This window comes from Vanessa cardui, chromosome 21 (genome assembly GCF_905220365.1).
Source record: "Vanessa cardui chromosome 21, ilVanCard2.1, whole genome shotgun sequence".
Classification (NCBI taxonomy): domain Eukaryota; kingdom Metazoa; phylum Arthropoda; class Insecta; order Lepidoptera; family Nymphalidae; genus Vanessa; species Vanessa cardui.
The window spans coordinates 5,824,284-5,941,914 of NC_061143.1; the positions used below are offsets into that span (position 1 = coordinate 5,824,284).

Genomic DNA, 117,631 nt, shown 5'->3' on the forward strand with positions numbered 1-117,631 from the left:
GTTAAGATAGGCGCACACCGAGGCGGGCCGCAACGCATAACAAAAAATCTCCTGAATCAGTTTCATGCATTTAGTATGGGCTATCGCACACCTCAGGCTGACCGCAACGGGCCGCATCGCAACGCATTGGCGCATCACTAGCCAGGCGTTTTGCGGCGATGTTATGCGTTGCAATGCGGCCCGGCTCAGTGAGCGTTAGCATACACAACAAGTAGACGGCTGATTGAGTGCTGTTCGTCAGAACTATCCATCTTCTTAGATTGCCAAAAACTGACTGATTATAAGATATTGGGTTGCGGTGCGGCCCGATGCGCCTGCTATATGCTTAGGCGCAATTTTGCTATGCGATGCGTTGAGGCCCGCCGCGGCTATAGTTTGCGAGAGCCTTTAGTGTAAAAAATAGTAAAGTCTGATTGTGTTATATTACAAATAAAGGTATATTCATCAAGAACCGTAATTCGTGCACAATTTAATCACTGTTATTAGAAAATTGAATGAAATACGTAAATCTAAGATTTGTTTATCCTTTTTCTTACTTCCATTGGAATAGGCTATAGATAGTATTTAAAATACTATAACCTGTTTTTTTTTATGTTACAAACGAGCAGGAGGCTCTTCTGATGGAAAGCGATCAACTCCGCCCATGGACATCCGCAACACCGGGAGGCTTGCAGGTGCGTTGCCGGCCTTGAAATTTATAGTAAATTGCAATAACAATATTCTGATTTTCTTATTTATTACTTTATTCCATATTGTTGGATTATGAAATATATGTAGTAGTATTTTAAATTTAATTTATATAGGTACTCATAATATTTTTTATTAGTTTCGATTTAGTTGTTAGAAACGATACTTATAAGGAATTTAAAACACTGGTATTAAAAATAGCCTTTATTTTTTCTATTACATGACTAATTTGTGTTGATATAGTATAAAAGCTTATTACTACAATATAAAATTACAATTTTGGTGTATAATGGCAGTAATACAATTACCATTTTTAAATTCTATTGTAAATAACACTAGATCGGAATGTTAAAATTTCTTTTGTCACTTATAAAAACAAAAAATAAAACTAATATAATTTAAAGTATTTGGATCGTCCACAGATATCAAATAAGGGTCTAATGATAACCTGCATTCACAATTTACGAACTGAAGTATTTTGACAGGATTGCTATATTTTTAATCATGAACATATGAAAAAAAAAAAATTCCATCAATTACTTTAGCAATTGCTCACAAGATTCAGCTTTACTGTCTAAAAAAATATACCTTGAATGGAATTAAATAGCGTTATTTCAAGCTTTATGATAAAATCAAATAACCGCCGCGTTTTCTATTTAATTTTTACAAATAAAGGGAATATACCTATTATATATAACGTTTATAATAATTTTTACTCTGAGTATAATTAATTTAAAAAAAAAACAATTTTGAAAAGTAATAAATTACCATCGTATTCACGAATATCTTAACAAATAAAAATAATATCCCGCTGAGTTTCTTTCGCCATTTCTACTCAGGTCTGAGGTGTTTTAAATTAAAAAGTAATACTTCTATATTGAATAAAGATATTTAAATTGTATGCGTCATATACGATGACCTACAGATATAAATTTCCAATGAATGAATATTACAATAACAAAGGAATTACTTTGTGCGAACTTAACAAATGAATTTCTAAGCTAAGTTTTGATAGAATCACAAATATTTATACGTTGGAAAGAGTTTTAAGTACCATTATTCAAAAATGTATAAAAAATCAATTAAATAAAAATTATGCAGCCAATATTTCCCGCCGAAAACAATACGTTAAAATGTTTAAATTCAAAACTTAAATTTTATTTTAATTTAATAGAATAATAATGCATTATAATTATGCAAAAAATATATATAAATAATTACAATTCATTAACATTATGGTTATTTTCCGCAATTGCAGCCCTTTTACCAACTATTGTCCTAAGCCCTAACGGACAGAAGCCCTTTATTCTTTTTTTTATTTAAAGTACAATTATTAAACATAAAATCATATATTCGATATAATATTACTATTGCACTGGTGTTAAATATTTTATATGGATTTACAAAATAGCTGAATAATAAATACAATTATATCTAAATATTTAGATATTTTTAGCCTAAATAGTAAAAGTTTCTGTCGTTGACATAAAAAAAAAATTGAAAAACACCTTATGATTACATTATTATCTGTGGCTCGGGAACAGATAACGCAATTGATTTGTGGGGAAGGACCTGACCACCGTTGATGTATAACTCGTCCTTGACTATAACGTCCTCGCCGAGCACTGTGGTGTTCTCCATCCTGACCCATCGGCCCACGACCGATTTCCAGCCAACGATGCACCCGTCGAGCCAGGCGTGTTGGCGTACGCATGCGCCGCGGAGAATAGTACTACGCTTTATACATGCACCTGAATAAACATATTAAATACCTCATTTGCTATTAAGTCCTCCTGTTTGTAGAAAAATAAACATATATACGAGTGAACAAGACATTCGTAGACTATCTACACTAATATTATAAAGAGGAAAACTTTGTTTGTTTGGTTGTAATGAATAGGCTCAAAAACTACTGGACCGATTTTAAAAATTCTTTCACCATTCGAAAGCTAAATTAATCCCGCATAACATAGGCTAAATTTTATTTAAAAAAAAAATAGGGTTCCGTAAGATATTTTGGGTTTTTCGGACAAAAAAGGAAAAAAACAACCAAAAAAGTTGACGTTTTGCGTATGATGCCTAAACTATAAAAGATAGAACTATAAAATGTTCTAACTCCGGTCCTTAGAGGGCATAATCGCCTCCGACCCTAAGAACCTCATCAGATTCGTGGCTGATGTTGGTCTGGCTGAGGTGTTGTGATCACGAATTTGAGTCACAATAGATCCAAGCGCCGGTTGCAGTAATTCTTCAAATGTGACCGTGCCTCAGCAGTAGGGATATTAGAAGACTGATTATGAACCGTTATCTACGCGGGCGAAGCCGCGGGCGACCGCTAGTGTCAAATATAATAATAGATAGTAAATCGATGCATCAAATAAAAATAGGAAACATGGTAAATATCCCGTTTTAAATATCTTTTACCTAAAACCCAATTGATTTTATTTTCCTACAATAATATTATAAACACTAAGCAAAGGTAAAACTAAGGTAAAAGGTAAAAATACACACACCGCATTCTCATCTCTAACTTAATCTGCGTTTGCCTCATAAGTCATAGACAATGACATTGGGCATCTTAAATCTTGGTTAGGTTTAAGATGCCGAGTTTTAGCAGCCAAGGCTGTATGATATATTCAAAACACATTGAACTCCAAACTTAATAGAAAAAATAGTTACATTGGGAAACCGACACCCTATTCTGGCTTTTATAGAACAAAAGAAATCAAGACTATAAATTCCGAACATGTTCTGAGTTGCTATTACGGTTACATAGCATAGCAACTGTCGCTATCAAATATTCGTGGCAGTTGTTGTTTGCATGTTTCCTTGGCGATAAAAAATGACCATCAAAAAATCTAACCACGTCAATGAATCAAAGAAACAAAAAAAAAATTAAGTTAATTTTATAACAAAACAAACTAATGTATGTAACTATATCATATACTGTACCGACAAAATCAATATGTATCGCCCTAAAAACAATACATATGTAAAAATGACTACGATTTTATCAACGATGTTCACGATTTTATCGCACTATTTCATAGAAATGACAAGATATTATTTATCGCTACAACTAAAACAAAATTTAACATATGGCAAAAACAACACGATAACTAAATCGTCCAAGATATTGGTTAGCTAGAACGGATTTAAATGAGACCTATCCTTCAATTGGTTTATCCTATAATAAATAGAACGATTAAAGATTAATGTTTCCGTGAAGTATGTCTTGCATATTTTCGTAATCCATGTTTCTCGTTTTTACTAATCCGTTGTTATCGAAATTCCACAATCGTTTATAAAATCACCGAAAGTTTGGTATAGTACGACACAACTTAGATACAGCATCGGCGATTAATTAAATACTACCGTTTCGGAAAGTAGCTTCTAGCGAGATGAAACGGAAAGAAACTCGCATAGTTGCCCTTTTCAAATAAACAGATTTACAATGCTGTTATTTACAGGAATTAGTGTCCTACGATGGACTATCTATCATTGGCTCACTGATCGTACTTTTCCTCACTGGTTTTCATACTTATGCATTTTTTCTCGATCTTTCAGATACTTTTTATAAAAATTGAAAAGAAACGGATCGATACTCCGAATAAAACTGTGTTCACGTATATTTCCTGCCAAGTAGATGAACAAATGTTCATCTACTTCATCAAAGTTTTTAAATAAATGGTTTTTGACTGAACCTTTTTACACTGGTTGACTGAGATAAAAGTGGTTTCAAGCTGAAAAGAGGAGTCTGGAGTCTGCCTTGACAAACCTAACTTCCATTTTAATTCGAACAACGTAATTAATTTTCGTTTACGTTACTTTAATCCGCAATTATTGTTAAAAAACAAATTATATCTAATATAAACCTTGCAGTCTTTTATATTTTTTTAACATTTTAATAGCAACACTTTCAAAAATATTATATTTGCATGTGCGCTATTCGTAAAATAGATCACATCCGAATTAATTACGCTATCTCATATTATTAAAATTTATTTCTTATGTTAATATGATCTTTACATAAACGTCATAATTTGTAATATCACATGCACTTGCTTTCTTGACGCGAGAATCTATAGCGACGAATGGCGCAATAGGGAGCTTTTTCTATTGGTTGTATAAATCGGCAGTAATCGGTTTTATTGAATTTGCCGATGCTACAGTTGTGTCGTACTATACAAAAATTTTCTTCAATGGTTTTTTCTAAAGTTTATAAAACGAGAGCTCAATTTATCTACTAGATATTGGGCATTATTATTACGGGGCAAAAAACTGATTTTATAATTTCTTGATTTATGGAGTAACAAAATAATAATATTAACAAGTGTTGATATTAGCAACTAAAATAAGGATAATAAGGATCTTTTTTGTATAAGGGATTTTGAACAAAAAATAAGAATATTATACTTATACACAACATAGTGTTGTCTTAAATTTTCGCGATTATTACACATTTAAATAAAACTAGTTATAACGGATTTGAATCGCGTATATTAATTATTTTTGGCATCCCGACGTTTCGAGCACTTTACAGCGTTCGTGGTCACGGGTAGACTCGGGATGCCAAAAATAATTAATATACGCAATTCAAATCCGGTATACCTAGTTTTATTTATACACAACATACCAAGAAATTATTACTTGTAGTAAATTACAAAATTGTATCATTAAAAAAGTATATGACAAAATATTCTAATAAATAATGTTTTTTATTATCTGTGAACCCTTACCATCCTCAATGACGACATTCGGCCCAATTGTAACGTTCGGTCCTATCCGACATCCTTTCCCAATAGTTGCCGTTGGGTCAATAATTACGTTACCCACAACTCCGTCGCCTTCGTGTAACATGTTTGAATTCTTTTGGCGTAAGCTGGTTAAGTAAAGGCACATACCTAATAGAAAACATTGCGCATTAGTAATTAGCTACAATTTTAGATGGCTTAGAGGATAAACAATATGGATCTTATCTAAAGATTGTGGCTACTTTAAAGTTTTGATTTATAGGTATTATCTATTTTATGATTTCTGTGTTGTTGACTCATTTATGATGTAAGGAATTGTTAATATTTATTACAGAGGCGATGTGTATAGGCGGTAGTAGCCCATAAATGATTATTATTGACAGCAATTTCTCTATAACTGACTTTATTTAAAGTTCTTGGAAAGTAATTTCTCTTCATGTTTCAACAAACAAAAATGAATAAATTACTGAATTGCCCTACAAAAAATTACCCATATAGTATATGAGTGATACTAACAGAACTTTACTTAGTACTATTAAATGCATAAATTTATATTACTTATATCTTTTAAGAACTTCTCACAATCAATAATCTTATAAAAAAATTATCTATCTTACCGGTTAGAAAGTCTTTTGGCTGTCCGACATCCATCCAAAATCCTTCTAATTCCATAGCATAAAGCTGACCATCCTTTGCCATAAAAGGAAATACCTCTTTCTCAATTGATGTTGGACGTAACTCAATTCTGTTCAGTATTGATGGATTAAGAATATACATCCCTGAAATTAATATGTGTATGAATATATATACATATTTAGAAGTGATAAAAAAATATATCCATATTATAAATTAATTATTTTGTATCATTCTAATGTAATGCTTATAATTTCAATAATGATTATCAATATTACTTAATATTGTATTTGATGAGATTTTTTTTTAGTAGATATATTGGTTTAGGAGGATTATATGTATAAAATATGCGTAATATAGTCATTGTAAACGCTGACAGAACCATCTGAGATATTATAGATTTAAAATGCAGAGACATAGTGGTTTGCATTGTCTAATAACATATAATAAGCAGTTTGTAGTTTATCTAGTATAGTATTATCCCATTATATTAGCAATGCACCCATGCAAAGCCGGGGTCACTAATATTCTATATATGAAATATTTACTTTAAAGTTTTTATTACTAAGTTTCTTACTAGAAATTATTGATAATTTTGTTTGGTTTACCTGCATTGATTTTATTAGAAATGAATTCCTGTGGTTTCTCAACAAAGTTTTCAATTTCTCCATCGTCCTTGTATACAACTACACCATACTTCGAAGGTTCTTTTACTTTTGTTACTACTATTGTACCTTCCTACAAATGAAATCATATTTTATATTATCTATGTATTGGTTTGGACAATGGGAGTATAAACTATACTACCTTCCAAATTAGTAACTGAATTGTAATTTAAACCAGAACCTAACCATTGACTGGATATGAAGCATATTCTAAAACTGCTGTGTGAAATTCAAATTCGATTCATAAGGTACTGGTTTATAAAATAATTATGCTCATACCAGAAAAATCTGTTTGTATCAGTGACGGTTATAGTATATAAAATTTTGTATTATAAAAGCTACATTTTTAATAAATATGAATAATTATTTAAACTAATATTCAATTAAATTTATTCTAGATCAAGTTTCATAAACACCTTTCCATGGCTCCTGTGAAATTTGGCCAGCTCTTTAAATGGAAAATCACAGATCACATCAGAGTTTAATACAAAGAATGGCTCAGGACTGGCACTGAGCAGTTCACGAGCCAGTGCAAGAGGCCCTGCTGTGCCAAGTGGTTCTGTTTCATGAGAAAAAGTAAGTGATACACCTAATTTCGATACTTGCTCCGTAAGCTCTTTTTCCATATCCTCAGCTCTGTATGAAACAGCGAGAATGACCTGAAAATATGTTTTAAATAAAAATTAATCACAACATTCCCTTGTAATAGAAGTGTTTATTAAGACAATATAGTCAAGGTCATAAAACAATGTAAGAATACGATAGTATAACGAATGAATGTAATACAAATAGTGTAAATAAGAAATATATTTACTTGCGTCACTCCAGCATCCACCAATGCTTCAATTTGATGCATTAATATTGGTTTATTGGCAAATTCCACTAGCGGCTTAGGTCTACTTAAAGTCAATGGTCTAAGACGGGTCCCATAGCCTCCAACGAGTATAAGTGCACGTATCTCCCCCAATTTCTTATCAGAACTACTCATTTTATTGTATTTTATTCTAAATGCTTCACCCAACTTGTTTAAATATGAAAGCGCTGGTACAAATTCAATTAACTACGTTATTATTGTCTATATCATAACTTCATACGTGGCGCGTCTTTATTAATTATTTTTAATACGGTAATAAATAAAATACAAAATACAAAGCTTTACTTCACAGTTCGAGTTCACAGAAATCACAGATAATAAAACGTCAAATCCTAACTTTATTATTTGATAGGTACACGATTGTCGATTGACGTAAAAAACGAAAAGTAAACGTATTAATATTGCACAGATTATTGAAACTTGTCAAAGTATAAAATTCAAGGTTTTTTTACAGATTAAAAGTATAAGTGTAACGTAAAATGTAATTGTGTATGTGTGTGAGTCTTATACATATCTATTAATTTATAAATTAAAATGTATTCAAATAAGACAACATTCTGATAGGAACTAATTTATTTAAACCTTTGTCACTTTAGGAAAAAAAAATTTTTAAATCTTCGAAATATATTTCGATTCTTATAATCGATGTTCATGAATTTTTATGAAATCGAAGTTTATGAATGCTTCGGTATGTTTAAAGTAGTAAAGTAATGCCTATAAATTTCCCACTGCTGGGCTAAGGCCTCCTCTTCCATTAAGGAGAGTGTTTGGAACATATTCCACGACATTGTTCCAATGCAGATTGGTGGAGTGCATATGTGGCAGAATTTCGATGAAATTAGACACGCAGGTTTCCTCACGATGTATTCCTTCAACGCTGAACACTAGATGAATTAAAAATACAAATTAAGCACATATATATAGTAGTGCTTTCCTGGATTTAAACCCGCAATCATCGGTTAGGATGCGCGAGTTCTCACCACTGGGCAGATGGCCCAGCTCATATTCTTCAGTGTTTCGGTATTTCTACATATATTTATTTATAACACCAGTTCAAGACAGTTAATTATTTGATGTGGTTACTATAAAGAAGTTTTTTTTCAAATGGGGGGAAGTACGACTTTAGCAGGGCGATGAGGGTAGAAAAAACATATTAATAAGTATTTTGTCTTAATGATCGGTGTCATCGTTCAAAATACTTCTGTTGCCAAATTTATTTAGGTATACAAGTAGCGAGTTTTTGATTGATAGCACACCTTGGGAATAAAACGATCCTGGCTAGTTCTATTCATATTCTATGTATTTAATTAATTTGACAGAAAAAAATAGAATAGTTGTTTTGTTCGGCGGTTCTTCTCAGATTAGCGTACCTCCTTTTCCGAACCTTTACATTTTTAATTTGACTATCAATAAATAAATGTAATGTTTCCATAGTGGATAAAAGTTAATTTGAGTTTAAAGAAAAGTAAAAGCTGTTTACTAACTATGTTACCGTAAGATTTTATGTATATATAAAAAAAATCGAAGGCATCGATTGATAATCGACTGTAATTGACTTGATGCTTTTCAAGACGATTCGATTATATTGAGCATAACATTGATTCTTAAATGTGATAGAAATAGAATCGACTTGTCCCTAGTCTCTGTCACTTGACAGTGGTTAGTGTGTGCAATTACGTAATGGCTGCTGGTTTGTCAGTGTCACGAAAATCTCTTTAAATTCTCCCTAACTTGTTATACAATGGCCGTACCGGTTCGGATTTTATCTCGCGTCAAAGGTAAACGTATCCTATTTTTTTATATAACACCATAAAAATATTGAATGACAAAACGTGACTTGTTTTTAATTTACTTATTCTTGCCAACGTTTCATTACTTTACCTAACTGATAATAACCTTGTTTAATGATTAATTCATATTTACATTAATAATTGTTATGTTAAATTAAAACTGTTTTGATTAAATGTATGTTAAAACATACTAACAACAAAATTTCATGAACTACCAATGTCATTCTAATTATGTTTAACCTTCGTCTATAAATATATTATTTTTTGACATAACAATAAGATAATCAATTCCATTGGAATTCGATTGATAATTATGTAGAATTAAGTCTTACAATTTCTTTATTAAGATTTTTCTGATTGCATGGCTACTGGATCAATATATTATTGACCTTTGAACAATGACAGATGACAAACTTATCTTTAATGTTTTCATATGTATTGTATGTAGTAGCATTGTATTAGTAAAAAAAATCTTCACATCCATATGTCACACCTTACAGGATTTATAATATAAAAAGGGTGTGGCATATACCCTGAAATTGAATTGTCTTCCTAATACATAAATAATTGAATTTGTTTAAATGTTTAATTTTACACTAAGGTGAAGTAATATAGTTCACATATGCTTAAAACTTTATCTGGTCTGTTTTATTTGAATGAAATACTACATGTATTTTTTATATCTTCAGATGGCTTAAAGCTTGGCAATATAAGATATTCAAGCAGCACACCATATGCCCAGACACGAAAAAACTTGATCCTAACAAGTGATACCAAAGTCATTGTCCAGGGATTCACTGGCAAACAGGGAACTTTCCATAGCCAGCAGGCTCTTGACTATGGAACGAAAATCGTTGGTGGAGTATCACCGAAAAAAGCTGGCACAGAGCACCTCGGCAAGCCAGTTTTTGGTACAGTGAGGGAAGCCAAGGAGAAGACAGGAGCGGAGGCTTCTGTAATTTATGTTCCACCTCCAGGAGCAGCAGCGGCCATTTTAGAGGCCATTGAAGCTGAAATACCACTCATTGTGTGCATCACCGAAGGAGTTCCTCAACATGTAATTTTTTTTAACCTTATATAAATACATTTAATCAACCCAAATTTAACATTTTTATCTGTAATTTTTGTTTGTATCTTCTGACTTTCAATGCCAATATTATTGTTTATATCACCTGCTATTCATTTATAGAAAAAAAAGAAATAGTAATTCAATGACAATGTATTAATAAATATATCTATGAGCTTCATACTGTACATGAACAATGGGCAATTGAACCAATTGCTATTCTTAATTAACTTCTAATCATCATTTATTACAATCTTGCATATATGTCAATATCATTTCTTAATTGACAAATATTATGATGCAAAAAGCTGAAAAGAATTGTAAAGAACATTACTTTACTTTTTAAAATTAGTTTAATATTGTTTTATTGATTGTGTGCTTAGTCTATATAAAGATTTATTATGATCTTCTATGATAAAATATCAGCACTACTTAATATTTAAAATATATTTTTAGGACATGGTCCGTGTCAAGCATGCACTGCTCCGTCAGAACAAGTCACGTCTTGTTGGACCAAACTGCCCAGGTATTATTGCTCCGGAAAAGTGTAAAATTGGTATCATGCCAGCTGCAGTACATAAAAAAGGATGCATTGGAGTTGTTTCTCGATCTGGTACCTTGACCTATGAAGCTTGTCATCAGACTACTGAGGTAAGATTAATAGTTAATGTTGTTTTTATAAATGTAGAGTTTTGATGATAATGTGTTAACAAGACAAGAGGTAGAAGTCAAAATAGTTCTTGCATAAAAACTTCTGTAGTAAGAATACTATCATTAAATCTATATAAAGTCATATACTTCATTAATAAGAGAAGTAGATATGTTTTTAGATATTAAAGTAATTACTGACGTAATTGTTTTGTCTGTTTTAATTTACTTTATCGGAGGCTAATATTTTCTCTATTAGACATTCGGGCAATTAGTTATGTAAGATTCGGTATCCCTTCTCGCGTGAAAGCCGTAAAGACGAGACAGTAAACAAGTATTCAGTCGATACGGTAGTAGCCAAACGTGCCTTTGCATGTAAAGGTTATATAACAAACATTTTTTGCTAACCAAACTCCAATAGTATGAAGCTGACCTTGATCTTATTATTACATAAATTTACGTCGACTATAGTCGAAAAAACGTGAAGTAGCTCAGTAAAAAACATCTTAAATAGCTTGTACAGATTACTGTGATTATGATAAGATATAAATTTAAAATAAATAATGAACGATCGGCACTCAAATATTACTAACATTTAAAAGCAATCAATCTTTTTAAAATCTTAATCAATCAAAATCACAATATACATACTTTATTCAAGCACTTTTGAAACGTTATTTCGGGATTCACGAGTGCCGATTCTACCGAGAAAAACCGGCTAGAAACTCAGTAGTTACTCTTGTACAACATTTGGCATATTTAACTGTTATTTCTTTGCTTTAATTAAAATTAAAAATTCATCAGATAGGTATAATCTTATCTTTTTTTTCTTGTGATACGGTAACATTAATTCACATTGACTCATGATGTATACTAATACCGTGCCGCATAATTAATTAATTTTATATCATAATTCATACTAATGATATTTCTATTTTTTAAATAATTACTTCTGTTATAATTGCAAAAGTTCTTTTACGAAAAAAAAAACACTGAATCCAATCCTTGTTCAAAATAAATTTTGATTCTGCGTTCATTTTTGTCTCCGGACAAAACAATAATTAAATAATAATATATTTAAGTTTTATTTATAAATGTTTGTTTGTATTTTGTTGTTTAACTATTGTATTTAATTGAATAGGCTGGCTTGGGTCAAACTCTCTGCGTTGGTATTGGAGGTGATCCGTTCAACGGCACTGACTTTATCGACTGCTTGGAAGTGTTCCTGAAGGATCCAGACACGAAAGGAATTATCCTCATCGGTGAAATCGGAGGCAATGCTGAGGAACTGGCATCCGATTATTTGACCCAGAACAACACTGTAAGTTGCGTTTGCATAGTTATATATATACTTTTTTTTTATTTTTTTAACTGATTGGGTTCAAATCTGGCAAGCATTGCTAAATTTGCATGTGATGAATTTATCTTAATAATTCATTTTCGGCTCGACGCTAAAGGAAAACCTGCCAAAATCTGTATGAGTTAGATAAAATTCTGACACATGTGGATACAAGCGAACCGAAGCGAACATAAAAGTTGCGTGATGGAAAATCTAACTTGGCTTAATCACTTTTCTTTGGGTTTAAATGTGCCTATTATGTCTTATCAAGTATATTGGCATAACTGCATATTGCAATGAACACAGAAATTTAATTATATTTTTTATACAAACAGCTATATGACTACATTTAATAATTTTTCTTTTTTCTCGAACAGGCAAAGGTAAATAACAATCACAAAACATTGCCAAAGAGGTTTAATATAATATTTTTGTATTCTTAGGTTAGAGTTAACTGTTCGTTCAATAGATACATACATACACTAGTAAACAAATAATAGATATCTACATAACATGTATGAAAGTAACCATATTGAATCGTAATTCATTTTGTGAATCTGATTTTTGCACATATCATTATGTAGATAAATTTGAAGTACTTCGATAATCTAGTGATTCTAGTATGAAGTTATCATTTCATATCACTCCGTTGTAATTTTCATATCCATGCAGGTATCACAGTTAACGCCCAAATTAAAAAGTGGGATGGGCTTGACTCTTATCTTAAGAATCGAGAGGTCCGATTTTCATGCACTTTGTTTTGTGTGAAAGTGTGTATTAGTCATGTTTCGTAGAATATTAGTCCAATTAAGATCTTTAACTAAATAACAAATGCACAGTCTTTAGGCGTATAAAATTCCTATAAAATATTAAAGACAGAATTTCGAAGACTTATGAAAGGTAAAGTTAAAAATGAGTATAATTTTTCGAATTGAAATATTTTTGATCATGACTGACGTTTTAACTACAACCAACATCTTAATATTGCTCTGACCGATCTTTGTATTTGTTTATTCCAGGGACAAAAAGCGAAACCCGTTGTATCATTCATCGCGGGTCTTACGGCACCACCCGGAAGACGTATGGGTCACGCCGGAGCCATTATCTCTGGTGGAAAAGGTGGTGCTATGGACAAAATCAAGGCTTTGGAAAAAGCAAACGTCATTGTCACTCGCTCTCCCGCCAAAATGGGTGTTGAACTTCTCAAAGAGATGAAACGATTAGAAATTGTATAAGTTTAAAAGCGCTATAAATCAACTGGTCCATTTACTTTGTATAGACTTTTAGTAATTATACTGAAATTATTTATTTGTTACCGTTGTTTCAGTTGACGAATTTGCCCTTTGATGTGGTTCAGTCGAGATTTGTGACTCTGATACATTTCTAACTCTCGTAATTACATAATTTAACATTAATCTCAATGTGAAATGCACATAGTAAAAGATGCACTCGGCCATAGATATAAGCATGTCCATGTATGTTAACTCAAGTGATATTGATAATCTGATCAAACATCAACTTCCTAATCTAAGATGTTTTAATATGGATTGTTTTATGTGGCGCTTGGTGTTGTATTTATAAATATATAATGTATACTCTATTATTGCGTAATACCTTTAAAGACCTGTTTCAATTTTATTATTGTGAAATAATAAACAAAAGTATAGATTGGAGGGTTTTATTGAAGAAACTAAAACTATGCAAAACTAATACTATAAGTTTAATATCTTTAAGTCTTCTCGCTTTTATCTTATAGTAGCTAAGTAGCTATTTTTATACGATAATATATTGAATAATATAGAGTAATAATTTCTAAAAACTCTTAAAAAGATATAGTTGCTGCTGTTCAAAAATACAAAAGACAAAATTACCCATGAAAATAATTTCGTTATTTTGAATAACTTGAGAAATCTACAAGTTATGAGATTCTATCTGATACATTAAAATGTTATCAAATATTAGAATACTGCAAAACTTTGCAAATGATATTCTTCTTTTCTGATTGATGTATATGTAGACAATACTATTTGTTAGATAAACCTATGGTTTCAATATTTTGAACAGATTTATAAATAATATCATATATCATCAGATCACAGATATTAAATGCAATCACAGACAAATTATAAGTAGTGAACATTTGGATCACATGTTTATATTTGGAATGTTACAAATTTATAAAATGGTTCAAAATGTTGGTGCATGCATAATTAAATCACACACAGTATTTTGTATTACAAAAAGGAACTATTATTGAAATATGAAGCACTACTTTTGATATCATCAATCATGACATTCTAGTAAAAACCATCTCTCCTTCCCCTGCCACCTCTTCCCCGCCTGTCTCCTCCATTTTTGTCCCTCCGAATTTTCATTGCTTCAAATCTCTCAGCCATTGAAAATAGTTCATCAGGTACTTCTTGATTAGCTTCCTCCAATATCTTAATTAACTCACGAGCATGAGCCCAGTCATTCCTAGTGACAAAGGACAAAGCAATTCCAGTTTTTCCAGCTCTGCCTGTTCTTCCCACTCTGTGGACATATTCCTCAATATGACGTGGGAAGTCCAAGTTTATTACATGAGTCAAATCTTTAATATCAATTCCCCTTGATGCAACATCAGTAGCTACTAAAATATTGACTGTACCATCAACCATTTCCTCTAAAGCAGCTTCACGGTCACTTTGGTCCCTGTCTCCATGTAATGATTGGCATTCTATTCCTTTCATACATAATTCTGTTGTTATATGTGTGGCTGTAGCCTTTTTACCACAAAATATAATAATTTTATCATTTTTATCCATGTTTTGAATAAACTCAAACAGTGCAGCCTCCTTGTCATCTTCATCTACAAACATAATTTGTTGTGTAACTGTATGTACTGCAGCAAGATCTAATGAACCAACATTCACTTGAATGGGATCCTTCATGTAGGACTCAGCAAGCCGGCGCACTCCTGATGGCCAAGTTGCAGATGTCATCACTGTTTGGCGATCAGGTCTCACATCAAACAGTGACTTTCTAATCTGAGGTTCAAATCCCATATCTAACATTCTGTCAGCTTCATCCAAGACAATATATGAGAAATTGATGACATTTAAATGCCTAGCCAGCACAAGATCATTTAACCTCCCAGGAGTTGCAATCACTATGTCTACTCCTTTGGTAACAGTTTTTATTTGTTCTTTTCTATCTCCACCTCCATAAAGGCAGACAGATTTGATTCCTTTGTATTGATATTTAGAAGCTTCTTTCTCAATTTGCAAGGCAAGTTCCCTTGTTGGAGCCAAAATAAGAACAGTTGGGCCTTCTCTTTTTTCCCTTGGGGTGGGTTGACCTTCAATGTGAATTAGAGCTGGTAATAGGAATGCCAAGGTCTTTCCAGTACCCGTTTGAGCAATCCCGATCATATCATCACCTCTAAGCAATATTGGCCAAGCTTGACTTTGAATAGGTGATGGTTGTGAAAAACCTTGTTTATAAATCTCTTCCAAGATCTCAGGGTAGTCATGAAAAGCTTGTTCAAATGTTAATACTGGATTTGGCACAGGTAGTAAGCCTGGCTTCTCATCAAAAGTTCTCTTCACCTGAATGTCATGATTAGCCAGGCGCCAACGGGTTACCTCATCCGGGGTCATATTACTCACCACTGGATCTTCTTTGTAAAAATTTTTAACAATCGGCGCTAAATTATCCCATCTCTCCTTTTGGTGATTATCGTAAAAAGCGTTAAGTTTATTCCAATCGATGACTTCCACACCCTCAGTACTTTGTTTAAAAAAATCATTAGAAGCGGAACTAGCATTGCTGTTGTTAAAATTTTCCCTTGGAGGCGGCTTACGCTCTTCTGTTAATTCGTTTATCATGCTTTCCACTTTTGATATTGCTTCGTCTGTACCAAAAAGTGTGATGTTAGTGTCATTTCCGCTGGAGTCACCGATTTTGATCTTCGCTTCAGACTCAAATTCGAGATCACGTATTTTGCAGCCACCTTTACCAATAACACGTCCGACTTTATTAGAAGGAATCATAATAACTTTTTTGTTACTATTATCCTGACGATAATTACGCCGGTTGTCTCGGTTGTCAGTAGTATCTCCACCACGTGCTCTCCAATTAGAATCATTGCTTTGGCCTCTATAAGCACCTCTAGATCTCGCTCGACCTGAGCTTGAGCTAAATACTCTGGCATTGTAAGTAATTGGTGCCGGTGCTACGGCTACAGGCTCTGATTCTTGCCAATCGTCTTCCCAGTCCGCCATTTTATTGCAAATAATCAATGCAATCAAACTACGCCTTTAAGGTAGATCTACAAATAAGGAATTCCTATTTAGAAGCGAATATTTTCAATTATTTGTCAAAATAATTGGAAACTGTGTATTTATATACCGGCGGATAGTGCACAAATACAAATACTGTCAATCGACCAAAATAATAGTAATTCGAATTTAAACCTTTTCTTGTCAACTTTTTCACAGATAATATTTAATGTAGAAATTTATGCAGGTAAATTCACACTATCAGCACCCCTTTAATTATTCTTAATAATTACTGCAATTTTAATAAAAAAAAAAAACAAATAGTCGTAAGAAGCTAACATTATTAGAATAACATTAATATGGTATTTTTTATTACAACATTGTTTATATTAAAAATAAAACTACGTTTCCTTTAATAAACAATTGGCGTTTTTTTTAAGTATTTTATTTTTAAAATACCCGAAACTCTTTGTAGCGGTTGTGCTTAATTTTATTATTCGTCTTCGACTTTACAAATTCTTATAATCACTGTCACTAAAATTATACTTTACATTATCAATTGTTTTAAAATGTAAGAGAATTTTTAATACTGTATAATATACTTTTCTAAGATTAAAAATATTGTATTTTTACTAGCTGTTTATAAGTTGATTGTTTAAATGGAAAAATTTATTATAGACGTAATATAATTTCCGTAATAGAATAATGGAATAATTGAATACAAAACTTTTAATGTATTCTTGAGTAAATCGAAGAAACCAGTCTGAAGTCTCCAATTAACCACAGACTATAACTAATAAAATACAAACAAGTAAGAAGACAGCCACAGAGTCGGATACAAACGCATAGTTCATTACAATTAGGAATAGGGTAGTGGCAGAATATTCGACAATCGACATTGTTCATTTGCTTGTGTATCGAGCGAGTCAATCTTCGTGAATTACAGAAAGTGTATTCCATCTCGTAAAAATGGAGGTGGAGTTAAAACAAAAATAAAAATCAGATTTACTTTAAGTAACGATTAAAAGTTAAACGATTTCGGCTCATGGATTAAAGGATAATTAGTGGAGTTAAAGTGTTTGCAAAATGCTAGCCTCAAATTAACCCGTTAAACAGTTTCATGGTTTGGGTTGGTTGAATAGTTATTTGAAAAGTACAAAATGAGCAACTGGGCGAGGCGAATGCACCGGCGAGCTGCTACATTAAGCAATGTGGTTACGTCTTGTGGACATCCAAATTCTCTACCATATCCGAGGAGACTTGAAAAAGTGAAGTTCGGTGTTCCCCTGCACGAAGTTTGCAAGGATGACATACCGGGCCCTTTGCTTGTTAGTATCTCGTTTATCTATCCATTATTTTTCAATTAAGTTAGTTTTTACCATTCCGATGTCTAGATCTTCAATGCCTGATTTAATATACCTGTTAAGTTTTTTTCTAATTGCTTAAATTAAAAAAAAAATGTATATAAAAATCTAACTTATATTTTCTAACTTAGTGTAATATATATAGAATATGTAAAAAATGTATAATTTTAATAGGTACTGATATTAAAGCTGAATAAAGAGGCACCGCTGCGGCGCGATGTGTTTCGCGCTCCTGGACATCAAGGAGCCATGAAAAAGCTTATACATTTCTTACAGACTGGACGTCTAGTCAATGTGGATAATTACTCTGTGTATACTATTGCCAGTGTACTCAAGAAGTTTCTTAGGTAAGTTTATTTGTACATTGATTGTTGATAAAATAGGTGATCTAATTTTATTATTAAAAAATCTTAATTGTATTGTAAAAAAACAATAATACAATATTAATTAATTTATTTATTAGTCAGAAAATATTGAATGTCTCATAGGCATAGTGGCTAAATTATAATAGAGTGAGATCCTGAACTCAAACCTCAGGTCAGGTTAATAAATATTGTGTTTTTCTTTCAACACATATGCAATGATGTATATTTTTAGACTCTCATGCCTTGAAAAACACCTAAAATCTTGCACCAGGACTCATTTTGATTATTTCAATTACCATGCCATTAGTTCTAGGAATAAGGAAATATATTGTGTGTGCATCTAAAATCTGAAATATAACACTTTCAACAAATATTTAATATTTTAAGAAATCATTAAATAATATAATGTCTGCTGTTAAAAAAATAAAATACTGTATAAAAACCACTTGCAAGTATCATGGACTCTAAAATATTGTATTTTACTTAATATAAATCTCAACCATTTTTATCCGTGAATAATAGTTGGAGCACTAAAATAAAAAGAGATTTAACATTAACTTTGACCCGTGGCTTAAGTTGCCCATTGGGGGTTGAAGGTTTTCGGTACAGTACATAACCTTCCCAGGGGTTCAAGCGTGCTACCAAAATTCACCCACTTTTTGTTTAATATTATTTAACATTTGTAGGCACATTGTTGGGTAGGTCAGGATTATCATCATAAAAAGTTTATAAACTCATCTTATATTCTTATTATAGTTGTACATGAGCAATTATGTAATGTAAGCGGAATGAAGATGAAAGTAATTCAACAAAATTATGCAACTATATATTATAATTATATACTTTGTGTTACTAATTGATAGCAATTATAATAATGCTAGTTGAGCCAGTGGCTTTATATGTGCATTTATAAAACTACCTATGTCACACAAAACATCATACAACCATTTAACCTCTTCAAGAGGTAAATGAAAAAAGGACCCTATGTCCTTACATGGGGTAACTATTTCTGTACCATATTTCATCTAAATTGGTTCAGTTATCAAGTGATAGATTTTGCATGTACAATATTAGTATAGCTACAAAAATGTTTGGCAAATAAATCTCTGTAAGGGTTGGTTTTACAGTATTATTGCTGTTCTAGGAAAATACCCGGCGGAGTGTTTGGTCGTGAAGGTGAAATGCATCTGTTTACGGCCGTGGAGCTACCTGCAGATCAACAAGTTGATGCTATAAGACGGTGAGTGAATTTATTCTATAGATGATAGATCTGATGTTGAACTAGTACTAATATATAGTAAATTTTTTTATCATTATTACCTAGTATAAATCATAGTCGCTTACTGATGTCTGTCCCTGTGTATGCTTAGATGTTTAAAATGACGTAACGGATTTTGATGTGGTTTTATTAATAAATAGAGTGATTTGTAAGGAAGGTTTTTGTAAATAAACTAATTCTGTAGTATATTTAATATCAGTATTGCACTTGTGCGAAGCCAGTGAAGGGTTGCTAGTTTTCATATATTTTATAATAACATCCGTTTAATGGGGCTACCAAATTCTTTTACTTTACATGTTACAAGATTAGTATGTAAATAAATATGATTTTTTTAGATTTAGTCATAATACAAGTTATTTTTTTAATATAGAAAAAATATCTAGTTGTCAAAACAAATTAACTAAAAATTATAGTAACCATATTTTATTTTTAAAAAAGTTGTCTATTTATTTCAGTAGAGAGACTACAGTAAAGTCTCTATATAGAAGTAAAGCCAAATATATATGGTATATAAGGCCTATGACAGTTTATTACACAATGTAGCCAGTAGTTTTAAACTTGTTTCCTTGATATCTTTATTCTGTGCTCAAAATGTTATCGTTTTTTGTTGAAATTATTACACCTTAAATTTCTAAATTTCTAAATGTTTCTAATTATATATCTACTTTGGTCATAACGCGAAAACTTCAACTTCGTACTAATACAGAAAAGTAATGTATTATTTCCATTTAATAATGATATTTTTCTCTGTATTCCTAAGTCATATTAAGTTACTGGTATAAAAGTGTAAGAAAGAAACATGTGGACATATATATCTTGTACTTATTTAAAGGACATTGTCAATGGAGCCAACTTCATTGTTCACCACAATGGGAGATGGTATTGAACGTCACATCCATTAGACGTTATGGCAAAACAATGCGTGTTTACTTATAAGAATTTCGATGCGGCTCATTATTTCTCGTTGATTGTAATACATGCTTAGACTTATCATATGACATATTCATTTATATTAACGTCTCGTACGTATATACGTACATATATATATATGTGTGATATATATATTTGACGACCTCCATGGTCGAGTGGTATGTACACCGGTTTTAATGGGTACGCCACTCCGAGGTCCCGGGTTCGATTCCCGGCCGAGTCGATGTAGATTACCATTAGTTTTCTATGTTGTCTTGGGTCTGGGTGTTTGTGGTACCGTCGTTACTTCTGATATCCATAACACAAGTGCTTCAGCTACTTACATTGGGATCAGAGTAATGTATGTGATGTTGTCTCATATTTATTTATATATATATGAAAACTTCATAAACCTGTTAACTTTAACGAAAATTGTCTTTGAAATGTTCGTATGATTAAATTGTCCAAGCCTCGTTGGAGGGTTAAGTTCAAGGTATTTTTAAAAGTAGAGATCCTTTCCCTAATAAAAGCAACCTCAGAACAACAGAGGCTTTACAAGTTTTCCGATGTTAAAGTATCTAACTGTAGCTGCAAATTATTGAATTTTATGAATATTTACAAATATAAAAATCCGTCTATGTCCTGAAACGAGATTTGAATCTATGTACGTTCCCAATATCTTGTAGATTTATAAGTTAGTCATCAGGCACTGAGATAACTAAAGCAAATTAGAGAGAAAAAAAACCATTTGCGGCTTGTTCGCCACCGATTAAACAAACGTCATACTCAAGCCTAAACAGATGGCATTGTACGTGAGTGCGCTTGGTTCTCTTAAATAAGATAATCTGATTATCAAATGATGCAAGTTGAAAAATATTTGTGCCGCGTAAACTTCGACAATTGCAATAAGGAAATTACTTTTGAAAACTTTCTATTAAAACTCTTTAATTTGGTAGTTATCTGTTTTCGTGAATCATATATATATCGTATTTCATGTTAATGAAATTAAAACGTTTCAGTTCACCATATTTTGATTAAGCATTGAATTTTTGATGGAAATTTAGCTTGGGTTGATATATAGTAGTATAAAATATAAAATGTTTTAAATACAAAACAAATTACACCGCACTAAGCATCATAAAAAAAAGCACATTGATCCGACATACATTATTCTAACTTTAAAAAAAGGACAATGTCCCATTGCTCAAAATCAACGTTAAAAATGTCTTTCATTTTATATTACTATATATTGTAAATAACGCTGTCCACTTATATATTTTGATTAAAAGTACTAAATAAAAAGAGATTTTGCAAAATCTCTCCGTTTTTAATTACAATAATCAATACAGTTCATAAGCTAAATATAACTTATCACTGAAACTAACCCTAATACTAATATAAACGATCTTAAGTTTTATTTTAAAAACTTGGATCGGAAATTCTTGAGCATTTGGATATTTTTTTTTTACCTGTGTATTATTAACATTATTTAAATAGTGTTAGTGACAGTTTAATGTGCGTTAAATTAAAAGGGAAAACAAATGTACGCGGAAGCAAATAATTAACAATCACGCAACGATTGTAACTCATTCCTATGAATATATTACGTTAATTTTAACTCCATTTCAATAAAAGTAAAAGTGCATAAATTCTACATTCGAATAAAGCAGTCGTCATCTATTTAAAAAAAAAAAAACTTGACAAATTCACTTGTCAAATGTTCTTTAACGAACAAGGTCTTAAAACCATATCGATTTTCTTTTGGTAACATTTATTCCATTTTTAAAATATGTATCGATATCAAAGTTTTAGTAGACAACGTACAGAATTTTAAACGAAATAGTTTTGGTTTAAAATTATTTTAGCAGCTAATTATATTTTTAAATTAGGAACAGTTCTGTAACGGACATGTTACGTTATATTCGTTTCATAATTCATCGTTATTATCCAATTATTATCCCTGTTTCTTGTCGTGTAGCGAAATATTGTGTGGGATTACTCTGATAGAGAACGTCGGTCGTTGACCTCTTGTTTATGTTTTAATTTTCCTTTTAAAATGGGGTCACTACGATCATACTCATAATCGTCAGACGTCGAATTATGATGATATTATTAGTCTGGGTTTTAATGTATTTCATTAAAAAAAACCGAATGCAAATATTTAAATTTTTATGAGTAAATTAAAAGATTTATTAAAAGCATTTCAGCAATTTATTACATTCTTGCACATCTTAGTATTAAAGCTTTATTTATATGAAACTAGCTGTCTCTCCCGATTTCGTACGGATGAAGTAATAATCAAAATTTTGTTATTAGTTTTTGGTTACAAAGAATCCTTTCGTCGTCCCGACAAATGACAGTTTACTTCACGACTTTATAATAAACTATTAAGGCGCGATTACTATTTTAAAGAATCTGTCGGTTTTGATACCGCTATTCAGAAGCTACCGTACTGCGAAGACTCTACGAGTAACGGATAGTAGGATAAATGTAAAAAGAGAAGCTTGTATTTAAATACATTAATGTAAACATCAATCAGGCAAAACGAATGGTTTTTTGATTTAAGTAACTGGCCTTTAGTGGCGCTTGTCCGGGTTTGCATTCATAAACAACGAACAGTGTGTTCTATCTATAAGGCTAGTTACATATTATGTACTATTACAGTGTAAACTTGTTATAACGAAACGAAAGGGACTGAGCGTTTTTTGGCGTTATAGAGTTTTCGTTATATGGAGTGAACAAAAAAAAAACGACCAAATCGATCGAATCGAAATCGAAATACATAAATTATGCTTATAAATTATTGTTTACACATATAGTTCGATAACTCTGTGTGATGTTTTTTGCTATGCCAGTATTTTTATGTATTTTATTCATATCTAGATATGTGGTGGAATCGTCTTGAATAAACAACAAAAAAGATCTACCAACTTAGCAACAATTGGTGGTCATTCGGTTCCGTCCACTTGATCATCTTCTTCATCTTAATTAAAAAGATACTGATTGTATTAGCAGCGAAAAATGCTAACTCTAACGCTTCGACGATTAGATATGATTGGGTGAGCGGGATAATAAATAGTTACTGTCTAAAATTATGTCTATAGAGAATGGCTATATTGCTATAAGGAGTGTATCATGTGGTGAGTGTATTATGTGGGTTTTAGCGCAAACCAACCAAGTCGTGCTCACTTCTACTTTATAGAGGGTTTATCGTTATAAATGATAACGTTATAAAGAGTTTACACTGTATATAAATGTTTCTGTTTGTTGTTAACAGGTTGCTATTGTCACTGCCTGTCTGCACGCAGAGGTTATTGGTACTGCTCTTCGGCACGTTTCGGGTGATGGCATCTAACGCTGACAAAGCTGGTAAGTTATGAACTCTTAGTGTCCCACTGCACGCCTAAGTCCGCTACTTTTAGTGAAGTAGGTTTGCAGCTTATTTCTCAGTTTGGGTTGGTGGATCGTCAAACTCGTTGGTTTCCTCATGATGTTTTCTTTCACAGTCGAACAAGAAATTACTTATAAAGCCAAATCATGAAATTAAAAAAAAAGTCATGTTCATTAGAACTCCTTCCGGATTTGGTTCCACAGTTTGTTTATGATTGATGTATCCTTACTAATGGCCCATTTTGGCTCTTTTCTGTTAATGCACATTGTTCATCTTAATTTCGAATATATACGAAGAATAAAACAAAGTACCGCGTTATGATAAAAAGACGCTTAACACTTTTTCAATATCTAGTCAAGACGGGAAAGATCTGTAACAAATAAACCGCCTCAGTTCGTTGATTGCGTGTTTTCATTTATAACACGGTCTATCAGACAAAAAAAGGATGCATTCCACTAGTTCATTGGAACTGAAAATAATTAGTTTAATTTTGCCAATTATCCGTGTCGGCGTGGGCGCTCCGCTATTGATGCAACGACGCAGCTACGAGCTAAGCGGGCATTGTGCGATTATTTAATATCTAACCGAGACGCCCGAGTTGCCGGCCCTCTTAATGTCGTGGTTGACCTACTTAGAAATCGTAAGGTCTTTCTGCTAAGCTATCACGTAGCTGAGACTGCGCAGTTGGATATTTTTCCATTTTTTTTTTCATTTCGGCAATACCCTTAAGCTGTCGAACGATTAATTCGTTAAATTCGACGTGTTAAATGTATGATTATTTTTCGTTTGAAGTAACTGTTTTAAAACAGTTTTTTTTTAAATTCGAACAGGTGCTAAATTTATGATGCTCAAGTTCATAAGTACCGACATCCGACAAAAACCGGATGTTCTTACATTTTTTATGGGTCAAGCACTCGAATATATACCGTTGCCAAATCAAATATTCTAATTAGTTCATCTATTGCGTGTGCGTACTAAAAGAGACAGCAATTGTTATTTCACCCGCTCCGCACGTACCCGGCCGGCGCGCGGCGTCGACAATTCCTTATTTACGTTTTAGCTTCATTCAGTTGCTATTGTCTTTTTTGTTTACGTCATTTAATTTCATAGACTGTTTCGAATTTGTGATTAGGAAATTAAATAGTATTGGATTTGATAAAACTTTGAGGAAAATTACACTTGACGAAATAGTCGACTATTTTTTACGACTACTATAGGAATAAAATATGAAGGTTGAATTTTACTCAATAATTTCTGAAAGTTCAAATTTTTCTGTATTTTTAGTCAATCGAATAAATTTTATTTGAATATCCGGTCGAAAATATTTGACTTACGATTATTAGTCTACCTAAATTCATTTTTCTTGTAATGAAATGTTAATGTAATGTTTCTCAAAATATATTTTTTTATCTCGGCGGCCTCTATGTAAAGGATGTTGTTATATTTAATGGTACATTATTAACAAAAGCGGATATTATGAAGCATCTTTCAGAAAAAAAAAACTATTTTTGTTTTCTTTAAAAAAAAAATAATGTCATGGCCGTGCAAAATGGCGGGAATAATATCTTTAGATCTTCAAACGTTATACATTTCGAAGAAAAATTAATTTTTATTTTTATTAGTAGTTGGTTTTATTTTGTGTTGCAAATAAGTCTTGCAGTCAGTACTCATCGCAGTGTTATTAAAGTCATTATTCATATGTAATTTATATCTTGTCAATGTTATATTAATCTCCGTACAATTTCTAAAAATCATATAAATATTATAATAATAAGTAATTAATTTACAGTCTCTAAAAAACAGCTTGATAGTTTTGTGATAGGTTAAGTTACATTACAGTATCATTTTTAGGATGGGCATTGTAATTTTTTTATATATACAAATATATTATGTCAAGATACTATATAGTAGTTGTTGGTCTTGACTCTTGACACTTTCCGAGTGAACGCTGCCAAAAAATCTTTTTAGATATATACATTTTGAAACTGTATTCAGAATATATGTAGTCCGGCAGATCCAGCAGTAATATACCTTCGTTAAATTAATCGCGCTGTTGTATACGTTTTAAAGATACTAAGTACGATATATATTTGCAAAACTGTGTTTATAATTTCCACACTCGTTGTAATACTCTTCTGCCTAAAATATTATAATACAAATAACCTTAAAAGCTGAAAATATATCGAATTCAAAGTTCGTGTAAAAATTTACAAAAAATATGTATTTATGAAACGGTATTTATTTAATAGCATATTAATTTTCAAGTTGACACCAAGTATACAATAAGACTTTAAGTTTTTATGTATATTATCAGATATTTGTATGAACGTATGAATGAGGATCGTCGGGCGTGCGGTAATACGTATTACATTACAGGCAGACAGATCGCACGTTTCGATTATACCATTATATAGTTCCTATAACCTGTATATTCCGCACGGTTGCGTCAACTTAAAGCTACCGCCACTTTTTGTAGTATGTCAAAATAAAATAAATTAATCCATTAATTTGGAAAAATCATTTTGGAAATATTACCATTTTTTTTCTTAAGCTCACCTTATTTTTGGCAGTGTTTAAACGGGCTATAACGCGACAAAAAAATAAAATAAAATAATCCCCCAATTTTAAAAAATCATTTTGGAAATATTACCATTTTTTTTCTTAAGCTCACCTTTTTTTTGTCAGTGTTTAAACGGGCTATAACGCGACAAAAAAAAAAAAACAAGTTAGACTGATCGATCATAAGTTTGCGTTCAAATAAAACGTAAATTAATCAGTGACGAGTTGGCCAATTTACTTGACGTGCCGTGTAATTATCTTTTTCAATTAGGTATTTAGTTACAATGGTTAAATTATAATATTTTTTACTTGAACTTGATTACATTTAAATTAACCATTTAATTTTTAAAATGACTTGTTTTTATAAAACAAGTTCTCCTTTTACGTGTATAACTGGTCGGTATCGTATTCAATATGTTTTGTTAATACAAGAAGTATTTATGATGTTCTTATTCTTTAGACAGAGTTAGAAAGGTCGATAGAACAATTGAAAACAGTTCTAGGTCTGGATTTTGTATATTATTGAGGCCATGAAGGGACATCGATTGGATTCCCTGATTTATAATTTTATAGTAACATTGTCAACCTACATCAAGCCAGTTTTGAATGTATTCCACTTCTCTGATGCGCCCATCTCTCTCAAGTCTTGTGAAAAACTTACCCATTCATTACCTAATATTATAATCGGTTCATGTTATTGGACTTGCCTATCCGTATGGCAACACATCAGGCAACACAGATAGGAATATAAACTAAATCGTACAAGACTAATACTCTGCTAATCATGTATAGGGTAAATGCCTCATGTTTTCGAAGTCGATCCGACCGTTTGAGAGAAGTTCAGTTACAGACACACAAGCAGACGATTTATTTTTACATGTATATTTGTTTTAACGATTAAATTTTTAATTATTTTACAATAAATCGATTATTGTACCGCCCACCGAATTGCCGCCAATTTTTCAACTTCATACTTAGAAAACTGCTTTTTTTTAATTCATACTTAGAAAACCAGTTAGGCAATGAATACAATTTAAAATAACTTTTTATTAAACAATTTATTAAAATAGTTTAAGTAGATATTTGTTGTTATTCCAATAGCAAATCCTACAAATTATTTTTTTATTATATTTTCAACAATTAAAGAGCATTATTTTATTTGACTGGGGGCTTGATTTCGTGACTACGTAGATTAAACTACACGAATAGGAATATGCGGTCAATTCTAAAATGATATTCATACGGATTGAACGGCTTAAAGTTTCATGTATCTAACTTGTTTATAAAATTTTGTCCGTAACAGTATGGGATTTCTTACTTGACTTGGGATGTTATTTTTCAGTTTTTTAAACATACAACTTCCTCGTATCTATTGGACTTGAGTTAATTATCGTATTATTAGGACAAAAAACAACCGTAAAGGATGGGGTTAAAATTATGCAATGATTACAATAGATAGACTTTTATAAAGGAAAATGTTATATTTGTATTTTTTATACGGACAAATAAAAATATTAGTGAAAATAACGAAATTTATAACGTGTATTTTACTCATTTATAAGAGTACATTGAGTTTTCACACAAGCAAACGCAACGCCATGTTCAACGCTCCATTAACTGTGTTATTCTATCCCCCTTTTAACTCGCTTATAGCATTGGGTGGCATTCTGTTTAAAATGTCAGTGATGGTTACATAAAGGTGCTATTACTTAGTTCATTGATTTCGAATAGCTTAGATTGAGTGTCACACACACACACAATAATAATCAAAATAAATCGAAATATGTTACATATAAATTGTATTTATACCAAGACAGTTTTGTTAAGCAAGCTAAAATTGGTATTTAGATTTTTCAGAGAATGTTTAATTAATGTATTATTGCTATACTTATATGTATATATATTATGTAAGTTGGAAAGTTAGTTGTGTTCAATTAGGTAATCAACAGTTCTATTTAAATAGTTATCTGATCATAAATATTTATATAGTTTTATTTTTCAAACTCGGTTTTATAATATTACAGACACCGCCAACGCCTAAGCGGTGGTTACTACTTATGCTTGGCCGATTTATTTGTCTGCCCACCTCCATTATAATATATATAAAAATGAGTTTAAGGTTGCGTTACTAGCATAATGACCAGACAAGCTATTAATGGTACGGCTACGTATAAGGTAATCTAGCCAAAATTTCATGGGTAAAAACAATTATACCATTTATAAAAAAAGCAACCATCATTAAAATTGAATTAAATATAATTCCATCAAGATATCTATCAAATATGATGCAAATACATTTTATCATCATAAAATCTATAAAAATTATGAGAACTATTGTACACTGACAATCGTTCTGTACAAAAAGAACAATTATTCGTACTGGTAACAAAAAAAAAGTACATCATTTGCACTAAAAATTTAAATATACGTTTCCTTATCAGGGTTTTCGTGTTTTTGTTAGCACACATTCCGAAACGGTTATCGTTTCACAATGAATTGACACAAATCCTAAACATATGTGAATAAGACGAATTTCTTAAATTATATATCTTGATTTATAGCGTTAACAGATAAGTTTTCTAACTATACCTGAAGAATTGTCTTTCTTTACAAAGTAGCACCAAAATCAAAATATTCAAATTTTTAGTTAGAATATTAGTATGCAGGAGATAGCACTTCAATTTAAATCGAAATTACTTTGACAGACTGAGGTATTTACCATTTTCCGACTTATCTGATAATCCTAGTATGTTATGAACATATATAAGGACATTATTATTATACTTGATTTAAATAAATGTCAGCAACTTAAATTCAACTTATTATCAATACATGGAATTAAAGTAACAATTATTTTGAATGAAGTTGTTCAAATTTAAGGTAATGGGTAGGTACATATGTAGACAGATTTTCATTTTACATCAACCGATGTTTCCACACAACTCTGAACATGAGCTGAATGAATGGGTTTATAACACCTATAATGCACTTGAAACACAATAGTGCCTGTTCGGGTTTGAAACCTTTACAATGTATTAAATAGAAAAGCAAATGAAATCATGTATAATACAATCTCTTCTCTTAATATTATATTAAAGCTTCAGTAAGATATTGATAAGAGAGTTAATAGAAACAATTAAATTTTGTTTTGCAATGTACCCGCATAACGGTATCATTTGTTTGTTTAAACTTTCCTTTAGATCACAGTTACACAATAATGTTTCAAACGAACCCATATCCCGTGTTTTATAGGCACAGGAATGACATCAGAAGCCCTGGGCGTGTCGGTGGCACCGTCGTTTTTCCACTCGTGCGTGTCCGATGGGAAGACGGCTACAATGGAGGATGTACAAAGATTCAAGGTCGGTCATATTAACTCTGTTCCGTTGCAATTGAATAGCGCTTTGATAGCGTTATATGCAGTTATCGACTTAAGTGGATAATGCATTATTACCACGTGACATAGATGTGTGTATTGTAATGTCATTTAAATATGTTATGTGATTGATTTGAAATGTTTTCGTTTTTCGACTTTGTTGTTTACTTTTACATACCACGAAATTTGATCGGGTAATATAATGTAGATTACATTTAACGTTATAAATATTATATCGTTTATACAAGTGTGGGAGTTTTATATGATTATGTATTTCATTTTGACTTTTGGTTTGGTTGTGGGTGTGTATCAAATTATATTTATGTATGTGATGATTGCAATCGTTAAAATATTATCTATATGTAAAATTAACACTTAAATTATTGCATAGTTTTATTTATGTATTATTCAAACAAAACATGAAGTCAAAACTAAATTTGTTTTAAAAGTATATATCTAACTGAAACCCAAAAAGTTTGAGCATTTCGTGATTATATTTGATATAATATTTGCATCATAAAGTATCGTTCAAAGAATAGTACAAAAGTATGTGTTTATTCTTAGTGTGTCACTGCATCGCAGTGCTAATCTCCTGGCATTGTTATCAGCGTGCCGAGATCATACCGTACGCTTTATCAGACGGAAAACAATTCAATTTACAACGTTGAAGTTAATGGCAATGGATGAAATAATCTGATAAAAGATAATCTTTATTTTTTATACATATGTAAATGAAGCTCTTTTACTCTTCATTTAATTTAATAAATAATTACACTTGCTCATTACTTACTATAATTATTATCTATGGTGGCAGCACTTTTTACTCTGTATTTATTATATAATTTAATCTGTAGAAAAAGGCTCTCTGGTTTATTGTACATTATAGTTAGAAGTTAAGATTTTTGAAAAGGAATAGGTAACGATTGTAAAATTGAAATTGAAGCAATAGCTTTTAATGTTGTTTTGTAATATGTTGTTTATTGAAACAAAAACTTAGTTGTTGCTCTGTAAAAAAGATATTTATTTTTTTAAAGTTTGATACAATGAATATTATATTTGCAAATACTATTTACGACTACTTATATACCTAGTACAAATTAATATTATATTATTTACTAACCTGTAAAAAAGAAACAACATTAAAAGCTATTGCTTCAATTTCAATTTTACAATCGTTACCTATTCCTTTTCAAAAATCTTAACTTCTAACTATAATGTACAATAAACCAGAGAGCCTTTTTCTACAGATTAAATTATATAATAAATACAGAGTAAAAAGTGCTGCCACCATAGATAATAATTATAGTAAGTAATGAGCAAGTGTAATTATTTATTAAATTAAATGAAGAGTAAAAGAGCTTCATTTACACATATTATACAATTATACATACATGTACAATATGTAATGATACATATGTATGTACTCAAGAAATTTAGTAAGTTTTTGTTGTTCCTCAGTGCCGATATGTTTTTTTTAAAGTATTTTTGTCAAATCTGTACAGTGTACACGGAGGTCTAAAGAGTTATAAAACTGAACAGTCTAATATTGGTGAACCAGTATTAGATTGTCTTTATATAATGGGTATTAATAAATTCAATTCACAATTTTAAGCACCTGTAGCTTCCAATGGTCAAAAACATAAAATGTAGTAATATTGTCTCCAAGCGTTGAATGTCATTCAAAGGGCTGGGGTGCGTTGAGACTTACTATTTTTTTTAGTATTGTATTGATAATGAAATTATCGTTAACTATTTAAATATAAATAATATTTTATATGTAAGATATGTTAGTTTATAATTGTAAATAGCTTTTCATATTCGCTTACTAAAATATTTAAATTTTGCTGCGAAAGGCTGAAGTCTCCGTAAGTATGAACACTGCACATTAATATTTATTTATAACTTATATTTCACATTTCCGCTTTGTATAACTTTTGTGTGAACGTTTTTTTTTAAATGCCTTCGTGTAGAATAGTTATGTTTCACGATCGTATTTCTATACTTTTTTTATTCGACTCGTCATCCGACCCCCAACATTCCGTAGATAAGTACTTGATTCACAAATTGAATTAGTTACTCATATCCCATGTCGCTTTGACTCATCTCTCCACTGAATAGAAAGCGACTTAACTATGTTTCGAATGTCATAAAATTTAAACCTTTGTGTTTTTGTTAAGTTAGTCAGTGTTTTTCTTTTAAATTTTTTATACTTTTTACTATGTACTGTGTCCTAATAAACATTTCTTTCTTTCTTTTTTCGGTTCGAGAGGTTACCGAGTCATATGGGTAACAAGGGATGTTAAATCTTAGATCATATATTTACGCAAATTAGGAGATTGACTAAACAATTGTTTATACTTCTCACAGAACTGATGACTTCTGATGATAAATGTTCATGTTTCATATACATTTAAAACTCAGTAAAAAAAATTGTTTATTGTGATATTTTGTTGTTTGTTATATTCAATATAAATTATAAAATACCATTATGTTCGTAAATTGTATTTTTTAAGTTATTTTTCAGCAAAGTATTGCAAATACATAAAAATTAGACGCACAGTCTTACATTTATTCTGACCTAGCTTTCAAGAAGTTGCTAACGTGATAGTCTGATATGCCATAAGGGAATTTGTTCATAAAACCTAGTAACCTAAAGTACAAATTGCCCGTGATGTAACCTTTATTTGATGTTACTTTTCGCCTTGTATGCGTCGGAATACTCCTTATCATTGAGTTATCGCATTGCATCATGCATGGCTTAAAAACGAACGATCAAGGAATTAAATTATGATAGTAGCATCAAAATCGGTTTTAAATAAACAACATTATAATTCATCATATTATTTTTGATAGTATTGATACGTGTACGATATGCGTACGTTTGTGTGCATTTGTGTTTACACTCACACATGGCAATCTATCTTGCTCAGCCCTGCTCGAGAAGGACCGCCACGGCTAAAATCCATCAGAAGTCCTTCTGATTAGCATAATATTATACTTATGATTAATAATACAAGATGCACTTATCTAGACCAATTTCTTAAAGGCACAGAACCACTTTTAAAGCAACATCATCAATAAATAACATCAGCTTTATTAAAAGTCTATAATAATTTAAAGGCATGGTCTCTAATGCGTCGGTGGTGTAATATGTATGTATGTGTGCTTTTTATTTTAATATAAATATTTTTATTTCATTCGTATGCAAGTTAACGCTTCTATTTATAGAATTTAAATATTATATGTATTAAAATGTAATCGCAACAGGTGGCAACGCGCATTATGCGACAACTGATCGAGCAGTTCAGCGCGGGCGATCTGTTTGGGAGGGAGAATTACGAGTACTACGCTCGCGTCACGGGTCGGATATTACGGGTGAGGGACGAGTGGATCTGCTCGTTCCGGGACCCGCCGCCGCCCCGACACCATCGCGACCAGGAGGCGTATGCCAGTATGTTTCTCGAATATTTGAGTTCTATGTATATAGAGTGAGCCAGTGTAACTACAGGCACAAGGGACATAACATCTTAGTTCCCAAGGTTGGTGGCGCATTGGCGATTTAAGGAATAGTTAATATTTCTTACAGCGTTATTGTTTATGGGCGATGGTGACCACTTACCATCAGGTGGCCCGTATGCTCGTCCGCCAAACTATACCATAAAAAATGTTAATATGTTGTAAATTTATAATTTGTCTTGTGCTCGGAGGTGAAGAGGAAACAGTCTGAGGAATCATCTCAGTGTTGTCTGTGATGGTAAGGCACTTGGTGCAAGCCCATGTGGGTACCACCCACTCATCATTATTGTACCGCCATATAACAGAACTCAGTATTGTTGTGTTCAGGTTTGAAGGGTGAGTGAGTCAGTGTAACTGCAGGCACAAGGGACATAACATCTTAGTTCCCAAAGTTGGTGGCACATTGAAGATGTAACAGCGTCATTGTCTAAGGGTGATACTGACCACTTACCATCAGGTGGCCCATATGTTCGTCCGCCAACCTATACCATGAAAAAAACAATGGAACATACACAGATTGTGACAAAAATCTTTCAATTGTGAAGTCATTGTGATCTCCACTAAACCTACAGTGGTAATGATTTGTCAATGTTTCAATCAGTAACTATGCTAATTGGATAAGTTGTAGGATGCTCACGGCGTTATCTTTATTGTTAATTATTAATTAATATTATAAAGACGTAAAAAAGCACTGACAAAGAAAGTTCATTAAAAAGTCGAGTTAAATAAAAAGGTCCATTGCTCTTAAACTCTTTTATAGACAACCATAAATAATATATATAAAAATAGATTCAAAAGTTTTTTAATAGATATTTTACGAATTTCAATTTAAGAATATTATTTGTGAAAGTTACTTTTTTAAATAATAATATCATGGAGTTGACAGAAATCAATTTTGAAAAGTTTTATTGGACTAATAAATAATAAAAACCAGTTGTCGGGTCCGCTTTTGCTTTCGATCGATCGGAATCGCGAGAGAAATTATGGCGGTTCACAAAAAGCAACCCGAAGTGAAACTGACGAGTTTGCTGTGAATACGAGTAGCATTGGCTTACAATTAATAAAACCAGGGCCGTATTTAGGGGAGGGCAACCGGGGCAATTGCCCTGGGGCCTCCACATTAGTGGGGGCCACAGTTTTCAGCAAGTTAACAAATACCGAGATATAGTCAAATTATAATGATGTTATTATTTAATATTTTAAAAGTTACCGATACAAGTAAATAAATCATAGCTTACTGATTGAAAAAAAAAATTAGTTAATTCATGATAATATAATTATTAGGTTGATCACGCTTCTGCTTGTCTAGGGCCCCCACTGCTTTGTGGCCCGGGGGCCTCCAGACCTTTAAATCCGGCTCTGAATAAAACTCGTATTAAAACATTCTGGGACATCACAATTAACGAGTTAATAACCTCGAGATCAAATCCAGTTGTGGCAATTGTTGTGGATTAATTGGACCCGACACTTGGTGCAATTTTCTCGTGAAACGTTTATTGCTTCTTTAAATATATTATTCTCGCATTAATTGGACGGCTTTAATTGGTGATTAAAACCCTCGTGATAAATAAATAAAACGTTTGAACGGAAATGAAAATTAACTAAATATAAATTATTTAATTTAATTCAGGATTAGGAGGGCAGTAAGCGAGACTTTGTAATTATTGAAAAAATAAAAGTAAATGTAAATAATATACGGTATATCATATTTAAAAAAAAAAAAACAGAATTCTACTTGAAATAAGCAATTAAAGATAACGTTTTTGGACCATCAATTCATATTTGTAAAGTAGTAAAATAAGATTGTTTACAAAGAAAATTATCTGGGCCCTAATTCTAGTAAACCAACCTGTTCGCCTATACCAATAACGTAAGGATCCAGTTGTGGTGCGGTCAAAGCTGGAGCGGATAATCAGAATCGTATCGTATCGTATCGTATCGATATAAAAATATTTCGATTCGTCGATTCGATAACTAGTCTTCAGCTATGATTAAGCGGGGGTTAATTTTTGTGGGGAATAATCGAAGAAGTTAGGTCAGAATAGAATCGGGAAATTATTATTACCCTCAAAGTCAGTAGAGTTAGGCCTCCTGAATGACTAAGGATTCGACAAAAAAATAATGTTTTTTTTTTTTTTTTTTTAAAGAATTCTAACATATGCCAACAAAGTTTCCACTGTTGCATTAAATTTTTTTTTTTTTTAAAGAAGATCATCCATACATGATATCTAACAATTGCTAATGTTTACAGGGCAGCTGTCTTTAGAAGCAGAGAAAACATGGCTTCAGTGCGAATGCGACCGTTGGGGTAACAAGTTCAATTTAGAAGGTAAGGAAACCCTATAAATAAGTCAAGGTGTGCAATAATCTGTCTACGGTTAACTTAAGTTATTTGATGAGATGTGCTGACGTCGTCAAGTGATTGCTTTAAAGTTTTTGTTTATCAGTACGTGATATTGTAATACAGCTTATCGCTGTCTTGTATTGATAAATATCTTAGTTGTATTAAAGGTATTTTACCAAATTATAAAATGTGAGTCAGAGTTAAGAAGGCGTTGTCCAAGTCAATAAAAAAAAACTGAGTTGTTTTGATATGATTTTTATAGTATCATTTTGTATATATGATTACTAATAATTTGATATACATATAAGCATAGAATGTTCTTCGAAATAATTTACTTAACTATTAATATTATGAATACGAAAGTGAGTTAGTTTACACGCTCTCACGTTTTAACTACTCTTATCATGACCATACCCATTGTTAGGGGTGAAGAAGAGGTCATAAGGGTCAGTCTATCCTTAGATCTGACACCACACATGCAGGTAATACTGCAGACAATGAATCTGTAGCAGATTTTCACTGATGATATGTGATGCAATCATGCGCAGATGGCATATAGTATCTTTTGTAAGGTAGGTTTGGCTAGTGACCATTTCGATGGTAAGCTAATACCTGCTTACATACTCAATCCAATAGTGATTTTAAGAATGCTAATCTTCCGCAGGTCGCAACAATCGTTTAAGTTCATAAACAAATCCGCTCTGTAAAGTATTCGATATAAATTAATTATTTTTTTTGGTGAGTCGATAAGTTTTGGGTATTTGAATAACATCACATTGTTTGTAGTGCGTTCATCACTTAGTCGTATTATTAATAAGTTGAAAATCGGTAGCACATTGTAACTATTAACTTAGGAAACTAATTTACAAATACATACATTTTTGTAGTAAATAGTACAGCAAAATGCTTATTAATAATGTATCTAAATCACAATAGTTTTTGTTTACAAATGGTACGAAATATCTAATTTATAAACATATTTTATATTTCATTCTATATCCTCTTTTGAACCATTATGAGTGAACTGTAATTGAATGGTTGTTCACACAATTGTGCATCGGTCTTTGTGTAAAAGTTGGGTTAGGGTCGATAAACTGTTTTTATCCGTAACGGAAAATAGTTTAACAATGATATTTTTTACTCGTTTTAAAATTATTCTAAAATTAATTATTATTACCAAAGTACCGTTAAATAGAAAGAGGTTTTATTTAAACTCGTTTTATATTAATGGTATATTATATATTTAGATTTATATAAATGGGTTTTGTTATTTTTAGAAATGGATGGATTTTAAGTAATTTTATAATTCGGTCATTGAAAAGTACGTTGATTATTAGGTCTATCGAAATCTGAGGAGTGCCAGTCGATGCCAGCTCTGATGGGCGCCGTGGGCGGGACGGGAGCGGGCACTGGACTGGGCATCATCCCTGAACACAGCCTCTTGGACTCCTGCACACGTCTCTCTATATCGCTCGAAGAGAGCGTATTTAAGGTACTCTTTTTTAATATTTGAAATTAACCATAAAACTTTATTTGATGTTTCTAGTCCGTACTGGTTCACATAATGTAGTCTTAAATTTTCGCGATTATTACACATTGAAATAAAACTAGTTATAACGGATTTGAATCGCGTATATTAATTATTTTTTGACATCCCGACGTTTCGAGCACTTTACATCGGTACATTACCCGTGACCACGAACGCTGTAAATTTTGACAACTTTATGTGAACCAATGTGAACGCGAAAATTTAAGACAATATTATGTGAACAGTACGGACTGGAAACATCAAATAAAATTAGCCATAAAACTTTTAAATATTCCAGGAAAGCTCATAGTGATTGAAAATTATATGTTTAGAAGAGAAAACTAATATGGAAACGGTATATGTGTTCACCAATTCCTTGATCAAAATCTTGACTAAATATGAAATCTCGTTGGCATTGTGCTCGACAAGCATTTAATAATAATTCTAAATTAGTAAAACACCTTTGAAAACATCCTTTTGAAACTACAATAATAAGACGTAATAAGTTTAAATGAGTTTAAATGACGGGTTCCAGGTCTCCGTCAGTTCATCATCGCAGTCGTCCCGCAGTAACTCCAGCCCTCACATGACGCTCGAGGAATTGCGAGCTATAAACAAGTACGCAGAGAGCACTAAGAGCCTCTCCTACTTGCCACAGGTAATTTCTCACATAATTTAAACGAAATCGTCAGAAAACAACTACATTTTTTCGCGAATGAGGTTTATTTCTACTTACAGATCTGGTTTTTAGATTTGAGCGTAGTCTTGTTTCATTAATTTTTTCATACTAATATGTCGAGTACGAGGAAAACTATCGATTTTATCATTAAAAATATAATTGTATATGTAATTATTTATTATTGTTACTTATATACATAGGGTATAAAGTGTATGTTTGGATTCTAGCGCACACTAAAGGATTGGTTGTTCTTAAAACGATGGTGATGAGGTTTTGATCTTTAAACACCCGTAGTCAGACACCGAATAAAGCATACCTTGTCTATTTCTTGTAATTCTCACTAAAGAGTATGAGCCACTGACAATATCCTAATATAATATTTGAATAGGACCAAAATGCTTTATTTCTTCTATATTCACGGATTTAATATTTGAAAAGGAAGTTGTATTTTGGAAAAATATTACTACTAATTAAAGTAATTTTTAAATACCTTATAATAGGTATATATTCTTTATAATTATCATTTAAAATGGATTGATAAGTATTGTATAAATGTGAATAGTAAAGTAACGCTGTCTTCTCACGATTGTTATATCAATGATGATACAGAAAAATCAGTGTTAAATTAAATATGTATGATAAAGCATGGTAACTAAGGATCTATTGACTCAGGAAGGGCTTGTAAGTCAACAGATTTTCAGCGGTGTGATATAACATAATTTGAAATATGAAGTATCTAATATATGTTTATCCTTTATTCCGATATAGAGTATAAAATATTTTAAAAACTTTGAGTAAAAATAAATAATATTTTCAGTGGTTCATTCTTAAGATTGCATGTAAAAATATGTGTTTACACTTGAAGGTATTTAGGAGAAATGTGTGTTAGTACGTTTTAATCACTTAATATTAAAAAAGTGTGAAATTCATAGTTATATAGAGGATGTGCGACATTGTAAGGTTTTGTGTGGAAAGCCATAATTTTGAAATTTGAATTTTTAAATGATTTTGATAGGAAATGTCATAGAATATTTTTTTAACGTATTAGTCAGACATTGTCAATTCGCGGTTGTGTATATTAATTTCAAAAATATTAGTAATATTTTGGTATGTCTTTTTTCGAAGGTAATGGTTTTATTATATATTTTTTTTAATTAGAGGTGTTTAACCTAACTTTAAAAATTACTAATTATAATTGATTGATAACTTACTAATGTTCCTAATATTTGTTTCATTTCTAATGTGATAACGCTTATCCAAAGTAACGCAGGTATGCTATTTGTTAATTGGGAAGATTTGATTAGTTCAAATGATTTCGGTAGATTTATACGAAACAGTAATATCGATGTTTTAACAATAGGTAATTATAATAAAATATAAAAACGATAATATATAACAATTTGTAAATAACACTATGTACATTGGTATATATTAAATGGATTTGTAAATAAAGCTCGTCTGATAATATAAACAACTGGGTATGGAGCGAGGAGAGCAATTATGATTTTTTAATCTTTAAATTAGATAGATAGATAAATAATAATAAAAAGATAAATTTAGAAAAATAACGATGTTTAGACGTATTTGTATTATTAATAGAAGATACAATATTTAAGATTAGTTTTTAGGGTTTTGATAGTTCTTTAAAGTTTTACAGTCGGTTTTCTGATAAATTTTGTATGAATTCATAAGTAATCAAGATTACATTGATATTGAATGTGTTTTGATAATTAACTGTTTGTTGTCCGCGAAACGGAACGTACAATTAATAACGTTGTAATGTTCTTGGTCGTAATTTTTATTTCAAATGGAAGATCAACGATAACACAACGTGATTGTATTAGAATAAGTATTAATAAAGAAAAATAGCTTAACGCCACACGACTGTTTACTTAAACGATCAGCGTATTGTTCACGGATACAAGTAGAGTCGTCAGGGGAGCACTCAGTTGTTTATATGAAGTCGAGCGCGGTCACGGTGAGGGTAACGGTAGGGCGGTGTCCGGGCGACCGGTGCGTAGGTGCACGAGCGGCAGCGGGCGCGGATGCGGACGCGCTCCGAGTGGTTCCTGCAGCCCGCCGCCTCGCTGGACGCGGCCCGCCCGCGCGCAAGTACGCCCCCGCCCCCGCCCCCGCGCCCGCGCCCGCCCCCGCCCCCGCACGCACGCTGCGCGCAGCCCGCCGAGAGCACGGCTCTCTACGTGCTCGTCGCCTGCCTAGAGTTTTTGTTTTGAATCGGAATCGCTCACCGGTACTGTGATTCTGTGTTAAGCTTGCGGGAGTCTCGGCCGGTGTTTCCGTTTCGACTGTTTCCTTGTGCGTGCCGCTTCCGGACGGAGCGTTTTAGCGGATGGGATGACATCCGACCCGCCATTAACAGGGACAAATTTTAAAGGTTTACATTTCGCAAAGAACGCTTCGTCTGAGCATTGTACTTAGTATGAAAGCGTAATTAAACGTGAGCCGAAAAGGAAATGCCTTCGCAGCTTCCATAACACAGTAAACGGGCAGAGGGGTCGCTTCTCTTACTTCAGCTTACGCATGACACGTCACTCTATCAGTTTTGTGTTTGCATGTGTTGCACGTTTGGAAACTTGTGTTATCATTGTTGTTCTTCTTTTCGCTTTACGTACAAATACGTTTGTTATTATTATTATTAGATAATTCATTATTAGTGGCAATTAAAAGGGCGAACGTTAGGGCCAAAAAGGAAAGGTAAAAAATTTTAATTAGTATATAGGCATTATTTTAGCAGTTCTTTATCTTCTTTAAAAAATTATGATTTTTAGTATGCTTGATTTACTGCCGTTTTATCGTAGTAATATACTATAGGCAAAATTTGATTTCAGTTAAAAGTTTCAGTTTAAAATGACGAGTAAAACAAAATTACTTTTTAGCTATTGCGAAAATTAAATCCGTTTTACATTTTAGCTGTTATTTAAAAGACAATATTTTCTGGTTCGATACTGATATATCTCTTAGTTATATATAGATAAAATATTATGGGTTTTGTTTAGAAATAAAATTAAGTAAATATTTAATGCATTCTCTTCAATATCATATTAACATAATTACAAATTAAACACAGATTACGTTTTTATTTTCCAATAAAAATGAATTGATATATTTGTGATTATTTTTAAGAAGCTTGATATAAATGAAGAATGTTATTAAATTTGGCATGAGATTCTTAAGGTGCGTTCAGATTAAATGACATGTTATAAAATGAGCCTCGTATAATACCTCTTTATTTAGTAAAATTTGTACAGAAAGCGTTAAAATATTATGAAATATATGTAGACGTCATTCAGTTAATTGATCGATGCGAGCATGTCTGCAGCAGCAACCGTTACACTTTTAATTATAAACATAAATTATGTACTAGTTTATGAGGTGCATGTATTAATAATAAAAAAACTATATATTAAATATCTCGAACGATGCTCTATATCGTGTTATTTTGCATAATCTGAACGCACCTTTAAAATGTGAATGGTTTTATGTGTTGAATGATTGTATGTTCCCTTGGCACGTTTCGTGTTTTTGATGATTTAACATATACGTTCCGCATCCACACCGCACAGGCGTCTGTTATTAAAAAAATAGTGTTAATATTTATCATAAATAATTTATGATACTTTAGTATTTCGATTGAGCCTATCAGTGATGCCAACTTGGAGGTTTTCCCCCCTAAATTTTTGGAAAATCAGATAATGATCAGGGAAGATGTTTAGGGTAAATTTTTTTAGAGGGATTATTTGGGGAAGAAATACAAAATTATAAGTGTAAAAACTAAAAAGTTAAAAATAAACAATAAAAGAAAATAAGAAAGAAGCAAATAATATGTTACATATGTTTAAATATATTATGTTATACATTTTTACAAAAAAACGAATAATTAAAAATAAAAAATGAAAATATTATTATATCATAAATTGGTATTTGTAAGTGTGAAAAATACACACACACACACACATAAATACTACAGCTACTTTATACTACACGAATATGTTTCAAATGACCTCTCAAACAGTATACAACAAAAACTTTAGAGGTTTTTATCGGGAATCGAGGGGAATCGGGATCGTGTAGGGGGGAGTCCCGTAGTTGGCATGGCTGCCAGACGCGTGTGTGGGTGTGGGGCAGCGTGGAGCGCATTGGCTAGCGTGTGCGTCCGCAGGCGGCTCGCGTCGGCGTTCGAGGCGCGCGCGCGTGTGCCGCGCCCTCACGCACTCCGACACTGAGGTCCCGCTCGCTCTCCAGCCTCGTCAAGTGACCGCCTGACGCGCCCCGCCCGAGACCTGACCCCGCCAGACCCAGAGATACGAAGTGCCAACCCGTTTGTTGTTTCTAATCCTATATGTGACCAGGGATCTACTCTTTGGTTCAAAATTTCTCGTCCGACGTCAAGTTTACGCCGCATGCTGCTCCTGAGATACGAAGTGCCAACCCGTTTGTTGTTTCTAATCTTGTATGTGACCAGGGATCTACTCTTTGGTTCAAAATTCTCGTCCGATGTCAAATTTAAAAATGCCAGTTGATGACACTCGCACCTGTACCGAATTTTCTAACTTAACCTTCGACTCGATTTTCCGATTTGATATTTCGTGACCAGCACGCCAGCATATGAATGTCATCGGTTATTTGCTATAATAACCTGTACTATTTATGTTCGCATGAAATGATTAAACCTATTTGACATTATCTCCTCTAATATATTTGAATGTAGGAACTCCAATCGAAAGTCAGTAATTAAAATCTTGTGTATCGTAATTCTTAAAGTGATAGTAGGATTCTACGTAACTTAATTTATATCGATGATCTACAATTGATGTTGAAATTGAGCTTACAAACAGAATTTAACACAAAAGTATATTACGAACAAATTTCTGAACCATTTTGTGACTAACTTCATATATACCATGCCACAAGTTACTAATTAGCAACGAATATAAAAAAAATAAACAATTTCATAAATATTTTGTAAATATGCGCTCTCTGTAAAATTTTGAAGTAGTTTCAATTACAATATATATACCGTATTAGCTACGTAAGTTCAGAAATCTTTACAAAATAAATTTTGAGAAATAAAGTAAATTTTAATTTACGAAATGTTTGACTCGTATTCAGTAGAGCAATGGAATTAATTGCTGTATTTTCCTATGAATATCTTAAATGCATTTAATTTACCAAATTGTAGTCTATATTGTTTAGCAAAAAAAATTTTTTTATATCGAAACTTAATTTTATTTTACACGGCGACGATTTTGATTAGAACGGAAATTTGGAATGTGTTCGTATTTGACCACTTTTAAACATTCCCGTAAATATATGTAGGTTATTGTTATAGAACGTGCACGTAACGAGTGCGTGATAATATTGAAAGAATAATTATTTTATAAACCTCTTACACTTACTGCATTTTTCTCTACCTCGTATATATGTTTTTTTTTTTTTGGCTTATTTGATCATCAATGTATTCCATAATGCCAAAATTTCTGTTCATTATAGTATAACTTAAAAAAAATATTTTTTAATCTGTGACTTCGAAAAAACAGGAACAGTATTTTTTCTAATGTTATTTGTTTAGTATATAACTCTCATACCATATAAGATTCTAAAAATATTTGTTGAATTTTCAATAATATAGACAAGTGTCGGAATTATATTAACGTCAAAGATTTTCGGATTATATTATTCATTTAAAAAAAGTTCAAAAAAGACTGACAAAATTTACTCTACAGCTCTATATAGAAATTCAACTTAATTTTTAAAATATTAATATGGTCTTAAATTGAAGGATTTGAGATTTGTTGTCTATTATATGTAGTACAAATAAAGTGGGTGTTTTGTCTATAATTCTATAGTAACGGAAGTGTCGATACTTCTAACATAAATTATAGGTGCTAGTTGATTGTGAAATCTCTTATTATTAAAATAGTATTAATTTCAATTAATATTGGTACATTTTTCGGGATGTATCGAAATATATTTAATGTGGTAGATGTACATTTTTTGATAAACTTATCGATGTAAATTCTTTGTACAGCCTGTTTTACCGCTTAAAAATACACGATTGTTCGATTCGCGAAAAATATCGTGTCGTCAAATTACTACTGATATTTTTTATTTCATAATTATTATTTTCGTCAAATAAAAGCGATCCGTTTTGACTTCATAATGAAGATATGATTTTATATTTGGTCCCAAATTAATTTTGAATGGGTCGTATATGTTTGTTGAGCACTTAAGTGCTTCGATTTTTTTTTTAAGTTGACATACAATTTCTAGAATAATTAGATTTAATAAGGAGTGCTAAAACAGGCTCTAAGTCATACTATGTTTATATTTATTTATCATTCATGACACCTATATTGAGCACGTGTTAAGCACATCTAATTCTTTAGGTTAATAGGTAAATATATATTTTTTTGTGTATATTGTTTATGCTGCCTGATTATTTTTGTGCGAGCAGCAGTGTGCATAAACCTTTTATGTTTGTATAACTTTTATTACGTACCAATTGTGTTACTAAAGCAGAAGGCTGTTGAATGAAACATTCGCCTTGTTTGTATAAAGAATTATTGTTTGCATTAAAAATTTTACAAACATAAATTTATGACTGTGAATGAAATAATTTTTAAGTTTTAATGCTAGTTTATTTCGCTAATAGTCATGCGAAAGGCAGCTCAATATATTTATGAATTCCTAGTGGTTGTGGTGTAGCAGCTACGCGTAAGGCTTACTGTGGCCATATTTAAGGTACCTTATCATTCTGTTAGCATTTTTTATACGTTGGAGTATTATTCAGGAATAAGTTCATGAGACCTACGTGAACTATTCTGTAGTGTAATCTTTGAAGTAATATTCGATAGATAGTAAAACTTTTCTTGGATTTTCATTGGCCAAGATCTTGTGTTCATTGATTAGTTATAGGTCATAATAGTTTAATTTCTTATTATCGATATAATTAATGTATAGGGTAGTTAGTCCTTAGATGGAATAATTTGGTGCTATTGTCATTTTAGAAGATATAGAAATGGTGGCAATAGCAACAAATACTAAATGTTAAATACATTGTAATCTTTAATCAAATGCGTCCTATTCTTTTTTCAAATCACACCTTTGATTAACATCAATTATTATAGTATAGAAATTTTGTACTATGGTAAGTTTTTGAATATTGTTGGGTACATATAATTTGTATAAGACTGTTCTAATTGAATTTGTATTTTTATTGTAATAAACACTCGAATATGTATAATACTTAATCATTCCACCGACTTAGTATTGATCGAAACATTGCTTTGGGTATTACTGTCGTAAATTATTAAGTTAGCATAGATCTCGGAGCTTTAACAACGTCACGAACAATGTTATTATTTTAGATTTTCATTAGAACGATTTTTTGTTTTGTTAACGGTACTTGAACTGACATGTTATATTATTTCTAATTTGAGTTAATTGTTAGTGCAATGGACGATAAACGGAGATGTGAAATTTATATGTCTATTTTCTTTTAAAATTGTACATGAATAGCAAGTATATGATAGTTTTAATTTATTTTAGAATATTTGTAATATGGTATTTGCTTATGTGCATTAAGTTTTTATAGATTTTCACATTATATTTGCACATTTTTCTATACAAATTATAAAGAATAACACGAAAATAAAAGTATATGAATAAATGTTGGGTTTGTATTATTTTTATGTTTTCCAATGTGTGACGAAATGACAAAATAAAAAATGTTTTGTTAAAAAAATATATTTATTATTTATATTTTGTAATTCAGTCAATACAGTAAAAAATAACTTTGCTCAGCTTTGCAAGCAATTAAAATATCTTTATAACTTGTAGCAAATTAAAGGTGCATACTAAATTTAAAAATGTGATATATTACACGGCAATAGATTTCGAGCGGGAAACCGCAATAATTTGAATCAGAAAACGGAGGGCTCGTTTTACAGACTGTCAAGTATAAGTTGGCGTTCCTGTGGCAAGACCTACTACAACCCTTTGTCTTGCTACTTTTTTGTTTATTTTACCAATATTTCCCTACAAAATAATACTCTACGTCTCATTTTCAATAGATTTTGGATAAGTTTTCTTAATAAGGGTAAATAAAACAAATAAGATATAAATGAACAAAAAAAATTAGTACATGTTTTTGCCACACGCCAACTTACACTTGACGCGCTATACTAGACTATCACTGCATATATTAAATTGACTTGTCCAAGAATTTTATTAATAAACAATACATCATAAAAATATCTTATAAACCATGAGCTTATTTTAATTTAAGTAATAATAAACTTACAATATAATTTACATAATAAAAAAAATGTCACTTGGTACGTGAATTAAAAATAATTCCCTTTTACATTCTGTATAACAATTAACACGAATATTAATCGAATCAATTCGATATTAATATCGATATCTACCAATCGACAGATCTTTGATCTGCGTTCCAATAACGGATGGCCCCAAATTCAGTAATTTTAATCCTAAATATATATTTTTAAAATTAATAATAACAACATGTATATAAAAAAAAAATGTACAAAAATAAATTCATTGTATAAAACGACCGATAGGGTAAATCTATTATTATACAAATCGACCTTATTTATTACAATCATAGATAATATAGGTATTTATAAGATATCTTTAACCTTTTTACCCTTAACATACACTTGGACAATGTTTCTGTCGTCGCCCAAGTAAACGAACCTCTCAACTCGTTCCAATATTTCTTCCTCCTCGCCTTGCGCCACAGAGTATGTATACTTGTCTATAGGGCTGTTCTTTGAGTACAAATCTATGAGTAGTGCGTCGAATTCTCGATTCACTTCAAGACATCCGATTTTATCGTCTATAAATAGAGCTGAAAAAAAAAATATATTAAGGATAAGCCAATGATGTTCTAGTAAACAGATATGTCATTAACGCGCAAAAAGTGAAGACTAGAAAACGTCCTAATTGGGACGTTTGCCTTTAGTCGTTTTATAATACATCATAATTATGTAGTAATACGTTATGCGTAATTAAAACATCTAGTTATCCCTTTTTCTTATTGTTTTTATCAAGCTATCCTTTTTACTTGTAACGAAATGTAAAATAAACGGTCCCCGGTGCGGCACACTTTTTTCTGTTGTTTAGTATGGGTATAACATATCTGTTTATTAGAATATCATTGGGATAAGCTGAGTTTAATTTTATAACACAATAGGAAACAGAGTTGTTGATTGAAACTTAATATATTTTCTAATAAGTAAGTTTTTTTTTAATTTTATTTCACTCAATATTCATCTCAATGTATTTTGGGTCATTTCTACCATGACATAAATCTATTAACATCTATTGTGTTGTTTTAGCAATGATTGGCAAATAATTTAAGGTTCGTAGTTACCATGAGCTGAGATGGCCCAGTGGTTAGAACGCGTGTATCGTAATCTATGATTTCGGGTTCAAACCCAGGCAAGTAACACTATATACATATATGTACTTAATTTATCTTTATAATTCATCTTTTGTTTGGCTGTGAAGAAAAACATCGTGAGGAAACCTGCATGTGTCTAATTTCATCGAAATTCTGCCACATGTGCATTCCACCAACCCGCATTGGAACAGTGTGGTGGAATATGTTCCAAACCCTCTCCTTAATGGAAGAGGAGGCCTTAGCCTAGCAGTGGGTAATTTACAGGTTACCTTACTTTTTTTAACCATATTATCCTAACAATTTCATAAATGATTTTATGTAGATAGTAACTTACCCCTAGCTCCACCCAGCGTGGCAAGATACAGGGCCTCTTTCCAATTTAAAGCAGACTCCTTGCCGCCCAACATGTTTAGATGTTCAGAGACGTCCATTGCGCGTCTCAGCGCATCCAATATGCTCGCATTATCGCCCCCTGATACGTCTACAAAATATGTGATGCCAAAATTATTATTTTTTCTACTAAAATATAAAGATTCAAATAAAAAATTACTAAGATTATTAAATCAAATCCCAAAGTCAAAATATTCTTTATTCAGTAGTATCATAAGATCGCTTTTGAATTATCTTGTAAATTGTTCAATTAAATTTAAAATTACCACCGGTTCGGAAAGTAGATTCTATCGAGACAAACCGGCAAGAAACTCGTAGTTATGTACCTTATTAACTTATTAATATAAGAGAGATACAAAAAAAATGTTGCCAGTGTAACAAAAGTAATAAGGTATTAATTTTTTAAACAGCTAAATTTTATCCTTTCTTGTAGTTCAAGCTTGCTTTGAACAAAATGTAATTAAATTCGCTTTTCGTTTACAATGTCAGAATAACATACACTTAAATTCGCATTTATAATATTAATATAGTTAATATCTTAATATATTAAAAAAATTGATAAGATAAAGTATTTACCAGTTCCGAGACCAACTTTGACCTCGCGATTGAGCAACTTCCTCACGGGACAGAGGCCAGACTTGAGCCTGGTGTTGGAGGCCGGACAGTGCGCAACGGATGCGCCTTTGCGTACGAACATGTCGATCTCCTCTTCGGTCAGGTGCACCCCGTGAGCCATGATGCACTTGAAATAAGGAATATTTATTATAACTATATGATTAGAGAAATTAATAAAATTAGAAAATGTTTTGTGTTTTTTTTTTCACAAATTTTATTTACATAATACCTTTAAATAATATTAATTTTTCTTGTTGTAGCCTAAGCTACTCCTTATTTCATCAGACAGGGAAAGTGCCGTCAAAATTAGTCTAGCCGATCCAGATCCGGAACAAACAGACAGAAGAAGCAAAAAAAGCCGAAATAATTTGGTGTATTATATTATAGTATGCATTGAGTAAAATATACATTTTAAATATTTAAAAAATATACTACAAAAATTGTATACGCAAGCTAATAGCAACGCATATTAAATCAAATTTGTATTTATTTGTTGTCCCTACACTTGTCGTCTCACTCTCACCAAGACATTTTGTGAAGATGAATGTCATTCAATCACACAGATGAAAGCCGACAGTAATCATTAAACAGGAAGGGGCGATCCTTCGTAATTCCCCAAAGTCGTGGAAAAAATGACCCAATTTCCCACACAGAAATAAAGGGAAAAATATGGTATTTGATGTATTTTTTCGTGTTGACCTTTTTTTGGCCTCGTCTTTTGAAAAAGTATTTGCTAACATTCTAACTAATAATCGACTACAATTTCAATTTTCGTACTAACAAAATATCGGGTAAAACATCAAATACCGATCGTTTTGATACAATATAACATTCCACTCATTTTCCCCGCACAGTGACAATCCCCGATTGACTTGCGATTCCCCGCATTTTGGGGAATTCCACATTCCACACATTGGCAACGCTGGTGAATAGTTAAGCTTATTACCTTATTATCAAAAAGACCGCAACGTCCATAGACTTCAGAATAACTCGAACATTCTGGATTAGTACTCAGCACATATTCTATCTCCTTTTTATTCTCTGATATATGACTCTGCAAAAAACAATCGACTGTTCATATTTTGGATCATTTTGTAAATATTAAATTAAATATATGCAATATGAGAGAATTTTTTTTACCTGTATAAGGCATGAGTTTTCTTTTGCTATTACAGATAATTTCCTCATTAGATCATTATCACAGCTGATTGCAAATCTTGGAGTGATCACGGGGTTAACTAAATCATTCTGAAATATTAATATAATTGCAGTTTACTTTCTCTTCTCAAGAAAAAAAGTTTTTATTTCATGTCTTTACAAAAATTTGACTAGCTCTTTGAACTAATGGGTAGCTAATAAGGCTATTATGGTCGTGCCGATTTAGGACAATGAAAGGAATATTTTTTCTAATAACTCCCTGTATTTACCCGAAGTTTGGAAATGGCAATGAGAAAAGATTAAATCTCGGAAAACAAGATTTGATCGTGACTAATTTGTAATCCCATTGGATTGTTAGTGACGGAATAGAAAATGCATTTGACTTCGCGTTCGCAAACATGACCTGTGCAGCTGACTCTTTTAAAAATAAATAATAAATAGCAGATGAAAATTTCAATAACTTCTAGATATCACTCAGGTCAATGAATTTAATAAAAAAAAAAACGATATGACTTGGATAGCCTTTTTAATTTATGGTATTTACGTGCTGACCCAGGGTCATGCCCGAAATAGATAAACAATAATAATATCAATACTAAGAGAGAAATATATTCCTGGTGATATTTGTAAATATTTTCCTGACTGAATTTTATACAAAAATAAACCTATGTGATAAAAACGCTTCATGAATTTATAGTAAATTTTGTACTATTCCGCATTGTCCAATTTATCTTAAATCATAATAAACTTAGTCATTTAAAATCGCTTGATGAGTGTAAAGGTCGCTAAATGCGGTAGCTTATTTAGTGAGATGTTCTAAAGCCATTATAAAATCTAAGAATAGGTAAGGTAAGGTCGTAAAATTTGTTAATATTCTTCACAAATTAGTAGCCGAATATCTAACATGATATCTCAAACAACACATCACCAATCACCAACACGACTATTAAAACATGATCCACTACTACCAATCTGGTACTAAACCCTAACCCAATCTATTGACAAACGAGTACCCATTGATGCAATATATAAGCAACGTCAGGAATACCACAAGGGTCTCATTTCGGTCCACTTCTTTTCAATACCATCGTCAATGACTCCACAAACTGTTTGGAGCACTCGAATATTTACCTTTTTGCAAATAATTTAAAAATTATAATAGATAACTGTTATAATTTTTAAAATTACTGAACTAGACGCTCAAAGACTGTAGGTGGATTTAGATGGTTATACAGATAGGTGTTAGGCAAACAAAATTGTACTAATTATTAAAATGCTACTGCATACAATCTAGCTGAAACAAAACTATAGGAAACTTACCATATAGAGTGATAAAATATGGTTTTGACAATGTTCGCGGCTTAGGTGTTTTAATTGATTTTCAGCTAAAATTCGATGAAGGTACATTTCATCGAAAGATTTTAAAATTCTTCGCTTCGTTTTAAGAATTTGTAAAGTTTAAAAAATGCAAAATTTCTACAAAAAAGAAAGCTTTTAACACCCTTGTCCTATGGTCTTAGAACATATCTCTTAAAGATAACTCAAAAACGATTTCTTAATTTTCTCTCAAATAGTAAAACCTATCTAAAAGAATTTTTAGAATCTATATCTATATCTGTAGATTATAACATTAACACTGTAACAATGTTCTAACTCGCTTCTCATAGAGAGATGTGGTCTTTTTCCATTCACTATTTAATATAAGTATTGCACCATAAATACTCTCTACCTTGTTTGTTTATTCAGACTTAGTACCTATAATATTTTCTAATATCATATAACCATTATCTTAGATGATACAACCAACATCCAAAAAGAATTAACCAAGATAGATATTATAAAAAGTGATTGCTTCAGTATAATAAAACAGAATTTAAAACAATTTTTCACATTTACTTATAGCATTAAACACTAAGTGTAGGAATAGAAATTTCAGCTGCATTTGTAACACCATAGTACTCTTAAATATTCTGTAGCATTATAAATAGTTACCATATAATTATTATCTATTCTTCCTTGATAATGATTACCGAGATTGATATGAATCAGAAGAATATTAAGTCAAACTTAAAAAGGGTGAAATGAGACAAAGTATTAAATAATTCAAATTACCACTTACATTATACTCAAATACTTTTTCAACAAATGTTTTAACTTCTCTTAACTCCTTTTCAGTATCATTGTAATATCCTGCGTCATTCTCGATGTTCATACTAACTTTGCCTATGAAGGCCCTCTGATTCTGTTTTATTACACTTTTTACAAGTTCCAATGTGCCTGCTAAATGGAGAGTTCCAAAGTAGCATGCCGTTGTTGTGCCATTGTTGATCAACCTTTTCTAAAATAATATAATTTTTAAAGACATTAAACCATTATAAGCTGATACCTAATAAGATCATCTCTGACCATGTAATATTGTAAAATAATGATATAACTGATTCATGCTTTTAAATATAGGTCAACTAAAGTTGTAAAAAGAAAAATATAATAGATGTTAGCTTAGTTTAGCTATGTATAATGATAATTTTCCTTCATTGTGATACTTTTTAAGTTGATATAGCAATAAAATAAAGTGAGAATGGGTATTCTTCACGGAATTCTTAAGATATAAATATCTTCATGCTTCAGCCCCTTATTATAATTTATTTATGTCAGGGCTTGCAACACCGCAATCTCCTTAGCAGTAATTATTTAAAACTGTCATGGAATAAAAGCAATACATAAATATTTTGTTTCTTATTTTTAAGTATTTTTTCTTAAAGTTAGTAATTAGGAATACTGACTTCAAGAAATACCCCTTTCTAAAATCTGTAATGAAATATTGTTTGAAAGTTTTTAAAATTAAGTTATTCACTGACAATTCTTTCAGAAATTATTGAATAATTTCGTGTAATTTATTGACTTTAACTTACTACAACTTTAGAATAAACATTGGCGGCAAATTCTTCATCACTATATTGTCGCTCTAGAGGGAATGTATATTTATCAAGCCACTCAAGTAAAGGACGATCAAGACCGAGACCAATATTAGGAAACTGTGGTGCATGTGTGTGGCAGTCAACAAATCCCGGCATCAAAAATTGATGAGGTTCTAATATTATAATTTGATAACCCTTTTTAATAAAATTTTCCTGGTATTTATAGAAATCATCCTTCGCACCTCTCTCAGTTATCTGGAATATATTAAATGTTATGTAAAATATTTTTTATAATTTAAATTATGTTTAAAAATAAGAGAATGATAAGGAAAGGATTATTTTTAAACTTTTTAAATAGTTTTAGTTACTGGAAAACAATATGAACACGAAAGTAATATTATGACAAAAATAATAAATCTTATCTAATAAGTTTTCCAAACTGGATTAGTGATAAACTTACCAATCCATTTTCAACTATTAAATATGCACTAATACATTTAAGATTTGATAAACTCGGTAATATTATATCTCCAACAAAGATCATTTTATTAGACATTTTAGTTAATATGTATTAAAGTCACGGACTAAATAAATATTTTAATTTTTTCCCGCGCAATCGGCATGTACCTAAGCTTATGAGCTGAGCGCGATATACAAATATACTGGATCTGCCAATGTCACGTTCACGTATATAAAACAGATGATTACTTCAAGCAGTGTTACTGTGTTACCAACTCGAACTTTGCCTTAGAGGTAAATATAATTAAGTATGTGTTATTCATACTTATTGTTAATATTAGAAAAAAAAGAAACCGAATAAATGTAGTAATTTATTGTACTGATTTATTATAATAGTCATCCTTCACAAATTTAATAAATAAATTCATTTAAACTGAGTCAAAATGATATTATCCGGAATTGAAAGGTTAATGATAGGACCATTTATATCCCCTACTAAAAAGGAACTGACGATGACTGGGTGGTGGATAATTCTCTGTTTAATTTATTTATCTAAACTTTAATGAAAAAAATATAATACTCACTTAAGGCAAACTTCAAGGCCTAAGGCAATCCTAAATCACTCTTAGGGTCTAAAAAAATATGTATCCGTCGCACTCAGGATTAATATAGCTTTCTACCAGTGAAAAATATTTCCAAAAAAGGTTTTAGGAATGAGATGAGAAAAAAGGTTAGTTTATGGTTCTTTAAAATTATTATTTAATTTATCAAACAAATTTACTCAAAGTTATCATATTTTGTTTAATATTGTGAAATGAAAAAGTATACAGGGTTATTGGTAATTCGACGTATCGGGAAAATGTCGAAATACTATTAGCAGGTGATAGTGGTGACTATTTGCAATAATTTAACTCTCATATGCATGGTGCAAAAATGAACCATTTTTGAGTTATCACGTTTTTTCAAAATTTGTCTGGAATACGTCGTCGTCGTCTTTACCTTTATCTGCTGAATATAAATATATCCATAAATATTCTGGTAACATAAATAGGTAATAAATAACTACATTTAAGAGAAAATCAAAAAAGTACTGTAACTTTTATTTATTTTTCTAGAGTTTCTAAGTTACAAATATAATATTGCTCTCCTAAAAAATTGGAATAACATGATATAAATTTCAAACATTTCGATTAGTTACGATTTTATAAAGAAAATTATGCCAGGATGTTTTTGTGTTTTCGTTTGCCAATATATTCCAGTCTAAAAAGTTACCGGAACGTGCATTTTGAAACCAGGATATTGAATTTGAGGTAGCTGCAAGGGCCGCAGTTTGTTCTAAGCGATTATTAATTCGCCTAGCTTCTTCAACTGCCTACAATTTTGGCGATAATCAGATCAAGATTTTCAGGTTTTATACGATTTGCTATGTTACAGAATTAAACCTAAATTTGTTTAATAAAACGTGGTGGTTAAGTAAATAGAATGTTGTTGGTATTAATTTGGATAAAATGAATTCAAGATTAGCATAAAAAAAGCTACCACGAGTGAATACTACAAAACTCCCACCGGCCCGACCAGCGGGGTGAAATAAGCTTTTTCAGCGTCTGTCTTTTAGTACAAAAAAAATATTGTACATTATAAACATCACACCTGATTTAAAAGGACCGTGGCTGTTGACACTCGCCCCGATAATCTTAGAGAATTTGATTTTAATAAAAGCCACCGCGGATAAATCGTTCGTAAATTACGTGCATCTCTTTCTAATTCTGCCAGTTCTCGATCAGCTAAGGAACGTAATTCCATTACATCAACCACCTAAAATATTTTGAAGAATTAGTCGTAACAGTCATACATTCCAAACATTAAATTCAAGTCGGTAAAAATACCTTTTTCAAGTCATCTACTTTGCTGGCTAAACTCTCTAACATTGCTTCTGCTAGCCTTATTCCACTTATGATAGCTTTCAATGATCCATCCTCATTGTCACGTGTGGACCAATTTAAAGCTTCATTTTCATATCGTTTAGCTTTTTTCTCAGAATCTATTCTTAACCAATAAGTCCATAAGCCTGTAACAAGTCGACGGCGGCTTTCACCCGCTGCTTTACCTTTATGAAGCGAAAATTCAGCAAAACGACTAATTTCGTATGGTGATTCTAGTTGAAAACCAGCATCTAATATCATGTCGAGGCAAAGAGCGTAATACCAAGTCTCGCATTCCAGAGTTGTTTGATTTTCACCTATTTTTAAAAGTAAATTTACAATTTCGACTGCTTCTTTAATTCTGCATCGTGATAGTAACAGATAGAACAGATCAGGGATGATATCTATTGATATTTTGTCTGCATGCAAAAAAAGGCTCACAACGAGAGCACGAAACCCGGATCGAATTGCAGATACTATCTGGCCCCGTGCTGTACGAGCACGAAAAATAGCGAATAATAATTTTCCAATAGCGAACATTTCATCGGCTTTAATAGGTCGCTTTAAGTTTTCTAAGCAATTATATGATATTTTTTCCAGATCAACAGTTACATCGGGCATTCCACGATCGAGTTCCATTTGGATGATATTGGCCAATGTATCACATAAGTCGATAACTCTGCATTCGATTCGTTGAATAAGATATAAAGACCGAAGTGCTGCTATTCTAGAGGTGACTTCATCTTCCAAAGTGGAATACAGCACTGTTGCAACATTTAAGAAAAAAATTGTATCTGCGTCCATGAGTGCTTTATGCAAACGATGTTTTTTGCGATTTAACTTAGCAGCGGTAATTAAATTACTAATTTTTAAGAAGTTAGATATTTTTTTCAAGTTCACGTGGTATATCCTAGCAGCTTTTTCAATATTCAATTTCGCAATAATAGGTCTATCACTCATTAAATACGAAGCTGCTTTCAAGGAATATATTTTACCAAGAAATCTTTTCCTATCAAAATCTGAGATATCTGCAACTGTTTTATCGAGGCAAATACATTCAACTTCTTCTAGTTTTGGTAATGCATTTTCAAAATTATTCTCTAAGACATTGAAGTAGCTGTATTTTATAAGGAAATCAATCACTTTGAATTTCACTTCAGCTTCTTTGGCATGTTGTATAAGTTGTTCAAGTATGATTATATTTATGTCAGTACAAGTACATTTGCTATAGTCGGTTTTCGAAATTCCTTTCTCTAAATTAATACAAAATGATTTTTTCTGTTTCTCATTTTTGGTTATACTTAGTTCGTCTTCACTATCTATAACTCCTAAATTTTGCCAATCATTTATTGTTTTGGCTTCTGTCACACCTCTTAAATTATCAAATATAGAATTTCTCTTTAATATTTCTGAGTTGACTGTCTTACAAATATTCGACATTGTAACTCTTTTTGTAGATCTTCTACGGATATCTGCATTATTTCCATAGCTTGACTTTACTTTTAAAATTGGAGCACATTGTGAGACATTTACAAATGTCGTTTCGCTTTTACTAGACTTTGTACCGGAATTTATTAAGCTATCTTGCTTAGGGTTTATTGTATTATTTTTTATATTTAATGAATCAGATTTAGTGTCACGTAGTGAACGACTGCTATATGGAATTGTGTTTTCTTTTTCGCATTGAAATTCAAAGGAAACGTCACTTTTATTACCGTCAAGGTATTCTTCATTCGCATATTGTTTATCGATGGATGTCGTTATGTTTGGTTGCATATTAAATAAAGATTGCACTACCATAACTGTTCCACCACAATCAGGGCATTTTTGGTCATTGTTTTCTAAAAATTGAATAATGCGTAAATGAAATTCTTTCTTCTGATTAAGTGGCAATAAATCGTAAAAAGTTTTTCTTGAATTTTTATTTCTGAATTTCATTACTTTACAAAAAGCGTATTTAGGTAGGCCATCATTCATTTCGGAGTCATAATCAAAACAGCATTCACAGGACAAATTTGTACCAACTGAGTAATTAGATATTAGTGTTCCAGTTGATGCGATTTTGTTATATCTACTATTTGCACAGGATAAAATACGCATTGCAAATAGTCTTTTTATAGCTTTTGCTGTAGTTAAAGTATTATTTTCATACATTATATTTTCTAAGAGATGTCTTGATAACACATTTCCAATAACAGAAGCTATTTTTAAAAGTAGTTGTTGATAAGGGGTTAAGGAATCTATTTGCATCATAATGAGAGCATCAACATTTTGTACATTTATGTCTATATTAAGTTGATCTTTCTGCATCACAAAACATATCGATATTTCTTCTGTAATATTTTCTTTGACAAATTGATCTAAAAGAGGTTGATCGTTTGCATTTATTGCTATAGGACGTAATAAGTTTGGATCTGGAAATTGTAGGTTCTCATCTTGCCAAGAGTTTAGTTCATTCTTATGAACTTTCTTAATATTCAAAGCACCATTTGAAAAAAGGTGAACAATGAAACTTTCCACGAGACCAGGCATGCCAGTACATTTCTCTTCCAGGACCTTACATAGGTCCTCTGATACTGCTTGTACATCGAGTATTTGGCAAGCCAATGGTATGATCCAAGTAGAACTGATGGTACCTAAAACAATTTTTCTTATGTTGTTTTTAATGAAGACATTATACAGCCAACTGTGTACACTGCAAAATTTTCCTCTAGTTACAGTTAAAACAGTATATATTTTGATATTCTCGATCATAATTGCAAGAAAATCCCAGGACAATGCATCTAAATTTTGTAAATCGTCTAAAAATATTACATATGTTTTTGATAAACAGGATATTAACTTTTTGAAAATCTTTTTTTCTTTTTCTTTGCGTAAAATTTCATTTTGAGATGAAAATTCTTCGTGGTAAGCGAATCGAACCTTTAATACATTGTTTAAATAACACAACTCATCACAATAATAACTGAGGAGACTAACAATTTTTTCTTCTTTCGCAAATCCAATTATTGGTTTTTGAAGTCCTAGCATTTGTTCAATAATTTGATTTAATGCCAAATACGGTGTTGCAGAATGTATTGAAGTTAAACTAAGATGACAGACAGTAAGATCCCTGTTTTTTGCATAACGAGCCATCCATTGTAGAAGTCTAGTTTTACCTATTCTACTTTCCCCAATGAGTAACAAGGCATCAAAATCTCTAAATGATAAATGACAATCGTTGATCCAGTTTTCAAAGTACTCCATTTCATCGCTCCGATTTAGTAATGGGGATGTCAAAGGTATGTTATGTAACTCTTTTGCTCTAATTTCTTCTGTGTATTCGTAAATTTTACCTGGATGAACTATTCCTTTAAGTTCAGTCGGTGGTTGAAGAGTGAATCCATTACTAGACATTTTACTTTTGACAAAAGTGGCTTCATCGCACGTTATTTTGTTTCGAAACCCACACATTAAACGAGCAGCCTTATTAACAGTGGCGCCAATAACGGTGAATTCTCTGCGAAATGGATGTCCGACTACTCCACAGTAAACTTGTCCAGTAGTGACACCAATGGATACTTCAATCACACCGTCAAGAGCCGAAACGGATTTCTTTATGCTAAATGCACATTTTAGAGCTGCCTGTGCTTCGGATTCGTGTTTGAATCCGCGCAATCCAAAAATTACCAATATCATAATATCTTTATCGAATAAAATAATTTTATTTACACAGCCCATAGATTTGTAAACGATTTCACAACTAATTTGATATGAATTATTAACTATTGTAATCAGTTGTGGGAAGGGACATTCTCTTGGTTTGAGAGTTACAAATAAAACTGAAACTTGTCTCATTTCAGTCAGATATTCTAAAGGTTGATGTGCATCGATTTGTGTTAGAACTGGTCTTATCATAAATTTTCTTATTTCAGAGCCTATATTTTTTTCCTTTGCCATTAATATGGTTTTACGTAATGTCAATAACTCATTCGCTTTTGAAATTGTTGTACCTCCTTTAGTTGTATTATCCAAAAGATGGTCTGGTAGATTTTCTATTGTAATAAATGATTTGTTTGCTTGTCTGATCATAGCTCCAAACCCAGGAAATGGTTTACTTACGTCATTTTCACGAGGATCATACAGAATGGATTTTATAGTAACATGATTGTCACCATCGATGAAGTGATCATAATTTCTCGAGTAACAGTGTCCCCATGCAGTTGGCGTCAACTTCACTTCTCCGGAAGCACAGAGACTTTCAGCGACTTTCGCTTCAATGACAGGTAAGCCAATGATTATATAATTCATATCTATTCCAGTCCCAATAGGAGCGAATATTAGATTTCCAGCCGATATAGCCAATTTAACTTTAAGATTTACTTTGACATCAGTTTCATATGATCCAAAAGAATGTTGAATTATTAGGGCACATGTTATCGCTGTGTGAATCGTATGAGATAAGAATGTTCGTTTATCAGTTTTCCAAAGAGCTAAAAATGCATCTCCAGCAAATTTTATTATATCACCACCATGACTGTAAATAACTTCTATAAGAGAACCGAGATAGGTATTTAATGTCACTGTCAATTTGTAAGTGCCACCCTTTCCGGTATTGTTATATTTTTCAGATAGAGCTGTATATCCTGAAACATCAGCCATCATCAAAACGCCTACGAATTTCTTTGGGTCCCCTGTACTGAAACTGCAAATCGAATAAAACTCATCAACATCACAAAGTAGACTAAGTAAATTTATAACAATAATTATTACACAAGATTACTTTTTCATAAGAAGTATCTCGTCAGGTACCAAAGTGGAGAGCACAAGAGTTTGTTTTTTCGTTAAATTTACTTCAACATCTTGATCGGATTGATCGGTTTCTGCATTGTTTTGCATAAAAAATTCTTCAAACCAATCTTTGAGTTCACATGCTTGTGGTAAATCGTCCACGGAATCTTCTTCTAGATATTCTTTATCTTTACGCGATAGTTTTCTCCCATAATTTCGCCATTTTTCTGTACTTACCATTATGTTCATAGAGTTTCGACGTGATCGTGTGCGTGATCTTCGGAAATTCATATTTGTTATTTTGTACTTTAAAATTTACATTAAATTACAAAGATTTACTGATTAAACTTAACCTAAAACATTGTAAAATCTAATTGGCCCCGACTCTGATAATAATATGACTATACAAATCATTGCTAGGATATGTCGTATGCATCAATAAAAAAGTAGTCTATTTCTAAGATATTATACCTCATAGTACTGGCTCATTCGCCCTCCACTGCTGTTGTGCTGAATATTTATATTTGGCGGAATTTTTGGTTTTAATTTTAATTGCTATTTTATACGTAAGGACCAAAAACATTATTAATAACATTTTGAATTGATTATATTATTAAGAATTAACTATGGAGTATAAAAAAAATCTTTATGAATTTTCTGGGAAAAATTGAAAATGGTATGATGATAAAAGAGTTGTACTTATTCTTACATGATGTAACATAATGTTTCACTTGTTTCTAGTCAATGGCTTTAATTTTCAAAATTATAATCCGGTAAGGGTTATAATTTTGTCCCAGATATACGCGTGGAATTGCTCTATAATAGTCAGAATATAAAATCCAAGATTCACTTAGTTTTAACACTTATCACATTTCCAATACGATTTTCATTCTAGATATTTTTAAATATTTACAATAGCATTAATTTTCAATGAAACATATCTTCATTATCTTAAGTCATATCGAATCAATATCGAAGACACAGTGTCTTTATACACACACAATACGATGTACAAATGTCTATGATTTAACATAACGCTATCTACTATTCATGAGTTAAAATACATAACATATACATTCATTACGTGTACAGACTGTGATTTATGAATTGCCAAACATGTGTTTTGCTCGAAATTTCTTAGCTGAATTAGAATTCTTATCCTAGAGTTTAAATTTCAATTTCAAAAATTTAAATTTCCAGGTCCGGTGACAATGAATTTGTGTGATATGCTTGATCGGATTATATACCTTTCATTGGCTTGAAATGGAGGAACTCTTCAACGCTCAAAAACATAACTATAAATAAATAAATATATATTAGACGACGTAGGAATATTTTGATTAATTTATTTGTAAACATAGTGGTCATTTTAATATAAGTTATTTTTTTTTCGATCGGGGTCAATGCTCCCCGTGTGTCAGCTCAACATCAATCAATTATTATTTATTTGTGTTTATAATTTCTTCAATAAATTAGAGATATTGTTTCCTTGTTTACTTATTGTAGTATATAGTACTCATCAACGCATTGAGATACATAGATAACAAATAAATAAATTATTATTATGAGTGTTAATTGATCGTTAGCCATTGTTCAACACAAAAAAAAAATAATGAAAATATACTTTATTTAATCAGGCACTTTTAGATCAAGATTATTAAAAAAAATGTGAATAGTTCATAATGTAGATTTAACAAAGATTATAATAATTAAGTATGCATGAATGAATACAATTCAAATGTTTGTAGAAATCGTAAAAATGCGGAAGTCTTTGTTTGCTCAAGTTCGCTCGTTTGTTTGTACCGAGCTTAAAGTTGCACAGTGTTCTGTTGGCTGTGTTGACTGACAGACACGCGCACACTACGAACAGAACACACGTATATCTAGTTTTAATTTTAAATTAATTCCAATTTCAAAAATCTGAAGTGCATTTCGAAAATTTCCAAAAAGTATATTCTTTTAATTTTCCAACATGGAGCCTAATGGACATTCATTTCTGGATAAAGTTATTGGGATCGTGAAAGAAGAAACAGCTGACAATGTTCCGTTAATTGATTTTAAGCATCCGAAGGAATTAGAGGTGAGGGATTACATATAAATAAAAAAAACGGATACATTGACTTTAACGACGGTTGGACTCTATTTTGTATTCAATACATACTTTGTAAGTTTGTAACTGCATTCTCTTGACCTAAATATTTATTGACTTAACGATATTTTTGTAGGAAATAATAAAATTCCTCTCTAATTCTATTAGATTTTACTATTAATATATAAAACTAACAATAAAGAAGCGGTTTTTCTGTAGGAAATATGAGTAAATTAGTGTTAATCCTGTTTTATTAAGTCAATAATTGTATATGGAGTAGTCGCCATATAAAGTGTAATTAATGATTTCCTTATTATAATAAATACTTGTCTAACAATTTTAAACTAGTATGTGCATTTTATATTAGTTGAAGCCGAGAATAATAAAGCTATTTATTCTCTGTTTTTATTTATTGCGATAAAACAATAACCCCGATGGCTCAGTGATTAGAACACGCGCAATATCTTAATCGATGATTATGAGTTCAAACCCAAGCAAGCTCTGTGTTTTCATGTGCTTAACTTTTTTTTGTAATTCATCTCATTCATGCAGTAAAACATCGCCAAGAAACCTGCACATGTCTAATTTCAATGAAATTTTGCTACCAACCTGTATTGGAGCAACGTGGTGGAATACGTTAGCCCAGAAGTGGGACTATAGGGATTTATAGGTTACTCTTTACTTTTGTTAATAACATTTTATAATTATATCAATTAAGAGCGTATATGCGCAATGATAAACACTTTTATAATAAAACATTAAACACATATTAAGAATTGTCTTATCAGTTACGGAAATTACCGTCGAAAGGCAAAAAAAATGTATCTCAATAGTAGTAGTTATTATCAATGAAACCAAGGAATCATCAGTAAGTAATTTTAAAAATAAAATGTCTTACGATTTTGTCATTGATCTTTTGGCGTGGCGGAACAATCTTTGAAACAATAGTAACTTTTTTTATACTATCGATCGTATGTAAATATTTCTACATTTTGTTTTTCACTCAAAATCGTCCGACTTCAATAATACGTGTTTAAATCAAATTATTTTATTACTTTTTGGTGATCACTTTGAAGTCGGTGTTATTTTTTAGAAAAAATATTTTATTTTACTTTTTTGAGTGTTATTTTCTCAAAATAGAAATTAAAAGTCCTTTTGTAAAAAATTGGTTATTTGTTGGTTTTTTCAAAAAGCGCTGAACTTATTTCAATAAAAATTATATGAGACCACTTCTGGAGCATGATATACCAAACAATAACATAAGAAATGTTTAGTTAACCTGTACTTCTCTTCATAAAAGCTACGAAGAGGAGTATAAATCCATATATTAATGTTGAAAGAACTATTTTCTAACTCCTAGTAATTGATGACTTACACCTTCCCTCATCAGCTCAGCAGTATAACATTATAATTGCCAGAAGCAAATGCCAATATAACTTTAGAAAATATGTAAAACACGGTACATGTGCTTATAGCATTTGAGGGTAACCCTAGATTTCTCCAGGATCACATTATAAGACTCTGATATCCTCATCATGGTACCATTCTAGGAGTATCTTCTTTCTAACTAAAAAAAATCATCAAAATCGGTTCATAAATGACGAACAAACATAAAAAATATATATATGGGTCGAATTGAGAACACTCCTTTTTTTGAAAGTCGTTTAAAAATATATTTTCATAGGCGATATTAAGCGATGATTTGGATATCTCGAAACCAACTAATGATGGTGAACTTGAAAGAACTGTTCGGAAGATGCTGCAGTATAGTGTGAAAACGAACAAATCTACTTTTAGAAATCAATTATACGGTGGAACAGATCCCTATGGCCTTGCTGGATCTTGGATCGCTGAGGCCTTTAACACGAGTCAGTGAGTATTTATTTATTTTTATTTATATACACTTTATTGCACACCAATATAGACAAAAATAGTAAAGTAAAACAAAAACAAAGAAAAGAAAAATGTACAATAGGCGGCCATATCGCTAAAACAGCGATCTCTTCCAGGCAACCTTTGGTAGAGGAGAGATAGGATGGTAGGGATGTACAAATTATTTAATATGTATATGTATTTATGTATATGAGTATATTTATATACTAAGATTATTTTATATAAAATAAAACATTGTCTCAATCTACAAATTGCTACATTTTTTTCAAATCTATCTTGATATATTTCACGAGTTTTTCTTTTGAGATTGGGTATGACAACTTATATTATCAATGTCCTCTGGTAGAAAATAGTTCCAATTCAAGCATTTTTGTAGCCACCGTAATGGTACCGTCAAAAAATGTAGTTTTTCGGGTGTCGTTTATGTACATGCTTGAATTTATGTACATAAGCAATACAAATTGAATAATCTCCTAACGGTCGGTAAATAAAACACCCAATTCTTATTACCAATTTCAACTTAGTATTGGAGATTCAAGCGAAAAACGTTTGGTGCGATTTTATAATATTTTCGTATATGTCTATCGAAGGACGACTGTACCAAATGACAGCTACGTATTCCATTTAATTTAAATAACCTATTTCGGGATAAAGAAGACATAATATGTCGCTTAAACAATTTCGAAGTAACAAAAAACAAATGAATCGCGTTTTTTATATGTCAGTGTTAATACACTTTTCAGGTACACGTTCGAAGTAGCACCCGTTTTCACACTCGTGGAAATGAAAATACTCAAACACATCCTGCAGTTATTTGGTATTCCTGATGGCGATGGTATATTTAGTCCCGGAGGAAGTATTTCAATGCTATATGCATTAGTGGCTGCGAGGTTCAAAGCATTTCCAGAAATAAAGGCAAAAGGCATGCGTAATCTTCCAGAAATGGTCATATTCTCTTCTAAAGATGTGAGAAATTTCGCTGTTCCATTTTTAAATATTTTATAATTTTAGTTTAAATATTATAATTCAAATTTGGAACGTTATTTTCAGAGTCATTATTCAATTATGAAAGCAGCTCATTGGCTCGGTTTTGGTACAGATAATGTTAAAATTATAAGAACCAATGATTTGGGCCAGATGGTTACAGAAGAATTGGAAGAAACTATTCAGAAGGAGTTGGCGCTGGGAAGATATCCTGTACTAGTGAACGCGACCGCTGGTACGACAGTGCTTGGAGCTATTGACAATTTAAACGCTGTTGCCGATGTTTGCGAGAAATACGGGATTTGGATGCACGTTGATGTAAGTTATATATGTATAGTATAGTAACAAATCTATACTCGACTCTGAATACATTTAAGTTACTATATACAAATATAGTAAATATTATGAAATACTAAAATTCCACAGATATTTTTAACTTTGCCGTTTCATAAATCATTTGTTAATTACGGAATTAATACGAGTTGAGTTCCAGGCAGGATATATAACATATAAATATAACTATAATTAACTAACATGACTGTATTTTTAACTGGTGAAATAAGGGTAATTACGGAGTTTCTTGCCGATTCTTCTCGGTAGAATCTACTTTCCGAACCGGTGGTAGCTTCACTTAATATAGGTGTTTAATGACGATGCAAAAGTGCTTGTAAAAGCCTACTTGAACAAAGCATATTTTGATATTCAATCAAAATAATAATACACATATTAAATATTTCAGGCGTGTTGGGGCGGAAGTTTAATATTGTCAAATAAATATCGAAACAAATTGAAAGGAATTGAACGGTATGTATCAAAACTTAAGTAATTGTATTATTACAGCGTTTTTCGATAATTTTAATAGATTAAGATCTGGCTATGATCCAGTCTAGAACAAGTGGTATCTAGGCCGAAGATAACAAAACTTTTCATAGTTAATTTGTGTTTATAATTTTAGGTAACTAAAAAATAGTAGGTCGCGTGTAATACTGACACACTTGTGTATCTCTAAACCAAGCTTACTCTGTGTAGGTATTTGCTCTGTAATGAGATATTTAAGGACCTTTACGAAATTTGTAATATAATTGGAACTTTTTTAAAAACGTTTCTCTCGCTTAGGGAAATGTGATTATTAACGAGCTTCCTGGTGACATTTGAGAAGTGGAAATGTATAGTTTATTAATACAGTATGTTTTTTTTTTAATAATGAAGTACTTCCAAGTTAGCGCATTGAGTTTCATATAATAGGTGATTTTGGTATTAGACTTAAAAACATTACTTCCTTACAAATATTATGATATTATATATTTAATGATAATTTTTAAAAATTTATTTATTTCAATTTCAGTGCAAATTCAATATCATGGAATCCACATAAAATGATGGGGGTACCATTACAGTGTTCCGCGTTTCTTCTCCGTGATAGAGGGCTGTTACACGAGGCGAATGCCGCAGCCGCTCAATATCTTTTCCAACAGGACAAGTTCTACGATGTGCGTTACGATACCGGGGACAAGAGTGTACAATGTGGGAGAAAGGTATAAAATATTTCATTATTACAGATTATTGTTTTTGTAAGTAGCAACACTATCAATTTAAAATACTTTATTTAATTCAGAAAGTGGCAACACAAATTCTTGTTCGAGTCCGTAATACTTGTATATTACGTAAAAACGTTACTTGTTCAAGGGAAGCCATAAAAATAGAATCTAATATTTTTTTTTAAAATAAAGGTATATATGAATGAATGAAAAGCCTTCCGTCCTTGAACATACCCCGTAATTATCTTGCAGTTTCGATGCAGTTATTCCAAAAACACTAAAGATGCAGTTCTAACGCGGCTGTGTGTGTTGGCACTAAAGTAATTAATTTCTCTTAGACAACGTATAATAACCAGCAGTATTGAAACCGTGTGCATAAATTCGAATGTACCTAGAACATTTATCTATATTTCTCGTTACGGTTGAAATGTCAGTAAACTAAATATCCTTCATATAAGCATTTGTCAGCTCGCATCGGCATGTAATTACGATATCAGAACTGAGACATTTATTAAATGATAAATGTATTTATAAATGCTTAATTAGTACTCGATAATAATTTTTAATTGCTCGTAATAATTTTCTGTTATCGCTGCATAAATATTAATTTATATTGCAGAATTGTTTACCGTATTACTTAAAAGTGTGGTACCTTTTCTTGCTATCAACTAATATGTATTAATAATTGAGATGATAGAAGAATACAGGACCTAAACGCAAGATTAATAATGCATTAAAGTATATGATCCATGGTAGCAAACGAAATAAATAATTATATGATAATTCAGGATATATGCTACTTAGGTGGTTTTTTGAACATTTGATGTAATTAATTATATACGATAGAATAAAATCACAAAGTTACCTCTGAAAAAAATTTATAAAGACTACAAACTACACTTATAAACGCAATTTTTTTTGTCAGATTATTCTTATTTTCGAACAAAATACTTACGTATGTGTGTGTAAACGCAAAATAATTTGACGCATAATATTTCCAGATCGACGCGTTTAAATTGTGGATGATATGGAAAGCTCGAAGCGACACAGGTCTCAGCCAACTTACAGATCACGTAATGGAGATAGCTGAATTTTGTTTAAGCGCAGTTTCTCGTAAGGACGGTTTTAGATTAGTAACCGAAACCGTACAGTGTCCAAATGTTTGCTTTTGGTACATACCTAAATTCATGAGAAATGCGAACGAGGACGATGAATGGTGGGATACAATGCATAAGGTCAGTTGGAAAAAATTTATAGCAATTTTCATTTATTCTTGGGATAAAAGATGATAACAGTAACATACGTTACACATAATGTTAAGGTATCTTCACACTGGGAGTCTAAGAAATATAACCCATCCAAAAACAATAGATCAGGTAACGACTTGTGAGTTGGTTGTACCCACACATATGGCTTTGTATTAAGTCCTAGTACCGATAAAACTATGCCTTATTGTCTCGCACTTTCGTGGTGATTTTTCCAAAACAGAAGTTTAGTACAAATTTTTCACGAATTTACTAAGTTATTTTCATTTTGTTTTACGATAAATTGGACTAATATGTCGTTCGATTTATCCCAGAGACGGTGGCGGTGTCGTAATAAATGTAAACGATCATTCAAAGGCAATATATGACATTTATATTCCTAATAGTGAACGCTTCTATCGCCGATATTGATTTCAAACTAATGGATTTCTTAATAGGTATTAATAAAGGTATATTGCCTGCATAGGCATACGTATAATATGTACCTATGCATATTTATGCATGTTAATTTATACAACTCCATAATTATGTTTTGTAACAATTATACGAGGCAATTCAGATCAGACGGATCGAAAAGTAAACTAATATTTCTTGTGTCATCTAACTCATTCTACTAACATATATAACATATTTGATGGTCGAGTGTTATGTACACTGGTTTTTATAGGTACGCCGCCCGCTTCGAGGCCCCGGATTCGATTCCCGACCGAATCGATGTAGAAAAAGTTCATTAATTCTATTTTGTCTTGGGTCTGGGTGTTTGTGGTACTAATGTTACTTCTGATTTTCCATAATACAAGTGCTTTAGCCACTTACATTGGGATCAGAGTAATGTATGTGATGTTGTCAAATATTTAATAAAAAAGTTATAATAAATAATAATATACGGTACTAATAACAGTAATAATGAGAGCTGTGATAGTGAGGATAACATATCTATTCGTTTGCGATAAAGTATCAAATAGTTAGCAGAACTTACACCCAGAACTACATCAGTAGTAGTAGTATCTCAACGCTTACTATACAGAGAGAACAAGGGCCAACAATTTTCCAGATCCCAAGTCAACATAAAACAACTCCTTATATGTTGACCCAGGCAACTATATTACTATTACTATCGTTATGTGTAATGTCATTTGCATACAACATGTATTAATATGTCAATTAAAGGGCAAAAATCTTTGAACTATGAATGTTAGATAACATAGTGATTCATATCATGTATGACTCTTCATAAATGTAATAAGCATTATATATAATGGCTCAATAACGTAACGTGATATTGCTAGTGATAAAGGTCGTAAAAAGTGTATTTACATTCATAAAAACTAAATTATTTATTTTATTTAGTTGTTTTACTAAATTTAATCTATTATGATTGGTTTATAGCTTTCACATTTAATTTAAAAAAAAAAAACACATGTTTAGATCACTTCTACTTCCAACATGCGTACAATGTTGTAGATGAAAACTAGAAAAAGAAAATAGTAATTTAATTTTTCATCAGTAACAACTGGTTTCCAAATTCAAATCTCGGATCGGGTGATTAAAAAGTAAATCAGTTTTTTTTGTTAAGGAAACCTTAGCACGATGCAAGAAGGTTGCTTTGCCCCTTTCATTGTCCTTCACGCCGGCTGTAACACGCCATTTCTTCGTCCTAAGGGAATGTATTTGTATCACTAATTGCTATATGTTAGTGATTGATATTGGCTGTTGAGACTGAAAGTTAATCAGTACTTTATAACGTAGCATTATTGTGTTTGAATTTGAAGGATGAGTGATTCAGTGAAACTATGGGCACATTACATAATACCAGATTTGGTGTCGCCAACTTCTATGGGCATTAGACCCCTTACTATCATAGCTATTGTTCCAGCATGCTTATTAATTCTTTTATATAGATATGTATATTCAATTTTTAAATCCAAAACTACAATAATTTCGTTATAATAAGTATGTATGCACTTGTAAATAGATGTATTTATTCACTATGATAGCGCAAAAAAAATTAATTGATATATAAATATTTTTTTTATAAATTAATACAGATAAAATATGATATATTTTTTTTCAGATAACACCAAAAATCAAGGAACTTCTTACACTAAATTCTCGTTTGATGGTGGCCTATTGCCCATTACGCCACCATAAGAACTTCTTCCGACTTGCCTTTACTTTTCATCCGATAGTAGAAGAGAGGCAAGTTCTGGATATGTTACAGTCTATTGAAGATTGCGGCGAAATGGTGACCCTATCCATGCTTTAACGCCTAGTCATAGATTTACACTTAAGATTTAAATTCATATAAGTCGTTTATAGTCATGTACACATATTATGTATTAGTTATAATATAAGATGATTAATACAGGAAGGTTGACAGCCTTGTTGTTTTGTAAAATTATACTTATTTTCTTGTATCTAAATAAAAGCAATCATATTTATGTACGCAAAGTGTTAAAAATCTGTAAGGCGTTTTATTTTATTAGATACTAACACTGTCAATTAAATTAAACTGAAGTAACCCTTCATTTATTAACTATTTTAATTATCCGACAGTAATCAATCGGGCGTCGTTCATGCCCGTCTGGATAGAAATCACCCGGTGATCATATATGATACCATCAAATTGTAGTATGAGTATTGTTGTGTTATCGTTTAAAGGGTGTTTGAACCAGTGTAACTACTGTCACAAACAGTGCCGTAAATAGCCTTTTCTGCACTGCACCCTATATAAGCAAACCCATTGCCTATTTTTACTGTCTCACATACTAAAATTTAGCGCAGGTTCACTACTGCAAATGCGTTGCCCATTAACGATAAACACTAAACACAAATACGCTCGCGCGCTGTCAAAAAAATGAGCGCGATTTATGTTTTTAATTATACTAGCATGTAAGGACGTTTGTATTGGAATCGAGCACTAGGGGCTCAACGGAATCGTAACAAGAGCAAAGGGAAAAAACAATAGTCCTGCCCATTCTGCCTATTCTTGCGCCCCCGAGAGTCAACGCCCTGTGCCTGGGCACCGGTAGCACCGCCCTATTTACGCCACTGGGCACAAGTGAAATAATATCTTAGTTTCTAAGGTTTGTAGACTATTGGTGATGTAAGGAAGGGTTTATATTGCTTGAAGCGCTAAAATCCTTGGGCGCTGGGGATCGCTTACTATCAAAGGATCCCTTTGCTGTCTGCGTTATAAAAATACAAAAAGTGTCATCTATAAAGCCATTTTTTTAGTCTAATAAAATGTTGCCTTTTCTTTTACTCTTTAAAAATACCGTTGTTCAGCAGTGGTACATAAATAGAGGAATCAGATAGCCATTTCGATTTGCGGAAAATTCATCTAAAACGATTCGTCTAAAACAATTCGACTAGTAACAATTCATCTAAAAACTATTCGACTAAAAACAATTCGACTAATAACAATTCGTCTAAAAGAATTCAACTGAAAACAATTCGACTAAAGCAATTCGACTAAAAACATTGCTCATTCCCTATTACATTTTGTCACATGTTTTTAGTCGAATTGCTTTAGTCGAATTGTTTTCAGTTGAATTCTTTTAGACGAATTGTTATTAGTCGAATTGTTTTTAGTCGAATAGTTTTTTAGATGAATTGTTACTAGTCGAATTGTTTTTAGTCGAATTGTTTTTTAGTCGAATTGGTTTAGTCGAATTGATTTAGACGAATTGTTTTAGTCGAATTTTCCGTAGACGAGCCATTTCACCAGCGATGATAGATCGATTACGACGGCTATCCTGCAGTAATCAAGAACTCTTGGTTGTTTGTGTCAATGTTAAAAATGTATTAATTATAATTTTGGCTCTTTTTCAAGTTTTTGCCATAAAAGCGCCCTCGCAGTTTACATTTTAGTTTGCGAAAAGGTTGACATACTTAATTAGTGTATCCTAAAGTGTACAAAATATGTACACTCTTCGAGTATTTTACCTGCAAATTGCAAGAATATTTTGTACTTTTGTGTTTCCTATCTATAAGAATGAGCCAGATAGTTACTATGGTTAGAATCGCATTGGTTTTTGTAAAGATTTAAACTGCTAACGTATAGATATTGGTGGAGTTGACCTTACAGCAAATTGCCGATTTGCCTGTCAGTCTTTCCATAGCTTTTTATTTCGCCGCGAAGTTACAAATTAGGTCTAAGAGTCAGTGCCGTAAATGGCCTTTTCTGCGCCCTGTGCGAGTTTCTATAACTGTCTCACTCACTAAAACTTAAACGCAGGTTCATTACTCAGGCAAATGCGTTGCCCATTAACAATAAACACTAAACACAAATACGCTCGTGCGCTGCCAAAAAATGAGCGCGATGTATGTTTTTAATGATACTAGCATGAAGTACGTTGGTATTGGAATCGAGCACTAGGGGCTCAACGGAATCGTAACAAGAGCAAAACGAAAAAACAATAGTCCTGCCCATTCTGCCTATTCTTGCGCCCCCGAGAGTCTACGCCCTCTGCCTGGGCACTAGTGGCACCGCCCTATTTACGCCACTGCTAAGACTTTTCGCTATGTTGGTACCAATTAGGAAGAGTCTACTTCTTAATGTATTTGTTTTTTATTATTTTTTTTTCATTTTAGAACTGATTCTTCTATTTCGCTCTTAATGTTTTTCTAATAATTTCAGTCCATATTAATATTATTATTATAACAATGGTAAGTTGGTATTGAACGAAAAAACATTTGTGATTGACTTTATTTATACGAAATCGTTTAGATTTCCGGTTCTTAACATCGAAAAAATAAATGCACAATGGATGTCGATGAAGAAGCTGTTCTAGAAGATAGCATTCTGTAGGATCCACTCGAGGTACTGGTCGACGCGGGCGTAGAGGCCGGGGTGCGACGGCTCCCCGCAGCGCACGCCCCACGACACCACCCCCACCACCGCCCAGCGACCACTCGACATTTGGTACATCAGTGGACCACCACTGTCACCCTGTACATTAACAATATTATATTAAGATATTCATTTCTATTCATATATCGATATCAACGATTATTTTGAGTAACAATCAATATATAAATGTTCAAGTAACTTTCACTACCAAACAGCTGAACCGAATTTGATAAAATGCGGTATGAAGGAAACTTGGACTCCAAGAAAGGAATAGGGTACTTTGCCTAACACATGACAACCCTACAACGCGAGCGCAGCCTCGGGCGACTTATAGTCATTAATAAGGTGAATGTTGTAAATTTGTGAACACATTTTTATTGGTTTTTCTTTTTTTAATTTGATATCGTATTTTAATTTTTAGAAACAATATTATTTATTTCAGGGAGGCATATCTAATAGTTTAAGCACATATATATAGTGGTGCTTGCCTGGGTTTGAACCCGCAATCGGTTAAGATGCACGTGTTCTAACCACTGGGCCACCTCAGCTCGGCGGTGAAGGAAAACATCGCGAGGAAACCTGCACGTGTCTAATTTCATCGAAATTCTGCCACATGTGCATTCCACCAACCCGCATTGGAACAGTGTGGCGGAATATGTTCCAAGCCCTCTCCTTAATGAAAGAGGAGGCCTTATTCAGCAGTGGGAAATTTACAGGCTGTTACTTTATCCAATAGTTTAAATCAAACAGACCTGACAAGCATCTCGTCCTCCGTCCTTTCCACCAGCACACAGCGTCTCGTTGAAGATCGAATCACTGAATGAGTTCACACAGGCTTCGTGGTTCCATATCGGCACCGATACTTCCATGAGAACATTGCTGTGTGGACCACCGTACCACAATGTACCCCAACCTTTAAAAAACACGATGTTATCAAATCTATAAAATCTATGGTAAGATCATCATCCTGTGTTTTCAGTTACAATAAGTGTGGATCTAACAATTGACGAAAAAAACGCAATCAATTTACTTTGCCAAATAATGCCAAATAAAATAGAAAACTTTGATCCTAATTGTGGTTATAATTCATCACATAATAATTACACTTGGCACTGAAATTAGCGTAGAATAAAGTCCTACTCGAGTCAAAATATAAGGTACATCTTTGTCCACCAGTTCAAAGAGTTTTAACCTTCTGTTTAAGAAGATAACTTTTGCCTAGAAGTACCGTTATTTTAGTGGAAGTATTACCTATTATAGTTGCCATTTCATCATCTAAGACCAATCCTCGTGGAGGGAGACATATCGGCCATACGTATGTGTTGAACACAGCTGGTCTGTGAAGCTTCAATATCGCCACGTCGTGATGGTAATTCGATACGTCAAATTGTTCGTGTTGACGTATCTCGATGACACGGAAGTTGTATGAGCGAGAATCATTTGTTCGTTCGAGATCGTATTCCCCAAGACGCACGAATAACTCTTCTGCCTTCCATCTGTGAGATTTGTCATATAGAATCAATACACACATTAAATATTAAGGTTATTAGTCTAGGAATTTTAGCACCAAAAATCAGTCCGCTCTGCATAAAATCCTTCTACGTGATTTTTCGATTGGATTATGTCGGAGGGTGCCCCCCAAGTATAAAACCGAGTTCCTGTCACCCGAAACCGCGAGCATTAGCCGCCATCTTGGAAAACGTATTTTTGCATACATCTCGGAAACGGTAAGTTTTACGTTAAAAACCGAAGAAATCTTTTTTGTACAGAAAAAAATTCCCACCTTTTTTATACCAAACTTTTCCCCCTATTGTTGATACTTTCCTATATATTTTTAATATCAATATCAATTTCTCCCCTCTCACCCACCCTCCGACATAATCCAATAGAAAAATCACGTAGAAGGATTTTATGCAGAGCGTGTATCTAAAAATCTTGGACCTAATGGTACTGCGGTTTTTTTTTATCAACCACTTACTATTTAAGCAGAACAACAATAAGCACACACATACACACACACACACACAAACCTGCACACACAAAGCTAAATGTAATTCGGCAAAAAAGAAAGATAAAAAAATAAACAATTTTCGGATTTGCCAACAACAAACAAGCTCAGATGTTACCTTCTCGTACAGTGAGCCGCTGTGAGCACATGTCGGTCAGTAATGAGAACACCCCCACAATATTGTTCAAAGCCTTCTGGGGTGATAGATGCCATCCAGGGCCACTCACGAGGTTTGGCAGGCTGCGATCCAGTAACCCTACTCTGAGCTCGTGTGCTCAGTCCACAACCTGAAATACCGAAATAAATGGACAGGTGTTTTGAATTATGTTTCAATTGATTCTTAAGCATTTAAAGTTTTTCTTAAAGTCATATGTTTGCAGCGGTTGTTTTGATCTGCTCTCAATATCAATTTCTAAATACATTTCAGATATATTTACGTACCTATTAAATAAATTATTTATTCAGCAAGAATTCGTCTTTTTAGAATAGCGTTAGATGACAATATTTTTGAATCACATACCATCCTACAACTAGGTTAAATATGTGAAGCCCAAAATACTTGTTTTATTTTCTTTTTAAAGATACAGTAAAGTGGGCAACTGTTATTATATTTTGGGTGTTAAGATATCCCCTGTGCATGTTACACTGGGTTTCTCACCCTTCAAACCGGGACACAACAATAATTATTGCGGTTTGGTGATAGAATATCTGTTGAGTGGTGGGCTACCACCACTGGCTACCACCAAGTTAATATTTTGGAATTGCGATATTATTATTTACAAAAATGAATAGACAATACTAAGAAACAACTGCGGATTTCTAAACCAAAGTGCTTAAAAATAAAACATGTTGAATTGTTAACATTATGTATTACTTAAGATTTATTGTAGAAACTGTAGTTATCTGAGATTATTTAAATACAAGATATATAAGGTGAACGATGACAGTATCTTGAAAAAATAGCGACCAACTATTGGCCACTATTTTTTCGATGAGTATCAAGCGTAGCTCTCGCGCATGCTTAGATAGTAAAGTTGATCCTTTTGTTTTATTTTTTTTATAGAACGTCACTCTCATCTAGATAGTTATATAAGTAATTTTAGTGCGAATTTAATAAACATTTTATATCTTTTATAAAGAATTTATTTGAATTAAGTTCTTTTTGTCATAAAAACATTCTTTAAAAGAACGTAATAAGGATAAACAAAATAAAACAAAGTTGTTGGAGGTAAATGACTTTAATGCAAATATTACACACCTCTATTTTCAGCTCTGTCGATCTTAAAAGCGATCTCATTTTCATCTCTAGGTGCTGTTGCAGGCAGATCTCCTGCCAAAGCTTCTACGCCACCAGCTACCATACCATCAGGACAGCAGACACCAATAGCCCTTATAAAATGTATAATATAGTTATTTATAGTTTTGCTTTTTTTATGTTATAGGTTGGCGGACGAGCATATGGGCCACCTGATGGTAAGTGGTCACCATCACCCATAGACAATGACGCTGTAAGAAATATTAACTATTCCTTACATCATCAATGTGCCACCAACCTTGGGAACTAAGATATGTATTATGTCCCTTGTGCCTGTAGTTACACTGGCTCACTCACCCTTCAAACCGGAACACAACAATACTGAGTACTGTTATTTGGCGGTAGGATAACTGATGAGTGGGTGGTACCTACCCAAAGCACAAAGCCCTACCACCAAGTCGCTATATTAAATTTTAATTTACATTAAAAAGTCGTGTCTCTTACGAGTGTTTTATAATGCAGAGGTAATCCATAAACTTCATGAAATCCCTCTTGAAGTCTTCCTGAACGCAGTAATGCAAGTGCCGACAGTGCCCAGCTTTGCCATCTGGGAGAAGGCAAGCTTGATGCGGTAGATTTGGCTGAAAATAAAGGTTTATTATTAAAAAGTCCCTTTACAATAGTCGTACACTAATAAAATATACTAGTACATTAACTAAAAAAATAATTTATATAAATAAAAACAATTTTGAAAGAAAAAAAAAAAAAAACAAAAATGCCCATTAGGTATGAGGAAAAACTTTGACACAATTAAAGTGTACCAAAATTTTGCTCACTTTTGATTGTTAGGGCAATATTTTAATTTAATAATAAGAATCCCAAACGTACGCTTTATTTGATACGATTATTTGTAGTTCTCAATAGCTATCAAAGCGTAAATGCTAATTTCGAGTCTGTATTTACTCGATAACAATTCATCTTGTAAATGATGACCTACAAAACATTATGAATATGTAACAATGAAATACTGTGAGCCTCTTAAATGATATTCTCATAAAGTATCACTCGAGATGTAAGTATCAACGTGGGCGCGACAGGCAGGCGCCATCGCTCGCCAAAGCCGAACGGGCGCAGATAATTGAATTTGTTTAACTCTCTCCTATTTGAATGCGACAATCATTCAAATTTCAAATATCTGCGAAGAGTTGTCGTATAGTCGCGTCGAACTCGGTTTATGGTTAACCGATGCTGGAAACTTGTTACCGGTTACGGTAAATTTATTGCTGCAAAAGCATTTCGATTATTTATTTTATTGAAGCACCGAAAATAAACTTGGTGACTGAAATTCGATTGTTTAAATACGAAGAACTAATAATTGCTTTAAAAAACATCGTTCCCACATTTTAATTGATGTTCAGAAGCTCGTTTGAAACAAAGATCGATGCTTAAACGCGAAACAATTTCATGTCAAACACATGGAATATCGTGAGACGCAGTTATTGGATTGTATTGGACAAAAAGGGTAATTACTCGCCTGGTTTTCATTGAGCTCTACAAATCTTTTAGTCCGCCCGTGTCCGATGTGCATTCCGCCGGCAGAGACGAGATCCTGCCATTCTGGATCGAGCAGATCCGCTAAACAAAAAATAGTTAATTACTGTTTGAAAAAAAAAAATTCTCGCGAAAGCATCTCGTAAGGAAATGTGGGATTTTATGTTGAAAGAGGTTTCCTGCGGAAGACTGTATTTCTTTTTTCAAATTTTTTTCCTATTCGATGTCTTCGGGTAAACTTTTACAAAGATTTAAATTTCACTTCTGTAATTGGCAATTTTTCTTTTATGATATGAGATATAAAACTAAGAAACTCAGATACGTTGCGATAAAGTCTGCGTTTTGAGTATTTATTTAAAATTCAAAGCAATTAATACTTACAGTTAATTAATTTACCCTCGGAACTTAAAGCAGAAATGATAATTAAAATGCAAAGACGCCACATGGTTACGGGTCCTCTTGCGACTAAACGTTATTTATGAATATGGTCATTTAGGGCACGTCGGATGTTGATAATATGATAATAATAACTATAGAGTATAATCCGCAGGATGTCGACTTGATAGCAGCGTAAACTGACCACTAAATTGCTAATATCATACAAAAATATTTTAATGCAGAATTACGTTTGCTTAAATGAATTCGAATCAATTATTTGTTTTAATTGCCCTTTCTTTCTCTTCGGGTCTTTTGCTGATGTTTTGCGAAATCGCGGCGCACGTTCACACTCATGCAGTTAATTTTTGACAATGCTGTGTTATAACTACCGAAACAATTATATCTTATGATTGTTTCAATTTAAGATTTGTACAGTTTTCTCTGATTTTAGTGAGACTTTTTTCTCGTTTTAATAGATGAGTCATTTGGATGACTATGTTGCTCTGGTAGGTTACACAAACATTTTTATCTTTGCATTAATTATAATGTAATTGTCTAATTTGTGTTATGTTTACCTATAATATATGTACATAATTTTGGCTACTTTTGAAGTAGGGTATTAATCTACAAAATAAATATTGCATATATTTGTTAATTGTCATATTCATTTGATCTATCTATTAATTATTATAACGAACTACGTTCATATTTAGCTTTTTATGAGGAGGCGAGATGGCCCATTGGTTAGAGCGCGCTTCTTAACCGATGATTGCGGGTTCAAATCCAGGCAAACACCACTGAATATTCATGTGCTTAATTTGTGTTTATAATTCATCTAGTGCTCGGCAATGAAGGAGAACATCGTGAGGAAACTTGCATTTGTCTAATTTCATAGAAGTGGTGGAATATTTTTCAAAATTTCTCCTCAAACAAAGAGGAGGCTTTAGCCCAGCAGTAGGAAATTTACAAGCTGTTGTTATATCTTATAAGCCTGAAGATTCGTAGAAAATAGGTCCAGATCCCAGGTCAATGAAATAAAATTTATTGTGGTTTATTGTCAAGAAATAAGTTCCATCTCGGAGTTAGCCGCTGTATCAGATCTTCAAGCTATTGGACTACGAGTATGAGGAAATCTATATATATAAAAATGAATTGCTGTTCGTTAGTCACGCTAAAACTTCAGAACGGCTGGACCGATTTGGCTAATTTTGGTCTTGAATTATTTATGGAAGTCCAGGGAAGGTTTAGAAGGTGAGTAAGTATGATAAAAATGCTAGCAGTATAATAAAAACAACGACTTTGTTTTTCCTTAGAAATAGATTTAATAGAGAATAATCATTGATTTTCTATGATTATCGATGTTAGACAATAAAACATTGATGATTGATGACATGATTGATTAAAATTGATTTTGCATTATTTAAAACATCATTACATCTATTTTTCGAATCTATATGTATAAAAATAAGTGGAATTTTTCTATGTCACTTTATAACTCAAGAACGGGCCCACCTATCCAAACCAAATTATCAGGGTTTGTTTGGACTATTTAGTAGATGGTTTATGTGAAGTTTGCACAAAATCGGTCGAGTGGTTCTTCATTTATTACATTTTTTGTAACAAATGAATTCAATAAATGGCGGGTCATTTTGTTAATGGATATTTTTTAGACGGAAAATTGTACTGTCAAATTAAAAGTAAGTATTAATTGAAAATGAGTACACTCATCCACCAGTTTCAATTGATAAAACGTCTTATTTTAATTTATTAATTCCAAAAAAAACATTTAATAGTACAACGTTTATTTTCATGTTTAAATATACAGAAAAAAGTTTGTGCCATTAATTTTTATTCATATCGACTGATGGTTCGTCCACAAGCACAAAATTATATCTCGAGATGTGGTAAACTATATCATCAGTACATCGTTGGTATGTATGCCAAAATAGAAACTGAATGTCTTAATTTTAATCGTTTCAACCAAGCAAAATTAAGATCCGAAGAATATATTCATTTGCAAGATGCGATAGCGAATGATGCTAATGTAAATGATATCGGGCGATTGACTATATTGCCATCTTCGTTTATTGGTTGCCCATGGCATATGAACGAATATGCACAAGACGCAATTTCTTATGTACGAAAAATGGTCGACCGGATCTGTTACATGTAATCCTCAGTAAGGTGATATTAAAAACAATTTATTTGAAGAACAGTCGACATGACATAAGAGCACGTGTTTTTCGGCAAAAATTGAAAGCACTTATGGATTTTATTGTAGAATTATGAATATGTGGAGAGGTGCGTTGCAATATGTACTCCATTGAATGGCAAAAAAGGAGATTTCCACATGCACATTGCATATGTATCAATTTGGCTGATACATAAAATAACTCCGAACCAAATCTATAACGTTATCATAGCTGAAATTCCCGATCAAACTCTTGATCCAGAGGTATTTCAGGTTGTCATTAAAAATATAACACATGGTCCATGCGGTGGGCTACATATGAGTTCGTTACATCTATTTCTCGAATTTCTTTCAGTTGGAAAAAAACGCCGATGTTATCAATTAACATCGATTTTGAGAGCTTCATAAACATGTTCGGTATTGATGTCATTATCAGCTCCATAATCATGTTTTTGTAACATGGGTAATCCCTACATTGTCAAACATTTGATGTTGCCCCCGTTAATCAGAAATCAAATTGAAAGAATAGTTATATCTTTATAACTACATATAAAATCACAGGAGGTACCAAAAGAACCTTAATTTTAACTAACTTTAGTTGTTTACTGTCTATCAGAAAATTTTTATGTACATAGATTGTTTGATAAATCTAAAATTTTGTCAGAAAACCAAAGTCACTCACACAAGTCACAAATAGCTCACCATATTAGTAAGCTGAAATAGCAGTGCGCTGGCCATATTTGTCGCAAAACCGATAACCGTTGGGGAAAAAGTGTTCTAGAGTGGAGACCGCGTCTCGGCAAACGTAGTGTAGGACATCCTCGGGCACGGTGGAGCGACGACTTACGCAATACGGCTGGCAGGAGCTGGATATGTGTAGCCTAAGAACGATCACAGTGGCGTGCAATGGAAAAGCTTATGTCCAGTAGTGGACGAAAATGGGCTGATTGATTGATTGAAGTTTTGTCACATATTACATTTATGAACGTAACCATAATATTTGACATTTGACAGCCAATAAACAGATCGATCCTTTATCGTCTATCGATTCCTCTTACGACAAAGAGTGCATCCTATTATCCCCCTACATATTATTATATTATTTGCTTCTATATTTGTGAGTTGACGGTTACCGCTACGTAACAGTAATATTTCAAGTTACTTGCTCTATTTTTTTAAACTTTAGTTATAGTGTCTGCCTGAGAACTTTTCTTACTTTGTTTACGATGACGAGGAAAACGCGACCTTACTTAGGTCGTCGCAGTCAAAGTATGCGTAGAGCTACTTCACGTGCCAACCGCAATGATGACCAGAGAAAGACAGATTGAGAAAATAGTTGTATTGCTATGTCACAGTTGCGTTCTTTAGTGACTGACAATGAAAAAGACAGGCTTAGGTGTGCCACATCGAACGCAACAAAAGCGAGCACGACTTAATGGAATTGAGAGATCCCGCTGAAGCAGTGCTCCTGTGATCCTGGAACGAGCTGCATTCCACTATGATCCGGCAATAGATTATTGTGCCGACAAATTGGTAACAATTGGCTAAATGACAATAATTTGTAAATATTGTGAGGCGTTCAAATACAGTGGTGAATCTATTGGATTATGTTGTGCTGGAGGCAAAGTAAAATTACCACAATTGGTCCCACCACCAGATCCCTTACGCTCTTTAGTTTCTGGGATGGGAAATGATTCTCAGCATTTCTTAACCAACATTCAAAAATATAACAGTTGTTTCCACATGACATCATTTGGCGCAACACATATGGTTCAGGACAATTTTATGCCCACTTTCAAGGTGTTATAACGCAATACTTTTTTTATTATATTAAAGTTTGTAATGGAATATGTATCAGAAATATTTATTTAACAAATCTTTAAAAAAATCAGTTCTATATTCGCTACGTGCGATGGTTTCTATGCATATCACATTTGGACTAAGTTAAGCATTTCGATTATGGCAGTACGAAGTTTGCCGGGTCAGCTAGTATAGTATATATAAGTGTATGTATTTTTGCATACTTAAATCAGGTAAAAGGCAAATGAAGATTATTTTATAAATTATTTGTACCACCAAGTCCTTTAGGACTTAATTTTTTAAGTTTTTTTTTTATTTTTAATTAATACTGAAATTGTAATTTATATAATTTATATAATTAATATTGAAATTGTAATTTACACAATTGTAAAGATCTGTAAAACTAAAATAAAACATTAATTATTGTTTTTTTCAATCAAACATTTATACATAATAGAAATCAAGATAACTTACTCGTATTCAAATCTAGTAAAGACTGGTTATCTTTCATTTAGAATTATTGGCGTTATTCCAAGAAAATGACCTGTTCTTGCGAGCAAATTTTATCTCTCCCTTTACATTAATTGAAATATTTATTATCTCTAAGTACTTGTCCCATTCTAACGAAAGTCATCTGAACTGAAATTACAATGATTGTGGATGTTTCATATCGTAATGTATGCATTGGGCGATCGTTAATATCTTCAAGGATATTCAGCCCAATTACTAAAGTTGTTTAAAATAGCATGTCGAAACGAAATATTACGTTACATTCCTAAGGACAATTGTTTAGGCTACGGTGTACAGCATTATTTGAATATTTTAACGCCCATTCGAATGGTGTACCAAAGTTAAATATATCGATAAAACAATGCGATATTAATTTAGTCTTTAATTAAAATCAATCAAAGCCTAATCTTGCTTGTACTTAAAAGTCAATTTTGTCTGACTCGTGTTGTGTGATTCGTCTAATAACAGGCTGTTTGAATAAACTTGGCTAAGTTAAGGGCGAACTAGATTCTATAAATAGAACACAAGGTGCCATAGTTTCCTAATATTGGCCGTATTACATCATCTCCAAGTACTTGCGACTATGTCCGTCTACAGTCTAAATTATTTTGGTATATTTACAAAATTAAAATGTTATCTAACAATGAATGTAATTTACTGAGACAAAGAACTTTAATTAGTGGATAATATCAACTGTTGACCTACGAGTAAAGTGTTGATGTAAAGAAAATATAGATTTCGAATTTCAAGTAGCCGCCCCAGGCTAAGCTCATCATCATCATTTGGAATTATTGTTTGTATTCAATCATAAGAAGAAGCGTACGTGTTTTAATTTTTTTATTCATTTAGCTCTTTATTAAGTTCGATTGTTTTTGGGTCTTTTGTTCCAATTGGATAATTCGATGAATGACTAAATTTATTGGTATTGGTGAATGTAGGGAGTGATGATCACTTGCTGATGAACTTTGGCCAAGGCGCTTATAGATGTACCAGTTAAACGCAAGGGAACAAGTGCGTGCATACACGCAGGTGCATAATTTATCAATAAAACTCGATTTAAAATGTAAGGAAGAATAGAAAAGTTCAGGCGCAAAGTTAATGTCATAATATTTCCTAAAAGAGACCTTTTTTTTATTTGTAAAAAGAATACGAAAATTAAATTATGCCGGTTTAGTTTTTTCTTTCTTGATTTTCTAGCAGTTTATTCAGTAAACAATTTTACTTTGTATAACGAAGTAGCTTTCTCTATATATTGTTGTATTAAACGACTCGCACAATGAAAGTAATTAAAAAAACGTTTCAGCATAATTCAATGAAAAGAAATGAAATCGTTATTTAAATTCCCGCGTGAATTATTAAATAATTTTAATTAAAACCGTACATAATAGAAAGAGAAAGAATGATAAAGGGTGCCTAGAGGGAACGTAAGGCTTTTACCTAACGTGCTTTCTGCCAGTTTGCCTATTGTGAGCCGCGTTAAAGAATAGCGTAAATAACTATTACATTTAAATGCTATTGCGTTCGTTATGTAAAACAAGTGAATGTTGATATTAATAGGAATAGGTATTGTGGATAATTGTTCTCATAACATCGAGTCACAAACATACTTACCAGTCATTGCATTCCATTGTTATATAAGAGTATTTAAAATATACTTCATTCTTACTTCAGTAAGACTACAATTTGAACGGCTTTATTGTTTTCATTGTTACTTTTATACACTTATCTATTTTAATATCTTTGATAAAAAACCACTTACCTAAATGTTTTTAAAAATATCTCTCTCCGATTGGGTTGTATGCTTAAGATGGCTGATTAGGCATAAGTCCACCCCTTGTACAACAACAGCCTGTAAATTCTCACTGCTGGGCCAAAGGCCTCCTCTCCTTTTGAGGAGAAGGTTTGGAACATATTCCACCACGCTGTTCCAATGCGGGTTGGTGGAATTAACATGTGGCAGAATTTCTATGAAATTTGTCACATGCAGGTTTTCTCACGATGTTTTCCTTCACCGCTGAGCACGAGATGATAAAGACAAATTAAGCACATGAATCAGCGGTGCTTGCCTGGCTTTGAAACCGCAATCATCGAGTAAGATGCAGGCGTTCCATCAACTGGGCCATCACGAGTCGCGGTAGTAGCTTTATATTTAATTAAATCTTTTTAATTGACGTTTCAAAATTACTTGTCAAAACCTTGAATTAATTCGATTTTGATTTTTGCTCCGCGTAGGATTAAACATTTACGCATATTTCGTCAATCAGGGAAATCATTAACGTGATCGCTTTGCAAATACTCTACCTCAGATTGCAGTAACAGAATGCAGGTATTAGATTAAGTTGCAATTAAAATACAAGTCACATTATTCTAGTTCGGGCGCCGGCGCGGGCGGAGTCTGCGCCTTGCCTAATGATTGAGCCGTGCTGTCTTTAAACTGATTTAAAAGTCTACTAAACTTGTAAGTATTCTATTCGTATCTTAAAATTAAAAAAACATATATTCATATACTTTTTCATTAGACGTACTAGATGTAACCAGTCAATTGGTGATCAGGAGTGCAATTCTATCAGAAATCACTTCGGATCTCACTCCTGAAGTATTATTATATGACTTACAGAAATACGCGATTTTGACGTGTCTATCGTATGAATTTTATATTTATCATATTCAATGTCGTATGTCACAGTGTTAATTCTCATTTTCAATTTTCAAAGCTCGTGTTCTGCGATGAGTTTCGAGTTTCGAGTTACAGAATAATCTAACAGAACTAAAAGAATGTTCAAAATTTCCGAACAGTTTGGATATACCTGATTTTCGTAATATTCAAGTCACATAGGTCAAGTTATATATGAGCTTCTACATTCATTTTAAGATAGCCTGAGTAAGAAAACTGAATCCTAAATAATATTTAAGGGTTCACCCAGGCGAAATACGAGGATTATTTTGAGATTCATTGTATTTGACCAGGGCCGGATTTAGGGAAGGGCAACCGGGGCAACTGCCCTGGGGCCTCCACACAAGTGGGGGCCACAAACGTTTTCAGTGAGTTAACAAATACCGAGATATAGTCAAATTATAATAGTCTTACTACTTAATATTTTAAAAGTTACCGATACCAATCAAGAAATACTTACTGATTCAAATTAATAAAACCTTAAGCTAATCCATTAATCCATGATATAATTATTAGGATCTCCACGCTCCTGTTGGTCTAGGGCCTCCACTGCTTTGTGGCCCCAGGGCCTCTAGACCTTTAAATCCGACTCTGTATTTGACTATTGAATAGTGCACCGTGCTAAAGACAACATCGTGAGAAAACCTAAACACTTCTGAGGTCATAGTGTTTTGTTAAAGGATATAAAAATCGGGATAAAATATTTCTTCAGATCTTGTATATGTGATGTCCATATGATCAATAAGGTAATCGTAATCCATTTTGGTAATGGGCTACCTCGAACCAGACAATGTCATAGATACTGGGGCGTTAATTCGAATAGTATAAGCCTTTCTCATTACCTGTCTCACTTCTGATTGAAGAACTGGTTTATTCATCGTGCAAACTGAAACACTTTTGAGCTGTGGAATAAATATTTAGTAAGGCTCTCACCTACCGGAGAAAAGTTCATGATTTATTAAAATATTATAAATCGATGTACTTTTCTTTAACAAAAATCCTTAAACTTTTAAGTAAATTTAATCTAACGTCATCATATCAAGAGGTATTGGCGGAATAAATTATTTTATTATTTATAGGATTGTATATAGAACTCATTTTTTTTTGTTTATAGGCGCATATGTTAACTGACTATTTTTTCACATGATATAATTATGTATGTATTTATGGCCGAGATATTTTTATCGTAAATCAATCTAAATTGTTCATAATGCAAAAACTAAATTTAAGGTTAATTCACTTGATCGTGCAAACGAAGCTCCGTGCATATAAATACGATAATTGTGGTCACATATTTACTGACGTAAACCTATCAATTAAATTAAAGTAATTGATTAATAATTTATAATAACATATATACTAAGTAATTCAAATTATTTTACAAGTAGTAATTATATATTAAATATATTTTAAAATCGATTTAAAAACTCGCGTTAAATTTGTAACGAGTTTTCATCACCAGTAAGTACTTGTCCTTCGATATAACAGTAAGCCAACATAGGTATCTAATAACTAGTGAAGGGAACGCGTAGGCAGTCGTTTTGATTACATTTAGTAGCTCGGATTGAAATAACTGATGCCTACAAAGATACATTATACTTATAGCAGAATCATTCGTCAAATTTGATTGAATAAAAGGAGCTAGTAAATTTACGAATCCTTAATCGTTAATCGATTGTATTCTCTATTAAAAGCGATTAAACATCAGAATGGTATAGCAATTGATTCGAATTTCGGTGATATTTGTGGTGGGATGTGTTACAATGTAATTTCTCACGATAAAAAGTCGTACCTTGAGACGTTTATTATTTATTGATTTTATTCGATTTCGCAATAGTTTGTCATAATATTTATAACTGGTTAGTCATATAACTGTTTCTGTACGCCTGACGACGAGTATCAAATTTAATTAATTCAATTTTGCATTCAAAAAATATATTAGGACTAGTAGTCGCTTCTATCTTTGCTCGCGTTTTTGGTAAGTTTGTCATGTGTTAGGCAAAAAAAGTAGCCTATATATCCTTTCTTGTAGTTCACGTTTGCCGAATTTCATCTAATTAGCTTCATTGGTTTGGTTTACCTGTTGACTTCCAGGCAGGATGTATTAATTTAAATAATTGTATTAACTAACGTGACTGTATTATTTTAAATGTTGAAAAAGAGTAACTAATGAGTTTCATGCCGGTTCTTTTCGGTAGAATCTACTTTCCGAAACTAATTACTTAGTTCTTAATATATAATAGGTAGCTTCACTTAATTGTTAAATGACGATTCAAAAGTCCTTGTAAAAGCCCACTTGAATAAAGTTTATTTTGATTTTTGATATTTGGTCGTGAAAGAGCGACAGACAGATAGAGTTTACCTTGACATTTATAATATTAGTATAGAAGTTTGACGGAAAAAATGATGTTATTTTATCTCATCGGGCTTTCATCTCTATTATCACACTGAAGTATCTGGTAACGTTACATTAAGTTAACATTAAGAATGAGAGTACCAGTATAATTCCACATGTATGTATTATATAAATAAAATTTTAACAAAAAGAAAAACCGACTTCAAACAAAACAGTATTTTAAAACAAATTAAAATGCACTAAAAAGTAATAAAAATAATTGCATATTTAACATATTTTTGAGAGTCCTCCTAGGTAAAATGAAATGAAAAATATTAGACTACTTAAAAGTCGATTTACGATTATATAACGTAGTTATTGTTATATTTGGAGCCGGTGTCAGCCACAGGCACACGCTTCAACAATCAAAAGAAAGAAGCGATACGAGCCTCGTGATTGACCCAGTATAATATCGTATAAAAGGTAATTTGTAAGAAACATTTCTTAAAGTATTCTCGTATTGTTTTTTGATAGGTATAGTAAAGGGTTGGCTGACACCGACTCCAATTATAGCAATAATTATAACGTCTCGGTAGGTACACACTCATCATGTTATATAGTATGTGTTTATATGTTCCGGTTTGAAGGATAAGTGAGTTAGTGTACTAAGTTACTAACTATAATATAAGCACAAAGGACATAATATCTCAGTTCTCAAGGTTGGTGCTGAATTGATGAAGTCTCATTATTGTTTAATTGAAATTACTCGTCACTCAATGTCAAATCAAAGGGTGACCACTTGCCATCATTGAGATTTTATAATTCATAGGGATACGGGGATTGTGATTAATTTTACTAAATACATATGCAAAAAGGAAATCTGAGTAACATACCTACGTTATGTTTGACCTTTAAATTTGCACTGAAGTTTTGTATGGTTGGAACTGTCAAGCTGACAGCTGAAGTCCTGTAAATAAGACTCTGTGATTAAACCTTTTATAATTTGTAAATGTTGTTTAATAATTAGTAAAAATTATCCCATCGTCCCGAGTACTAACCAAGATAAAACATAATCACCATTTTCTCAATACGAAATAAATGACTTACCTATGTAATACTTAAAAGAAACATTTCAATATTTATTTAAATAAACCTAAAATAATATATCTTAACACGAATTCAAGATATTAAAATAATTAACATAATACCAGCGCCTTGCACGGTAATCATGCTATTTAATAAATATTTCAAACAATGGGTTCTCATAGGGAAATGTAGTTCATCACGTTTTATAAATACGAACATGAGGTCCAATCATGGCCTGACCACGCCTTTGACCTGAGTCTGATCCTGAGTCTCCAGACAATCTAGATTTACCTACGGATTGCATTCGCTCACACGCTAACACGGAGAGATCGACACCGAACGAGCTCACAATGTTTTCGTGTATTTTATGTTTAATATAATAAATTAATACTTACAATAATACCTAAGAATGTACGTATGTGTTAGATTTTTGACTTTTACATAACACAGAGGACATTATAAAAATTTTGCAGATCTCAGCTATTGATATTCGCTAATAATATTTATTTATTTTCAAAAGAGGTTTCGATATTTATATAGTGATTGATGCGTATAAATATGCGTATTTATAAAATAATATTATAAATTAACATATTTGAACAACAACAGTAGATACAATATCATATCAAAACAACTATCATATTGCACGTATTAAAAATATAAATTAAACGTAATCAATGATTAGGGATGAAAATTACAATAAATTTCATAAATATTACACAATATTAAATAAAAATAATCATTATAAGTACATAAATAAGACCATAAACCAAAAGATATACCATAAAATTAGAAATGAGCACAAATAGAATTCTTTATTTTTGTATTGAACTGAGTGTTGTTATCGAAACATATGTCTACATATTTTACTTGTTTACGAATGGTGATGGATGTATAATAATGATAATCTTGACACAATATTTTTTTCTTAATTACGTTCTATATAATTTGGTATAAAATAAAGGACTCATATTACGGTATAATATTGAATTAAATAAAACTAACAACAATTAAAAAATCATATGACAAGAAACATTAACAAAAATATCATCACAATAAACAAACTAGGTAAAGTTATTAGCTATCATTTATAGTTATTATATTATTTCGTGTTAAATCATATAAAATTTATTGACTTGACGTCGTATTCCTAAATGTGAAATTGTTTAAATTTCACATATTGTTGATGATTACTGTTTTAAATTATTACCTACACCGCGCTTGACTACTTTTACTTTTGTGTGTTTCTTACATCGAAAGAAGCACACTTTGCTATGTAACGAGATGGACCTGGTAAGCAGTCGTAAGTGCATTGTTTTCTTCCACTCTGTTCTCGTTAGTCTCGTTAGCGGCCAATCATTATCACTCATAATTTCACTCATACCATCCATTTTTTTACGTAGTATAAAACAAAGTCGCTTACCGCGGTCTGTCCCTATGTATGGTTAGATCTTTAAAATTATGCAACGGATTTTGATGCGGTATTTTTTTTAATTGATAGAGTGATTCGAGTGGAAGGTTTTAGTATAATAAATATTAATATGTTAATGTAAAGAAAAACTGATCATTGTAGAAATTTCTAATGACATGTCGTAAATAAAAAAATTCTGTAGTATATTTAGTAAAATCAGTATTACACCCGTGCAAAGCCGGGGCGGGTCACTCATAATTTCACTCGTACTGTCCATTTTCATACGTCATGCTATTTTTTTTAATATACTTTTTTAATTCGAAGAAATACTTTTGTTATGCATAGATTTTGCTCGCTTTATTATCTATGTAAACGAAGTAATTTGACCGACTTTCACATGTATATTTTTTTATTTTAAAAGTTTTTAAAATTTTCAAAGTTTCACTTATACTATATTAAAAGACATTTATTTTTAAATCTCAAAATTTAATTTTAATTTCGTTGCGGTAAAAATAAAAGAACGAAAATGTCTTTCACAAAACAAACCGCTTGCGTCTTTCATTCAAAACTAAGATAACCTTCTCTTTCTTTTCTTCGAGCGCCTCTCGTCTCGATAATTTAAATTCCCGAATCTCAAGTTGCTCGTCGTCTCATTGATTCTTTATATTGCTACTGGATTTTTTTCTCTAATGGGACATTATTGTGCGAATCACGATCGCGCAAAAAATACTGGATGACAAACTCCACGCTTCTCTCGTCATTGTTGCCACGGTATTATTCTGAGCACAGATTATGAAAACTTTGGAATATGCCTTATTCATTGCTATTATGTGTCATTTATTTTAAGTGATATCATGTTTTTAATTATTTCAAATGATCTGACTTTATTAGATGTTGGTAATAATTACGCGATAAATTGTCTGTTATTAAAAACGAGGTTCGCGTTCTTGTGCTCAATTGAGGAGATTAGAAACTGACGTAAATATGAAAGGGCAATAAGAAATGTACACACGCTTAGCTTCGAAAATGGGTATTACACGATCCATCAGACGCGAGAGCTGTCATTATCATTTATTCTAATGCATGTTAACTAGCAGCGGCGAAAACTCGTTGCCTTTATGATTCGAACCGAGCGTCGAAATGGAAGCCAATTTTTTGTGAGCGCCCGCTTTCAAGTTCGCTTACCTCATAAGTAGCCGGAATAAGCGTGTAGCGGTAGGGTTCAGGATTGTTAGCAATTAGACGTCTTTTTACAGAGCTGGTTTACAGTTAATGCGTCCAGGGCGCCTTCCTTCTAAGGAGACCCGTCCCGGTCACAGGAATGCGTCAATATTGTGCCGTTGACGTTCCGCCTCGCGGTCAATGCCTGCTTTCTAGTTTGTTCTCATTGATCACACTGAAACTAAGCGCCATTAAATCTGTACATACATAAGGTCAAACTTTACTGTTTTATAATTTTGTTGTAAACCTTGTGAAAATATACCATATTCTGTATTAAACTGACATCTAGTAATGAACTTTAAAAGTCGGTTATTATGTTAACTACGTCATCATTTTATGTAAACTCCATTATCATTTATATCAACATATATCAGTAATATCGTGACAGACTTTAAGTCACGTAATTTGGTCGAAGTTCTCAAATTTCGTCTTGGCATACGTATTATATATATATACATACATACCACAGGTTTTATTTTGAAATTTTACTTAATCTCCAAGCTTCTCAAAATTAACCAACGGAAAACAAATGGTTTCTGCATGGGTTTGAACCAACGATAGTCGATTAAGTCGACATATCCTATCAACTGGACTGTGTGGTATATTTGAGCTTATTTTTATTTTGTTCCTTCTATTTTTTACTTAAACATCAATTATGGTAATTTAAATACTTCTGTCCCGAAACCGGTTGAGTTTTTTCAGCGCTTCATCGTCGTCCAGCCGAATTCATTGAGAGCGCGATCACGTATACGACGCCATGCGGGGTCTCCTGAATAGCGGATGCAACCCATTACGGTGCTCAAGAAAATCTCATTATATCAAACGTGAACTCTCTAATACGGAATCCAATTGAAATACCACAAAATATCATTATGCACTTCAATGTAACAGTCGAAATCAATCAATTAACGAAATATGTTAATAATCAAAGCTCAAAGCAATTTCATGCGTTTCTGACTTCGCTTTGCGGTCAAATTCTTATTGAAATTGCTTAGAATGATTTACAATGATCGTAAGACGCTATTCAAGCACCGTTTTACCTCGTTAATGTGCCTAGAAATCATTAATGAACGGGTTATATCAAGTTATTCGGTTTTTTTGTTCGCATTCGCTAAGAGACATGCACGACCAATTTGAGATTGGAAAGTACATAGTTGATATGTGAAATGGGAGCAATGTTCGCGAATAATGATCAGTTCCGACCGTACAAACAAATACTTAGATTACTACTCTTGCAAACCACATTAATTGCATAATTTCGTTTGTATTATTATGATATTTTTTTCTATTCGCATATTATGATATTTTTCCTATAACACTTCATTCTGCAATTTCAAAGTATAACCTATATAAATTTGGGAGGTATGAGAAATAATGTTTTTAATATTTCGATAACGAAGAATGGAATACAAAACCGTATACCGCAAACCAATGATATTCTAATAAACGGATATGGTACATCCATACTAAACAACAGAAAAAATTAGTTTATTTTTACATTTCGTTAAAAGTAAAAAAGATAGCTTGATAAAAACAATAAGTAAAAGGGATAACTAGATGTTTTAATTACGCCAAACGTATTACTACGTAATTATGATGTATTATAACGTATTAGGTACTACGTAAAACAACTAAAGGCAAACGTCCCAATTAAGACGTTTTCTAGTCTTCACTTTTTGCGCGTTAATAACATATCTGTTTACTACAACATCATTGCCGCAAATATACATACATGGAAATATACATAAATATTACATTTAATTCATGGATCCGACTAGCTTTGGATTAGGTTTTCTCCGAACACATAGTCTTTTATCTACAAAATTTCGACCCAAAAACACATTTTTAATGATATGGTCAATGTGATTTCATCTTCTAGAAAATCTTAGTGTAGATAATTCTATATTAATACCGGTAATTAACGAGTATATTTATACGCATTGCCCTTTTTTTCGGTTAAAGATTTGACTGGGTGATTTATTCTCCAACGATATAATTAATACAAGTGTATTTTTTCCGTCAAGTTTTCGAACGGCGTACGATTACAATCAACTAAGATTTAGTATTCTTTCGTCAGTGTATTCCGTTGCTAATGATGTTTGAATATAAATGTTGGATTTAACTCCACTAGGAGTACAATTCATTCATAAAAAAATCGCATTGAACCGAAAATTTATTCCTTTTTTGACTCTATATTGTTTTGCACGAATTCGATTTAGGTTTTTTACAATCTTGAATTTCAAACACGTTCTCCCCATTTATTCGTCTTTGTAACCAAAGTGTGTTGTGTAATAGTGATTTGAATTTCAAGTGTGTAGATACCTTTATTTTTAGTTACCTTAACTGTTGGCCGTTGTAGACTATTTGACATTAATTATATATGGAAGTAATAAATAGATGGAAGTATAATAGAGCAGAGACGGCCCAGTGGTTAGAACCCGTGCATCTTAACCGATGATTGCGGGTTCAAACCCAGGCAAGCACCGTTGATTCATGTGCTTAATTTGTCTTTATAATTCATCTCGTGCTCAGCGGTGAAGGAAAACATCGCGAGGAAACCTGCATGTGACAAATTTCTTAGAAATTCTGCCACATGTGTATTCCACCAACCCGCATTGGAACAGCGTGGTGGAATATGTTCCAAACCTTCTCCTTAAAGGGAGAGGAGGCCTTTAGCCCAGCAGTGGGAATTTACAGGCTGTTGTTGTTGTTGGAAGTCATAAAATATTTGAGCAGCAGATTAAAAAAATCATTCGTTTATTAATAAGTGACATCGAATTCCTTATATTGAGCTAAACATTTAAGTCAATATCAATACTGTATGTTGGTATATAGTGATTTGAATTTGGGTTACGGTTCTCACTTTATACATCAACTAGCCACCCGACTCGACTTAACACGGGTGCAATGCTCATAAATATAATAGGGAATGTCTAAATTATCAAAGTTTCTTTACTACATTGTTTAGGTGTTATTTACAAAATACCTTACTCTCGAATCACTCTATTAAAAAAAAAAATCTGTTGCGTAATTGTAAAGATCTAAGCATACATAGGGACAGACAGCGGTGAGCGACTTTGTTTTGTAATATGTAATGATGATGAATATGTAATGATAATAATAATGGCGAAAGGTAGTATGTGATGTCTGTCCTCTAGCGTCTCGAAATTTATTTTACACGGCAAACAATTTCCTTCATTATTTTAATTATATATTTTTTTATACTATACAATTATTGAGACTTGAGTTGTCTAGTATAGTTAAACTGTTATTATTTGCGTCGAATGTAATTTGTATGGGATTCTTTTACTTTTAATGTGTCTATTGTATGTATGTATGTCTGAATTATAGTCAATTTAAAAGAACATTTTTTTATTTCCTTTTGATTGTCTGCAGCCAAATTTATTAAGAGTAATATTATAACTTTACAATCTATTTCTCCATTCAAATTTCAATTTATGCCAATTATTTTTAACATTCTTATAAATACTCTTACGGAATACAAAAAATTAAAAATACTTTTTTTAATGTACCTTTTTATTTTTATAGTTCTGCCCTATTATTTTAGTTATGTGGGTGTTGTTTATTTTCTACACTTATTAATGATGTAGGTTTGAAACAAGTTCATATTATAAATACTGAATGTGAATTCAACAAATAAAATGTTGCTTATAGTTATAAATTGTATACACAGCGGATAACTTTTACCACGCAAAGGAAGCCTCGACATATACTCTCATATATCTAGGTACTAATGGTATAGGTAATATACTTTTTCCTAGAAAAATGTGTATTAAATGTGGCATTTCTAAGAACGAATAAATGTGTGGTCAGGTTTTTGAGAGCTGTGACAAATTTATAGTTTTATGGGCGTGAATAATGTTGATCATTAATTACTATTTTCCACGTTAATGTAACTATGACCAATGTAGGCGCCGCTGAGTTAATCTTAAGATTTATTGCCTGTCAAACCAGATTCTAAGTCGGACGATATATTTGAATCTTTTATACGGGATTCTTGATATTAGCATAATCGTATTTCGCGATGATAGCTTATTTTAGGTATATCGGCTTCTGTGTTTGTTAACTTTAACGTAATTTTTTTAAGTTGGCGTTTTACTTGATTGGAAACATCCTGTATGCATTATTCAATAGTATCTCTTTAAGGCTCCTAATCTAGGAAGTATTTCTTAATGGAAAACTAAACAAATGTTCTTGGCAAAAGAACGTTGTTATATTTCTGACGTATTTATTATTTCTTGTATCGTATGTATATACAAGAAAAATTATATTTGAATGCAACCCTGTTCATAATTTTTCACCCAGAAAAGACTTCATAGGACTTTGGAGAGGGAGCACTCAAAGCATGCCTTTTGGGTTTTCCGTAATCACTGCATTCTGACGGTCAAAAGACGTTCTTGATACAAAATGTTCACCGCACACAGATATTATTGGGAAACGCCGCACCGCAAGCAAAGCCGCGGGCGACAATTAGTTATTCTTATTTCAAATTTTCAATACATATCTAGAGTATTTGATTGTACTGCTGATTCTGTAATAATGAAATGAAATAATATCTCATAAATATCTCATTCATGAAATGTTGATAATCGATTTACAGTTTACATTTTGATACCTCAGTCTTGAAAATTTTGATATGTTTTTTGTCAATGTTGCATATGATATTATTTCATTTCACGCTAGTTTATGAAGTGAGATTCGAGTTTTTTCGGAATAGGTCTTCTGGTCGTATTTGGCATAATAGTATAGTATTCAAATTAAGAATATGTATTATTTTTAAGCTATGCTATATTAAATGAAAACAAGTAGGTACATGATTACGAAGTTACATGGCGTAAATATTTGCTTTTTTATTCACTGATGTTTGTTTTTTGCCTTTCAAAACATATGAGCAAAAATGATACAGTAAAAAAAGGTGTTACACATTGAGATAAGATATTAATTATTGTCTTTAATATGGCATATGATAAGACAATATTTATATTATGTATGTATACGTTATTTACGAATATAAGGGTTCTTTATAGTTTCTGATCAAGTGTTTGAAAGTGTTGCTAGAACAAAAAAAATTAATGATTTTTTTTTTTTTACATAAACTGTACAAAATAGTTAATGTAACTATTTTGTATAGTTAATGTCAATATTTTGATAGTTGTCAACTATCATGGTATGGGCATGTAATGTGGACCATATTGTAAGAAAAGCCTTGAGCATGGATGTGGACGGATATAGAGGTAGAGGATGACCAAGGAAACGATGGATGGATTGTGTGAAAGACGATATGGTTAGAAAGAATGTTACTTGTGAGATGACGTCTGACAGAGAAGTATGGAAGGAGAAGACATGCTGCGCCGACCCCAAATAATATTGGGATAAGGGCAGGAGGATGATGATTAACTATACAAAATAAATAACTGTCTTTCTACCATAGGCTTGAGCTACGAATGATTTATTTTTTAACAACCAATGCTTTAAAGTAAATTTGACAGACAGTATTAATACTATCACACACATAAGAATTAAAATTTAAAATAGTCTGGTACGTATTAAATATCATCATAATATATTGTAGTATTCCTTAAAGTATTTTAATTATCAATAGAGAGACTAAAAAGTTGCAGTAAAATGAATTGTCTATATACTTAAGGAACGTACGATTCAATAAATTAAGCAAATAAGGTTCGTAACCTGCGGAATCCTAAAATACCTCAAGCAATTAACACATCAAGCGGACGCAAGCGATCACGGTCAAACGCATTACCCCTCACTTCCTCGTTCGAGTAACTTCAGTTATTACGTAAAGTTAATAATTGCTGAGTAAATAATCGTTAAAAAATAATTTAAAATAATCCGGAACGAAATGTTTTCATAATATATATTTTTAATTTAAATAGTTATAACTTTATTTCGCACATTAATTTATGTTTATTGTGATAATACCAATAAAATTAAAAGCGACTAAACTCGTGATTTTCTTTTTGTGAATATTAATTTTTAACTTATGTTCATTGAAATAATACTCCATAGTTAAAAGGGTCTAGTATTTTTTTTTATTTCGATGTCTGAACGTATCTATGAGATAATGATTATTTAGATTAGGTTCGAAATCCACGAAATAGGAGATGACCGAATAGAAGAGATGTTTGCTAAATATCAAATAAGATATTGTTTTTATCTATACGCTTATAGGTTTGGTGGAAACCGGGCTAAGTAAAATTAAATTTGTAGTCCTTTCAACATTACCTTACCGGGCTAAGTAAAACTTAATTAAACATTATCTTACTTTTTAAGTATAGGTTTTATTATTTTTGACTATATTTATTAGCACTTTCATACTCAGAATTAATTTACCGCGTCATTTAATGTTTCGAATAAGTTTCATTAAGTAAAACGAATACAGGTAGGTGATACAAGCGAAATGAGTCAGTGGATCGAATCAGTTTACCCTAATTGACGATTGGCGGCTTTAAAACGAGTATACAACCAGGGATGCTATGGAGCCCCATAGCATCCCGTACCGTTACCGTAACCGAAATTATCTGTTATCTGAAATAAAAAGCTATTCGTAATCGTATTCGATAGAAATTATATGTAAAGCCAAAACAGTCAAATTTATATCTTATATTTTAATTTCCAAATCATCTATTGTTAAAATACCTGTTTTATATTATCTGAAACTAGCTAATTAATTTATTTATTATTTATGTGATAGTCTTAAAATATTAATCATTTATCTGTATATCAAGAACCGTCATTATATTTCCATAACACCCCCAAATACAACTAAGTTTTCACTTGCCTAAATTGCGTTTATAATTCATCTCATGTTTGACAGCGAAGAAATTCTGTGTGGGATGAAATTATGTTATATGTGCGCCTGTCTCTAACCCGGAGCAGCGTCATGGAATATGTTCATAGTCTAAGCTTTCTCCTTAATAAAAAGTAATCCGTAAAAGGTTCCATGAAGGGTAAATTAGACTCTTCGCGGACCTTACTTCATCTTAACTCTTTATCAAAATCAGAATGTACTTTATCCAAGTAGGCATCTAAAAGCACATTTGAATCGTCATTTAACAACTGTATTAAGTGAAGCTACCACCGGTTCAGAAAGTAAATTCTACCGAGAAGAACCGGCAAGAAACTATTGGTTATTCTTTTTCAACATTTAAAAATACAGTCATGTTAGTTAAATACAATTACGTATGCTTGTAGTATATCCTACCTGGAAGTCAACAATTATTGATTCCGCGCTTTTTTATCATCTGTAATAGTTATTGTATTGAATAATATATGATACAATAATTAATAATTATTCATCGATAAACCAAATCAACGAATACTCTTCGTGACGACTAAATTTGGCAGTTGTATAACCACACATATGATAAACTAGTTTTTTTAAAATAAACTTTCTCTTATAAACCAATTATTATTATTTGTGTCTTCCTTTATTGAATTTTAGTTAACATTTTACTTATCATTTCTTCGTCCGCTCATAAAACCTTTATAAACAGCTGTGCTGTCAAACCGGAATTCGACATTTGAAAATAATTATTTACTTTTAAATGCAGTTATAATATAAATTTTCTATACGCACTATACAATTTATTCCAATCACTGAATTTTGAGTCTTATTTTTGAGGACATACAATGGAGATTACTATGATTTTAAACACTAAAATATTGGAAAAAACTATATAAAATCTATAAGTAAATTAATTCCCATTAATGTATATTGTGTTGATTTGATTCATATGTCAATAAAGACGTTAGCACCTAGAGCCGGCACAAAGAGAGCGATTCGGTTAAGCACCTACGAGTAATAAAATCTGCGCCTGCGGCTAACAGAAGTGAAGAGAAAACGCGTCCCCAACGTAATTGGACCTGTCGAGTTAGCGCTAGTTGCTTACAAATGTACTGTAAGTCACTGTTGTTTTGTAGTTCGGCTATTGATCGCGGGTCGCGCTATAATGGCATGTTGTGTAGAAAGTCGCAAGCTTACCATATCGAGTGGGCAGGCAAGACCAGACTGTGGTCTTTCTGAATATCATATTTTAATAAATCCTCTAATAGGTAGCCAGTTAGCGGTATTTTAATCTATTAGTACGCTATTTACAGTAACTACATTTTGTTGAAGAAAATAAAAAGCAAATAGTTTTTTTTTTATATAAACAATAGAAGCGTTGAATTTTAAACAATATAAAAGATCCTTTATCGTCTGTCAGTCCGGATATCACGTAGAATAAAGACGTTTATAACAGACGGAGATCAATTGTATTATTTCGGTCCTATAGTTTAATGTCCTTTACTAAAACACATAAACGAATCAATCCTTACTAATATTATTAGAGGTAAAATATTTTGCCTGTATATAAAGGGACACAGAACTAATGATGGAAATTAATAATTCTGAAAAAAAAATACTTTGACATTATTCCTAAGCTCTACAGGGTATAAATTTATTCATATCATGTCATTTTCTTTATTAATAAATTATGCCCTTGCGCATCCGGGGCGGGTCGCTAGTATCGGTATATTTGATATTTCTTGTTGTTTTTGGTAAAATAGTTTATCAAATTCAATTATATTTTAATGTCAACTTAATGGACATCACACTGAGGAAGCATCTAAGATTCTAATTTGTATGTCAAGAAATAACACATTGCTAACCGTAAATGTATAACAAAGTTATTAAAGTATTCACAAAATATCTAGTTTAGACAGAAAAAAGTTCACTTTAACATAATTTTAATATTACAAAAATCTAAATAAATACTTTTAGCAACATATCATATTTAGTTTTATTAAAACACTATTAACCGGAAGCCTTATAACGTTTGCATAATTTACTAAATATTCCTAAAAAAGAAGTTAATTAAGACATAAAAAAAACGATTTAATTTATTACTATCTGTTCCACTTATTTTAAATCAGATAAACAATAAAAAGTTTTCATATCTTTTGAGACTAAATTATAAAAGTTGCCATTTTAAATAAATAAATCCGAATAACACACAAATATACTTTAAATAATATTATAATATTAAGATTAACTCGTGGACGTGTATAAAAGAACTTAATATATTGAATTAGTTGTGTTTGAATACAAGCTCGTATTAAATTGAAGTTATGTTAATATATGTAGCTAGCGTGACTGAGGGCTTTGTTACGTTGAACCTAGGGTTACCATGCGTCAGGATTACGCTAGACACAACAGACATTTAAGTGTTACCTGAGGTCATTTAGTCTTAATATTTAATATGATAAAATATACGTTGTCTAAAGGTTTGCGCTATGCGTCAATTATTATTCAAGAACTAAATATATTAACGTTTTTCTAATACGTCTAATAAGTAGATGACGAGAATGTATATGGAAGGTAGACGTCATAGAGATATGTCGGTGAAAGACATTTTTTTCAAAAAAAATAAACGTGTATGCCTTTTACGTAAAGTAAGAATACGAAACGAAATCCCGAAATAATAAGTTTTATTATGTTTATAAAATGTATTTGTTATTTTCGATTGTATCTGTAAATTGGATGACAGGAGCGTAATAGAAAAAATATTTGTGATTTATTACTCATCTGCTAGGGTAGTTATATCGAGTATGCTAAAAATATTTTGAAAATAGAATGTCATACAGACGAGGTCACTCGTAAAAGTAAAATTTAGAACACAAAGTAAAGTACCTACTTATATGTAAATTTGTTCCTTTTCATTGGCTTTTTTTGTTATTTATTTAGTTGTAAAAATAGTGGCTTATTAGATTATTAAGGAAATATAAAGAAGTACACTGAATTAATTATATAGATAAACATTATTATACTAAATGACGTTTCAAATTTATAAGGTTAAAACTTGTATTATTATATGAAATATAAAATATGATTTGGTATAGAACAGTCTGTTACCATTTCAAACGTTTGGCGCTCCTACCTAAGTCTCGTCATTAGCATGTGCAGCGGTAATCTAATTTTACAGCCTTGTATTAGAACATCCGTACTCGAAACCAATAAAAAATGTTATAGAAGTTCATTCGGAATGCGGTCAAAGCCTTAAAGTGAAGTAACTGCAATCTTCAGTTTATTTTACTTACAATTTTTGTAAAGTGTTTTTTGTTTAATATATTTTAAACTTTATTGACTGTGGTTGCTTGTATTTGGGCTGCAGAAACTGAGGTTCTGGGTTTAATATCACGGTTGGGAAAATAAAAGTGGCAGTGTTACTTGTTTAAAAAATTATATGTAGTGACTTACAGTAGAGTTTTTGTTTCAATATTTTAGAGATAGTAAATAGATATTTTGTTTTTTTATCAATAAGTATGACTTCTAATTTGGTCACAGCTTTATTAAAAAGTAAAAAAAAAATTTTTTTGCTTTTAATATTCGAATACTTTTTTAAAACAGGTTTATATTGAAAATTATTTAATACCGATAAAAGAGCACAACGCCGCTTTGCGTTCAAGGTGTGCAATATATTGTTGATAACTTAATTAAGCGATACAAATTAAGAAGTCCTTCGATGACGTCAACTTTCAATATGAACTTTTATATTTTACTGGCAATCTTGGTGCAATTTTATGTATTTTTATTTGCTCACAGTTTATTTTAGAAAAACCCTGTACGCTCCTAATACGGCATAAACATTTTTAAGTTTATTGGATATTTCCAATTTTAAGTGTACATTTTAAAAAAATTAATAAAACTTAAAGAATAAGATTCCAAGATTTTCTTACATACATAGTCACAAGCGAAGTTAATAAAAGCGTTTTAAAAAGATGCATAAAGTCTGTTAATTTATTCTTAAGTTATTGCGTCAGCAAGGCATATGTGGTTTTATTTATTATTTATGTATGTACTATATATAGATATATAATCTCCTGCTCATGTAGACATAAAGTAACTCAAATGGAATATTCAAAAGTAGTATTAATAAATGTAATACCACAGTATCGTGTTGACCTTTCGAAAACAGTAACAGCTGATGGCAATGCGTTCCGGCCAAGGCTTACTTATACATACTTGAATCTATTTAATAGATTGCAGATAAGGTATTGTAAGTATCGTTAAGATAAAGAGAATTTAAATAAAGATAATTAATAAAAATCATTACATTTTTTGTATTTTTTTTATATTTGTATCAATTTTTTAATAATGCTGTTATTACATAAATTCGAAACTTGATTATTAAATCAATATGTAATGCTTTGATTTACTAGAACTAAACATAATATTACATTACAACTATGAATTTTCTAAAAAAGATAATTCATAATAATATATGTAAGTGATACAATACTAAGTAATTTTGTTTTATAATCAAAATATACTTTTGTACTATAATTAAATAGGCTTAAGCACACTCTTTAAAGTCGTTTTTTACTGGCTTATGTTAAATGTAAAGCTGCCATCAGCTCGGAATTTAGGTTCTTCATTCTTCCTAGAAGTACCTACAAGAACTCAGTAGTTACTCTTTTCCGCGAATTTAATTACAAAGAGTGTGTTTATTGAATACGATTTAATTCTTGTCTTGTCTTGTATATCTTGTCTGAAAATCCACAAATGCTAACTGAATCATTTTTTATCAACGAAATTAAGTTTTTTTGGGTAATGTTTTTACTTATAATTTTCGAAATTATTTATCTATCTCAAAAACGCCGTACTATAAATCAAATATAATTTCAAAAAAATATTTCTAATCTATGTACATATACCTTTGTCGAACCTCATTTCGTGTGTACTAGCTTTAAACTGTTATATGATGCTTCATAAAGAGATAAGATATTTTTTTATTTCACAGATATTTATAGAAAAATCCAGGCATGATATGGCATGATAAGGCAAGTTGACGTCATTCGCGCACTTCAAAATACGTCAGAATTAAATATAATCCCAGTATATAAGAGTTTGTTAAAGCATTACGTCATAATTAAAACTTCGCAAATGAGGTGATATTAATACATACAATTAAGTTGTATATTGTATGAGTAACAAATATAGAAAATATGATTACTAAAATAAACATAAAACAATACATTTTTAAAATAAGAAATTAAGGATTGATATCCAATGAATGATATCATATATGTACCTTACGTGATATAGGACATTCTGCTAAGTATTTTGTTAACATATAACTCATATATTAAGATAAGGACTACTAATAATCTTGTAAGACTGTTACCGTAACATAAGTCTTCATCACTTATTAATTAAATAAATTAAAATTAATTTAATATAGTCTATAATTTCATTTGCTCGTTTCCGGACAGCTATATATCATTTTGATGTTTGTCAATAATATCGGTGATAGTTTATTGTATATTTCGTTACTGTTATAGCAAATCATCGTTTGTAAATTACGCGTTTTATGCGCTGGCTTACAGCAGCTGTAAATCATTTAATTTATGATTATAAAATACAATGACATACGAGTTTCTGAAGTTTGAAATTGATTGAAACGGATTTTGCTTGCTTAGCTGCCTTTTTCTATATCAAAACAAATCAAAATAAACTATATTCAAGTAGGCTTTTAGAAACAATTTTGAATCGTCATTCAACAATTAAGTGAAGCTTCCACCGGTTCGGAAAGTAGATTCAACCGAGAAGAACCGGCAAGAAACTCAGTAGCTACTCTTTTTCAACATACACAAAAATTGGGAAATTTATATATCAATTTTTATTTCTATTATTAAATTAGATTAAATATATTTTAGTATCACTAAATCATATCATATCAACCATAAGGCTTTTTATAAATTAATAGACTATAATTACTATAAATGATACACACACGGATGCATTATGACAGTTATATATGTATGAGTTACTTGAATAGCCTTGTGATTTAATTATTTAGTTTGTATTTATTGCATATTATTATCGTGTAGTTATAATCATCATTTGTATTTGTTGATTTTATTATAAGAAAACAATCTACAACGTTATTATATCCATAAAAAGCATAAAAGTTAATTTAAAGTAAGTATTTTTCTATTTCAAACGTAATTACGAAAGTTTATCTGGTTTTGTAAGTGTTTTCTTTTCCCAGTACTTCCCATAAATGTGTATGTTGCGAGTTGGTGTATTTACTATTGTTTTTCTCTTTGGACTTGAGCTTGAAATTCCTTATAGACGCAAGTTATTTCCAAGGAATATTTTCTAGCGAGTCTTGAATATCAAGGAATTTTTAGCTTTCTGGTTTTTTGTGTTTGCGAAGTATTTTCTCTGCTGATTGCCGTAAAAATAATATTTACTAGGTATTATAATACTAAAATAATTATTTTATATAATGTAATTTTAATAAATTATATGTAATTTATTAATATATAAAGTAGAGTAAAGTAAACAGTGCTGAGATAAAAATATGAGGCCTCCTCCTCCATTAAGGAGAGGGCTTGGAATATATTCCACCACGCTGTTCCAATGCACATGTGCATTCCACCAACCCGCTTTAACCACTGGGCCATCTCAGCTAATAATTTTATATAATTTTATTTTAAATAGTTTAGTGTATTACTTTATATAAAGTCGGTATAAACGTCTAATACAATAATCACTCTTCTAAGCGGTGTCCACGGTTCATTTTATCTCGGATAAAATACTTGATAAAAAGCTTAACTGGTACGATAAATTCTTTTCTCATTAATTAAGGTTAGGTATCTAGAAGAGACTTACTAGGAAAGTTCGCCATACAACACTTTTACTGATTCAATTAATGCTTTTTGCATACATCAATCGCGAAAGCGTTGAGCGCGCTTTACATAAGCTTTATGGCTTTATAGCTCCATATAATTTATGTATCATAAATTATGTAGATCCTTATTGGGTTGTGTTTGGTATCAATGCAACATATATTCGTCTTACTAAAATAACATTAGATATTATGCAATATATATATATTATGGGCCACCTGATGCTAAGTGGTCACCATCACCCATAGTCAATGACGCTGTAAGGAATATTATCTATTCTTTACATCGTCAATGTGCCACCAACCTTGGGAACTTCTTAGTTTGTTGCTATGTCCCTTGTGCCTGTAGTTACACTGGCTCACTCACCCTTCAGACCGGAACACAACAATACTGAGTACTGTTATTTGGCGGTAGAATAACTGATGAGTGGGTGGTACCTACCGGGTACTAGACGGGTTTGCACAAAGCCCTACCACCAAGTAATATATTTAAAATAACACTAAACGAATGTTACGAACAAACGCAAGTTTCCTTTTTTTTTAAATTGTGATGGAGTTATTTTATTAGAATTATTTATATATATTTTAGAATGCTATGTTAATAACTAGCGAACAGCCCCGTCTTTTGCACGGTCGCAATGCTGATACTAAATATACTGCAGAATGTCTTACAATGTTCACAGTTTTTCACCCATTCTCTATTATATTGTGCATGTATTCTACATATAAACCTTCCTCTTCAATCAATCTATCTATTAAAAAACCGCTTCAAAATCTGTTGCATAATTTTAAAGATCTAAGAATACATAGAGATGGACCGATTTTGTTTTATACTATGTAATGATAATAAACTTTGAATTCCAGACTGATCTACTTACGTAAAATAATTTAAATTGTATTATAATAATAATCAAATACAAAATAAAAATTGAAAACTGTGAAAATAAAATAATGCGTTAACGTAAAACTAAAATAATATACTTATAAGCCGCAGTTTACAATAATAATACTGATGACCTTTTCTTAATAATGTTTATTTGAAGTGCGAAGAATAAAAATTTTACATTTCAACATAAAGAATGAAACTTGTGCAATTGAACAACGTGAATTGCTTAACTGTGTCAGTCGGATTACCATCGTGCAAATGTTCTAATTACTGAAATTAAATTTGACCCGTTAATCCATTTAGTTTCCCATTAACAAAGGTATTCCAAAAGTTGCATATTTACTATTTCGTAAACACATTATGGTTTTTGAATTGCTTTTTTTCCAATGTGTTTATTAATTGAGCAAAAGTGTAGAACTAATATTTATTGCCTTCCGTACAGTATATATTATATATGTATATAATTGTATTAAACTAACATTACTTTGTTGAAATAGGTTTACTGCTTACTAAGTTTCTTGCCAGTTCTTCTAGCTAGAATCGCTTCATTTAATATAGCTTGTAAAATAACGATTCAAAAGTTCTTGTAAAAGCCTACGTGAATAAAGTGTTTTAATTTGTAATTTGTTTTTTCGCAGTGGTGTAAAATCAATCCACTAATCCATCCACCCCCAATGGGAAGAAAGGGAAACTAAAGAATAAAACAAAACAAAGATTTCTACTAATTATTATTACAGCTTCCGAGTTAGTGTGATACATTTCGACGGCTACTATGCATTGAAATTTCCCGTTACAATATTAGTTTGAGCGTTGAAGGTTTTATGAAGTTACATATAGTAGCCTGACTACTGAATAATATACTGTTTGCACTCGCGAACGCGTTTTATGCAATGGGTTATTGGGAAAGCAAAGTATGTATGAAACTTCACGAAAGTAAAACTAAAATACATTTAATATAAACAGGTTGAAGATTACATGAACCAGTCAGTGTTATGAGGATTGCTACCTGTTCAGATGCATTTATTTCATATTATTAATAATAAGCTGTTACGTAAGTTCTTAGTAAATAAAGAAAGTTAAAATTGTTTCGAACCTTTTATTTATTTTTTCAGAATTTATTATTATTTTTTAATAAATCTCATTTTTTATCTTTTTTCTCCCAAAACCGAAGTTACTATTGTGTGCTGATAAAATTAAATAATATGTTTAATATTAATAGATTCTTAAACATTTCCGTGACTAATTTATTTTTATTGCGGTAATAACAATGTGTGCGGGATAGTTCTACATCACGGAACCATACGTGGGTTCGTTACTTTACTGTCACTTATCTCATTACGTCAGGGCTGTCATTCGTAAACAAATTAACCGAGAAAATAATTCAATCCTAACTGTTGCATACGTAACTGATAACCTCTTTTTTAAGTCGGTTAGTAACTTAGCAATCCCATTTTTAAGCAACATATTATTTAGTTAAATACTTTATTGATCACCACAAAGTATATGGTACAAAAGGCGGACTCAATGCCCGAAGACATTCTCTGCCGGTCAACCTAGTCATATTATGTTATTCAGTAATGAAATTAATTATGGTTATTAACCTAATGTTTATCATAATAAGATTGTTCTTCCCTTGGTCCTAGATTTTAGTCCTGTGACGTTTCAGATGTTGGCACTTTTTTCGCTTCGGTGCCTCGAATAGCACGTGAAACCATTGTTACATACATCCTATCGGACTATAAAGAAAAGTGAAACTGTGTTGCACAAACATTTGTGTGCTATAATATCGTACACAGCTAGGACTCCGTTAAGAATTGTCACAGAATTGCATACATTTAATTTGTATATAATATCATTATACTTCGACAAATAAGGAAATCCCGAAATTATGGCAACCCTACTGCCTTTACATCTAATAACGCCTTTTGTGCAATATTTTATCACATGCACTCAGTGTGGCCCAGCGATAAAAATTTATACATACTTATTATATAATAAACATTATTTGTAATTTTCAATAAAGATGTGTACTGCATTTTATATAGCGTTTTGACATGCCACTTGGGACATTTAAGGGAAAGTAAAGTCTTAAAAGTATACGATAATGTTAAAATATAGGTGAATTTGTCATGATCTTATGCGTCTGTATTCAATTCGAACCAGGCTCGGCATCTGCTTTATATTATTTACACTTGAAAGAGAAAGTTCAGAAATAAAACGAAAAGGCTTCGTTCTTATTATTTGTATTGAGTTTATGATTGTATTAAAAATCACACGTCTAATTGCTACATAATTACATAGTATTAAACGAAGTCTCTTACCGCTGTCTGTCGTTATGTATGCTTAGATCTTTAGAATGACGCAACGGATTTGGATGCGGTTTTTTTAAAAAGATAGAGTGATTCGAGAGGAAGATTTTTGTATATCATACAATGGGCAATATATTAAAGAAATATTGATAATTTAGACATTATCTACTATATTAAGTATCAGTATTGGTCACGTGCGAAGCAGCTAGTTAAATATAGTATAATAATATAATTTCATATGCATATATATTCGGGCAGGTCCATACTTTTTGTTTTATGTATCGCATCTCGACACTCCCTAAGTCCTTACAGAGAAGCGGGTTTCTGAGTACTGCGTAACAAAATAAAACGATATCAAATTCATTTAACTCAAACTTTCTTGAGAAAGTAAAGCTCTGTGTATTGTAAGAGTAAGTTACGTAACAAAGTATAACAAAGTTAACGACAATTTTTGAAATTAGAACATTACAAAGCCTGAATTAATCACTTAATTTTATGTACACTCGTCCGTGGTGTCAAATTAGGTCTTTAAGCCTCAAGGTTGATCAACGTCAAAGTAAACTATGTTACTCTCCGTAGCGTTGTTTACACGCATGTCAGTTTACTGATTATAATGATAAGCGTGATAACTAACGCGATAGTACGATTACATGCACTTTAGTGTTGTAATTCAGCATATAACAATTCGAAGAAATATTAGTATATTGTGTAGTTTATTGGCTATGGAAGAAGATATTGTAAGGAAACCTGCATATGTCACATAAAACTCTGCCCACAGAACCACTAGCATTGAAACAGTCTAATAGAATAAAATTCAAACTTTATCCTTGTTGGGAGAGGTGTTTACCGCAGCAGTGGAACATTGTCTATTTCATTGATCATCAACATATTATCTTGAGATAAAGATGTAATGGAGTAAGCAGCTTTATTAATACGTACTGGTTTGTAAGAATAATGTTTATAACTACAAACACAAAATTTGGAAATAGAATATTGAAAGCTTAAGATTAATTATATTGAAATAAATAAAAAGTCAAATATTGTGTCTATGCGGATTGACGACCGACCTATGATAGATTAATTCCTTCATCTGGAGTCAATCCAGGGTGAACCATATACCTACTAACTATCTAGAATTATATTAAAACATAAGACAAATTTAGTAGTTTTTATTAATTTGATATATAGCTAATAATGATTTCCATGAAAATGCTTGTCATCGGAACTAGGCCAACTTATAAAATTTCAGTTCCATAAGATAAGAGGTGATTAATTTGATGATACAAGATTTGATTAGGTCAACTTGCTTTCCTCACAAAGACTCGCCGCTTCATGATTTTTTGGCGTAAATGGGTAACCTTTTTGTAAGTGCTCAAGTACTACCATCCATAGAAATTAGCGCTGTAAGAAATATTAACCTTTCCTTAAATCGCCAATACAGTCAGCGTTAACCATAGGGGCTCAGATGTTATGTCCCTTTTACACTGGCACACACTCTTCGAACTGGAACACAATAATACTACCGGCAACATTATTGCTGGTAAAATTAAGAATTCAAACAATATTGGATTGCAATTAATTTTCGCGATTACACATTGAAATAAAACTAGCTATAACGGATTTGAATCGCGTATATTAATTATTTTTAACATCCCGACGTTTCGAGCACTTTACAGCGTTCGTGGTCACGGGTAGACTAAGGTGACATTTGCCTATTTGAAGAACTGTGAACATGCTCTGGATAAACCTAACCAATTTATTCGATTTGATAAACCACAGATCCTCGCTATATATATATAATTTGGATTGCAATTATTTTGTAAGAATATTTTTGGATAGAATAATTATTATGAAAATATACCTTATTATTACTGTGAGTAGTGATTGTCAATTGTTTTGCTTCGTATATTGTTCTAGTAATCGAGATTGTATTATGATAAGAGTTATAAATGTGATGTACGCGTAACTTATTCGAGTAGGATATCTATAAATAATAAATACTTTTAAAAACTAAATTGAAAGCAATGTTGCATAAATAAAAATTGAAATCTGAATATACGAATTAAAATGAAAACCCTAAAAAAAAAAACATTCAAAAAACAGTAGTTGAAAAAATTGTAGATAGTTTAGAAATAATGAGACCTAATAGGATATTACTGCTACCTCATTTTTATATAAATTCTTTGTTGGGTATATCAAAATGTATGTTAATAAAATATTTTAAAAATAAATGTTAGCATATATCAATCAGTAAGATTTATATGTGTAAGTAACTCGTTAAAGATAAAAGCTCAAATATCTTTGGTCTATTTACTCAAATTTATAACACAAATAGCATAGTTTAGTAAAATTGAATTTATATAACGAGGCTATACAAATTCTTGAGTAAGTTTAGTATTCAGCGTGTTTAAGCGAAGGAGTTTTTTATTTGATTTAGCTCTAAGAAAAACCGATATCAGCGTTAAGTTTATTTATAAATGCGACGTTAATTAAGTTAAACATATTAAGTGAAGTCAAACAAAATTGCGGTTAGCGACGAGAGCCATTTAGGTTTCTCGTCTAATTGACGAGAAATGCTCTTAGTTGAAATATCTACCGCTGTGTATCGTTACGGTTACATGTCGTAAATACATCAGGAATCACACTAAATAGGTAATCAAAATACTTCAGGACTACCATACAGGGACCTTGGTAGGAAATTAATTTGTGATTGGAAAGTCTACTGCATGGAATCGATAAGAAATTCGAAGAAGAACTACTAAGAGGACGAGTAAAGATTAATAGATTATTTTTAAATGAGATTCTAATTTTGAATCTGTTAATTAATATTCTCTGAATATCCGAGTTTGCATTGATACAGTCCAATATAAAAAAAATATTTTTTTCAGTGGCGTAGCTATGGCAGGGCAGGTGGGGGGGGGGGGCAGTGAACCAGGGCCCCAGAATTCAGGGGGCCCTCTATCTAATCATAAGCTTCTGAAGCTAAAAAAACATGACCCTATGCACAAGGTTTCTTATTTGGTATCTATAGTTTTAAAGTTGGGAAAGAGGTGGTGAGGGCCCGATATAAATAAATATTCAGATATACTTATATATATGTGTATATCTGAAATTATTTTATCTTTGTCGTTAGGTGAATGGTTTTTAGCTGTGCCAACAAGGCACAGAGTATATCACCAATGTCATGTAAGAAATTTCGATATTAAATTATAATCAGGCGGGAATTGACATTTTATTATTTTAGTTATCCATAAATTCAGTTTAATTAGATACGATTGTTTTGTTTAAAGTTTACTGTTGTACTTGACTTTATGAGTTTTAAACTACAATAGTTGCTTAGAATGTCTAATCATCCTATGGTCTTTGATTATGATATATACGAAAGCAATTATCATAAAACCATAGCAAGTAAACCGTATGACGATAAAACCATAATAATTGGTTCATTAAAACTTAATTATGTCGATATTATCGTGATATATTCAAACTACACCATATTTCTATTAATAATGTGCGAAATCTCTTTGAAAACACGTCATGACATAAGTCTTTCATTGTTTAAGTTAATTAAATTGGAATAATCTTAATGTAAGCAGGTTAAACAACCATACGTAGGCGCCTTGCGTGCCTGTTTAATTAACTGTTATTTTATATGTTCTTAAAACCAATAAGGAAATTATACAATTTGAAACTACTTAGGCGGATTAATTTAGTATTAAAGCTTAATTATGATCATTATGCACTAATAATGGTGCAATAGGTCGTGTGTACTAGTTTTGTACTTTACAGAAGAGTATAAAATCGATTAATTGTATTTGTATTCTTATCAAACCTTTTCAACAAGTAGCCTTGTAACTTTTGTTGGTCATTTTCCAGTCTCCAGTGGCGCCTTCAAGGGGTACGTGGTGGACTCATAGCCTGGTCGATGGGGCACAGACGCATACAATTGAAAAATCACCGCATCACTAATAAAATAAGTTAAGAATGTGTATCGAACAAACTTGCGTTGCATTTTTTATCTTCCTAGACTAAAAAAGAAATACATTTTCAAAGTTATTGCGTCATTTCTGTCAGAAACGCTCAAGCTTTACTACATTTTTTTTGCCATTTTAAATTGAGATTTGATTACCTACATTTTACATTAACTATAACTCGATATTTATATGATTCTTGGATTTAAATAAGAGTACTAAGAGGTATCATGTTATGTGAAAAAAACATTTCTTGTTACAATTGTACCTTACAAGACAGGTATAGCGTATTATTTATTCAAACACATGTTGTATAACGAGAAAAAATGTCAAGTCTAGAGGAACTATTTTTATGCAGTTTATTTGTAACTTAAAATATTTGTAGTATTTATGTATTTTATACAATTACAAGTAAAGTGTTGTTAGGTACGATAATTATAGGTTTGTTAGTTGACAGTACGCATATAGATCGATTTCTGATTAATATTTATAATCTAGAGGTGAGACTCGGCCAGCCGGCGCCCGCGCAGATTTATGTTCACGCCAGTATTTGGACGTTTACGATTGGCTAGCGTTTTGTGCAATACAGATGACTGGATTACTTCTATCGATCATGTCTCTCACAAATTATTTAATTATTTTACACTGTAACACTTTCTCACATTAAATGTAATTCTGTTAAATTACAAATTATTAATAATTCCATTAAAAAAATAGTATTTACCGATTCTTTTCGATTTAAATTTTACGATTCATGTCATGTCATTCCAAAGTTTTTAATTTCAAACCACATTTGTCCACAAGGAAGAGTGTCTGAAGATTATGTAGTAGAATTATGTTAATTTGATTGTTGGCATTATAAATGTTTAAATGAAATATTATTAAAATTAACATTTGTATGAATATTTATAATCAGAAGCTTAATATATCGATAACCTTTTCAAGACGTCGCTCGTAACATCGTATCACGCTTGACCCAATTTCAGTTTTATGTTATCTAACTATCAAGTTCATTAGTTTCAATCACTATCGTTTATTAATTTAAAACTAAAAAAACATTTATTAGCGTTTTATCATTTATTGGTCATTTGAGCTTCAACACATGTAGGTATATTGTATTACACGTATCACCTAAATACAACTTCTACAAACGACAAAATATTAAATTGTGTTATGTCGTATTATTTTATCACCAGTTGCTTATTCGCATTAAGTTTTTAACCAAAATGTACTTAATAACAAATCTTTTTTTATTTATTTATTTATTTGTTAACATATAGGTACACAATAATATTCTCGTTTAAAGGGTGCAAACATAAACTCGAGAAGTTAATATTCTATTCTAGTTTATCAAAAAAATATACATCTTTACAGCTTTATATATCAAATTTGTATATATATTTTATAATGATCTTTTTTAAACTCATTTCTATTTTTTTTGCTGTTGTTACTTTTAGTTGTCTCACACACACTACGTTACCTTGTACGCACGAGCGTCACATACGCACATTAATGCACGACAATAAAAATTTTACGTGGTGGGGCGTCCCTTTTTGGTTGAATACATCTATAATATAAATAATAAATTAATAAATGTTGGACAATAATATAAACATTAATCTGATCCCAATGTAAGTAGCTAAAACACTTGTGTTATGGAAAATCAGAAGTAACAACGGTACCACAAATACCCAGCCCCAAGACAACATAACTAATAAACTTTTTCTGCATCGACTCGACCGGGAATAGAACTTGGGACCTCGGAGTGGCGTATCCACAAAACCGAAGTCAATATACGTATTAAATATAATATATTAAATATGTCATTATAAGTAAACACTAAATAACGATATGTTCAATTTGAATAAGATTTAGATGCCTTCTGATAAGGTATGTGATACAAAAAAGGTTTTATTTGGTCAATTTTGTACAATTTACGATATTTTTGTAGGTACTGTTATGTCATCAGTACACACACATTTTTGTGTGTAAAAATTTCAAACGTATGAGTGGACCTGTATTCAGAATCTTTTGTAAGATTCTCTTCATAATACTATTTACAAAGAATTGCATAATACTCTTGTATACTACAAGGTTTAGTCCTGTAACTAAAGAGTTTTTGTCCTTCCTCCTAGCCTCTCTCCAAAACTCTTATTTTAGCATAGATTTCAAACAATTCTTTTCGGTTCAAATCCGCATGTTCTCTTGAAAATCTTATCTATATGTCTGTTAGTAATATTAAAATAAATATATCGGTATATTATTTTTTATAATTTTTGTCGGTCTGTCTGCTTGTTTGTTACGGCTGGACCGATTTTGACGGGACTTTCACTGGCAGATAACTGATATAGTAGGGAGTAACATAGGCTACAAATATTTTTTTTTTGTTAAATGGCACAGCAAGTTATGAATAAAGTATTATATATACATTATATATACTGTATATTATAGTTACAATTTTATTTCAAGCACATGAAATTTATGAAAAAATCACGTGAAATATAGGGGGATTCTTACTAACTAACACCTCTGCGACCGCCGTCTTCAACACGGATTAGAAGGGCTGCGGGATTATCTTGACAAACGCGTCCGTGACCCGCAAGACCAGTCGACCTCCACAGTGACGCCTGTCATAACTAGTTGCTCATCTTTATTTTACATAAGTAATGAGTAATATAACAATGTCATCCTAAGGTCATTTCACATTGTTACAGTCACATTTTATCAGTCAAAAGATGTTATGTTTATGTCTATATTCCATTCACTTAATTGCAGTCATGGCTACGATGTATAAATATATATCCAGGACAGAATATGTCAATTTACATCCACTACTTTGCAATGATCATTATCATAATAAATAAATAATATGTAATGACCATAGAGTCGAGATGGCCCAGTGGTTAGAACACTTGTATCTTAACCGATGATTGCGGGTTCAAACCCAGGCAAGCACCGCTGATTCATGTGCTTAATTTGTCTTTATAATTCATCTCGTGCTCAGCGGTGAAGGAAAACATCGTGAGGAAACCTGCATGTGACAAATTTCATAGAAATTCTGCCACATGTGTATTCCACCAACCCGCATTGGAACAGCGTGGTGGAATATGTTCCAAACCTTCTCCTCAAAGGAGAGGAGGCCTTTTGCCCAGCAGTGGGAATTTAAAGGCTGTTTTTGTATGTAATAACAATAATGTATAAAAAGACCTAAATTTATAAATACTAGTTGTTGTCCCCGGCTTTGCTTGTGGTAGCTATAAAAATAGGCCTATATCTTTCCTTGGATACAAGCTGGCAAATCCAAATTTCATCCAATTCAATTTAGCACCTTAGCCGAGTAGCGTAACAAACTTACTTTCGCATTTATAATATTAATGAATAATTTAAATTAACAAAAAGACACATTTCGCATAAAGGTGAGTATATATTATCGAAACGTATTCATTATTCATCAACAGCTCATTAGTATCTTCTTATGTAACATGATATTTCTGACATTGCCTTGCACCTGGAAAGCGTTTGTTTACACCGATATATTTGCCATGGTTCTTTGTAATTTAAGACGGATTATATTCGTCGCTGCAGATAATAGCAGCAGACGAGATGGCTCAATAGAAATAACGCATGGACTTAGGAATATTATAAGCCTTAATCCGGTGAATTATTATCTTTCATGGTTTTCTTAATTGTATCCTCCAGCACTTAAGAACGCTTGACGCTTGACGGTTAACGACAACAATGTAAAGAAGTCTGCATGTTTTAGACAAAAATGTGTCACATGTGTTGGAAACTTATCGAGTAGGGTGCAACGTTGCGAAATCACTTCCATTCCTACTCTCTTCCCTTTCTTTATCTTTATCTATTATAACACAAAATCGGTTTCTATTTCTCTACGTATCTTTGCTTTATAATAACTCAACAGATTTTGATGTAGTTTTCTTTAAAGGAAAGACTGAAGTTGTATCTATACTTAGAGAAATAATTGCTGATCAGAAACTATGTTTTACCCAAGTTATATTATTTTTTTATAAGATCTACAGAAAAGTCAGGGGTAGTTTGTGTCTGCATTTTATCTGTTACAAATTAAAAACTATAGATCAAATGATCTATAGTTATTAAGATGTACAGTTTAATATTGAATATAGATTAAAATTGTCTTTTCCTTTAGAAGATATGACCGAATCCAAATGACATGCAATCAAAAAATCGTTCGATGCGAAACAACTGGCCGAGTACTGGTTTTAACAATAAAATGGCGACCTTGGCAAATAATGATTTTCCAATATATTTTTTATTACTTTAAATAAGTATGTCATTAACATTTAAACAAATAAATAAAAAATATTCTCATTATATTTTTTACATTCATTTTGTGGAATTACAAGCATGCAAATAGTATTTTTTTATTTTAGTTAATATTAAGTATTATCCTAATATAATTTTATTATCTGTAGAAATTCAACTGAACTAAACGCGGTGTTCGGTTACTTGAATACTTGCTGTACGTCATTTTACTGTAATGTACTTCTAGAGAAGCACCGAGTAGGAAATATAGCTTTATAAGCAATGATATCTTAATAAACAGATATGTTATATCCATACTAGACAACAGAAAAAAGTGTGCCGCGCCGGGGACCGTTTATTTTAGTTTATTTTTACATTTCGTTAAAAGTAAGAAGGATAGCTTGATAATAACAATAAGTAAAAGGGATAACTAGGTGTTTTAATTACGCAAAACGTATTACAACGTAAATGATGTATTATAACGTATTACTACGTAAAACGACTAAAGGCAAACGTCCCAATTAGGACGTTTTCTAGTCTTCACTTTTTGCGCGTTAATAACATATCTGTTTACTAAAACATCTTGTTTATAAGGCTTTCCTTGTCATTATTTATTATTAGTATTCAGTGCATCTCAAAAATATAGATTACAAGATAATATTCTTAATTTTACTCATTCACTGTCAGTGTTTAATACAATTTATGAAAACATTATATAGATATAAAGTTTTGTCATATATCCTTCCATTATACGCAAAAAATAATATTGTAATAATCGCATAAAACGAAATGTACTTGTTTACTAAATATGCACGAGTTTGTCCTTCAATTTAATTAAAACGTTGAAAAATATATCGTGAATGCAAGAACATTTATTTCTGACACAAACACGACAATTATTTTAAATATGAGATTGATCTTTAATCATTCAATATTTTATGTAGGTAGTAACTATAACATGATCTTTTGTGCAAAAAGCAACATTTTAATTGATACCTAATCGATTGCATAATCATATTTAATGATAATGTTTTTTATTTTTATCGACAATTTCAAAGTCGTCAAATACTATTGTATTGATTTCCCCCCTTTTTATTAATAAAATCGAGAGTATTAATAAGTGCTTGTAATTCAAACCAAAACCAAGGCAATTCGGAAGGAGTCGTATACATATTTTAGCTTTGGGAGATTTAAAATTTAGTCTTGTCTTTTTACAATGTTACCGAATTATATATTACCGACTCGAATATATAGCATATAAAGACCATTATATATAAGTAACAAACTAAAACGCAAAAATATCTAACAAATAGAAACGCAAAAATACCCTTTGCTTTTTATTATTTCGCCCAAATAAGGCACATGAGTTCACGTTTGCCCTCATTTTATTTCAAGTTAGGGATCATGCACAAAGCTTTTGTAATTAAAATATTTATGCAATATTTATATAATATTATAATCAAAACTTATATTAACTACTAGCACATACAACTTTTTAATCCTTGAACATACCTATCATAATACAACTACTTATTACCTCAATTTATTTCTGAATTGACCAAATTGATTAAAAAGAAGTTATCTAGGCTAATGTTTATGCTTATCGTTATTTCTGGAATGTAAATGCACAACAGGATGTCATTTTGTGGATTCCATAGATATTTTTATATTTCAACCTATTTCTAAAGTAATTTACCTATTAATTATAAGTAATCTA

General features: G+C 31.7%; 8 protein-coding genes across 13 annotated transcripts; 3 read left to right on the forward strand and 5 right to left on the reverse strand.

The window, feature by feature from the left end:
• Positions 1–878: 878 nt before the first annotated feature.
• On the reverse strand, positions 879–7,944 carry LOC124538824 (mannose-1-phosphate guanyltransferase beta). Its single transcript, XM_047116033.1, has 6 exons — positions 7,554–7,944; positions 7,156–7,398; positions 6,683–6,812; positions 6,059–6,220; positions 5,427–5,591; positions 879–2,438 (listed from the first exon to the last, which is right to left on the reverse strand). Exons 1-6 carry the CDS (start codon positions 7,725–7,727, stop codon positions 2,203–2,205), a joined length of 1,110 nt encoding a protein of 369 aa, XP_046971989.1. The 5' UTR covers positions 7,728–7,944; the 3' UTR covers positions 879–2,202.
• A 1,294-nt stretch (positions 7,945–9,238) lies between these two features.
• On the forward strand, positions 9,239–14,124 carry LOC124538729 (succinate--CoA ligase [ADP/GDP-forming] subunit alpha, mitochondrial). The gene is made up of 5 exons (XM_047115898.1): positions 9,239–9,391; positions 10,093–10,460; positions 10,926–11,120; positions 12,259–12,438; positions 13,476–14,124. Exons 1-5 carry the CDS (start codon positions 9,355–9,357, stop codon positions 13,689–13,691), a joined length of 996 nt encoding a protein of 331 aa, XP_046971854.1. The 5' UTR covers positions 9,239–9,354; the 3' UTR covers positions 13,692–14,124.
• LOC124538727 (probable ATP-dependent RNA helicase DDX43) lies at positions 14,119–16,938 on the reverse strand. Its single transcript, XM_047115891.1, has one exon. It carries the CDS (start codon positions 16,716–16,718, stop codon positions 14,754–14,756), a length of 1,965 nt encoding a protein of 654 aa, XP_046971847.1. The 5' UTR covers positions 16,719–16,938; the 3' UTR covers positions 14,119–14,753.
• Positions 16,939–17,557: 619 nt separating this feature from the next.
• Positions 17,558–45,715, forward strand: LOC124538728. Of its 6 annotated transcripts, XM_047115894.1 has the most exons (12): positions 17,558–18,043; positions 18,254–18,426; positions 19,589–19,684; positions 23,910–24,001; positions 29,835–29,944; positions 31,812–31,823; positions 33,226–33,409; positions 35,726–35,803; positions 37,156–37,310; positions 37,882–38,004; positions 40,047–40,137; positions 42,206–45,715. In XM_047115894.1, exons 1-12 carry the CDS (start codon positions 17,876–17,878, stop codon positions 42,307–42,309), a joined length of 1,386 nt encoding a protein of 461 aa, XP_046971850.1. In that variant the 5' UTR covers positions 17,558–17,875; the 3' UTR covers positions 42,310–45,715. The 6 variants fall into 6 exon arrangements, with proteins under 6 accessions (XP_046971850.1, XP_046971851.1, XP_046971849.1 ...); XM_047115895.1 differs by lacking the exon at positions 40,047–40,137; XM_047115893.1 differs by lacking the exon at positions 31,812–31,823 and having other exon boundaries at positions 40,047–40,276; positions 42,206–42,342.
• Positions 45,716–46,186: 471 nt separating this feature from the next.
• Positions 46,187–53,231, reverse strand: LOC124538814 (guanine deaminase). The gene is made up of 8 exons (XM_047116020.1): positions 53,015–53,231; positions 52,549–52,809; positions 51,756–51,974; positions 49,619–49,726; positions 49,425–49,532; positions 48,440–48,605; positions 47,808–47,954; positions 46,187–46,918 (listed from the first exon to the last, which is right to left on the reverse strand). Exons 1-8 carry the CDS (start codon positions 53,108–53,110, stop codon positions 46,689–46,691), a joined length of 1,335 nt encoding a protein of 444 aa, XP_046971976.1. The 5' UTR covers positions 53,111–53,231; the 3' UTR covers positions 46,187–46,688.
• A 937-nt stretch (positions 53,232–54,168) lies between these two features.
• LOC124538811 (adenylate cyclase type 10-like) lies at positions 54,169–59,996 on the reverse strand. Its single transcript, XM_047116018.1, has 4 exons — positions 59,698–59,996; positions 54,900–59,619; positions 54,664–54,828; positions 54,169–54,385 (listed from the first exon to the last, which is right to left on the reverse strand). The coding sequence occupies exons 1-4, from the start codon at positions 59,994–59,996 to the stop codon at positions 54,191–54,193; spliced, it is 5,379 nt and encodes a 1,792-aa protein (XP_046971974.1). The 3' UTR covers positions 54,169–54,190.
• A 1,518-nt stretch (positions 59,997–61,514) lies between these two features.
• On the forward strand, positions 61,515–69,937 carry LOC124538813 (acidic amino acid decarboxylase GADL1-like). The gene is made up of 8 exons (XM_047116019.1): positions 61,515–61,785; positions 63,479–63,666; positions 64,431–64,653; positions 64,738–64,989; positions 65,411–65,475; positions 66,017–66,206; positions 67,211–67,444; positions 69,549–69,937. The coding sequence occupies exons 1-8, from the start codon at positions 61,678–61,680 to the stop codon at positions 69,738–69,740; spliced, it is 1,452 nt and encodes a 483-aa protein (XP_046971975.1). The 5' UTR covers positions 61,515–61,677; the 3' UTR covers positions 69,741–69,937.
• A 2,230-nt stretch (positions 69,938–72,167) lies between these two features.
• On the reverse strand, positions 72,168–77,674 carry LOC124539016 (venom protease). Its single transcript, XM_047116318.1, has 8 exons — positions 77,525–77,674; positions 77,127–77,227; positions 76,097–76,233; positions 75,596–75,726; positions 74,456–74,624; positions 73,581–73,825; positions 73,082–73,242; positions 72,168–72,428 (listed from the first exon to the last, which is right to left on the reverse strand). Exons 1-8 carry the CDS (start codon positions 77,586–77,588, stop codon positions 72,267–72,269), a joined length of 1,170 nt encoding a protein of 389 aa, XP_046972274.1. The 5' UTR covers positions 77,589–77,674; the 3' UTR covers positions 72,168–72,266.
• Positions 77,675–117,631: the final 39,957 nt, after the last annotated feature.

Excerpts from the sequence above, each read along its gene's own strand:
- LOC124538824 (XM_047116033.1), bottom strand. The coding sequence starts at position 7,727 with ATGAGTAGTTCTGATAAGAAATTGGGGGAGATACGTGCACTTATACTC. Across the intron at positions 6,221-6,682 it reads TTCTAATAAAATCAATGCAG|GGATGTATATTCTTAATCCA; the intron begins GTAAACCAAACA and ends TATTAATTTCAG. Across the intron at positions 2,439-5,426 it reads GAATGTCGTCATTGAGGATG|GTGCATGTATAAAGCGTAGT; the intron begins GTAAGGGTTCAC and ends ATGTTTATTCAG.
- LOC124538729 (XM_047115898.1), top strand. The coding sequence starts at position 9,355 with ATGGCCGTACCGGTTCGGATTTTATCTCGCGTCAAAG. Across the intron at positions 9,392-10,092 it reads GATTTTATCTCGCGTCAAAG|ATGGCTTAAAGCTTGGCAAT; the intron begins GTAAACGTATCC and ends TTATATCTTCAG. Across the intron at positions 11,121-12,258 it reads CTTGTCATCAGACTACTGAG|GCTGGCTTGGGTCAAACTCT; the intron begins GTAAGATTAATA and ends TTAATTGAATAG.
- LOC124538727 (XM_047115891.1), bottom strand. The coding sequence starts at position 16,718 with ATGGCGGACTGGGAAGACGATTGGCAAGAATCAGAGCCTGTAGCCGTA.
- LOC124538728 (XM_047115893.1), top strand. The coding sequence starts at position 17,876 with ATGAGCAACTGGGCGAGGCGAATGCACCGGCGAGCTGCTACATTAAGC. Across the intron at positions 24,002-29,834 it reads ATCTAACGCTGACAAAGCTG|GCACAGGAATGACATCAGAA; the intron begins GTAAGTTATGAA and ends CGTGTTTTATAG. Across the intron at positions 29,945-33,225 it reads AGGATGTACAAAGATTCAAG|GTGGCAACGCGCATTATGCG; the intron begins GTCGGTCATATT and ends TAATCGCAACAG.
- LOC124538814 (XM_047116020.1), bottom strand. The coding sequence starts at position 53,110 with ATGTCTAATAAAATGATCTTTGTTGGAGATATAATATTACCGAGTTTA. Across the intron at positions 52,810-53,014 it reads TAATAGTTGAAAATGGATTG|ATAACTGAGAGAGGTGCGAA; the intron begins GTAAGTTTATCA and ends AATATATTCCAG. Across the intron at positions 49,727-51,755 it reads AAAAAGTATTTGAGTATAAT|AATGATTTAGTTAACCCCGT; the intron begins GTAAGTGGTAAT and ends TTAATATTTCAG.
- LOC124538811 (XM_047116018.1), bottom strand. The coding sequence starts at position 59,996 with ATGAATTTCCGAAGATCACGCACACGATCACGTCGAAACTCTATGAAC. Across the intron at positions 54,829-54,899 it reads AAGTAGATGACTTGAAAAAG|GTGGTTGATGTAATGGAATT; the intron begins GTATTTTTACCG and ends AAAATATTTTAG. Across the intron at positions 54,386-54,663 it reads CCACGGTCCTTTTAAATCAG|GCAGTTGAAGAAGCTAGGCG; the intron begins GTGTGATGTTTA and ends CCAAAATTGTAG.
- LOC124538813 (XM_047116019.1), top strand. The coding sequence starts at position 61,678 with ATGGAGCCTAATGGACATTCATTTCTGGATAAAGTTATTGGGATCGTG. Across the intron at positions 61,786-63,478 it reads AGCATCCGAAGGAATTAGAG|GCGATATTAAGCGATGATTT; the intron begins GTGAGGGATTAC and ends ATATTTTCATAG. Across the intron at positions 64,990-65,410 it reads GGATTTGGATGCACGTTGAT|GCGTGTTGGGGCGGAAGTTT; the intron begins GTAAGTTATATA and ends TAAATATTTCAG.
- LOC124539016 (XM_047116318.1), bottom strand. The coding sequence starts at position 77,588 with ATGTGGCGTCTTTGCATTTTAATTATCATTTCTGCTTTAAGTTCCGAG. Across the intron at positions 77,228-77,524 it reads CGAGGGTAAATTAATTAACT|CGGATCTGCTCGATCCAGAA; the intron begins GTAAGTATTAAT and ends TTTTTTGTTTAG. Across the intron at positions 73,243-73,580 it reads TGAAATGGCAACTATAATAG|GTTGGGGTACATTGTGGTAC; the intron begins GTAATACTTCCA and ends TGTTTTTTAAAG.